Below are 144,179 nucleotides of genomic sequence, written 5' to 3' on the forward strand. Positions count from 1 at the left end.
GCAGTATATCCCATACTTGCGCTAATCCTATCTAATAAAGAGGGAATATGCTAATTGACCTTCACAACATCGCAAAGATGGCGGCACCCACAGCCAATAAGGAGGAAATATGCTAATTACTGCCCCACCCTCAAAGATGGCGGTGCCCACAGCCAATAAGGAGGGAATATGCTAATTTTTGCCCCACCCTCAAAGATGGCAGCACCCACAGCCACAAGATGGTGGTGCCAAGTCCCATTAGCCCCGTGCGCCTGCCTCCAGAATCCCCCAGTCCCCTCAGCCCCCCAGCCACCCAGGGCTGACGTGAGGTGCAGGCAAGCCTCGGATGGCAGCTGCCCAGCCGCCCAGGGCCGCCTGAGGCTCAGGTAACCAGGGCCAGCTGAGGCTTGTGCTGCCGGCAGTGGCAGCAGTAGAGGTGTGATGGGGCATCGCCTTCCCCTGATCACCGGGTCGCCTCCCACCCCTGAAGGCTTCTGGACTGTGAGAGGGGGCAGGCCAGGCTGAGGGACCCCCCTCCAGTGCATGAATTTTCATGTACCAGGCCTCTAGTTTACTATAAAAGTCTTTCAATGGAGCCATTATAGAGGCTGTGGTTTTCTTGCTGACCCAAAGTCAGGATTCAAACAGAAACATTATCATCAGATAATTTATCATCTTTAAAAGGTGGGCTCTTCCTAAGACCTTTGGATGACCAAAGCATTTATCACTTATTCTAAAATGAAGTGAAGATACTTGATAAATTGCTCAGCCTGGCTTCAGAGAGTTTGGGTGCCCTGTACTTTTCAGGTGGAAAAACCGCTTCCTTGAGATAACTGCCTGGCTTTCTTTACCTCATTGACCGAACCAATTTTAGACTTTCGTTCTCCAAGTTCTTGCTCCACCCATTTTAGGGTTTCAAAATGTAGAACTAGCTCTTCTGGCACATTTACTGTTCCTAAAACCACTTGATAAAAATGCAAATGTCAATTAAAAAATATATGATTTTAGAAGCTCTGGGTAGCGTGGTGTAATTGAATTGTAGTAGGCATGAAAGAATTAGACAGCAGCGATTCCTCCTGCTGTGTTTTTGGCCAAGACAGCCTTTTCTTGATATAAGAAAGATTTTATTTAAGGCTCCGCAATGTGATGTCATTTGTAGTGGAATGTAGGAGACATTGATAGGGTAAAATAGTTTTAAATCCTGTCATAGATTCTTCCAGACAATGCAAAATCTAGAAAGTATTCCTTTGTCAGCTAAAGCCACTAACATCACTATGCCACCTCCAATCTGAACAGCACAGAACTGAAGGACTAAATGAGTCTTCTGAGTTAGTGGCAAGGAAGATGTAGATCCTTCTACCCTTTATGTGGTCCCCCAGATTTGCCCTGGAAGAGCAGCTCTGTGACTGAGAAATGTTAAATGGCAGTGTGAATGGACCTTGAACTAGAAACACTTAGGAGAGCAGAGTGTGAAAGTCACCTACTACTTACAATTTATATAGTGAATCTTTTCTCTTTTTTTTGCCTGCTCAGTATATAGTTGGGAAGCCCCATGGTCCAGATGGGGCTGATCCCACCCCTAGATTCCAGGTATGGTCATGTGGACCAGAGCTGGCCGATGAAAGCCTTGTGCAGGACTCTGGGTGATCTCTCAGGAAAGAAGCTTTCTTCTCCAGTGGCCACCATTGCTACCATGTCAGGAAAGACCACTTATAGGAAAGCAGAGCCTAGTGATAAATACCTTCCAATATTTGTGCACCTGGAACCATCAGCATAGCAGAATGCCTGAGATGCATGGAAGAAAGACAAATGGAAAAAGAAAAAAAAGGAAAGAGAAGGAAAGGGTAGAAGAAAGCTTACTATTCACTGTGAGACCTAGGGTAAGTTCTTTGGGGAACAATAATACCACCTTACAGGGCTGTTATGAGGGTTTAGAGCAAGGGTAGGAAACCTTTTTTTCTGCCAAGGGCCATTCGGATATTCATGAGCCATACAAAATGATCAACTTAAACATTAGCCTGCTTGCCGGCCAGTTTGGCTCAGTGGATAGAGCATCGGCCTGCAAACTGAAGGGTCCCAGGTTCAATCCAGGTCAAGGGCATGTACCTTGGTTGCAGGCACATCCCCAGTAGAGGGTGTGCAGGAGGCAGCTGATCAATGTTTCTCTCTCATTGATGTTTCTAACTTTCTATCCCTCTCCCTTCCTCTCTGTAAAAAAAAAAAATCAATAAAATATTTTTTAAAATTAGCCTGCTATATTTGGTCAAACATTTAATTAACTCACTCCTAATGCCTTTGCAGGGCCAGACCAAATGGCGTTCCCCACTCCTGGTTTAGAGGAAGTGTATAAAATTGCCAAGGTAGAACTTGCCCACTTATTGTAATCTGATAGGTTTCCACCTGAAGAGCTGAAGGGATTTAAGTTATTTAAGGTTTAAAATCAGCTTGTTCTTCAAAATTTGATTTTCCTCTTCTGTAAAATGAGGGGCTCACACTTGATCATCTCTAAGGCGTCGTCCAGTTCTGATTTTTGCAGAAAGCTTCTTTCTTTGGCAAACTCCACTGTATGTATGAAAAATTCAGTTGCAATGACCACAGACTTCTGCCAGAGGTCACTGTTGGATACGGTTGATTCCTCAATTCATCCCTCTTGTTAATAATGTAAGTAAATACTACAGGAAACAAATGAAAACCACACACAGTCACCACTGCATGCCCCAGGGCAGGTCACCTGCTACACCTTCACTTTCCTGGTAATGTGGAGCTAACAATACCTTTTGCTTCCTTGCTTTCCAATCATCCACCTTGTAAAATGTATATTATTTATTTAATTATAGACTCTTCTTGCCAAGTATAGTGCAGGAAGGCATTTTATGACTCTGAAGAACAGTATTGTGCTTAAATATTGGACACTAAAAATCTTGTGCCTTTGATGAAGAGGTGAGCTTTACCACAAGCGTTTCAGCAGGAGTTTGACCTGTTTCTCTTTCCTTCTCTATTCTGCTATGTGCTACTGTTATCTCAAAGCCACTAATGCCAAGAAGATGCCTTCCTTTGCTGAAGATCTTATGGTTCTGTTTAGAGACTGTTCTAGAAGCAGTAATGGTTTCCCATAACTTGTAATTTCACTGACCATGTGAGTTCTAGCCTTAGGCACAAGGGTCTGGGGAAGGTAGTGAGCATATATCTATGCTGGTCCTCTCCCCATTGGACATCAGTTTTATTCTTATTCAACTTGTTTATTTTATTTGTAGGTATGAAAGAGACTGTAATGCTCACTACATTTCCCATACTCCCTTGAAGCTAGGCTTGAATGTGTGATTAGTTCTGGCCAATAAACTCTTATTGCAATTAACATACGTTATTCCTGGCTAAAGCAATTAAGAGTCTGTGTGAGAGATTAACCAAAGAACTTATATGCATATATTCATAACCCATGGACACAGACAATAGTGTGGTGAAGGCCTGGGGGAGTGAGCGGGAGTGGGGAGGAGGGGGTCAATGGGGGAAAAGGTGACATCTGTAATACTTTCAACAATAAAGATAAATTTAAAAAAGAGTCTGTGTGACATACCCATCTCTTTCTTTTATGCTGCTTTGACCTGGTAATCCACATGTTCCAGCTGGCAGAGCCACAAAATAGAGGATGATAAACTGAATTTGATACTATCTAATAAAGAGGGAATATGAAAATTGACCACCACAACAGAGGCAGGGATTCCATAACACAAGATGGCTGCACCCACAGCAGAGACCAAGTTCCTGTCACAAGCCTAAATGAGCGATCAGCATGGACCTGAGGCTGCGTGGTGCTGGGCCGGGGCAGGGGACCTGAGGCTGCGCCTCCCACTTGGTGGAGCTTGACAGGGGACCTCAGGCCACGTGCCACACCCCATGCCCCGGCACTGGGCCATGGGACTTGAGGCCATGCCCCCCGCCAAGCAGGGCTTGATGGAGGACCTCAGGGCACACTCCCTGCCTGGCAGGGCTTGATGGGGGACCTCAGGTCGTGCCCCCTGGCCTGGGCCAGGGGACCTCAGGTGGTGCACCCCACCCTGGCATTGGGCCAGGCGACCTGAGGCCGCGCGCCACACCTGGCGGGGCTTGATGGGTGTGGGGCTGGCCGGGTCTGGATCTAGCCTAATGGAGGTGGGACTGGCCGGGTCTGGGTCTCACGTGATTTTGAGGCACACGTGGGTGGGCAGGGGCTTGATTCTGATTCCCATGGTGCGCCCCAGACTCTGACAGGAGGAAGGTTTTCATATATATTTTACTAATTTTTTCATCTCTGACACTTCTATTATAGAGAAAGGGAAAATAGCAATATTAAATTATTTCCTCTAATTAATCCCCTTTTAATGTGCATGAATTTCATGCACTGGGTCACTAGTTAAGAAATAAACCTTTTGGCACGAAATCACTGAGGTTCCATGGTTTATTTGTTACTGCAGCAAATCCTGTCCTAACACAGTAGGAATGCGAACACCTATAGCAGAAAGAAATAAGCTTTATTCAGAAGGTAACTGCAATCTCTGACATTTTAATTCTTAATTATTACTAATTTTTGTTATTGATAAACTTGTAACCATTGGTGAAAGGAACAGTCCTGTAGGCCAAGCACTATGTCTGGGAAAGTGGCACTATCTGGAAAGCAGAGTTTGGGGTTCTAGCAGAACCTGGAACTTATCATATGGACATTCTAATGTACCCAAATAAGATACATTTGAATAACCCGGGTGGATGAATCTTGAACCAATGACCCTATGAAGAAATATCCATGAAGGTTCATAAAGGTCCCAGCTCCTAGGTGAAAGAAGTCTAGCCACTCCTAAAATTCGTGGAGGTGCCATGACTTCTTGCCATACTTGCGAGAACAAGATTTCATTGTATTTTCAAAAACACAGAGATTCCTCTTCTCTCTACCCATGCCAAAATTGCATGTTATCCCAAATTTGCCAAGATGAAAAGAACTTAAAATAATGTTTTCACAAGCAGATTTATTTTTGTTGTATTCTGTCAAGTTTTAAACAAAAAGAAAGGAAATTTTAGTTTGATGGCTATAACCCTAATGAAATCCCCCCCCCCCCACAAAGAGACTGATAAGGAAATATTAAATAAGAAACTCTTTATTATAAATCTTCCAGTGCATAACATATAGTTTGCTGGTGAATAAGGATTTCTATGGTTAGTCACTGCTAAGAAAATTTACTTTCTGCACAATACAGCTGAATTCAGCTTTATTTACTGATAGGTTTAGTTTCAACTTGCTTCCCCCTCTCTAATTTTTTTTTATTTCTCCCATTTTATTATCTCAGATTCTAGAATGTTCTGAAATAGTCCATGTCTTCTCACAGGATTTCAGGTTTGTCTTTCTGTCTTAGGGTTCAGTCTGAAGGTGAGTTCTTTCTTCAAGGTCTCTCCAATAAGTAGGAGTTTCCTCAAGGATGCACTGCTGCTATCATATCAGGCTAATAAAGGCTTCCTTAGAATGCAGACATTCAGCCCTAGGCTTCCCAAGTGACAACTCTTGATAAATTGAGAGGGGTGCAATTCTACTGAGTCCCTTGGAGACCTTCCTTTCAGGTCTTATAGATATACTATCTATACCTCGGAGAACCTGCAGGCATTGTTTCTAGATGGTAGTCCTTTCCCACATGTTATGTGGTATGAGACAACTGCAAGAGTCTGTCCTCTTGTTTGCTAGTATTGTAATTAACTTAGAATATTAGGGTTAACTACTAAAGTAAAATTTACAAATGAGTGAAAAGATATTAAACTTTTTATTTCTTAATATAAATCATTTTTTATTGTTCAATTACAGTTGACATACAATATTATACTAGTTTTAGGTGTACACTTCAATGATTAGACATTATATAACTTATTAAGTGATCATCCTGATAAATCTCACACTCATCTGACACTGTACATAGTTATTACACTTTTATTGAATATATTTCTTATGCTGTACTTTACATCCCCATGACTATTCTGTAACAACCAATTTGTTTGTTACAAGATATTAAACTTTTATAACACATTCTTTTTGAACCTATTTGGGTCCATAGTACCCTGAACTTGACCTTGATTGATGGATTACAATGAGCTGCAGAGAACAAATGAAGGGGCCAACTCTGAGTTCACAATAGGCTTAACACTTCTCCCCATTTCCCAGGCACCTCTCTCTATCTTCTGAGGTGATATTAACTGCCTTATCATATCTTTTCCCTCAGGTTGCTGGGGAGAGTTTACTAGTACAAGGCCCCCTAAACCGTAACATGCTAGTGATGTAGTGTGTGGTCTGACTTCGGCTGCATTAGTTATCTATTGTTGCATAACACATAATCCAGCCATTTAACAGCTCAAACAGGAAACATTTGTTATCTCACATAGTTTTGAAGGTGAGGAATCCAGTTGTGGCTTAGCTGGGTGTATCTGACTTAGGGTCTTCCGTGAGATTGAAGTTTGGCTGTTGGCCAGGGCTGCCATTTATCTCGGTTTTACTGGGGCTATAGAATATGCTTCTGTGCTCACTCCTATGGTTGTTGACAGGCCTCAGTTCCTTACTGACTGTTGGACACAAGTGACTCTCTACAGAGCTGCTCAAAACATAACAGCTTGCTTCTCTCAAAGTGAGTGATTTGAGAGAGGAGAGCAAGAAGGTGCCAAAAGAAGCCACAGTGTTTTACAACCTAATCTTTAAAATGCCATGCCATCACCTCTGTTGTATGGTACTGGACCAGCCCCAGTACCATGTGGCAGGGGACTACACAAGAGTGTGAATACCAAAAAACAGGGATCATAAGGGGCCATCTTGAAGGCTGGGTACCACAGGCTCTTTCTTCTCTGGCCAACCCTCGTTTCCAGGGCTCCAGGACCTCTGACCTTTCAGTTTCTAAAATGTGCCATGCTCGCCCTGGCCACAGTGCCTGTGTGTGTTGTGTTCTCTGCCTGTGAAACTCTGCTCACTCTCGGCTCAACCATCTCTTTCCCAGAAAAACCTCTGCTCTTAACATTGTTGTAAATTCACATTGGTTGCTTAATTCATCTCTTTCTCTCCTCACTCTCTGGATGGTAAACTCCAAGTTTATGTTAGTTTTTGCTCATGAATGTATCCTTGGCTCAGTGGCTGATGCAAAGTAGCTGTGTTGAATGGATAAATTAATTAATGAAGAAGGTCAAGGTCAATACATGGGGCAAGTATGTGAGAGGAGGTCCAGGTGTGTAATTACAATAGGTGTGTGAACTGGTATATGAGGTGAGGAATTAGGAATTAGGCATTTCTCCTTTCTCCAATGCTCTCTATTCCTTTCCTTTTATCTAAATCACTCCTTTTCTTCTTTCCCCTCTTCTCTTCTATGTCTCATTCTATTGCTTATTTAATTCACTTTACCCCAATTCTGCCATCTTCTCACTGGTAGTAATTCTAAAAGGGGGATTAAAGGTCACAACAGGAAAATGAGAAGTGAAGTGAGCTGTGCAAATGTTTTATAACACACTCCTGGGCAGAGTACAGGAAGTTGAGGCAAAAACCTTCCAGATCAGGAAACATGATACTAGCTTGTTTATGTTGCCAGTGAGTAACTGGGGCAAAGTGTCTGGTACATTCTTTCAGTCATATATTCATTTAACCAACATTTAGGAAGGAGATTTTAACTATCTGAGAATGGGCTGAGTGTTGCAGATACAGATGAGCTGGATGTTGGGGATACAGATGGACTGGGTGTTGGGGATATAAATACTTAAGGAGACAGGATTCCTAATATCTAGGAGCCCACTGTCAAGCATCTGGATACCCAAAGTGTGGTCCATGAACTAGCAGTATCAACATCCTCTGGGAGTTTGTTGGAAATGTAGAATCCTAGGCCACACCCAGATGTACTGAAATTGGGATTTTCATTTTAACCAGATGCCCAGTTCATCTGTAAGCCCATTAAAGTTTAAGAAGCACCTGGCTAGGAAGTGAAGACAAGTAAAAAGCCAAGGACAATAGGTGAAGTGTCAGAATCTGTGTAAACCGAGAGTGCTGTGGGGTTGCATTGGAACACCATCTGGCTCTTGTCTGCTGATGGTAAGGAATATGACCAGGGAGGTCAGGAGATGACACATGAATGGGAATTTGAAAAGGGAAGAGTTCCACAGGGTGTAGCATGCAGAGTAAGTAGAATATACAAAGGCCTATTGCTTGCAATTAGGGTCCATTCAATTAAATGTGAGTCATTCAACCTACATATAACTAGAATTTGAGCTTGGAAGTGACAAGAGATAAGGTTCAACACATGGATGGAAGTGGATCATGAAAGGTTAAAACTGTGCGCTCCTAACAAGGATCAATATTATTTTTAAGGCACTGGAAGGTCATTGATTTTTCTCTTTTGTGATGGTGGGAAGTCATTCTGAGAGACATAGGAGCAGAGATAATCTACACTAATAAAAGAGAAATATGCAAAATAACCATCACTTCATGACACCCACCAGCCAATCAGAAGTGGGTATGCAAATTAACCCAACAAAGATGGCAGTGGCCCCGCCCCCCCAACTGCTCCGGGCCTCTAGGCAGCACGGATGCAGGCACGGAGCAGCCAGGCAGGACGCCTGCTATGAGGGGGAGGGTGGGGCGAAGGGAGCTACAGGAGCGGTGCTCTGGCTGGAGCAAAGACTCCAGCCAGAGCAAAGATGGAAGGCGGTGGAAAACCGGTGCAGGCAGCCAGGGGAAGAAAGGCCTATTGCATGAATCTTTGTGCAACAGGCCTCTAGTAATACTATAATGATAATATATATTGAGTATGCATTACATGTTAGGTCCTTTATCAAGTACACTACTTAAAATGCCTTATTTCACTTAGCCTTGCCAACAAACCTATGGGGAAAGGTACTATGACAACTTCTACTGGTTCAAGGGATGGAACTTATGCATATGAATGGTGGGGTAGGGAGAAGGTTTCCTTGGCAATGCTCCAGAAAGGGACAGAATAAAGTTGCTTTGTACTTGGAGCTTCAGTGCCCACATTACGCTATTTGAGGGGTGACAGATTCTGGAGAAGGAAAGAATGAGACAAAACACTTCTCTCTTGTTTACTACTTTCTGTTAAAATTCTCTTTTACTTGAAGAATGATCTCTTCTGCTTCCTGACATGGGTTATGCATCGTTAGCCAGCTCAATACAGAGACCCCAGGCAACTGCTGGTGCTCTGTGGGTTACCTTGAAAGCAAATTCCCTGAATAAACAGTTCAGTTAAAAAACACCAGGTACCCAATCTTATATCCCATAAAGTCAAACCTGACTTCTGCATCCTGTAGAGAACCCTTTGCCAAGGGTGGCAGTAGCCAGAATTGAAAGGCAGGATGCATTGTCTCAGGGCTCCTCCCCACATTCCCTTTTTGGAAAACTGTCAGACTTGTTGGATTTCTCTTCCTCACCAAAACACCCCTGGCTGTGTCCATTTCCTTAGGGTCATATTATTTCCCAAGAAAAGGTGTCATGATGTATCAATTAACTAGATATTAATCCTTTATAATACTGAGATAGCCCATCAGTAATATTATCCTGCCCAGATAACAGATGCCTGGTATTTAGAGTGGTGCTAAAGTGAAGCATAGACAACAAGAGTAGAGAAGGTTGTCTGATTTAGGGTGCCTTCTCTTCCTTTCCCATGCCCTCCTCCAGTCTGTTACATCAATGAAGATAGAGAAGGAAAGATAAAAAATTCTCCTTTTTTGTGGTCCAATTTTTGCATTTATTTTTTAACTATATATTTATTGTTTACACTATTACAGATATCCCCATTCCCTCCCCCCCTCTTTGCTTACCTCCTCCTCCACCTTCATTCCCCCCCTTTCCCTCTGGCCCTCATCACATAGTTGTGTCTATGGGCTATGCATGCATATCCTTTGGCTAAACCCTTCACCTTCTTTCATGCAGTCCCTTCTCCTCTCTCCCCTCTGATAGCTGTCTGTTCCATGTATCCATGCCTCTGTTTCTATTTTGTTCGTTAGTTTATTTTTTTCATTAGATTTCACATATAAGTGAGATCATATGGTATTTGTCTTATTTCACTTAGCATAATAATCTCCAGGTCCAAAATCTCTCTTTGCTTAATTGATCTCAATTGCTCTTTCTCTTGGTCTTGCTGTTTCAATACTAACCGACCTTCTATTGTCGGTGAGACGTGAATCCTGGTAGTTGGACTCTCTCCATGGGACACCAACATTTTCTCTGAAGGGTTCTATAGAGGGTTACTTCATGACACATTTCCCTTATGTAGCAATCAGAGCCAAGTACATTCTCCTCTATCTCCCCCGCTTTAGCTACAGCTAGTGGTGGTATATTCCATGGCCACTTACTGCTGGCACCCTTCTTGTAGAAGGTAGCCCTCAGGGTTGAGTGCTAATAAGATATCACATTTCCTCTTGACCACTAATGTGGAGGGCATGCAGGAGGCTTGCCAGCTACCCCTTACCCTCTGCCTGGCATCTCCCTCCCATTCGCCTTTCCTCTGCTCAGGCAACCCAGAGGCAGAGAAGCATATCTTCTGCCTGAGTGTGTCTAGCTAGTGTCCTGATGCCAGTCTCTTCTTGCATTCTCCTTGGAGGCACATGCAATTAGTGATCCTCTTGGTGCCACATTTTTCATTTGGATTTAGAATTGGTGAGGACCCCCATAGAGGAAGTGAGGAAGAAGCTACCTACTCCCCTGACCTGAATAACTTGCCTTCCCCTCAAACTTCTAACATCATCTAGAAAAGTAGAGAAGGATTGTAGGGCTAAGGCAGCAACTGAGGTTCAGCTCCTTCTTAGGGAACCCTGTGGGGAGCTGTCTGTTCCCAAGTATTTGTGGCTCTCTTTAAAATAAAGGGTCCTTAGCATTTTGGCTCAAGTGCCAATTCCTGGTCACAGGAAAACTCTTGCTCACATTCAAATTATATAAGCATCACACAAAAGCCAAAAAATAAAATAAAATAAAATAAACAATGGCTTGAGTAAAAGTTTTAAAAGTTCTATCTGTCAAAACCTGATTTCAATAATGACAAACTAGAAAAATATTTGTAATGTGTGTGCCAGATAGAGATTATGATCCTTAGCATATAAAGGCTGTTGCAAACCAAATTTAAAAAGAGGTTACATCTAATTAGAAAGACATTGACAAGGGACACTAACAGGTAAGTAATAGAAAAAGGTTTTAATGTCAAGAAAATAATCAGTAAGAATCATAGAAATATGGCAAAGAGAATTAAAGGTAGGAAATGATATGGCGTGAGGATCAGTTTAATACACCACATGCATGCCACAACATCCAGCACATTAAACAGATGGGCCTTGCATTTAAAAAGCACTCTTCTCTAAAGAGAATGAGAAGACAAGCCACAGACTAGGAGAAAATATTTGCAAAAGACATCTCTGATAATGGACTGTTATCCAAAACACACACACAAAAAAAACACTTATAAATTAATAATAAATTAAAAAATGGGCAAAAGACCTGAATAGATACCCCACCAAAGAATATATACAGATGGCAAATAAGCATATGAGAAGATTCTCAACATCATATGTCATTAGGAATTGCAAATTAAACCAACAGTGATATGCCATTACACATTAGAATGGCCAAAGTCTAAAACACTGACAAGACCAAATTTCTGCGAGGATGTAAAACAACAGAAACTTTATTGCTGGTGAAGAAAAATGGCACAATCATTTTAAAAGACAGTTTAGCAATTTTTACAAAACTAAACAAACTCTTACTATATGATCTGGCAATCATGCTCCTTGATATTTACCCAAATGAATTAAATTTCATGTCCACACAAAAACCTACACATGAATGTTTATACCAGTTTTATTAATAATTGCCAAAATTTGGAAGTAACCAAGATGTCCTTCAGCAGGTGAGTGGATAAATAAACTGTGGTATATCTAGACAATGGAATAATAGTCAGTGCTAAGAAGAAATGAGTTGTCAAGCCATGAGAAGGATTAAGGAAACTTAAAAGCATTTCACTAAGAGAAAGAAGCCAATCTGAAAAGGCTACATACTGTATGGTTCCAAATATATGACATTCTGGAAATGGCAAAAATTTAGCATCAGTAAAAAGATCAGTGGTTGCCAGGGGTTGGGGGGTAGAAGGGATGAACAGGCAGAACACAGAGGATTGGTAGGGTAGTGAAAATACCCTGTATGATACTACAATGGTGGACACATGTCATTATACATTTGTCTAAACCCATAGAATGTTCAACAACAAGACTGAACCCTAACTAAACTGTGGACTCTGGATGACAATCTTGTGTTAATGTAAGTTCATCCATTATAACAAATGTCCCACTCTGGTAGGGGATGTTGATAGCAGGGAAAGGCTGTGCATATGCAGAGTCAGGGAGTATATGGGAACTACCTATGTTTTCTGTTCACTTTTGCTGTGAAATAAAAATTTCTTTAAAAATAAATTCCATTAAAGAAAGAGAGAGAGAGAGAGAGAGAGAGAGAGAGAGAGAGAGAGAGAGAGAGAGAGAGAGAAATGGGCTCAATATACCAACTAGAGCCAAAATAAATATCCTTCTCAATTTAGAGGGAGCATATGTAGCAGACCCTGCTCCTGATGTGTCATAGAATTATACACTTAAAACCTATATAATTTTATTAACCAATGTCACTCCAATAAATTTAATTTAAAAAAGAAAAAAAAAGAATTTTCTCCTCTGGCTTGTCCTAAAGAGGACATTGTACTATGGGCTAGAAAACAAAACAAAACAAAACAAACAAACAAACAAACAAAAACAACAACCATGAACACACACAAAAAAAGCAAGTTGGGCCACTTTTTATCAACTCCCTTGATACTGCCTGATGGCCTAACATCAAAGCTCAGTTCAGTAAAAGCAAGACTAGGGAGAGCCAAAGTAAAATGGATAAAGAGCACAATTCTCTGATTATCTGGTTTCTATAAGGATAACATTTAATGTACATGCAATTAAAGAGAGTGGACACCAGGCAGGCTGGGAATGATCTATAAATATTATGTCCTACAATTTAGCTTTTGCTAAATGAATGGTTGTCCTGTTTGGCAAGCAGTCAGCGTGCAGAGATTTCATGTTATCAATACGGTCAGATCCAGACACTTTGAAATCAGCAGAGAAAAGGATAAGGTTGACTGTTGTGGAACTTGAGCATCTGCCTGAAAAGAAATCCATTCAGGTACTACATGGGGTAGGCAGACCCACCCTGGGGTCACCCATGGGCTGGGCAAGGCTTTCCTCAGAAAGTACTTCTGGGTTGGCTTCCCCAATACATGGTTAGTCTGGGACAACCTGGATGTTTTATCTTTTCTCAAAGTCCAACTTTTCTCCTCTCCTTCCCCTGTTCACCTGCTCAGTCTCATCGCCCCTTCTGTCCCTTTAGCTCTATTACCCTGTCTTGCCTGCCGTGCTCTCCTTTTTTATTTCATCTCCCATAGCCAGGTGGCATGTGACACTGTGCCTTCTCACACAGAGGGAGATTTTAATTATGGAAGGACACAAAAGCAGTGCAGATTAAGGGCAGTGCAGATTAAGGAAAGAAACAGGGAAATTAATTATAAAGATGAGACTTTTTCCTTTCATTTCATTTTGACAGCCTGATAAGGACTCACTGGGAAGTGACCAGCATCTAATGTGACAAAAAACCCCACTGATTTTCTGCCGATGGGCAAAGATTTCTGAGGTTCTCAGTTTCTTTTCTTTTGCAGCTTTATTCTGAGCGAGCTTGTAGGACAGGCCTGAGACTTAAAATGGTCCTGAGTCCTGGCCTGTGTGGCTCAGTTGGTTGGGCATCATCCAGTGCACCAGAAGGTCGCCAGTTTGATTCCCGGTCAGGGCACATGCCTGGGTTGTGGGCTCCATCCCCGGTAGAGGGCATGTAGGAGGCAGGCAATCGATTTCTTTCTCATTTATGTTTCTTTTTTTTTTTCAGGCACAAATGTAGGTTTTCTTTTCTTTTTTCTCCCTTTTCTCCCCCATTGACCCCTTTCAGCCCACCCCTTTACTAACCATCTCTCATCGATGTTTCTATCACTCCTCCCTTCCTCTCTCTCTCTAAAAAAAAAAAAATCAATAAACTAGTCTTTTGAAAAACGTTGTTGAATTTGCCTGATCTTTTTCTTCTGGCATTTTCCACGGTCCAGCCACACTCACAATGCAAGGAGCATTTACATGACTCCACAGCTGGTAACACCCTTGAAGAAAGCAGTTCAATGTTCTGTCCTCATTAATTAACCACCAATTGAGTTACACCCTGAGGAGACCAAAACCTTTCTATGTGTCTGTTAGAGTTCAACGATAAATAAGTACCTGAAATATTTTAAAAATGTGTTACACAATCAAGGAGATGTTAAAATAAAGGGAAAGTGACACCATGCTGTGATTTTTAGTTGGTTATCATGTGCTCGAATTTGTAAATGAGAACAGGCAATGATGCATATTTAATGGTTTCAAAAAGATCAAATGTATCTGTGGTTGGGCAACAGGTATTTAGTGTCGAGATTATAGAGAACAAATCAGAAGCATGACTTTTCTCTCTGTATGTGAGCTGATAAGGAACTCTCCAGAACTGTTTTGTATTTCTTAGCAGAGCTTTGGCTGCCTCTGTTCAGTAGATTTAATAAAAGGACAATATAAATAAGGAACCACATGGTTAAATCTTTTGTGTGCAGAGTCATCCAGTCCATTAGTAGGCTTTGGAGTACCTTGTCTGATGATCCTGAGAGGATTATAGCATAAATAAAATTTGAGGGGGAATTTGAAAAGAAAAAAAAAAATAGACAAGAGGTGGTTTGCTCAATGTGAGAAGAATGTTTGTGGGAAGTGAATGTGCTTATGCGATTTAAAACCAGAAGTCAACTCATTTTTGTTTGTAACAGCTTTATTGAAGTATAATTTAAACAACGTAAAATTTACTAATCATAAGTGTATAATTCAATGACTTTTAGTAAATTTATAGAGTTGAGTAACTATCACCACAATCCAATTTCAGAAAATTTTCATCAGCAGCAAACTATGGTCTGATGTTGTAAATGAAATTTCATTGGAACACAGCAATGTCCATTCATTTACATATTGTCCAGGGCTGTTTTCCCTCTACAACAAAGCCAGGTTCAGTAGTTGCAACAGAGGCCCAGTGGCCTGCCAAGCCTAAAATATTTACTAACTTGCCTTTTACGGGAAGTTTGATGACTCCTGCTTTAAAGGGAAACAAAGTTTTAAACGGGACCAATGTTATTTAAGGGCCTCTTAAAGGTTATTCCTCCATTTTGCTAGCCTTATACATAGAACATTTTAAGCTTTTAAAAATGTAAGGAACTAGATATTTGAATTTGTGACTTTAATAAATTGAATGGGGATTTTTAAAACACACATCCAAACCGTCAGAATACTCTTTTCTATGCACAAAAACCACCTTTAAGGACAGATACACACACAGATTCCCCCTAAACAGGTGACTGGATAAAAGTAGAGTGTTGCTGACAGTAATTTTTCTTTTCTTCTGTGAAATGTCCTCCCCGTGTCCCCAACCCCGGATAAATTAAAGATGGCTGCAAATTCTTTGAAATTCCTTTCAGGAGGTAGAGTTTATATCTCTTCCATTGAATCTTGGTGGCTCTGTGACAGCTTGAGCAATATTTACTGAGGATGAATACGCTGTCACTCAAGCCCCAGCAATGCCATCCTTGGGTGTACATCTAGGAGAAACTCCCTTATGTGTGGGCAAGGAGACATGCTATCCACAGAAGAATGGATAAATAATTTGTGATGTACACATGCATCAGGATGTTCTTCATAGTGAAAAAGGAATAAACTAGTTACACCTATCATCATGGACACATCTTACAGACATAAAACTAAGGAGAAATAGCAGAATGTAGAAGTGTTTCTTAACATATTTCTCATTGTGCCCTACCAAAAGAGCCTTTTTAGATGTTTATTAATAATTCCCTCTCATGAAATTATAATACTTCACGCATGCTGTGTATGTTTATGTACTGTATGTATACCTGTGCTTCATATATCAGAGAGTAAGATTTTTACCCCCTCAAAGAACAAATTGTCATTCCAGTTGAGAATGCATGATATAGCAGGGGTGGGGGCCCTTTTTTTCTGCCATGGGCCATTTGGGTATTTATAACATCATTTATGGGCCATACAAAATTATCAACTTAAAAATTAGCCTGTGCCCTAACTGGTTTGGCTCAGTGGATAGAGCATTGGCCTGCGGACTGAAAGGTCCCAGGTTCGATTCCAGTCAAGGGCATGCACCTTAGTTGCGGGCACATCCCCAGTAGAGGGTGTGCAAGAGGCAGCTGATTGATGTTTCTCTCCCATCAATGTTCCTAACTCTCTATCCCTCTCCCTTCCTCTCTGTATAAAAATCAATAAAATATATTAAAAAAATTAGTCTGCTATGTTTGGTCAAACATTTAATTAACTCACCCCTAATGCCTTGGCAGGACCAGACCCAATACTTTATCGGGCCTTATATGTCCCCTGGGCCAGACGTAACCCACCCCTGATGTAGTGGAGTGCAGGAAGTATGATACTATTATCATTGAAAATTATCATTTAGTTATTATCATTTACTAGTATTGTTTAAAAGCACACGAGACAATGACATTTGCTTATGGATACATACACATGTAGTAAAGACATAAAGAGATGCATGTGAATGGGAAATACCAATTTCAGGAGAGTGGCAGTTTTGTGGGGGCAGGGGGAGAGGGGGGAAAATGAAGTTGAAGAAGGCTACACAGGGGACATCAGGTGTGTTGATGCTTCAGGTGGAGACTCCAGGCGGTGGAGCTGCATCCCCTATACTTTAAACATATTGTATTTTGCCAGCTTACTCTAACTGAAAATTTCTCCTCAGTTTATATTAAAAAACTGTCTGGAAAGAAAATAAATTTAGTGGACTGTATTCAGCACATAATGTGATAAATGAAAGCAATAGTCACTAGCATATTTTAAAAATTTTGGTTGGATATGAACATAAAGTTTAATGTCACAAATAGAAACTACCTTGATGCACAAAACATCAAGAGATGTGTGTGAACTGTTGCAATCACTGATGTACTTAGGGAGGAGCAGGAATCAGTTAGAAATTTGTATTAGATGGTAATTTACATCATAAAAAAGCAAACCCCAGGGGTTTGGAGCATGGAACACACACTATAGAGGCTGTAATTTCTTAATCAGGCTCATGAAGTGGCTTTCATGAAATATGTATTTATATGTTTAACTTTTCCTTTATAACATGAAACTAAATTACATATGCAACATTATCTTTGAAATGAACATTTTAGAGATCCATAGTTCAGTATTTTGGCATATAGCAATGGTTGAAAATGAGCTCATTTGAAATATGTTGACTACTCCTATAACTGCCATGGCTTGAGCTGCCTCATCTCATAATTATGTATTAGGATTTCATTTGAAGGTGAACTTTGTGCAATTCATAAAAACTCAAAAGCTTTAGCTCCCTTTGTTATGTTAGGTATTTTAGGCTTTAGCTCACTAAAGTATTTTTTCTACATATATATGCATACTTACACATCTTGATGTATATATATTATAAATAGAAATATATGAACCCCCATTTCTATAGCATTTATCTTCATAATAAGACCCAGCAGGAACAAGCTGTTTTGGCTCATGTACACTGAATATATCAGAATTTTACATATTTTATTCTATTGTGCAGTGAAGAAATGTATCATAACATAGCAATGTAATTTCTTTCATAAGTGATGCAGGGCTTCAATATGTAACCACAAAAAAGGCTCCCTTTTCCAAGCTACTAGTGAATGAATAGCAATTCTTAGGAAAGAGATTCAGTTGCACTATTTGTAGCTATCATAACTTATTTCCAGATGACTCCTTGGTTATAGCTCCTGTAATTCTACAAAAGATAAGAAAGGGAGCTAGAACCGTTTTTAAAGGAAACATTTAACAGGCAGTGTTCCAAGGAAAGATGTGCCTTTCTTTGTGCTAGGTACTGGGGTGAGTTTTGCACTCATTCATCTTCCTTTCCAAGCTTCTGGGTGATGGAGAACATAAACGAAGTATAAAAGCCAAATGATGTCAGCATTATTAATGGCAGGATGAAAGTCTATTAATTCTCAAATATAGAGTTCTCTGGAATTAAATATGCTTTAGGGAGGAGCCCAGTGTAGAGCTTTCGGCTTCTGCCTAGAACTCACACTCTTGTATTACCTGTTGGAAGGAGTCTGAAGGGTAGTTTTTATATCTACCTATCCACACTATTTCAGGGGGTACAGACCCTCCGCATTCCCAGAGGAGTTGGTATGAAATGTTGAAAGAGGAGGGGTGGGAGGTTTCCTTTTCATAGGAAAGCCCATGGATATATGATCAGAAGATGGAAGACTCTCTCCTGAAATGCCACCTAAGTTCACAAAGGACAAAGGCAGAAGGTGCCTGATTGAATTGTGGCCTTTAACCTTTTGCACTCAGATGTCGAGTGTGACTCGACACGGTTAGCATTAGAATAAAGGAATCGAGAAAAAAGCAAGTGAGTGCAAAGGGTTAATGTATTATAACTGTATTGGTTAAGAAATATATCACCTGAGAGGAAGATGGTGGCTGGTAGGACAGCAGTGAGGGAGAGAGTGTGAGTAAGAAAGTGAAAGGGGAGTATGTGGACAGGTGTGGTGTGTGCATGTGTGAGTGAGGGGCAGTTAGATCTAGCAGGAGTCTCAGGGGCTGACAGATCAGGCTCTCCTGGATGGGGAGCCCCTGCTACCACTGTGGGACTCCCTGGGCTGCGCAGCTCTGACACGGAAACCACACCATCTTGAAGGGGAGAGTGGCCGTGACTAGGAGTCCAGCCTCATCACCACTGAGACTGGCCTTGGACACAACCTGGGATCCTGCAGCCACCCCAGCCAAAGTCGTGCTGCCTCACCCACAGACCTGCAGACCCCAGGACACCTGCCTCCCTGGCCGCCAGCTCCTGGGCCCACTTGATCTCAAGATTCCTGCCTTCCCAGCTGCCTGCTTCTGGGCCCCTTGGTGAGTTGCTGAGTGTGTGCCTCTCCAGCCAAGGGCACTCTTCTCCAGCAGCAGATCCTGTGACTACCGCTTCTCTTGCTGCTGGATCCGGAGCCCCTTGGAGAGTTGCTGAGTGCAAACCTCTCTGGCCAAGGTTGTTCTGCTTCAGCCACAGACCCCTCGACCCCCACATTCCTGGCCGCTGGATCCTGGACACCCTCATGATTCGCAGAGTGAAGCCACCCTGGCTAGAATTATGCTGCTTCACCTGCAGACTCTGGGACACCCACCCCACCCCACAGGCTCTGGAACCCTTGCAGTGATTCACAGAATGACACCACCCCGTTAAGAGTCATGCCACACTGTCCAGAGTCGAACAAACCCAGCCACTGGCCCTGGGACCCCCGCCACCTAGGCCATGGACTCCAGGACCGTACAGTGAGTGCATGCCAGTGAGACATCAGGCAACTCTTGCCACAAGAGCTGGAACCATGAGCACATCCACAATAGCTTGCATGACAAGGCTGGGGGTGAGTCACATTGTCAGATAACCTGTGAGGAGACTTCACCCATGAATGGGAAACTAACATTTAATACCCAACTACAGCAGGAGAACCCAAATAAGTATGGGGCACCACTAGAAAACTCAGCTCAGGAGATCTGAGAGATTGCACCACTGGCTCCCACAAATCACCAACTACATTGGACCACCCCTGAAAGAACCTGGGTGGCAGAGCAGTTGGAACTAAGACATAGAAACAATTACAATGGGACAGCAAAAATGGGGAGACAAAGAAATAATCCCCAAAGGAAAGAAAAAGAGGAATTGCCAGAAAATGAATTAAATGAAATGGAGGCAAGTAATTTGTCAGAGAAAGAATTCAGAGTAATGGTTATAAGGATGCTCAAATGTCTGGATGTTAAATACACACCACTCAATGAGAAATATAGGGAGCTGAATGAGAATTTCACCAACATGAGTAAGAATCAAGAGGAAATGAAGAATGACATGGCTGCAATAAAGAACACAATGGAAGTTTTCTACAGTAGACTAGAAGACACTGAGGACCGAATCAACCAGGTAGAAGACAAAGTCGAAAAAACACCCAAGCAGAGCAGCAACTGGAAAAATAATTAAAAAACAGGAGGAGAGTCTAAGGGAGCTTTGGGACAACTTGAAATGAAAAAACACACACACCATGCACATAATAGGGGTACCAGAAGGAGAGGAAGCTGAGCAAGGAATAGAACACCCGTTTGAAAAAATAATGACAGAAATTTCCCAGACTTGGGGAAGAAAAAAGTCACACAAATCTAAGAAACACAGAGAGTCCCAAGCAAGATGAACTCAAAAAGACCCACACCAAGACACATCATAATTAAATTGGCAAACATAAAAGACAAAGAAATAATCTTAAAGGCTGCAAGAGAGAGACAAAAAGTTACCTACAAGGGATCTTCCATTAGACTTCAACTTATTTCTCAATAGAAACACGTCAGGACAGAAGGAAATGGAATGAAATATACAAAGTGATGCAAAGCAAGGGACTGAATCCAAGAATATGCTATCCATGCAAGGCTAACATTCAAAATTGAAAGTGAAATCAGGATCTTCACAGACAAAAAATGGCTAAGGGAATTTATTATCACCAAGCCAGCAATGCAAGAAATGCTAAAGGGGCTGCTATAAAGAAGATATAGAAAGGGAGGAAGGAATACAGGCATAAAGAAGAAAAATGGCAATAAACAAATAACTATCTACTAGGTGTACCAGTTAATAATGGGGATTTGTTTCAATAGATGGAGTTACACATATGTTGATATATATGTGATTTGATATGTATGCTATTTTGTTGTATTGACAACAAGCTTCAAAACTTCACGTCAAATTTTCTGAAGGTGTTACCATCATAGATATTTTTACACTTAAAAATGCCAAATTTCATGCCAAAAAAGAGCATTTGCAGGAAGTTTTAATTAATTACTTTATTTTGAAGAAAAGTGCTGCTGAATACTTCAGAAAGCTTATGGTGAACATACTCCATCTCAAGATACTTGTGAATGCTGGTTTAAATGCTTTAAAAGTGATGATTTTGATGTGAAAGACAAAGAACATCCAGGTCAACCGAAAAAGTTTGAAGACAAACAATTACAAGCATTATTGGAAGAAGATGCATGTCAAACTAAAAAACAACTTGCAGAAAGATTAAATGTTGCTCAGCAAACAATTTCCGATTGTTTACAAGCAATGGGAAAGATATAAAAGGAAGGAAATGGGTGACATATCAACTGAACGAAAGACAAATGGAAAACCAAAAAGTCATCAGTAAAATGTTGCTTCAACGCACAAAAGAAAGTCTTTTTTTGCATCGAATTGTGACTGGCAATGAAAAGTGGATTTATTTTGAGAATTCCAAATGCACAAAATCATGGGTTTATCCAGGTCAACCATCAACATCAACTGCAAGGCCAAATTGCTTTGGAAAGAAGACAATGTTCTGTGTTTGGTGGGATGTGGAAGGTGTGGTGTATCATGAGCTTCTAAAACCAGGTGAAACCATTAATACTGATTGCTACCGACAACAAATAATCAATTTGAAGCATGCTTTGATCGTAAAATGACGAGAATGGGCCAGAAGACATGTCAAAGTAATTTTGCTTCCTGATAACGCACCATCACACACTTCAAAACCAGTTAAAGATATGCTAAAAGATCTTGCCTGGGAAATATTAACCCACCTGCTGTATTCACCAGACCTTGCTCCTTCAGATTACCACTTGTTCCCATCGATGGCACATGCACTTTCTAAGCAGCACTTCAAAACATACAAAGAAGTGGAAAATTGGGTCTCTGAATGGTTTGCCTCAAAACAAGAAATTTCTATTGGGATGGTATCCACAAATTACCTGAAAGATGGGGGAAATGTGTAGCTAGCAAGGGGCATTACTTTGAATAAAGCACGTTTGTTGTTTCTCTTGAAATTATCCTGTTTTCTTTGATTACAAAATCTGCCATTATTAATTGGTAAACCTAGTATCTATACTAATAAAAGGGTAATATGCTAATTAGACCGGGAGACCTTCCAGACGTCCTTCCGGACACAGCCATGGTGGCAGGGCCAAGGCAGAGGCAGGTTAGGGGTGATCAGGCCAGCTGTCGGGGGGCATTTGGGGGCAAGCAGCCTGGTGGAGGGGGTAGTTGGGGGTGAGCAGGCTGGCAGGGGGGAAGTTGGGGAAAATCAGGTCAGAAAGGGGGGCAATTGGGGGCGATCAGGCCAGCAGTGGGGGCAGTTGGGGTGAGCTGGCCAGCGGGGGGGGGGGCAGTTGGGGGCAATCAGGCTGGCAGGGGTGGGGCAGTTAGGGGTGAGCAGGCTGGAAGTGGGGGGGAAGTTGGGGGCGATCAGGCCTGCAGGCAGAGTGGTTAGGGGTGATCAGGCAGGCAGGCAGGTGAGCAGTTAGGAGCCAGCGGTCCTGGATTGCGAGAGGGTGCAGGCCAGGCTGAGGGACACTTCCCCCCCATGCACGAATTTCATGCACTGGGCCACTAGTATATATATAAAAGGCTAATATGCATAGTGTCCCCTCGGGAGTTTGACCAGGAGACCGGGAGTTCAACCCCTCACTATGACGTGCTCTGACACCAGGGGGTGGCATGGAATGAAGGAAGGCCCAGGTCAGCAGCTGGCAGCCAGCAGCCAGGGAAGGAAGGCCCCGGCTGGCAGCCGGAAGTCCTTGATTGGCCCTGATCGCCAGCCAGGCCTAGGGATCCTACCTGTGCACAAATTTCGTGCACCGGGCCTCTAGTGAATAATAACCTTAAATGTAAATGGATTAAAAACTCCAATCACTAGACATAAGGTAGCTGAATTGATAAGAAAACATGACCCATATATATGATATCTACAAGAGACCCACCTCAGAATAAAAGACTCACACAGACTGAAAGTGAAGGGATAGGAAAAAAAATTCTTCAGGCAAATGGAAATGAAAAAAAAAAGCTGGGGTAGCAATACTTATATATGACAAAATAGACCTCAAAGTGAAGGCCATAACAAGAGATAATGAAGGCCACTTCATAATACTAAAGTGATCTATATAACAAGAGGATATAACTCTGGTAAACATTTATGCACCCAATACAGGAGCATCCAAATACATATAAAAACTTCCAGAAGATATCAAGGGAGAGATCGACAGCAATACAATCATAGTAGGAGACTTTAATACCCCATTGACATCACTGGATAAATCTTCTAGACAAAAATAACGAGGAAACAGCAATCCTAATCCTAAACCTAAAGACTCCCCCTAAAAACTACTAGGTTGAATAAATGAATTCAGCAATGTAGCAGGATACAAAATTAACACCCAGAAATCTATGGCTTTTTTATACACCAATTATGAACTCACAGAAAGAGAAATAACAACAACAAAGAAACACACCAACAACAATCCCATTTACCATTGCACCAAAAAAATTAAGATACCTAGGAATAAACTTAACTAAGGAAGTAAAAGACCTATACTCAAAAAACTACAGGACATTGAAAAAAGAGATAGAGGAAGACATAAACAAATGGATGAATATGTTTGGTAAGCACTCTTACCATTAGCAACAACCAAAGAACTTGTATGCATGAATATGAGCATAACCAATGGACACAGACAGTAGGGGGGTGAGGGCATGTGCTGGGGGGGGGGGTGAGGGTGTATGGGGAGAGGTCAATGGGGGAAAAGGAGACATATGTAATACTATATGTAATACTTTAACCAATAAATAATTTTTTTAAAAAAAAGAAGAAATAAAAGCCATCCAAATTGGAAAGGAGGAAGTAAAACTGTCACTACTTGCAGACGCCATGATACTGTACATAGAAAACCACAAAGACCCCATAAGAAAACTACTAGATTTAATAAATGAATTCAGCAATGTAGCAGAATATAAAATTAATACCCAGAAATCTATGGCATTTTTATACACCAATAATGAACTCTCAGCAATAGAAACCAACCAAACAACTCCATTTATCATTGCAACAAAAAAAATTAGATACTTAGGAATAAACTTAACCAAGGAGGTAAAAGACCTGTACTTGGAAAATTGAAAAAAGACCTGTACAGGAAATTGAAAAAAATAGAGAAAGATATACGCAAGTGGAAGAATACACCGTATTAATGAATTGGTAGAATCAACATAATTAAAATGACCATATTACCCAAAGCAATCTATAGATTTAATATAAAGCCTCTCAAAATACCAATACGGCTTATTTCACAGACCTTGAAAAAATATTCCAAAAATTTATATGGAATCAAAAAGGCCCCGAATAGCTGCAGCATTCTTGAGAAGGAAGAACAAAGTTGGAGGGATAATAATACCAGATATCAAGTTATACTATAATGCCACTGTACTCAAAACAGTCTGGTACTGGCACAAGAACAGACATATAGACCAATGGAACAGAACAGAGAACCCAGAAATCGACCCAAGCCATTATGTTCAATTAATATTCGACAAAGGAGGCATGAACATACAATGGAGTCAAGACAGTCTGTTCAATAAATGGTGTTGGGAAAATTGGACAGATACATGCAAAAAAAATGAAACTAGACCACCAACTTACACCAAACACAAAAATAAACTCAAAATGGATAAAGGACTTAGACATAAGACGTGAAACCATAAAAATCCTGGAAGAAACCATTGGCAGCAAAATTTCAGACATCTCTCGTAACAATATATTTACAGATACATCTCCTAGGACAATGTAAATTAGGGAGAAAATAAACAAATGGGAGTACACTAAAATAAAAAGCTTCTGCACAGCAAAAGAAACCATCAATAAAATAATAAGCAAGCCCACTCCATGGGAGAACATAGTTGTCAATGATATATCTGATAAGGGGTTAACCTCCAAAATCTACAGGGAACTCATACAACTTAACAAAAGGAAGATAAACAATCCAATTAAAAAATGGGCAAAGGACCTAAATAGACACTTCTCCAAAATGGACATGCAGAAGGCCAAAAGTCACATGAAAAAAATATTCAAAGTCACTAATCATCTGAGAGATGCAAATCCAAAGGACAATTAGGTACCACCTCACACCTGTTAGAATGCCTATCATGAACAAATCAACAAATGAAAAGTGCTGGCAAGAATGTGGAGAAAAAGGAACCTTCGTGCACTACTAGTGGGAATGCAGACTGGAGCAGCCACTGTGGAGAACAGTTTGGAGTTTCAAAAAAAAAAATGAAAAATCTAACTCTCATTTGACCCAATGGTCCCACTTCTAAGAATATATCCCAAGAATTCAGAAATACCCATCAGAAAGGATATATGCACCCCTATGTTCATAGCAGAGCAATTTACAATAGCTAAGATTTGGAAACAGCCTAAGTGCCCATCAGCAGATGAATAGATTTAAAAGCTGTGGTGCATCTATACAATAGAATACTATGCAGTTGTAAAAAAGCAAGAACTCTTACCATTTGCAATAGCATGATGGACCTAGAGAGCATTATGCTAAGCAAAATAAGCCAGTTGGAGGAAAATAAGTATCACATGATCTCACTCATATGTGGAATCTAATGAACAACATAAACTGATGAACAAAAATAGACCTAGAGACATAGAAACATCGAACTGACTGTTAAACCTCAGAGGGAAGGTAGGGGAGGGTGGAGGGGGGAAGAGATCAACCAATGAACTCATATGTGTATATGTATAACCTAAGGACACGGGCAATAGGGTGGTGAAGGCTTGGGTGGGCTGGGGGAGAGAGGGCAATGGGGGTAAAGGGGACATATGTAATACTTTCAACAATAAAAGATTTAAAAATAAAGAAATATATTGCCCTATGTTTAACCTAGACTCTAACCAATTGGGTTTTTCATGCCTTCTTTTGGAAAGAGCCTTTGGAGAGAGAGATTGAAGGTGTTTTCACTAACTCTTGGCCATCAGGTAGAGAGAGAGGTGTGGAAGTCCCTTCTTGTATTGAAACACAGGGTGGGGGGTGTTGGTGTGGAAGAATGGTATAAACATTCCTCTTTCTTCCCAACTTGTGTTCAATAAATGACCAGAAGGCCATCCATTGGAGTGGGGCCTCTGAAGTATGATGTTCAAGTAAATGTGGCATCATAGGACAGAAGTTAGCATTTATTTAGTGTCTACTATGTTCCAATAATTCTATATACTTATCTAATGTCACTAATCAAGTAGAGTTACATCTCACATTGGGTTAGGGTCTAATGTTAGCTAGGAAGGCTCTGTAGTAAAAAATTATTCTTAAAAACCCCACTGGCAAGAGATTTACCTTTTTTTAGTAAACCCAACCCAGTCATATTTTTCTCCAGCTTTGGAACAGATTTCTGATTTTTGCTTTTCAATTGAGCATGAGGTAAAATAGTTGTCTGTTTGAGAAATACATTTTATATAAAATATGTATCTTTGAAAATTGAAGTTATATGTAGTTAGTGAGATGCTTATACTAAGGCCTTGAAAAATAACCTATGCAATTCTGAACTCCAAAATTCATAAAGTTTAGGAACCTTAGAGCATTCACACACAGCCCAGAAAATGCCTAGACTGTAGGAAAACAAGAATGGCAGTGCAATTGAGTTACTCAGAAAAGATAAAGGGAAATAAGAAAATGGACTTCAGGTAAATGAAAGTTCCTCTATTTCTAGTAAAGACAAAGGAAAAAGTGGTTTAAAGAGCAAGATTAAGAATTTAAGGCAGACATAGTTTCTGCTTGTTAAAAATTGGACTGGGTTATAATAGGAGGGTGTAGAATCTCATTTCCCAAGAGTTGGTGTGAGGAAAAAAGGAATTTATTTTTGGGTGGAATTTCACCATCTTTGACTCTTATGGGCAAGGGTTTTCTAGGTAAAATATACTTAAAGGCTGTTTATGTTTCCTATTTATCTTGTAGTTTTTGCTTTTGCTTGCACTATTACTAGAAAACTAGATGGTGTATGTTTAGAGATTATAAAAGAGGACTTATTGTTGTACCCAGGTGGATGTATGGGGCTGAGGAGCACAAGGCTGTCATCCCATTAAGAAGGATTAGGATACAGATTTTTACCACTTGATTACACCTTGGGCTCTGCATTCTTTTACGTCCACACATATTTTTTTCACTTAATTTCAGCTTTTATAGGAGAAATATTTTGCTTATTAAGGATGGTATGAATACATGTTCCATCATCATTCCCTTATACTTCACGTAATGCTGGTTTAGTATTTTCTAACACAATAAATGTGTTAAATTTACTTGTAAGTTAAGGACATTTGTATTACAGATGGATATATCATGAAAGAAAAAAATCTATTCTTGATACGATAAAATCTTACAGGACATTTCTGGTGAACCTTCTCTTTTTAAAAAGAGTTTTCAATTTTTAGATTTAGTGTTCACAATATTTTTTTGTTAATCCTCATCCAAAGATTTTTTTTTCCATTGAATTTTAGAGAGACAGAAAGGGAGGGAGAGGGGAGAGAGACATTGACATGAGAGAGACACGTCAATGGGTTGCCTCACACATACACCCCCACTAGGGCCAGGGATCGAATCTGCAACCCAGGTATGTGCCCTTTACTGGGAAATGAACTTAAGACCCTTCAGTGTGTGGGACAATGCTCTAATCACTGAGCAGCATGGGCCAGCATAGTGTTCACAATTTTATAGCACTGAAGGGCAAAAATAGAATAGGATAAATGAGCAAACTGATGTGAACTCATTTGCTAGCTCCTGCTCAATCTTTTCTCTGAACCTCTTGAGACACACTTCCCCTCCCTACACCAATATGGGGGTAAGATGGGGGAGGGGATCAGATTGAGGGATAAGATGGCAACAGGAATTTCAGATTCCTTAATAACACCCCATAATATGAAATCTTACATATACTGATAAAATTTAGGAGAAAATTTTGGAATTCAACAATTTTCATTTTATAGGCTCTCCATTTTCATTTTACCGCTGATCTGCTTAAGCAGTATACTCCTCCAACAATTTATTGTCTTTTAAGGCCATGAATCCAGAGGGCTGACAGTAAATCTGGACAAGCTCTAATATGCCCTGTGCCAACTGTAATTTAGCTGGTCCTTTGAGAGCTCAAGTTTTTTATTATCATAAATATTCCTCTGCTTCCAGGCGTCTCCCTCCTGACAACATTGTCCAATTTTGAATCCCGACATCTTCATTTCAAGAGCCTGCAAATGAAACTGCAAAGGTCAGGTTTCATTGTAATTACAGGCTATGTTTTTTGTTTTTTTTAAAGACCACATTCCTTAGGACTGAACTGCCACCCACCGCTTGCTTTGGTGAGCACAGAGCTTGGGCAAAATGTCACTGAGCAATTCATGTGAATGATTGCACCTGGCACTTGGATCATCAGGAAATATTTGGTCATATTTCAGTGTCTGACTTTGTCACCACACAAGGAGAGAAAAATTTTAAAGCAGAATCCGATTTAGCATACATGAACACGGCATACTTCCTACTTCTGGAATGTCCTTTTCTCCTTCTTTATATAACTGATGGCTCCCAACCTTCAGATCTTATCTCAGGCAACAAAACTTTATGGAGCTGACCTCTCAGTACCTTGTGTTTAACAGCAAAACAGGGATAATGATGGCTTCTACCTCAAATCGTCATTGGGAAGATTAAATGAGTTAGTGAACACCACATACTTAAAAGGGTGCCTGGAATGAAGACAATTCTCAACCATGGTTAGCTATTAGTATGACCTCCATCACTATAATAGCTAAGTCTGTCTGAGCAAAGCACTTTATGGGATTCACTTGTATTTTCTTGTTTTACCCTCACAGCAGTCTTCTGAGGTTGGCACCATCGTCTACAGTGGAGGAAACTGAAGTTAGAATGGTAATTTGTTCAAGGTCACAGAGCAAGTCAACGATGCACCCAGAATTTGCATCCAATTACTCAGACTCCAGAGCCCATGTTCATGAGCAAAGCCATGGAGATAAAGCTATGTAGAAAACCTGTCACTGCCCTACCCATATACATCACTCTTTTTTAAAATTTATTTTTATTATGTATTTATTTTATTTACATTCTTTATTGTTTAAAGTATTTACATAAGTGTCCTTTTCCCCTCATTGACCTCTCCCCGGCCACCCCACCCCCCAGCACATGCCCTCAACCCCCCCTACTGTCTGTATCCATTGGTTATGCTCATATGCATGCATACAAGTCTTTTGGCTGATCTCTTACCTCCCCCCGCCCCCACCTTCCCTCTTAAGTTGGATGTCTGTTTGATGCTTCTGGCTCTATTTTTGTTCATCAGTTTATGTTGTTCATTATATTCCACAAATGAGTGAGATCATGTGATATTTATCTTTCTCTGACTGGCTTATTTCGCTTAGCATAATGCTCTCCAGGTCCATCCATGCTGTTGCAAATGGTAAGAGTACCTTCTTTTTTACAGCAGTGTAGTTTTACATTGTGTAGATGTACAACAGTTTTTTAATCCACTCATCTGCTGATGGGCACTTAGGCTATTTCCAAATCTTAGCTATTGTACATTGTGCTGCTATGAACATAGGGGTGCATATATCCTTTCTGATTGGTGTTTCTGATTTCTTGGGATATATTCCTAGAAGTGGGATTACTGGGTCAAATGGGCGTTAGATTTTTAATTTTTTGAGGAAACTCCATACTGTTTTCCACAGTGGCTGCACCAGTCTGCATTCCTACCAGCAGTGCACGAGGGTTCCTTTTCCCATCACTCTTACTACTTCAGGACACACAACTCAACATCCAACTCCCAGCAACTACATTTTGTTGCTTAAGGACTCTCTCTGGCCTCCGAATAGTACTTCAACACTCCTGTGGAAGACAGAAGGTGTCAGGGAATCCACAGCCCTAGAGCAGCTCTCAACTAATGATTGCTGTGGGTTGGTAGATAAATACCCGAGCTACCTTGCCTCTGGGTGGGATAATTCTGAGACATGTTCTTCCCTGGCTCCTGGCTCTAGTTGCCCACCATACAGCTGACTCTGCATTCTTTATTATATATCTTCTGCTTCCTGACTCACTTCTTCACTCCCCTATTTTCACTCGAACCTTGTTTCAGAGTCTGCTTCTGGTGGAAACCAAACTAGGATGGTCTCTTTCAACACTAGGATTCCATGATTCTAGAGATGCTGGAAGTGAAGAAGAGCAAGGGAGTGGCTGGAGTCAGACAGAAGGAAGATGGTGTATCACCAAGCAGGGTGTCCTGTATTTGCAAGGTTTCTTAACCTCAGCACTATTGACATTTGAGAATGGATTTTTGTTGTTGTTTTGAAATACTGTCCTGTGCGATGTAGGAAATTGAGCAGCATCTCTAGAGTCTACCCAGTAGAAACCAGTAGTGATCTCCCCATCACCAGTTATGAAAATGCAAAATGTCTCCAGATATTGCAAACAAGTCCCTTGGCGGGGAGCAAAGTCACTCCCAGTTGAGAAACAATGAGTTAGAGAGAAGAGACTGTTATTTATGTTTGATTGACATACTGACTCAGTAGGCATTCATTCATTCAAGAGGATTATAATTGTATTACCATTATTAAATATATATTACAAAGTTTTCTACCTGCTGCTCTATATACTGTCTCATTTGGTACTTGCAGCATTTTATTTTCTCCATATCACACATTAGGAAAATGAGGTTCGTGGAGAGTAAGTGCTTTTCACAGTGACATAAAACAAGTGAAAGATGGATCCAGGGTTCATATCCAGGTGTGTTTGGCTGCAAGTTCATGCCCCTTCAACTAGATTCATTTATTTCTTCATTAATGCATCAATGTATGCAATATTTATTGAGTGTCTGAGTGTCAGGGATGGGGTATTAACAGTGACAGCTACAACTGTACTGCTTAGCTTGGCACCTGGTAGAAAGGTGTGGCTCAAGATATATTTCTTACACCAAAATAAACACAATCAAGGTACACTCAGTTTGGAAGTTAATCTGTAAAATTAATCACTCTTTGAAGATGATTTTATTAGCAAATGTGTTCTAAATTTAAAAAATCGTACAAATAAACTCTTTGAACACAACCTATGCAAAATATGGAAACTATACATATTTGGGAAAATTCCTTTTTTTTACTTATCCCTTGAATTTGAAAAAAAAAAGACTGCTTTAGAAACAGTACATGGTCATAATTTCAGTGAATGTACTGATTTTTTATGGGGACTCATAGGAACATGAGTTCTGATGCTTTCAGAACACCATTTCATTTCTGTTTGACTTATACAATTAGCAAGAGGACCTTACCTGCTTATCAGATCATAGTTTCACAAGATTAGAAATTAGAAAGTAGTTTCCAAGGTAACAGAAAACCAAGATGTTTTGCCCTCCTGTGTATCAGAGTTTAAAATGGGATTTTACTTAACTTAGTTTTTGTTAAAATCTCAAAGGCTATTAATAAAAAACAAGAAGGGTTCAGTACTCTCAGAGTCCAATGTTCTAACATGAAGTGCAGGATTAACCCCCACAGAATTTTGGACCTTCGCTCAACATCAACTCAAGTATATACAAGGATTGATGTTTCAGAGGCCAGGAGAGAGGGAGGGAGCAGTTCTCTGTACTCTGTAGTTGTAGGACACTTCCTCTTTCTTCATCCCAAGGTGGAGGTGAAGGTAAATGCTTTACTCTCACTTCAAGTCAGTTAGGGAGGCTTTATGGGCACCTCCTAGAGAGAGCTTGCTCCATATGTACTCTAGATTCAGTGAGCATGCAGAGATGGGAAGCAGACCTGTAATGAAAGACTATAGGCAAGGAAATGGCAAAAATAGGCAGTATTAGTTTCTTAGGGCTGCTATAACAAAGTGCCCCTAACTGAGTGGTTTAAAACAATAGAAATCAAGTCTTTCACAGTTCTGAAGGCTAGAAGTCAGAAATCTAGGTGTTAGCAATGTCAGGCTTCATCTGAAAGTTTAGGAAAGAGTCCTTCCTTGCCTCTTCCAGTTTCTGGTGGCCCATACATTCCTTGGCTCATGGCAGCATAACTCCAATCTCTGCCTCTGAATTCTCTTTGTGTGTCTCTGTCATTGCATTGTTTTATAAGGACACCAAATACATTGGATTAAGGATCTATGTATTCTAGTGTGACCTTACCTTAACTAATTATATCTGCAAGGACACTAATTCTAAATAATGTAACAATCTGAAGTACAGGGGTTAAGTTAGGGTTTCAACCTTGTTTTTTTTTGGGGGGGTGGGAGCACAATTTAACCCATAACATGATTCTTGGCAGCAGAGTAACAGGGATGCATTTGATCAAATTGTATTTCCACCAAAGGAGAACCAATTAAGTGTTTTTTTGGGAGGGAACCAGACCTTGGCCATCTTGGAATGGTCTTAAAAAGACCTCTGTACAAACGTGGACTTTTAGAAGCACAAGCATTGTGGATCAACTCTATAAGCCACCAGTCAGAAGGCGTGCATTGTCCATGGCAGGATAAATGCAATGTAGATTCCTTGGGGGAACTTTGAAGGACTCCCTCAAAACACCCCACGAAAGAAAGAATGTTCTTTCCTGTCTCTTATCTCTCTTCATCCCTGTTCTCCCTTCTCCAATGCTGGGGTGATCAAAATCCACAGTTGGTGAGATAAGTAGGGAACTGACAGAGAAAAGAGAGAAGCCAACCATACTTCTCTACTCCACTATAAGCAGCCATATGGAGAGGAGGAGCAATAATGAAATATTCTGGAGTATAAAAGTATAAGGTGCTAGATTAATATTGAGAAGATTAAAGACAGGTGGCTTGAGTTGCCCATGAGGAAAGATAGAGAGCTATGCCATCAATGGGAGCAGAGTACAATTCCACTATATGGTGTGACAAGAATGGATGGCATTCTCAGAGTGCAAGTGGAGAACTGAGCAGACATTTCCTTTAAGGAATGGCCAACAGGGCAGCTTCCCAGGGTTAAGGGTCTCCAGAAATAAGAGGTGATTGAGGAGGAGCTGGGTTGTCAAGAGCCAAGGGAGGCTTCCAAAGAGGGCAGTGGGAGAAGACACAATCAGTATCCGGGAAGTGCAACAAATTACACCCTGGGGACAAATATTCACTTTGTATTCCACAGGAATGGTACCTCCTGGAGTTTGGCCTACCAAACTAGAGCCTTTCAGTGCCTGGTGGTGACAGTATGGGTTAATTCAGACTTTTTCTGACCCTCATCGCTAGCCATATTCCTCCAAACATGGAGGAGCCAGAGGCATCCTGGTGCTGAACTTGGAAAAGGGAAAAGGCAGGCAGGGAAGATAAGAGGAGCTAACTCATACTCTCCTCCAGGGGCAGGCTGGGAGCTGAGGGAGAGGAAAGCTGTAAATGAAGTTAGGAGTTTTGGTTATTAAGCAAGACTGGACATATTAATAATTGAACTCATACTGTTTGGGGAACTAATGTGGCTGGAAGATTTTAAAATCTAAGAAAGATGAAGAAAATCATCAACCCTGTTCTAGATTTCACTTACGTAGCTGGAAAGAACTCAGTCCTCAGAATGGATGGTAACAGTGTTGAATGGGGAGAGGGAAAGTAAAGTTTTCTGTTGCACCACCCAGCTTCCTAATTGTTCAATATAAGGATTAGTCCAGTTTACCGAATTTCAAGTCAAATGTGCTTTACCCTCTACCTGAGCTGGTGGCAATAGCTAGGACTTAGAGAGAAATGGAATAATTGTAGAGTAGGATTCTTTTTATCCTTAGAATCATCCTGCTTCTTTAACTTGTTTTTGAAGCAGGGGTTTAGATTATGGATGATGGGCTGAGAATAGTGGTTCTCATAGTATAATCCCCGACCAGCAACATCAGCATTCCCTGGGAACTTGTTAGAAATACAGAACCTCAGGCTCCAGCCATACTTAGTCACACTGGGGATGAAGCACTGCAATCCATGTTTTCTCAAGTTTGCTAAAGTCTGTGTACCACTTTTTTTTTTTGAAAAAATGTTTTTATTAATTTCAGAGAGAGGAAGGGAGAGGGAGAGGGAGATAGAAACAGCAATGAGAGAATCATTGATTGGCTGCCTCCTGCATATCCCCTACTGGGGATTGAGCCTGCAACCCAGGCATATGCCCTGACCAAGTATTGAACTGTGACCTCCTGGTTCATAAGTCAATGCTCAACCACTGAGCCACTTTGGCCAGGTGAATACCATGGTTTAAAGCTATCACTCTCCACACTGATTGTGTACTAGAATCAACAGTATATTTGCCCAGGTTTAGTACCACAAACAGAGCTATAACTTAAGTCAAGGCTTCTCAAAATGTAATGAGCATTCTGATCCCCTGGAATCTTTTCAAAATGCAGATACTGTCTTGGTGGGTCTGGGATTGGGAACCAAGCATTGACATTTCTTTTTTTTTCTCTTGAGCTTTATCTATATACTAGAAGCCTGGTGCACGAAATTTGTGCATGGAGGGGAGGGTCCTCTCAGCCCAGCCTGCACCCTCTCCAATCTGGAACCCCTCGGGGGATGTTCAACTGCCAGTTTAGGCCCAATCCCAGGGATCGGGCCTAAACTGGCAGTGGGACATCCCTCTCACAATCTGGGACTGCTGGCTCCTAACTGCTCACCTGCCTGATCACCCCTAACCATCTCTGCCCGCCGGCCTGGTCACCCCTTATTGCCCCACCTCCACCAGCCTGGTCGCCCCCAACTGCCCCCCCCGCTGGCCTAGTTACCCCCATCTGCCCCCTGCCAGCCTGGTCACCCCTAACTGCCTCCCTTGCTGGCCTGGTTGCCCCCAACTGACCCCCTGCTGGCCTGGTTGCCCCCCAACAGCCCCCCTGCTGGCCTGGTTGCCCCTAACTGTCCCCCCCTGCTGGCCTGGTTGCACCCAACTGCCCCCCTGCCTGCCTGGTCACCCCCAACTGCCCCCCCCCACTGGCCTGGTCACCCCCAACTTCCCCCCATGCCAGCCTGGTCACCCCCAACTGACCCCCTGCTGGCCTGGTTGCCCCCAACTGCCCCCCTGCTGGCCTAGTTGCCCCCAACTGCCCCCCTGCTGGCCTGGGTGCCCCCAACTGGCCCCCCTGCTGGCCTGGGTGCCCCCAACTGGCCCCCCTGCCGGCCTGGTCACCCCTAACTGCCCCCCCTGCTGGCTTGGTCACCCCCAACTGCCCCCCCTGCCGCCTGGTTGTCCCTCACTGCCCTCCCTCGCTAGCCTTGTTGCCCCCAACTTCCCGCCTGCCAGCCTGGTCACCCCCAACTGTCCCCTGTGCCAGCCTTGTTGCCCCTCACTGTCTCCCCCACTGGCCTGGTCACCCCAACTGCCCCCTTGCTGGCTTGGTTGCCCCATGCAACCTGGTGTCAGTCATTTGATCGTCCCTTACTAACCTCCCTGCCAGCCTTGTCGCTCCATGCAGCCTGCTGTTTGGTCATTACTGTTACTGTGATGGCATCCTGGACAATTTGCATATTCCTCTATTATTAGTATAGATATAAAAGCCTAAGCATCTGAACGACTGAACAACTGAACAACCCGGACGACGGGTCGCTGTGATGTGCACTGACCACCAGGGGGCAGACACTTAATGCAGGAGCTTCCCCCTGGTGGTCAGTGTGCTCCTATAGCCAACCTTCTGCGTTCCCTCCCCCCAGCCGGCCGGCCCTGATGGCCCCGATTGGCCCTGATTGCCAGCCAGGCTGAGGGACCCCGCCCATGCACGAATTCGTGCACCAGGCCTCTAGTTAAGGTATAATTGACATATATGTAAATTTAAGATATACAATGTGATGATTTGATGCATGTATATATTGCACAATACAGTTAGTTTAAACTTCCATTTCCTCCACACTGTTTTCCATAGTGTTGTAACAATCTACATTGCGACCAACAGTACAAAAGGGTTTTCTTTTTTGGTGTTGATAACATATAAGATATAAGAACAACTTTCAAGTATATAATACAGTACTCTTAATTATAGTCACCATGCTGTACATTAGATCCCCAGAACTTATTCATTTTATAACTGAAACTTTGTACCCTTTGACCAATATTCTCTCGCTTCCTCCTACTCCCAGCTCCTGGTAACCACCATTCCGCTCTACTTCTAAAGTTCAGCTTTTTTTTTTTTTAAAGCTTTAGTATACAAGTGAGAACATATAGTATTTGTCTTTCTCTGCTTCATTTATTTCACTTAGCATAATGACCTCAAGGTCCATTTTTGTTTGTGCAAAAGTCGGGATTTCTTCTTTTTAATGAATAACTAATATTCCATTGTATATATTTTCTTTATCCATTCAGTCATTGCTGTATACTTAGTTGCTTCCATGTCTTGGCTATTATAAATAATGCTGCAATGAACATGGGGGTACAGATATCTCTTTGAGATTGTGACCTCATTTCTTTTGGCTATATACTCAGAATGGGATTGCTGGATCATATGGTTGTTGTATTTAAAATTTTTTGAGGAACCTCAATTCTGTTTTCCATAGTTCTGTACCAATCTATTTTGCTACCAACAGTGCACAAGAGTTCTCTTTCCTTGGTATGCTCACCAACACTTGTTGTCTCTTGTTTTTCTTATAATAGCCATTCAGACAGATGTGAAATGATTTCTCATTGTTGTTTTGATTTGCATTTTCCTGATGGTTGGTGATGTTGAGCATTTTTTTCATGTACCTATTGGCCATTTGTATGTCTTTTTTGGAAATATGTTGATTCAAGTCCTCTGCCAATTTTTTAGTTAGATTATTTGTCTTTTTGCTACTGAGTTTGTTATTGATTCCTTACATATTTTAGATATTGACCTTTTATCAGATAGATGGTTTGCAAATATTTTCTCCCATTCCATAGGTTGCTTTTTCATTTTGGTGTTTGTTCCTTTTGCTGCACAGAAGCTTTTTAGTTTGGTATAGTTCCACTTTTATATTTTAGTGTTTGTTGCTGTGCTTCTGGCATCATATAAAAAAATCATTGCCAAGACCAATTACAAGGAGCTTTCCTCCTAAGTTTTCTCTTAGGAATTTTATGGCTTCAGGTCTTATGTCTAAGTCTTTATTTCCATGGCCCATATGAAGCTTAGTGTCTCAGTGTTGGTTATTGGGACCTTCAGGACTTTCTGGTTCCTCTGCTGCTCCCCCAGTAGAGAGAAGTATAAAGAGATGGAAATTACACAAATGACAAAACTTTGGGGGACTTAATGATATGAAGTGGCTTTAAATGTGTATTACCAGGCCACAATCTAGATCCCCTGGATCAGCCAGGGAGGTGGGTGAATCTAGGAACCTGCTTATTTAAAAATACCTCAAATGACTGATGTGGCCCTTCACAACCATGTTGTGAGAAACCCTGCTCTATTATTTTCCAAGCGTTATGCTGGCTTGAAGAAAACAAATTAAATCTCTAGGTGCATCACAAATCTAATTTCTCAGCTACCCGTGGTTATGAAAGCCAGACATCTCTCTTTTCTTATTACACTTCCAGCTAGGGTCATTTCCTCATAAGATTCCAGCTCCCCTCTGCCCTGAGGTTAAGTTGAAGCATTTCTTCTTACTTGCCTTCCTAATTGCTGGGAAGAGCTATTGTGCCAGGTTTTGCAACCTCTTCACTGTACCCTGGAGGGGCGCCATCTCAGTGGTGGGCCTAGTACTTTCTCTTTACAAGATGCTTTGTAGAGTCAGTAAGGTTTATAAAGTGCTTCATGAGCTATTTGGACCTGAGGCATTGCATAAAGAGATTATGCAAACAGAATGGCATCCATATTGCAGGCAGGTGGTGAGAAATCTCCTTTCCTCTCTTACCTGCCCTAGCCCTGGGAAGAATTTGAGCGCAGATCTGCTGAGAAGACTTTGAAGAGAAAGGCTGAGTTGTTAAAAGAGTAAAATTGATAACATAAGCTGGTAACACCTGCAGGCTGGAGGGAGAATTACTGGAGGAGATGGATTGAGATGTTAGATATTATGCTTTGAATAGAAAAATCTATCAGCTGAGAGTATAATAATATTACTGTTTATTGAGCATCCTGTATAGGTCAGGTACTTAACTAGGTGTCTGCTTATATATCTTGTCTTATTCAATTTTTTTAATTTTAAAAATATATTTTATTGATTTTTTTTACAGAGAGGAAGGGAGAGGGATAGAGAATTAGAAACATCGATGAGAGAGAAACATTGACCAGCCGCCTCCTGCACACCTCCTACTGGGGATGTGCCCGCAACCAAGGTACATGCCCTTGACCAGAATCGAACCTGGGACTTTTCAGTCCACAGGCCGACACTCTATCCACTGAGCCAAACCGGTTAGGGCATGGTCTTATTCCATTTTTGTCACAATGCTGTGAGGAAAGGCCTTTTTATCCCTGTACAACAAAAAGAGAAACTGAGGCTTAGAGAAATGTGGTGAATTTGCTCCCTATAATACAATTACCAAATAGAAAACACAGGATTCAGAACCATGTTTTTTAACTGCAACCATCTTCTTGCCATGATACAGCTGTGCATCCATTAATATCTGAGAGGCAAATAGAAAGGAACGAGAGAAACGACAAGAGAGAAGATGTAAGACTGTTTCTGTAACCAAGAGAAATCCCTTTCTGTCTTATCTTTTAGTCAAGTTCTGGGATAGTATTGCTCTCTCACAGATATTCTTTTATGTTAGACTTGGAAGTTTCCATTTCTGCTGAAGTAAAAATATAATTTTGAAAACAAGTAGATGGTGATATTATTTTGCAAATAATCACTCAATATAGCTTTTATTTCCTTGTATGTGTTGCTTCCCTTCCACTATCTTGTGAGTCATAAGGTTTATGGCTGAAGAAGAAATGGGAGGATCAAAGATCATACGATGAGGAAATGGGGGAGAGATGCTTCTATTCCACCAGCACAGGAAGTTGTTTAGGTTCTGGGAGAAAGAGCCAAGGAAAGAAAAAGAGGTTGAAGAGAATAGACACCAGCATCCTTACTTCTTCCCATGCTAATGGTTGGATCTCAAGAGGTAAATAAGCATTAGTAAAAAAATTCCACATTGTTTGATGGGTGATGCCAACCTCCTATTAAGGACTCTGGAGAGAAAGCACACAAGGTACCCTCACAGACACACAATACTCATGGAATGTTCCAGAAGATAATCTAGGTTTTATTGCATTCATATTTTTGAAATTGGCCAAAGTTCTTATCTAACTGCTTTAGGCAGCTTTTAATTTAGTTTTGTTAGTTCAAAGAGTTATCTTCACCAATTGTATTTTGGAAACACGTACATGGTTTCTTTTTTACTTTTTGCTCTAGTAGCATAACACAGTGTATCAAATTTCATGAAAGGCCAGACAATTCTGACATCTCCTATAGATGCTGAAACTTGTGATTTCTCATATGCCAAGGGGGTAGAATAGGCTTCCCACTGTCTGCTCCCATTCCTGACAATACAGAATGGATAGGAGCCATGCCATTAACACTTTGTGTTCACAGTAATAACACTCAAATAAAGGGCAGACAGAGATGGCAATGTCTCCTGTGGGTTAAGAACTTTTTATTTGAATTTATTTCATGCACATGGGTTGACTTTACTTTTAGGAAATGGTGTAGGTTATTGCAATTGTTTGATGCATTAAAATATACAATGGCTCAATGTCTGAAGCTGCCGGGTTTTGATGACTGTAATTCCTTGATCATAACACTATGAACTACCTATCAGCTTTGGGTGCTTGAATTGATTGTAAGGATGGTTCAATTTGTTCATGTCTCCAGTATCTATGCCCTTTAGTAGAACCCTCCCACATTGACTCTGGGCTTATTTAGCCTTGTGACTTGCTTTAGCCAATGGAACAATAGCATATGTGACATAGGCACAGATTTGAAAAGTCCTTGTGCATTGGGGCTTGTTCTCTTGGTACTCTTAAATCTTGCCATCAAGCCCAGGCTAGCGGACTGGAAGATGACACACCTCATGGAGGAGTGCCGGCCCCGTCAGCCTGGCAGCTGATTACAGCTACATGTGTGAGTCCCAACCAAGGTTGACCAGGGTAGCTCAAATCAGCAGAACCAGCCAGTTTTACCCAATCTGAACTGGTGACTCATGGAATCGTGAGCTCAATAGATACTTGTGGTTTGAAACCACTACCTGTTTGGGTTGTTTGTTATGCAATCAAATAAATACAGATATCAAGAACATGATTTCAGTATACTCAGAATTCTTTGGTATTGGGGGATGACCTCATGAAGGACAGATGAATAAAACAATGGAAATGCATTAATATATTAGGAAGTAAGACTGATAGGTTGACAGGTTTATTATCAGTACATTTTCTCCTTTAGGAAAATTTTCATGAGAATCCAAATTACACTCAAAAGGCATAAAATTGGCCTGAGGGAAGACAACTGCTTGATCTCAGTGCTTGCTTGCTGCATCCATTTTCAAAAGAGAAAGAGAGGGAGGGAAGGGACGAGAGATAAAGATAAAGATAGAGTTAGAGCTAGAGATAACTAGCTATCTAGAGGGGACGAGAGATAAAGATAAAGATAGAGTTAGAGCTAGAGATAACTAGCTAGAATCTACCATATCCCAGAGTGGTCTGAGCCTCCTGTATCCTCGAGAGGATGGAGTTATATTTGCTTATTCTTTCTATTTGGGCTCCTTCCCTAGAATCCATGAAAACGGCATTAAAAATATGCTTCTCTGGGGTCACACCCATATTACTTTATTTATACCTGGAAATTATTACATATTACAAATCAGCTTTTATTATAGGTTGCCTCTATGGCATTTTATGTTTTAAGTATTTAATCATATATATTTTAATGTTACAAGAGGAATGGATTGAATTGAGATGAATGGTTCATGGAGACCAGTCAAGAGGCTACTGCAGTGGTCCAGGCAGGGAGAATGATGATCAAGATTAAGTGGTTAGCCTAGCTAGTGTGGCTCAGTGGTTGAGCATCAACCTATGAACCAGGAGGCATGGTTTGATTTCATGTCAGGGCACATGCCCGAGTTGCAGGCTCAATCTCCACTGTGGGGTGTGCAGGAGGCAGCCCATCAATTATTCTCTCTCAACATTGATGCTTCTATCCCTCTCTCCCTCTCCTTTCCTCCCTGAAATCAATAATAATATATTTTTAAAAAGATTAAGTCGTTAGCCAAGTAACTTATATGCATAACCCATGGACACAGACAATAGTGCGATAGGCCTGGGGGGTGAGGGCTGGGTGGAGGGCCCAATGGGGGAGTAAGGGGGACTTCTCCAATACTTTCAACAATAAAGATAAATTTTAAAAAAGATTAAGTTGTTAGCTGTACAAGCATAGGGAATAGAGTCAATAATACTGTGATAACTATGTATGGTGACAGGTGGGTACTTGAAGTATTGGGGGGGATCACTTTGTAAAGTATATGCTTGTTTAACCACTATGGTATACACCTGAAACTAAAAAAAATAATATTGAATGTAAACTATAATTGAAAAATGAAATTTTAAAAAGTTGTTGGCTATACAGATGGAGAGAAGTATATGAACTTGAGAGAGTTTGGAGGTAGGGCAGTCAGGATGGGGTGAAAGTGGGGAGAAAGGAAAGAATCAAGGGTGCTGCTGGGTTTTAGGATGGAGCAGTTTGGTGGTGCCATTTGCCATACAAGGTAAGTATCTTTATCTTTGTTTTTGTCCTATGGAAAAAACACACACAGGCGCTCAGAGGTGCTATTGAATTCAGATGACCTGGGCATAATGCTGGCATGACCAAACCCTTAGTAACTGTTAAGTTTTATTTTCATTGCCAAATCACACTGACTTCAAAAGTTTATACTCTTAACTAACGCTTCTTAAATAATGTGCTTACGAATCACCTGGATATCTTGTTAAAGTGCAGATTATGATTCAGCAGGTCTGGAATGGGGCTTTAAATTCTCTATTTCTCATAAGGCCCCAGGTAATGCTGATACTGCTGGTCCAAAAACCATTCTTTGAGTAACAGGGAACTGGAGCACTTACGTGAACATGGAGCAATCATAAGCACTTTAGTAATAGTAATGATGTCATTTTGGCAGCAATCAGAGCTGGACTGTATTTTTCACACTTATAGAATGTGTGTAAAGTGTGACCAACAACTATCTAAGTTTGTCTTTGGGGCTTTAATTATAAATTGTTAGTGTAAATAGTTGGGATGGTTCCTGGGACAGAAGAAGGGTATGAAGCTCTGACATGCTAAGAGATTGGGACACCCCAAAAAGGTACTGAGTAATTTGTTTTATTATTATTTTTTTTGTATTCAAAGCCATGGCTTTAAAACTTTTTGGTAAAATGCAAATATTTAGTGAATAATTAATCTTAATCTTCTTGGAAGAAACATCAGAATAGTTTTCTTTGGAACAAGATACACCAGAACTTTTCTGGACATTCCAACAAAGATCTAGGGCAGCCTTGCATAGAATGCCCTTGAAATGTAAGTGATTGAACCACATTTGACAATCTTTAATGCAGAAAGACTCACCCCTCTTTTAGAAGCTATCTCCAGAACATAAAGAGCTAAAGAAGCCATCTCAGGCTGTCAGAAAATATTCAACTACATTAGTACAGGATGGGTTTGCTTGCTCAACAATTTAACCCAGGATGCTGTTGACAGATTTCTTAAGCATCTCCATCAAACTGCACACAACCTGACAGCATTTCTAAGTACTAAGCCCACATTTTTGTCAAAGAAAAACATTTTAAGCTGATTTCTCTAGGGGGGTGTCAACTAGTTTTCATGGGCTGTCAGAGGAATTATGGTGAGTTAGCATCAGAAGTGATTTTGATCACCAAACTTTAGGGCTGGAAAAAATTTAGAATCCAAAGAAGTCACGGAATCTTAGAGCTGGTTGGAAATGAGCAAAACCTCCCATGATGCAACTGAGAAATGTGAGACTCAAAGAAGTGAAATGACTTGTAGTAAGTCATACAACTAGTGAATGACCATCCTTAATATAGTTTCTTAACATTACTGATCATGCAAAATAATCATATTGTTAAATGATAAAAATTAGACTTTTATAGGGCCGACTTCTCCCATGGAGAGATTTATTAAAGCTCTTTGGGAACAAAGAAAAATTAGCCCCCACATCCAGATGGAAGGCTTTGACCATCTTCTGCCTTGAAACATAAATGAGATTTAGAAGCATTCCATGTTCCACAAATAGGAGACCCCTGACATTATCTCTTTCTTCACAGGAAAACTGAAATCAGATGAAATTTTTCTTTTTTCCTCTGGAGGTTAACATGAGCTAAGAGACACCATGGGTAAGATGGTCTTTATTTGATAAGGGCTCCTACCTGAGTGTTTTTTAGGGGTGACAAATATGTGTTCCATGCATTAATTATATAGCAAATGTCATTTAGTTCCTATTGCTTTTCTTTAGTTTTAGTCATATTTTTCCTCTCTCAGTTCTATAGTAAAATTCCTACAGAAAAATATAAAATCCTCTTTCACATGACTTAAAGAAGAAGAGTGTTGGTTTATAACTAAGCTACAACAGCTAGGACCCTCACTTGCAAGATTAAAATGTAGCACCCAGCATGGCACCCAAGGCCATTAATGACCTGGCACCTGCCCTGCCAACAGCTACCTACTGTTTAGTCATGGGGAACCATATTTGTTTTCAAAATGCATTTTCCTTTTCTCGAACTCTTGTGTCTTTGCACTTCTCTTCAATCTGCCTGGAATATCCAAGCCCTCCCCCTATCCCTTCTACCATGTGAGCATTTGCTTATCCAATTAGACCAGGTCAGTGTCTGCTCCTCTGTGAAGGCCTCTGCAGGGTCTCTGGTCAGAAGCAGTGGCTCTGTCTTCCTGCTATTTATAGCACTCTGCTCTTACCCTAACAATATGGTCTTATAATTAGCCATTTACATGTGTGTCTCTCTGCAGTGATAAGCAAGGCCGGTCTGGTCTGCTTATTATTTGAGTCACCAGGGGCAACTCCAGAAAAACTACCACTGTCCTGGCTTCTCCCCCAGAGATTCTGATTCAAAAGGTCTTGGGGGGAAGCAAGGACACTGGTATTTATGCTAAAGCTCACCCCCCCACCCCCTGGCAATTTGAATGTGCAGCCTTCGTTGAGAAATACTGTGATTAGAATGTCAGCTCTTTGCAGAGACTATGCTTATTTGTCTTTTTCATCATTCCTTCCTACTAAGTGCCCAGTACACTGCCTGGCAATGGAACTTGTGTTAGCCCAAAAAGTGAAGCCCGTTAAAGTAGGCTCCTCTCAATACATGATTGCTCACTTTGTTGAATGATCCACGTTTTCAGAAGGGATTTAAATCCATTGGGGGAAGACAAGTATATAAGCATCACAAAGAGGAATACATGGCCAACTTTCATGTTTATAATTGACTTCCAAATATGCTATTTAACAATAAATCTACAAGGACACTGCCTAGAGAATCATTTGTTTGGCACCAAGGAGGACAGAAATGGGAGGAGGTGGGTAGAGGTTTGCAGTTGTGGGTGATGTTTTGGGAAGTAAAAAGTATTTTGGTGAGGCATAAATATGAATAAATGCCAGAGTCACCCTGGCTGGGTCCAGCTCTATCACTTACTAGTTCTGTGATCTTTCTCAAGTAACTTAACCTCTCTGTTCTCACTTTTCCTATCTGGCAAATGGGATGTTGATGTTAATACTGGTAATTGGCTTCTTAGGATTATCGTGATGATCCAATAAATTAGTATACATAAGGCACCTAGAACAATGTCTGGTGCATAGTAAGCTCCCAGTGAACCTTAGCTTCCATTATTATTATTATTATTATTATTATTATTATTATTATTTTCTTATTATTAGCCTGGAGGCTTTGCTGGAGTAGGGAGTTGATGTAGTGAAGCCAGTCACCTTGCATAGAAATAGATAATGCAATCTTATTGTCGTTCCCTGTTATCTATGTTTGTCCAGCATCCTTGATTTAACATATTAGAAGGAACTACTGCCTTTTATCTTGAAAGTATAAATGGAAAAGTGCTTGGAAGATGCCTTGAGGCACCTTATCCATTCAACTAGAGATTGACCAATGATGGCACTCAGCTTTTCAAAGGGAAGCCTCAAATACCTTGTTTAAGCACTATTGGCTTGGGGCCTTTGGCCCAGAATACCATTGCTTCCTTACAGTCCTGCTGGGGGGCACTTTCAGGCTTAAATATATATATATATATATTTTTTTTCTCTATCAATGGTTTTTCTTAGGCAATGCTGTGAGCATAGCCCATATTTCTGTTAAAGTACTTTCTTTTAAAAATGATATTCATTCATAGAAAATATATATAAAGACATCTTTCATGGGCTTCTTACATGACTTTATAGGAGAATTAACTCTTTGGTTACCCACCATCTATTCTACTTAATGTAGAATATAGCCATTATCTACATGCCATATAGAACTCAAGATCCCTCTCGGTTCAATCTCAACATACAAGCCAAATTTTCAAATGACAAAATTAATTTAATTCATCAAAAACAAAAATATTTTATAATATATTGGCCTAGGTGTACTTCAGAATGTGACTGTATTTAGAGATGGGGCCTTCAAATTGGTGATTAAGTCAAAAGGAGGCTGTTAGAGTGTGCCCCAATCCAATCTGACTGGTGTCTTTATGAGAAGAGAGTAGGACACACAGAGAGATATTAGGATGCCATCCCCAGGGGGAAGACCAATGAAGAGGCAACAAGAGTTGTCAGCCATCTGTAAGAGGCCTCAGAAGAAACCAACTCTGCCAGCACCTTTATCTGGGATTTTCAGCCTCCAGAACTGTGAGGGAGATAAATTTCTGTTGTTTAAGTCACCTAGTCTGTGGACTTTTGTTATGATAGCCCTAGTGCACTTATATATTCCCCTTCTTCCAATTGTGATCACCAAGTGCAATGGGCATGATGGTGATAACACTTTTGTCAGCATCTGGGTGACCCAGCCTCATGTTTATGAAGCATCATTTACACAAACAGGTCACATCCCACAGATCACACCAAAAGTAGTCCCAGGCTCCAACAGGGGCTGACTTCTCATGTCACATTGCCCCTCTTCTAACCCAGCCCTCTGGTCCAGTCCTCCAGAGCAGGGCAGGGTCTTTGCTATAACTATAAAATCAGAATTGAGAGCCTACTTCTCATTGGTTCACTTTTAAAATTTTATTTGAGAAATCTAGGGCTGTAATTACTGGTGCTTAACTGCTTTATCTTGCTTAAGAAGACAAATTTTAGCAATGCTGGGAAGTAAATCATTTTTGTGGCCACATTATGCTGACTAATATGGCATAATCTCAAATTAATTTATTTAAAAGAATACATTCCCAGCCCAAGCATAGTCAGCATGTTTACAGTTTTCCTGTATCCAATGAAAGATCATCAAAACATCCATTAGGACTTTTCCATAATCCCTAAAGCTAAATATGCAACATATTCTTGAGAAGATTCCCCATATGTTAGCTGACACTTGCTTTCCTTTCCTCAGCTTCCATGGAGAAATAATTTAAATGTATAATAACTGTTATAACAACACTTAGGATGATAGATAACAAGTATTGAGCTTTTCCATGAGTGGGACATTTTGTTATGCACTTAATCTTGTAGTACTTCATACATTAATTAAAAATACATTTATGAATTAGTTGCTATTACTATATCCATTTTGCAGATAAGAGAATGGAAATACAGAGTGTTTATAAAAAACTGTCTTACTATATAACTTCATAGAATAAAAGACCAACCTTACATAACATTTTTTGTCTTGTTCATGTTACTGTCAGTTTTGAATATATTTTATTTTCAATAACAAAATTTGCTTTACAAATAGGTACGTATCTGTGAAATGAGTGCAAAAACACAGTCTTTGGAACCAGACAGAATTGGCATAAAATGTTAGCTCTGCTCTTGACTAACTCTATGACCTTGGAAAAATTACTGAACTTAGCCAAGCATTAATTGATTCAACTATCAATGGGGCTCATATTACAACCCTTATAGTAAGTAAGTCTTTGTGTGGATGTAGAAGGTGGGGCAAAAGTTGGTTTATAATTATTCATATGGAAAATAATACAATAATTAATAAATGATAATACAAGAATGTACTCTGTGTTTTGCGTAGTCACAACTGTAAATTTACTTTTGTCCCATCCTGTATATTTTAACTTCTCGTGGGTAGATAATTAGGAGTGGTAGATTTATGTTTAACTTTTAAGATGCTACCAAACTAGTTTCTGAAGTGGCAATATCATTTTACATTCCTATCAGCATGTATGAGAGTTCCTGTTTCTTCACACTTGTTATTGCCTGTTGTCTTGATTACAGCATTCTGAGCCTTGTAGTGGGTAAGTGGTATTTCATTGTGGTTTGAATTTGTACTTCCCTAATGACTGATGACGTTCAGCGTCTTTTTATGTGTTTAGTAAGCATTTATATATCTTTTTGGTAAAATGTCTATTCAAATATTTTGCCCATGTTTTGAGTTGTTTGTCTTATTAAGTTGTAAGAGTTCTTTGTATATTCTGGATAAAAGTCTGCTGGAATTCTTTTACATTAAATTCTGAATTTTCCAGTATCAAGTGTACTTCACTATAGAGGATACTTAATAAATATTTGACAAAAATATTTTTATGATGCTATTTAATTCAATTTAGTTCCACAGACTTTTATTGAGTAACAACTATGTGCTAGGCATATTCTAGGCATTGGAATTTCAGTGGAGTACATAACAGAAAATCTTTGTTCTCAGAGAAGTGAGGAGTAACTGTTAATTGTTGCATGGCTATTGGGTGGAAAAAGCTAGAATTTGAGCCAGGCAATCTCCTCCGAAGCTCAGGCTCTCAGCCCTACTCTATACAGCCTAGGCACAAGTGTTGTCAAATGTGCTGAACTTCTGTTTAAGAATCTGATTCCCAATGTGACTGAAATATTTTGATCACCATTTGGTAATATGGAAACCCCAAATTCCAGAAGTAATATTTAAAAATAAAAACTGGCATGGAGTAAATTTTATTATTATTTTTTGTTTATTATTTTATAAAATGTATTATTTCTATACATGTCATATATATTGAAAGGTGGCAGTTTGTGTGCCACCCCAAATTATGCCACTTTGGCACATGGAGCTGAAGCCAATCAAGACCCAGTAGAATCAGGAAGAGCTCTTTACCGCTCCCTTAACTACCTAAAGTAATTTAGAAAGGGGGCCTGCACCACGAAAAGAGCTATTACCAGAAATAACTTTCTGTATCTGAGACTTTTTGCATGTCAGAACAAACTTTGTTCACCATACATTCCCTCTTCTCACCTTTCTATGATATTCCTTCCTCCCTTTAAAATCCCATACCCCTATCCATTTCCTTGGCTTGGCATGATATATCAGCCTCAATCTCTTGGCTGCCTCTTGAGTCCCATATATTTGTGAGGCTCTAGTATTTACATATGTGAACACAAAATTTTTTTTCTCCTTTTAAGGGATTACAGGGGGTGTCTTAGCCAATAACCTAGGAGGATTAGAGAAAATTATTCCCCCGCCCACACTATGTAACTCTATATTCTCCTTCAAATGTTTAACCTTCACCAGAAACTTACCAGCTATATCATATTTCAGCTCTGTTTCTCTGACACAAGCACTCTCTTTTTCCATATTGTTGGCCTAAGAAACTGCAACTCAGAAGTTTTGGGGACTAATCTCAGCAGATTCAAAGGTAGGGAATTTTATCCCATATCTTTAGGAATCAGGTTACTGAAAGCTCAATGGAGTCCGTTCTTTGCCTTGTGGTCAAGAGAGTTTTATCTCAAAATGACAAAGGGTTCAGGAAACCTTTGATTACTTCTCCCCAGCCTGCCTGTCTCTTAGCAGCAGCCTCAGTAGCCATTTCTGGTGATGGTGGTTTCCTGCATCTCTGGTCACAGCAGCTTCCAGGAATATCTCCTGGTGGGGGCAGCTTTTCAGTTCGGTGGCAGCTACCAATGGCCACTGTGTGGAGTTTTACCCTCCAGGACCATTTCTGGAAACTCTAAATATTTCCACAGAAAGTTTCCTGTCGAGCTTTTTCAAAACAGGGTTTACATACAACTGTTTTTAGGATGAGAGCTGGCTGTCACATCCTGGGTGGCTACAATTGGAGCTGATCCCTCTGGCTGTGCTGTTAAAAGCCTCCTGTGAGAGTATAGACCAGGCAGGGAGGCAGCATCCTCACGGAGTTGAGAGCACAGGATTTGATATTAGGCAGACTGATAATCCAAAGCAGGCTCTGCCTTTTTCTAATTGCATGATCTTGAGTAAGTAATTTAATCTCTGTAGTCCTCAGTTTCCTCATATATACTAGTAAAATGGGGGGTAACTTTTGCTCTCTCATTGGGCTATTTTGAGGATTAAATGAAAATTACTTTGTGTCCGATCCATTATAAGAACCCAGTCAAGTCTAGCTACTATGGTATTACTAGATGCTAAATAAATATTGCTTGAATAACTAAACGGCGGAAAAGACTGGCAAAGAGCGCTAAATTCTTCTTCACATTGCGTTCAAGGACATCCTGAAAAGCTGACAAAAGAAACAACTGCTTGCTCTTTCCAGAACACTGCCTGTTTTTACTCTCACCTGCCCCATTTGGATAGCTGGAGTGCTCCTCCTCCCTCCTTCACTGGGGGAACCACTCAGCTTTCAGATATAGCTGAAATGTCAAATCACTTATGAAATACGCTCACAGCTTTTATCCCATGTGTACATCTCTCATATTGTTCTTCCTATATTGCTTTGCAGCACTTGTTTGTCTTCTTTATCAGACTTAGAATGCTTGAAATACAGGACTTGGCCTTATTTTTCTAAACATTTCATTTCAAAAGGTACTCAATATAGAAAGTTATTTATGAAACATTTCACTCTCCTTTTCTTGGTGTGTATCACATCTTCAAAATCCTGTATATATTTTACAATTACAACACAACTAAATTTGAATTAGTCATATTTCAAGTACTTAATAGCTACATAGAGCTAATATAGGGTGTCCCAAAATTGTATACACTCTTTGAATGATTATAAAGTCAGTGTTTATTAACTTACAGTGCATTTTTAAAATTTAAAAGAATCTACAGAAATGAATATATTTTTTTTGTCAATGCCTGTTTTCAAACTGATGACAGTTCTGGTCCAGGCACTGCTGATAACTCAAAGCAGTGGAATTGCAAACATCAAGAATCATTTCATTCAGTATTTATGCACCCTCAATTCATCAACTGTTGCCAGTTTTGTACCATAAATTTTATCTGTTATGTAGCCCCATAAAAAGTCTAGTGGATAAATATTCTTTGTTCAGAGCTTAGTCTGGCTTCACCCATTATTTTAAATCAGTTAAACCTGAAAAGGAGTGAAAATCTGTGGGGAAGCACGGGACTTGGTTGGAATGTCTGTAAAGGAGAATTCTCCAAAAGGTTGGGGGCCTCTGGGGGGAACTTGCCAAAGGCGGCAGCCCCTACCTTGACTTTTCCAAAGAAGTCTGACCGCCCCCCCACCCGGGTGTTTTACTAGAATCTTATGTTTCAACTTCAAAACGTCCTTGTTTGAAAGACACTACAGATGCAGGTGCTTTCTCAAGGATACTTACCCTACTGATAGTATCTAATAGTTAATTTGAGTTCAAGCTGTTGTGACAATAAAAGCCTAAGGAGGCAGGTGAACGGGGCTCCTTGGTGGCAATAGCCAAGTAGTCCCTTAGCCCTCTCTTTCAGAGAAACATGTGTCAGAGTAATCATTCATCCGTAGTTCAGGGTCTGCTGGTCAGTCCCGGCAAAAATCAAGTGAGTTATCAGCTGTTAAAGTGTGTATACATGTTTTGGGGACACCCTGTAGATACTGGATTAGATAGCACAGTTCTAAATGCTCCATCTTCTATATTCTCATAGATAGCAGTCTGTGTATATCTCAACTATAGTAGTTAAAATAGATTATATTACAAATTATATCTTCATGTGTGCTTCCTATGAGCATTTCTAGGATGAGGGTTTTGTCTTATTTGTATTTGCATCTCCATTTTGTGAAGTAGTGCTTACAATATAGTAAGTTCTAAATAAATAATTATCAAATGAAATATTATAGCTGTCATTTATTGAGCAACTACTAAGTGCCTGGGACTTTATGCATAACATTTCATTTAATCATTACAAAACATTGATTGGTCAGTAGTCATCCCCAGTTTACAAATAATACAATGGAGGCTCAGGGAGTTTTAATAACTTCCTCAAAGTTAATAAAGTTATAAGTAGTAGAGTTGGCATTGAACCCTTCTGACTCCAAAATTGAAACATGACTCTCATCAATGCATGTGGGTTCTACTGCAGCTTCATTTCTATTGGATGACCTTTGGCATAATACCAAAACCCTTGAGCCTCATATTCCTATTTGTAAAAGGAAGGAATTGCAATAGCTAATGTGTATGCTCCCTTTAAGTTTAGGATCCTGCAATTTTAACTTATAAATGTAATTGAGTCAATTTTTCTCCACATATAAGTTGTTGTCCAGAATATAAAATATATCCTAAATCAGGCATACTATATCACTAGGTTACAGCAATAGAGTATCTATATATTTATCAGATTTTAGTATGAAAAATATGGGCAAAAAATACATTGTGATAAGTGGAATTCTTTTCTACTGTGCATGAAAAAGTAAAGGTTGTTTTATTGGCATTCTTACTTGATCCTAATGCTTTAACACTGGTTTCCCTATTTAATTAATTTGAAGACCTTTACTGAACTGTTTGATGCTATATCTAATTTTAACATGGAAAAACATTCATTTCCCCCTGAATATTCTCTTCCCAATTCTCACAATATTCCCTTCAGTAGATTACATTTATAAACAAAGCTCAGAGGCACTAAAATATGCCTATACATTGAAATAAAATCAAGTGGGAATATCTTCCTCATTGGACTAGGACATCTTTTTTTTTTAAGATGACTGCATTTTTTCTTTATTGATTAAGGTATTACATATGTGTCCTTATCCCCCCATTACCCCCCATGCCCCCACTCATGCCCTCACCCCCTGGTGTCTGTGTCCATTGGTTATGCTTATATGCATGCATACAAGTCCTTTGGTTGATCTCTCCCCCTTCCCCCCACCCTCCCCTACCTTCCCTTTGAGGTTTGACAGACTAGGGCATCTTAAAGTCCCTTAGTGCTTTAACTTCATATGACTTTTCCCCCCTACAAATTGTGTGATAATGGCTTTACATACTCAAGGATTTTTGCAAGTGGAAATCAGGGTCAGTTAATGATGGGGAATGTAATTGCAGTAGAGCAGGTATTGGCAAACAGCCCGTGGACAAAATCCAACCTGCTACTGGCATTGGTAAATAAAGTTTTATTCATACGCATCCATGTCCAGTTGTTTATGTAATGTCTATGGCTGTTTTGGGGCTACATATAGATGGTAAAGCTGAAAATATTTATTACCTGCTCCTTTACAGTGTTTGTTGACCTCTATGTAGAGCATACTGCTTTAGTCTGCTATCTAATGGAACAGTCTCCACCATGAGGACCATCAAGATTCTGAAATGACCTGCTTCTTTTATATATATAATATTTTTATTGATTTCAGAGAGAGGAAGGGAGAGGGAAAGAGAAACAGAAACATCAATGATGAGAGAATCATTGATAGGCTACCTCCTGCACACCTCACCCTGAAGATCGAGCTCGCAACTCGGGCATGTGCCCTGACCAGGAATCAAACTGTGACCTCCTGGTTCATAGGTTGATGCTCAACCACTGAGCAACATCAGCCGGGTTGAAATGACCTATTTCTTGAGGGGAGTTCCCCAAAAAACCCAGCTGGAACCCAAGTCTGGTAAAATTTGAGAAGAAGAAAGAAAAAGTCATCTCTGCACTTACATTGCTGGATGATCAAGTTATTTCATGCTAATTGAGATGCAGGTGGGAAACAATGTACTATAGTTGTTAGAAGGTGTTCAATCCTAGAATGTTCTACTTAAGATTTCTGTGGCCTTAGGTAAGGAAAATAATTTTTATCTACTTCCTTTAATTATAATATATAACATATGACTTCACTTATATTATCGATGATAGTACATACCTCTGGGGCTGTATGAAACTTTTTTTCTCTACTAACATTTATTATTATTTTTAATTTTTATTGTTGGGGTGATATTGGTTAATAAAATTATATAGGTTTCAGGTGTACAATTCTAAAATACAACATGTGTATATTGTATTCTGTGTTTCCCACCCAAAGTCAACTCTCATTCCGTCACCATTTATTCCTCCTTTACCCTCTTCTACCTCCCCTGACTCCCCTTTCCCTCTTGTAGTCACTGTACTATTGTCTATGTCTATGAGTCGGGCTATATAAAACTTAAATGAATTAATACACATAAAGGACTTAGAACAGAGCCTGGCAGTCAAAGGACATTAGCTATTTCAAAGGAAGCAAAGCTTACCAAGAAACTACTTTTCCCTTGAAGCTACTCTAGATTTCAATCTAGAGCATGAACTACAGAAGTCTCCACTAAGACTACATTTATTTTCCTTATTATGCAGATCCCTATGGTGACATCACACAAGAAAAAACTTATATGAAAGAAAACTAATTATGTTTGGCAGGGACTCTATTTGTTTATTATTAAAACATATTCTGATGATGCTCTAACTGCCATAGCCAGAGGGCAGTAATGTACAAACCAAAGCAAATCGGCAAACTTGAATGTTATTTTCTGAACACGACATACTAGAGAGCGTATGTTGTTAGACAGATACCAAGTCTTTGGGACTCCAAGAGAAGCATCCGTCATTCTGCAGAACAAAATGAAACTATACAATTGGGGGGAAACTTTGCTATTTAAGTTTCACTAGAGCTAGTTATCATTTTGGCTTGTAGGAAAGAGCAGCTGATATTAGTGCCCACCCACATCCCCTCAGCACTAATGTACGTGTGTGACAGCTTGACTCTCAACTATCAACACTTGATCTTTCAGGGATCTCTCTGGCCACCTAATCCCTTCTGTCTACCCACATATAGTAGTCCATATATACCAGAGCATGAACATCCTCTGGGTACAGCTCTAAACCAATATCTAATGGGAACTGGTGTCCTTTAGATGTGACATTGCTCAGGTGTGTGTTTTACACTGGCTCCCAGAACTCCCCAGTGGGAATAAGCTCCAGTTTTCCAAAGTAGTAAATTGCTTCATCACAATCCCTTTCTTGACTGTCCTATCTTACATCCCTGTCCCTTCGAAATGTTCCAAGATTTCCTGTGAAATACATGTTTTGTATTTATCTCAGGGTCAGCTTCTGGAGAAACCCAGGTGAAGACAAGGTGAGATTCTGTTGTAGTTTTTAATTGTATCTTATGGGTGCATTTTTCTTTATTATTCACAAGACAAATCATAAGCACATAAGTGAATAGGTTAACTATATAACAACCAACCATTTTGACCACAAAACAATTGATTTTCATACAACAATCATTGGATAAATTTTTGCACACAACATAAATGGAAGTGAAGGCCCAGTATGGTGGATATAAATTTTAGGTTCACTTAGGAAAAATTTTGAAAGATCTGAAACAAGAAACAAGAGATCTAAGGAAAATCTAAGGAAATAAGAGATCAGATTTCTGATTTGCTAACTTGGCTGGTATTTATTGGACAGAGGGGCCTGAGCCCAACAAGAATTTCAGAAATCTGCATAAGTGATCCCTTGAGTCTTTGGTCAAGTATAAACTTTACAGGCATAGAGCAAGACTTCATCTCCCACAGTCCCAGAGAACAGCTGCTGCGACTGTGGGAGATGAAAGAGACATGGAGTTCCAATTAGCCAAAATAAAGAGATGTCATTTACTACCTTGGTAATTCAGTTGAGACCCTAGCAAGACCATGGGGATAGAGTACTCTAATTCTAGAGGAAGGGCAACTATAGACCCACCCTAATCAAGTCTAAAATCAAATTTTAACAGGTTTGTGCTGATACAGCAGAAATTATCTGCCAGCCAAAATAAATCCAACACTCTTTATGGGAAGACAACCAAATCAACCAAGTTCTGACTTTCAAAAAACACAGCATATATGATGCCAAGTATACATTAAAAACAGTTACAGCCCTAGCCGGTTTGGCTCAGTGGATAGAGAGTCTGCTTGCACACTGAAGGGTCCTGGGTTTGATTCCCGGCAAGGGACCATGCCCAGGTTGCAGGCTCAATCCCCAGTAGGGGGCATGCAGGAGGCAGCTAATCAATGATTCTCTCTCATCATTGATGTTCCAATCTCTCTCTCTCTCCCTTCCTCTCTGAAATCAATAAAAATATTAAAAAAAGTGTTACAGTATGTGTGAATACTGAACAGTGAAATAGGAAACACAACCTAGAGCAAAATACAGAGATCACACAGATATTGAAATTAGTGGGCAAAGGTTATAAGTTAGCTATTACAAAAATAAATATTAAGGATAAATGGACATGGTGAGAACATGTGAGAAATCTCAGCGGAAAAAGATCAAACAAAAAGAAAAATCTAAATAGGAACTGCAGAATTAAAGTGTAAAACATTTGAAAAAAATGTACTGGATGGGCTTAACTGTAGAAGTGGAAAATCAATGCTCTTGAAAACAGGTCAATAGAAATTATTCAAATTAAAGAACCAAGAAAAACATAAGACCAACAAATAAAATACCTGTTGCACAGGTACGGGCCTGTGTAACAATACCAGGAAATATAACAATATGTAGTTTTAATTTTTAAAAAGAGAAGAGAGAGTGACTGGGGCAGAGCAAATATCTGAAGAAATAATTGTCCCCCAAATTTTAAACTTGTGGAAAAATGCCAACTCACAGATCCAAGGAGGTAAAAAAACTACTCAAGCAGGATAAACAATGAAACCCACATCCAGGCAAATTTTAATCAAATTTCTGAGACCCAAAGATAAGAAACAAATTTAAAAATCAGCAAGAGATAAAAGACACATTACACACATGGGAACAATAATAAAAGTAATGACTGATACCTTATCAGAAACCATTGAAGCCAGAAATAATGGAATGCCATTATAAAGTGTTGAAACAACAAAACTTTCTACTGAGAATTCAATATCCAGAGATGCTTTACTTCAGAATAGAGAAAAAACAAAGGCATTTTCAGATAAACAAAAGCTATGAGAATTCATGATAGCAGACCTGCTTTATAAAAATTCTTAAAGCTGTAGGGAACTTAAGTACAGATGAAAATGCAATCTACCTAAAGTAATGAAGAGTTCCAGAAGTGATAAGTATGTCAGTAAATATGAAAGACTTTAGAAAACAATTTCTTGCCCTGAACGGTTTGGCTAGGTGGATAGAGCATCGGCCTGCGGACTCAAGGGTCCCAGGTTCGATTCCGGTCAAGGGCATGTGCCTTGGTTGTGGGCACATCCCCAGTGAGGAGTGTGCAGGAGGCAGCTGATGGATGTTTCTATCTCATCGATGTTTCTAACTCTATCCCTCTTCCTTCCTCTCTATAAAAAATCAATAAAATATATTTAAAAAAACCCACAAAATCACCACAATTTCTTAATGTATTTAAAACCCTTTTTCCTTTTTAAATTAAATTTATTGGGGTGACATTGAATGACATGATCATATAGGTTTCAGGTGTGGGTTTCTAAGTTACAAGATCTGTATTTTGCACTGTGTGCCCACCACCCAATGTCAAATCTTCTCCCGTTACCATATATTTAGGACCCCCTTCACCCTAAGCCCCTCCCCTCTGGCAACCACCACACTGCTGTTTGTGTTCACGAGTTTCAGTTTTATTTCCCATATATGAGTGAAATCATATAGTTCTTAGCTTTTTCTGACTGACTTATTTCACTTATAATATTCTCAAGATCTATCCATGTTGTTTTCTTAATGTATTTAAGAGGTAATTGATTATTCAAGGCAAAATAATAATATTTTATAGATTGTGAGAATCAATGTTGCTAAGATTTTAATTCTGCCAAAATTTATCTATATATTCAATAAAATCCCAATAAAAATCCTAGCAGTTTTCTAAGTGCCATGGCAAAAATTGCCAAGCTGACTCTAAAATATGTATGAAATATAAAATGATTGTTAGATAATTTAGATTAGTCAAAAAGATCCTTTAAAAAGATCAAATTTGGAGTATTCACACTCCTTGATTTTAATAATTACTATAAATCAACAGCAATCAAGAAAGTATGGTATTGGCATAAAAATAGCCAAATCAATGGATCAGAATAGAGAGTGCACTAACAGACCCACACATTATGGTCAACTGACTGTTGACCAAGGTACTAGGTATTTGGAAGAGGGAAAGAATAGTGTTTTAAATAAATGGTACTGGAACAGCTGGTTATCCATAAGGGAAGAAATTAAATTTGACTACTATATTATATCTCACTCACAAAATTAATTCAAGATAGATCATAGACTCAAACTTAAAAATTAAAGCAGTAGAACTTCTAAAAGGAAACAACAGAAAAAATATCTACATAATGTTTAGATTTCTCAGACAGGACACAGAAAATACTAAGCATAAAAATTGATGAACTGGACTTCACCAAACTTAAAAACGTTTGCTTATTAAAAGAAACAAATTATTTAGTAAAAATAGGCAAGACTGAGAAAACATATTTTCAAAATATACTGGGTAAAAAACTAACATACAAGATCTAGAAAGAGCTTTTATAACTCAAAATTTTAAAAAAAATCAATGAGATGAAAATTGGGTAAAGATTTAAAAAGACAATACACAAAAAAGATAGATATACAATTGGCCACTAAGCACATGAAATCTTGATCAATGTGTTTAGTTATCAGGAAAATACAAATTACATCCCTGTTGAGATACTACTACACATTCATTAACATTTGAAGATGATGTTGAGCAACTAGAATTTTAAAAAACTTCATTGCAGTGTCTTATACAGTGAAATGTACACATACCCTATGACCCAGCAACTCCACTCCTGGCTAGCTACTCAAAAGAAATGAAAATGCGTTCACAAAATGACTTGTTCAAAGAATGTCCATAGCAGTTTTATTCATTAAAGCCTTAAACTGGAAACAACCAAATGTTCATCAACAAGCTGATGGATAAAAAATTGCATTATAGTTGTACAATAGACTACTCCTTTTTGTACAATAAAGAGGAATAATCACTGATACACACTACATGGATGGATATTAAAAGCATCATGCTGTGTGTCACAGAGTCCTATGCAAAAGAAACCATAGTGTATCATTCCATTCATATCATAGAATTCCACAATAAGCCCAAATAATCTATGACAGTATTACAGCAGAGGTTGCTTTTGAGAGCCTGTGCTTGATTGACTGGAAGGGGCAAAAGGGAATATTCTGGGGTCGTGCTAATGTTCTATATCTTGATAGGTGTTTGGGTTACACGGTTGTATGCATTTATCAAAACTCATTAAAGTATAGTCCTAAAATCTGTGCATTTCACTGTATGTAAATTATACCTCAATTAAAGTTTAAAAAATTAAAACGAAGTGCATTTCTAGTTGAATTGCACACTTCCCCTTTAGATAGCTTCCCACCCCCCCCCCCCCCCCTGTAACAAAGGTATAAAACAGGTAATATCTTGCCTCTCTGCTTTGGGAGTTCAATGTGTTAAGCCTATGAAGATAAACGAGACACAGTCTTTGTCCTCAAGTTGCTTATATCCTTGTAATCTGGGAAGGGGAGAGCTGAGCAGGCATTATAGAAGGAAAGGAAAATAATGCAACAATACTTCCCCAACAATTGTGAGTTCAGCACCACTACAGTGGAGAAACTCTGGCCACAGAAAGTATTAATTAGGTTTAGATTTTCACCAGCTCAGCGCTGAAAGGGCCATTGTGATTAACGGGACTAATTAGGCCAGCCCTGAGGGCAATATCTGCATATAAATAAATAGGATTATTCTTTATGCCTCTCTAACATGTCACCTTATATTTCTATTGTGAACTGTTTGGGGGCACTTAACCTAATCACTTGTCTAGACTTGTCTTCAAGATAGACAGGCTTTTCAGATTTTATTGTTATTCTCACCAAAGGCAGAAAAATCAGACTGATTCTAGGTAGAGGCAGAAGCAAAAGGAAAAATGTTCCCACAATCGGATCTCAAAAGAACCCAGGGAACATGCTAGATATATCACTATTATGAATCGAAAGCCTGCCAGGAAAATCCACAAAGTAATGCCTTTCAATTCCCACTGTTCTGAAAGTTTGTGCTATTGTTTTCAAAATATCTATTAAACGAAGCCCCTATATTTTTGTAGTGGAAATAGTTTACAAAAAACAACTTTTAGATCCCATCAATAATTAAACATTACCAAAATTTCATGTATAATAAACTATAAATCCTATCCTGAGGTTTCTATTGCTCTACTATCTGGAAGTTGAGCAAGACCTCCTGTTATTGGTGGGCCTCCATAGTCATGTATGGAGGTAGGTGAGAAGAAATACAATGAAAACATGCCAAAATTGATAGTAATATGAGTATAAGCATTGCTTTTTAAATAATATTAATGTGAAATGAAATACATATATAGAGAACCACACAAAACAAATGTGTGTCTTAGTGCATTATTATAAGTAAGGTAAATAAGATTCTAGCTACTAACCAGGTCAAGAAATAGAACTTAGCCAGTCACACTCTGAAATTCATCCTTAACACTCTTTCCCTTCAAAAGTAATTACCATCCTTACTTTTTATAGTAATAATTTCCTTGCATTTCTTCATGGTTTTATTATCCAAGTGGTCATGTCTAGAAACTATAGTTTAATCTTTCTCATTAAAAAACTGATACGGTTTTTAAGTTTCTTTTTTTTATACAAGTTCTTCAATCCCCTTCTTTTTTTTTTTAAATAATTTACCTCTTTTGATATATAGAATTTCACACATGCTGAGTTTTGCTGTTGGCTTACTTTTGGTACAGATCAATATGTTTCTGTTTACTAAATTTTCTACAGACTGGCTTCTGAAATTTGATTACACTCAGATTGAATCCTTTGACAAAACCAAAGGGGATAGATAGTGTGTTCTTTCTTAAAATGACACATAGTTGTCTGTTTTCATTATGTTAACAGCTGTTGATTCACAATGGATAGATTTATTAATTTGAATGGGGTTGCAAAAATGATGCTATTCTAATTTGTTATTTGTTTATTTGAATATTTTTACAAGAGGTACTTATCATCTACTATTTGGTGACCCAAAAAAAGGTAGGCTAAATGCTTGATTCTTTCACTTCATTTACATGATTTCAAGGCAATGAATTGGCTCACTATCATATCATCATTCAAAGGTGACAAATTAGATATCTCTCTCTTCCTCTTCCTTCCTCTCTGAAATCAATAAAAATATATTTAAAACAAAAACAAAAACAAAACACTTTTCCTTGAAGAGTAAAAATGCTTTATATATATATTTTTTTTAAAATACTACCAGCAAATATTTTTCTGGTTTCAGATAATAAGGTAATTTTACTTTAAACCAACATTTATGTCTAGAGTTTAATTACTAGTATATAGTTGAATTTTGTCATATTATTCAACACACCATATGTAGAACAGTGCAAACTGTGTAAGAGGGGCCTATGTTATATGATGGCTAGATACCAATTACAGACCCATTGGGTATATGATTTTACAGTAAGACCTAAGTGATGCCTTCAAGTGGAGTATTTAGGGGTTATGGTGAGTGGGTAGGTTTTAGTGATTTTGAAGGTATTGGTGGGGGGCATGTAGCTTAAGAGGGTCCCCCTATACTGTGAATGCTTGAATATTGAGTATTCTCATTGAAATTGATTTTATATAAAAAATTTGGATGAAAATTTGCTGAGGCCTTGGGAAGATTTCAATAGTTTCTGAGCATCCAGCTGAGTGGATCTCAGGGTTATAAAAATTGTCTCGTAGGCAATATTCCCTCTCTCAGCAGGGAGAAATAGCCCTTAATTTACAGAAAAAGTGCATCCTCAGGCTCCCCTAGGTGAGCTATGCAGTTTGTTACTCTGTTTTTACCCTTGGGTCTGTGTGAGTACACCAATATATTGTATTCATCTCTGCTGCTTTTAAAATTGAAATAAGACATGATTTTATTCATTTATTGAGGAAAATGTGCAGAGAGGTATTAAGAGGTAACTCATTTCCCTTTATTTCTTATTTATCCTGAAGGTGCATGGAAAGGACCTTAGTGACTTGAAGGTTGCCAAGTGGCTAAGCGAATCTACAAAATTCCATACAGAGTGATTTTTTAACACATGAAAATCTAAGCATGCAGCCTTTTAGATTTTGCTCTTGCATTTATAATTCCTACCTGAAGACAAAACTTGTCTGTGACATTAGGTAAGCCATTTGATGTCTTTGGGCTCATTTGTCTTTGTCAATTAGTATAAGATAGGTTGAGATATTTTCAAAGTTCCTTGACTTCCATTTGTACTCACTAATAACCTTCTTTATTTCTATTAAAAAGAAGCAATCAGCCCTGGCCGATGTGGTTCAGGAGTTGGAGCATTGTCCTGTGTACTGAAAGCTTGTGGGTTCGATCCTCAGTTGGGGCGCATACAGAGACAACCAATCGACGTTTCTCTCTCACATTCACGTTTCTTTCTCTCTCCCACTTTCTCTCTGTAATCAGTGAAAAACATGTCCTCTGATGAGGATTTAAAAAATCATAATGTCATTGAGTTTTACATTAAGGCTTTAGACCATATACCATTTTGAAGTATTTGACTCATGTTCAAGTTTTGGAGGTATAAATGGGGTTTGGATAGTTGCAGAGAGATCCATTCTGGTTTTACATATTTAAAATACCACATTTTCTTTATCCAGTGGTATATATACACAATGGAGTACTACATGGCCATAAGAAAGGATGAAATAGCATCATTTACAACAACATGCATGGACCTTGAAAACATTATGCGAAGTGAAATAAGTCAGACAGGAAAAGCTAAGAACTATATGATTTCACTCATATGTGGAGTATAAAACTGTAACTTATGAACACAAACAGCAGTGTGGTGGTTGCCAGAGGGAGGGGGTAGGGGAAGAAAGGGGTCCTAATATGAGGTGACAGGAGAAGATTTGACTTTGGGTAGCGGGCACATGGTCCTATATACAGATTTTGTAAATTAGTAATCCACACATGTAACCTACATGTCCATGATGACTAATGTCACCCCAATAAAATTTAATTTAAAAAAGATATTTAAAATATAAAATTTAATCCTACTCATATTTTCCTTAGAGCAGTGGTCGGCAAACTGCGGCTCGCAAGCCACATGTGGCTCTTTGGCCCCTTGAGTGTGGCTCTTCCACAAAATACCATGTACCCTAATTAAGTTAATAACAATGTACCTACCTATATAGTTTAAGTTTTAAGAATTTGGCTCTCAAAAGAAATTTCAATCGTTGTACTGTTGATATTTGGCTCTTTTGACTAATGAGTTTGCCAACTACTGCCTTAGAGGATCCTTGAAAAACTTGTACTCATCTTTCATCTCCTCAAATGTCTTTATAGTGTTCTTTGTTAAACAGAATTAAAAATTTTTGCAATAGTCAAGTTAATGAATTTTTTGCATTATAGTTTGTGCTGTTGTTTTGTTTAAGAAGCTCTTCCCCTAACTACAACACAAAGATATTCTCCTACATTGTGTTCTCTTATATGATAGCTTTAAGTTTTCACACTTAGATATTTTATTAAGTGTGAGCTCCCATTTGTATATGACACATAGTAGGAATACAGCATTATATTTCTTTGTATAATGAATCAATTTTACCTGAGACCACACACAAAAAAAGTATTCCTTCTTTCCCCTATTAATTTGTGGTACACTTTCAGATATTAAGGTTTTATACATTTATAAGTCTGTCTCTTGAGTTTCAATTTGGTTCCATCGATCTATCTGCTAGATTTTTGGCCAACCACTCACTGTATTTATTACTGTGGAATTTATGGGTGTCTTAAATCTTAGGCCAAGTCCCCCTCTTTGCTCTTCTTTTTCAAAGTTCAATAGATATATGTGAATGTTTATTCTGACATATAAATTTCAAAATAATTTCATCAAGTTCCTTAAAAAATCCAGCTGTAATTTAGAATGAAATTACATTTATTATATAGATTATATTTGGGAAGAACTGACTTCTTCACAATATTAAGTTGACTGAGCCCAGAAATATCTTTCTATAAATTTAGATCTTTCATGTCATATAATATAGTTTAATAATTTCTCCACCAAGATCTTGTGTATTCATTTTATAGCCATTATGCATGACATTATTTTTCTTAGGTTTTCTATTTAGTTGTTGTTGAAGGAAAATATTGATTTTTCTAAGTTGGTGTAAAATTAGTGGTCTTGCTAAGTCCTCATTTTTCAGATATGATTGACAAATAAAAACTGTATATATTTAAGGTGTTCAATGTGGTATCTTGATATAAGTATACCTTGTGCAATGATTCCACAATTAAGCTTATTTTCATATCCATCACCTTAATAGTTACCTATTTTTGTCATGAGAACACTTCAGATCTACTATCAGCAACAGATCAAGTTTCAAGCATAAAATAGATTTTTAACTATAGTTACCATCCTATACATTATCTCTAGAACTTGTTCATCTTATAATTGAAAGTTTGTACCCATTACCAATATCGCCCCATTTTCCCCACCCTAAGCAATTCTATAAGTGATATCATGCAATATTTGTATTCTGTGATTGGCTTATTTCACTTAGCATAATGTCTTCCAAGTTCATCCATGTTGTTTCAAATGTCAGGATTTCCTTTTTTAAAATGGTTGAATAATATTCATATTTATCAAATATTCATATATATATATATATATATATATATGTATATATATATATATATATCATTATCAAACATACAATTTTTTAAATCATTCATCCTTTGATGGACACTTAGGTTGTCTCCATATCTTGGCTACTGTGAATAATGCTGCAGTGAATATGGGAGTGCAGATGTCTCTTTCAGATAGTTATTCCATTTCCTTTGGATAAACACCCAAAAGCAAGATTGTCAAATCATATGGTAGTACTCTGTTTTTAATTTTTTTGAAAATAATCCATGCTGCTTTCCATAATAGCTGTAACAATTTCTCTATATTTCCACCAACAGTGAACAAGAGTTTCTTCTTCTCTACATCCTCACCAACACTTGTCATTTTTTGTGTTTTTTATAATAACCATCCTAACATCTGTGAAGTCATCTCTCCTCATTGTGATTTTGATTTGCATTTCTCTGATGATTATTGATGTTGAACACCTTCTCATATACCTATTGGCCAATTTTATGTCTTCTTTGCAGAAATTTCCCTGTGGTTCTAACTTTAGGAGAATTGATTTATTTCTGCGTTTTCTTTACTTGTAGAGTGTGGCTCTTTGTTGTCACAACTACAAAACTTGTAGTGTTCATCAGAATCTCTGCCTTTTGTGGCAGGCCTTGAACTCCAATTTTTGTCTACCTAATACATACGGGTCTTTTTAAAATCTCTGCTCAGTTTCACAGCCTTTCAACCACTAAGCTTTGAATTGAAAATGGGCCTGAGTAGAAATGAGCCCTAAATGCTAGGTTCATTTCTCTTGAGTTTTTCTTTTCTTGTCTCTTGAACTTGTCATTCTTCCTTTCCTTTGTAGTTCTCAATGACTTGAAGAAGACATTTAAATACTTGTCCAATATTTTAGTTGTCCTTGGTGGGAGGGTAGGCACCAGACAACCTAGTCTATTATTGGTAAAACAATAACTTGAAAAACCACTTTTCATGAACCTCACATGCTATTTTACCACACAACCCTTTTTGCTGAGAATTCAATAGTACACTCTTGAAAGAAACAGCACAAGAATGAGGCAAACTCCTCTGTCCCTGGGAGTTTATAGGGCTCAGGGGTGGAGGAGTGACTATTCAGGATAGCAGAGTAACCTGTACCAGTTTTACTTCCATTTTTTATTTGAAACAATTTCAGATTTATAGAAAAGCTACAAAGACAGTAAAAAGGGTTCCCATATATCCTTTATACAGCTTCCTCTAATGTTATCATCTAACATAACCATGATACATTTGTCAAACTTAAATCAACATTGGTCCAATACTATTAACTGAATTACTATAGCCTTTATTCACATTTCACCCGTTTATCCTCTAATACTATTTTTTTGCTATTCTACTATCAAATTTAGGATGCCACATTGCAGTTATTTGTCACATCCTCTGATCTGTGAGAGTTTCTCAGACTCCTCCTTGTTTTCAATGACTGGCAGTTTTAAAGAATATGTCAGATATTTAGTAGAATGTCCCTCAATTTGTGTGTGTCTGATGTATTATCAAATTAGAATGGGGTTATGGATTTTGGGGGAAAATACCAGAGATAAATTTACCTCCTCACTCTGTCATATCAGGGATATATGATATACTTGTGACTTATTATTGATGATGTTGACCTTGGTCACTTAGTTAAGGATGTGCCTGACAGGTCTTTCCATTATATAGTTACTATTTTCTTCTTTCCTACCTATACCTGTTTTTATTAGCTGTTCACCATGGAAGGACTTCTTTGCTATCTAAATATCACCCTCACAGACCTCTGGCAGCCTGAATTTCTCAAGTGGTGGGACAGGCAATGATAGCCTCAATGTAATGTGGAGAAATAAAAACAATAGAACTTCAAATCTGTCTTTCCTCTGCTGAAGCTGCGGCCTTCCAGCTCAGAAAGCTGACTTTTCATTACCCCACTCATTTATGACAGACTTGCCCTCAGCCCCTCGGAGCATCTTAAGGTTTTCATAATTTTACTTTTCCAGTTCATGGTTTCCTTTTACATTTATAGGAGGTGGAATCTCAACCTGTCAAAAATCCAGAAGCCACACTTAAGTCACTTTCACAACCCTATGGGATTCCATAGTAGTGATGACCCAATTTTACAGTCAAAGAAACTGAGGCTAAGAGAGGCTAAGGAATCTGCTTACTGTTACAGAACTACTTATTGCAAAGTGTGTCTTCATACCCAAAGCCTTGGATTCTAACCATTGTGATAGACAACAAGTTGAGTAGCACATATTCAAAACTACTCTCTCCTTTCATATAAAACCAACGTCCTCTGGTGAAACTTGTGCTTCAACTGTTTCCTTGGGATGAGTTTTTAATAGGAGACATTGTTCTCTTATGTGAGTAGCCCTGGCAAGCCAATCCACAGTCCTCCAGACACCTGCAGCCTTGTCTGAATCTACTGGATCTGTATGGCGAAGGCTCTCAAACTCAAGCCTGAGATACTTGTTTAAACTGATGGCTCATCTCTGTTACTCTGAGTATCTCTCTTGAGCAGAATGCCAAGGCCTTTTTCAGACAAGTAGTTCTCTGACAGCAGTTCAAGATAGTCCAAGATGAACTTTATCCTGCAAATATTTATTGAATGCCTATGGGTGAAAAGCTGTGTTTGGTGCTGGCCGAGAAGAGTAATTTGGAAGAAATAAAGATGCCTAAGACACAACCCCCACCTTCATGGAGTTTTAACTAATTGGCATTATAGTGAAAAAAAAAAGTTTTATCTCTATCTCCACACCTACTTCTGTCTCTCTCTCTCTCTCTACACACACACACACACACACACACACACACACACACACACAACACACACACATAACTGGGTGCTAGTTTTCCCCCATTACCTTAGAAGTCAAGAGAAATATTTTCTGTACCTTGGATATTAAAAAAAGACCAACAAATCTAATTTTGTGGCCAAACTACCTGCCTTGTCAGCCTTTGAGAAGTTTATTATGTTAGGAAGTTACAGAGTTTTATTTTTTAAAAAACTTTATTCTTTTTTCTACACTTGGTGGCAGACCTTGTTTCACTTTCCTTATTTCATTCATGACAATTTTCTCTAAGAAACATGTTTAATTTTTCCTGTCCTATATGCCACCCCTGTGTAAAGTCATCTTGTTGAGTCATTCAAATATTATGTGCAAGGGGAATCTGGTGACTTCTTTTTGGTCTCCAAAACATAATTAAAAGGAAAATCTCCTGAACCTCTTCCATAAGAGAACATAAATTTTGCTTAAAAAAAATGGACTTAAAAGGATACAAATCATCTTTTTTTTTTTTTATAATTGTCAGTACAGTGAGTATTCCAGATGCATACATTTTAATTTAGATTTTCTTATCATCTACTGAAAAATAGCTATTTTCTTCCTCAGTCTGGTAGAACGAATGCTAGGGGCAATTTAGAAATAGACTGTTTCTTGTGACATTTACTCGCAAGTTTTGGCCATAATGACTGCTCCACTGTATCAGATTCTAACAAAGGATGAAATGTTGCTAGAGAACTGTTTTCTCCTCCATTTATATATTCTTACCAATTCATTGGACTTCTGCTCCACAAATATATTGTTATTTTTTAGAAATTGGAGTTCACAATCTTATGGTTTAGCAAGTCCTTAAATCTTGGTGAACTGAAGCTCTATTTGAATAGCTCCTTTGTTTTTCTTCCCAAGAAACTGGTAGGTTTAAAGATGTGTTATGTAGCACTTCCTGAGTAATTTACAAATAGTCATGTTTTTAAAAACTATTTCTCAGGTTAATTAGAAATTTCTCTAGAGGTAGTTAGGAAGCAGATCAGTGGGCCTGGAAGTGGTTTGTTGAATGGTGATAAAATGCTGGGGGTAGAATGGTGTTAGAGTTTATTTATATGTTATGTATGTATATATATTCTATATAATAAAACCCTAATATGCGAAGTGTCTGGTCATCCTGTCGGCCATTCAACCAATCAAAGCATAATATGCTAATGATATGCTAAGGCTGCTCAATCGCTCGCTATGATGTGTACTGACAACCAGGGGGCAGACGCTCTGACTGGTAGGTTAGCTTGCTACTGGGGTCCGGCCGATCAAGACTGAGTGAAAAGGGCTGGACATGCCCTTGAGCCCTCCCGCTGCCCCTCCCTGGCTGGCCAATCTCCTGTGTCCCTCTCTTGCCCTGATTGTGCACTGGTGGGGTCCCTCGGCCTGGCCTGTGCCCTCTCGCAATCTGGGATGAGGGACCCACCCCCCAAGTGCACAAATTTTGTGCACTGGGCCTCTAGTATGTATATATATATGTATGTATATTATGTACATGTATAATATATAGGTGTTTGTATATAAGTATAAGCTAATATAAAAAATAAGGAAATTCAAATAAGTGGATTAAAAAAACACATGTTCACCCTACTTTTATGTCAAACTATCCATATGAGTAAAGTCTTAACAGCAGATTTTATGTGGAGAATTATGTGCTGGAGTCAGAAAGGTATGCTTCAACTCCTGAGATCTACATCAACTATGTATCCTCATAATTGAGGTAAGCTTTAATGTTAATTTTATTTTAATGTAACTGAAGACAAATCACTGTTTTAAAGCTATGGGACCACTTCAAAATATGTGTATAAACTTAATGGAATGACCATTTTTCCAGATCACCCAGATCAATCCAACAACCTATCAATTAAATGGAATAGCTACATTGAGGCAGCCATTGTTTGGATGACTTCATCTCCTTGTTGGTATATATCATAAATATGCAAAACAGTGATGGTGTGGTAAAATGAAAAGTACACCAGATCAAGTTAGGAGACCTTGATTTTAATCCTGAATCTGTCACCAACAGTAATAATGAAATATATACTCAGGTATATTTTTACTATTATTAAAGTACTCCTACATACATTGTACCATTTGAAAGCAATACCTAGGGAAGCATATATTCTTATTATCATTTCTTTCTTTTTATTTTTTTATTTTTATTTTTATTTATTTTTTTAAAATATATTTTATTGATTTTTTTACAGAGAGGGAGGGAGAGGGATAGAGAGTTAGGAACATCGATCAGCTGCATCCTGCACACTCCCCACTGGAATGTGCCCACAACCAAGGTACATGCCCTTGACTGGAATCGAACCCAGGACCCTTGAGTCCCCAGGCCAATGCTCTATCCACTGAGCCAAACCGTCTAGGGCCATTTCTTTCTTTTTAAAGCATTTGGCCATGCTTCTATGGATACTGAAACTCATGAGACAAAGGTCCTCAGCTGAGGTAACCTTAGTTCCTGGGAATACTTGTCACTGGAATCTAAGTCTCTGGGTTTTAGAATTCTCACCTGTAAAATGAAAACCAGATGCTCTCTAAGACTTCTTCAGTTAAAAAACACACAAGGCCCTACAGAAATTGTTTTCTAGATGGAAACAGTGTACTAACAAACTGGACATAACCAGAAAGTATGTTGATTTTTGTCTCCTAAGTTGCTTTTTATTCAGTGTGTGTGTGTGTGGTGAGAACATTTAAGATCTACTTTCTTAGCAATGTTGAAGTATATAATACAATATTGTGTTGTACATTAGCTTTCCAGAACTTCTTCACCTTACAACTGGAAGTTTGTACCTTTGGCCAACATCTCCCCATTTTCATCAACCTACCTCCCTAGCCCCTGGTACCTGCTACTCTGCTGTTTGTTTCTATACTTTTATTTTTTTTTTAGATTCCACATATATGTGGAATAACTTTCAGTTATAAGATGAATAAATACTGGGGATCTAATATACAACATCCTATCTAATAAAGAGGGGATATGCTAATTGACCATCACACCCTCACAAAGATGGCAGTGCCCACAGCCAATAAAGAGGGAATATGCTAATTGACTGCCATGCCCTCAAAGATGGCGGCATGCACAGCCACAAGATGGTGGCACCCAGTCCCCTCAGCCCCACCGGGGCAGCAGGCATGCGGCATGGCTGGATCCACCCCCAGGTGGGTATGGCTGCTCCGCGTGCCTGCCTCCAGAGTCCCCCAGTCCCCTCAGCCCCCCAGAGACCCAGGGCCAGCCCGAGGTGCAGGCAAGTCTCAGATGATGGCTGCTCAGCCACCGAGGGCTGGCCTGAAGTACAGGCAAGCCTTGGATGGCAGCTGCCCAGCCGACACCCAAGGCACAGGCAAGCCTCAGATAACGGCTGCCCAGGGCTGCTCGAGGCTCAGGTAACCAGGGCTGGCTGAGGCTTGAGCTGCTGGCAGTGGTAGCAGCAGAGGTACGATGGGGGCTTTGCCTTCCCCTGATCACTGGGTTGCCTCCTGCCTCTGAGGGCTCCTGGACTGTGAGAGGGGGCAGGCCGGGCTGAGGGACTCCCCCTCCAGTGCATGAATTTTCATGCACTAGGCCTCTAGTGGTGACTATAGTTAACAGTAATGTATTATATACTTGAAAGTTGCTAAGAAAGTAGATCTTAAATGTTCTTACCACATATAAAATAGTAATTATGTGAGATGACAGAGATATTAACTAACCTTATTGTGGTACTATGCAATATATACTTATATTGTACATATTAAATTTACATATGTTATATGTGAATTATATCTTAATAAAGCTGAAAAAAAGTACATAAAGCCCTAATCGGTTTGGCTCAGTGGACAGAGTGTCGGCCTGTGGACTGAAAGGTCCCAGATTTGATTCCGGTCAAGGGCATGTACCTTGGTTGCAGGCACATCCCCAGTAGGAGGTGTGCAGGAGGCAGCTGATGGATGTTTCTCTCTCATCGATGTTTCTAACTCTCTATCCCTTTCTCTTCCTCTGTAAAAAATCAATAAAATATATTTTTAAAAGTACGTAAACTTTACTTCCCCAACTTTGTATTCCTAACCCATTGAGCACTCAGAGCAGGTAGCATTAAGTGGTCTAAGACTTTGAAGATGGATCTGTCTGCTATAGGAGCTTCAATTCTAAGCTTGTGAATAGTTTCTGCCATGTAGGGATTTTTAGTATCCCATGTGGCATATTAACAATTATGCAAATTACATTTCATTTAGGAAGGAAATGAGCCACACTGAATGGACATGGGTACAACTCTGGAATTAAAAGAAGGGGTAGATTCCTTCTGTCAGCATGGCCAAAACAATACTTCATATCCAAATAAATCTTTTTAGAAGTCTTAGCAGTTAAAAGAAACATGAGGGTTTGAATGGGAACAAAAACAGGATGAATTCTCTGTTCCAATTCATTGACTTGTCACTCAGCAGGTATAAGGCTGAACTCACTGTGTTGGTTTTCTCTGGTGATTCCTGATTCTGCATTACTACTGGGCTCAAATAAGCTTACTTTTTACCTAATTCCAATAATTCTAATAATGAGCGATAAATTGTTGCACCATTGTTGTAGAGCCTTTATATTGCTTAGCAGATAATGAACAATTTAGGAGCAACATTTCCTAGATAGAAAAGAGAGATCAGACATATTTTGTGCCTATGGTACCATCAGCACATGTACAAATGTTATATCTTTCTTCTCTGTGGGAGAAATTTCTCACTGGCATAGCAGAAAAATCTTGCTAGTTTATGAAAAATAACAACTGCAAGCTGGCTTTGTTTAACAAGCATAACTTAGTTTCCTTAACATTGGAGGACACAAAAGAAATACAGAGTTCTGGCAGGATAGCTGATAAGATTACCCTCAAACTAAAAACTCAGAAACGAAGACTACAGCCCAGCCGGTGTGGCTCAGTGGTTGAGCATTTACCTAGGAACCAGGAGGTCATGGTTCGATTCCCAGTCAGGGCACATGCCCAGGTTGTGGGCTCGATCCCGAGTGGGGAGTGTGTAGGAGGCAGCAGATCGGTGGTTCTCTCATTATTGATGTTTCAATCTCTCCCTCTCCCTCTCTGAAATCAATAGAAATATATAAAAAAATAAAAAAAAATTAAAAAGAAATGAGGACATTAAAATGAAAAAAATAAGTATTCAATTGAGTTTAAAAAGAAAAACAATATTAATCTTCAGTTGTCAAAACAAAAGAAAGAATGTAAATTCTTAGTGGAATCATATGAGTGGAAGATCAGAGGGGTTTGAAGGAAATGGACCAGATATAGCCCTATTGGGACAGAGTCAGAGATGGATTAAAGGCAGCCACAAATTATTTGCTACCCTTTCCATCAAGTAGAACTTCCATTTGTACCTAGGATGTCTTATTACTTGCTTGACCAATAAAATGAGACAGAAATAATGCCATGCAATATTCAAGATCATGACTTAAGAGATCTACAGCTTTCACCTTCTCCTCTTGGAATGTTCCCTCTTGGAATCCAGCTGCCTTGCTGTATGAAACTCAAGCAAGCCTCATTGAGTGGTTGTATCTATATGCATCCTGTCCAAAGCCCCAGCTGAGCCCCAGCCAACAGCTAGTATCAACTTCTAGCCATGTTGAATATTTCATCTCCAGTAAATGTTCCAGATGACTGCAGTACAGCTGATATGCACATGGAGTAGAAAAATTGTCCAGCTGAACTCAGTCAACCTATAGACATATGAGATATAATAATTGGTTGTTTTGGTTTTAATCCAATAAGTTTCAGAGTAGTTTGTAACACAGCAATAGATAACTAAAACAGGGCCTGAGATTATAATGATCACATAATAACAGAATGTATGGCCGTAGGCTCATACAATGCAGAGGGGCAATATTGAAACTAAGACCTCCACATAAATCCAGGACATGGAAGTGTGGCTAAAAGAACTAGAAATACTCTGCCCACCATCTCAGATATGCACAAGAAAACTTGCATTTCTTGTCATCATTAGAGGGCTGGATGAAAGAATATTCTGGCATGAAAATTAAAGCCTTAATCCAGCATTATGCCTGGGTATAGAGTCTAAATTTACACTACTCATTTTGAGCAGGATTTCTCCAAGCTGCAAATGAACATAAAAATTGATCAAGAATGGAGGAAACTTCTTGAGTACTTTAATAGAAACAGTTTTAAACTGTTCTGTTGGAACACTTCCACAATTTAAGGTGGCTGTGACACATCAGAGTGGGGGAATCCTGCTAAAGATTATCTCACAGTAAAAATTTGCAAACTGATTCACTTTGAGGAAGAGTCAAAAGACACAAAACACAGAAGGAATTATAACCAGATAACTTGAGATAACAAATCCAACTGAAAATCTATTTTAAAAAAGTGTATTTAAAAATTATTCAGAGGTAAAAGGAGTAATAATAACTAAATACAAAAGAATAACCAAGATGTTTTTTAAAAGCTCATGCCCTTGAAAAAGAACCAAATGGAATGTCAAGAAATGTTATCACTGAATTAAAAATTACTGAAAGTTTTAAACAGCAGATTTGGCTCAACTGAAGAAGGAATTACTAAACTGGAAGACAGATTGGAAGAAATTAGCACTAAATATAAAGTGATAAAAAGTTAAAATTTTGAAAGCAATTAAGACACATAAACAATAATAGGAAAAGTTCTCACATACAGAACAAAAGACCAGAAGTAATAGTAAAGAAGAAATAATTAAGAGGAAAATATATGAAGTATCCTACTAAGATTCTGCTAATCACATTTATATTTATCTTATTAATTATCAACAGATAGGTGAGATTAACTGTTATCCTTAATTTCAGTTTAGAAAAATGAGACTTTGAGAAACTATATGACTCAGAACTATCTTTCTCTTCCATTTGCAGCAGTGTCTGTGCAAGACCCTGTCCTCCATGATTGGTTCTACTAATGTCTGCTCTTTAGTAAAAGTCACCAATGACTTCTGTGTGGTCAAATCCAATGGGCTGTAGATTGCCAACCCCTGATCTATATAAATATAGCAGGCCCTCAACCTTATCCACTGCCACAAATGATGTTTGTAAATATAGAAATGGAAGATTTGAGTGGAAAAACTTGCTGGGGGGAAGGAGGCACTTGAGTGTCATTAATGAATATTGAGATCCCTTTTGTAGAAGCCCCTCTCTTCTTAAAGCTAACTCTTTTGCTTTTGTACAGGTAAACAAATTCTTGACTCACCTCTTTTCCAGAGTAAATAAAAGATTTTTAACCAGTCTGCTTAAATTAAGATTTTATATTTTAAGAAAAGTGATATTTCCTATGTGTGATTGGAAGTATAACATTATAAATGTAACTAGCACTTAGGCTATAAGGAAGATCTTATAGCATCATTTTGAGTTTATCAAAACTGTCAGAGAAGACTCAATCTTATAATGGTAAGCAAGAAAAGTGGTGGATTGGGTCCAAATTTAATATTTTTCATCTTACAAGATAAGGATGAAAGTATGAGAAACTAAGTTTCAGAGAATCATGGAGCATGAAGATGAGAATTTTCCAATCTTCAATAGAAATAGGTTTATACTTGGTACCAACCTTAGCTATCATGGCAAAATTCCCAGGGGAACTGGGGTCCACTAAAAAGTTATTACATTTTGTAGTAACCAAAAGCTTGAGCAGGACAACCGTGGTTTGAAGATGATAAAGGTAAAGCCAATCTCCTCCCACTTCTATGGCTGCCCTACTACGCCACCACCCCCAGCCAAAATATGGTAGTCATTGAAGCTTAAATACCTATATCCTACTTCTTATCTCTGATTTTTACCATTTTTCTGTTATTCCTGAGAGAGTAAGTTCTGTTGTGATCCTTGTTCCAAAGTAGGAAGGACCCTCTCTGATTTTCATTCTGAGAACTGCTTACTCTGCAGATTTTATCTCTTCTCCCCTTGTCCTCAACTCTGTTCCCCCCCCCCATTACCTTCTCCTTCTTTACCTACCCCTTCCACTTCTCTTCAGATTTCCTGTACTCAAATATAGTTTTGTATTTTCCCACATGGAAGTTCACTCTCTAGTTACTTGACTGTTTTCTATTTCCATTTTGTATTTCAACTTTAATATTTTTCCAAGGGTCCTTCCTTCTTGAGTAATTCTGGCCCCTAACTTTGAATCCAAGCAGTTTGCTCTTTTCTTTACACTAAAGAGTTGATCAAGCATTGGGAAAAGGCATAAGTGTAATGACCCGGATATGGGAGTTCAGAAGGAAGAGGCTCCTAGGCTAGAAGCAGTGGGCCAGAATAAGGAAGAGAGGAGAGTGCCAGGAGAATAAAAATAATACCAATGAACATTAGTTGAGTGTTGTTTGTATGCTGGGCATTATGCTAAGAACTTTATATAAATTTTATCATTTAATACTTTCAACCACCTTTCAGGGCACATTCTGTTATTACTATTGCTATTTTATAGGTGTGAAATCTGGGATTCAAATACTAGTAGATTGAAAAGTCTTGCTTAAGGTCCAGAGGAGTGATTGGGCTGGGATTCAAATCTGATTATCTTTGTCTTCACTAAAACATATTACTTTTGATTTTGAGTTATCTCTGGAGTCTCCTCTCCCACCAGAACCTGACTCATTGAAAACATCTGGGAACCCAGCCCACCTACCTTCCTGCAGGGTCTCTGTTTTGAGTTTATTTTAAAGTCCATAACATCCTTATCAGTATTCAATTGGAATTTGTGCCCTAGACAATAAAATGTGAAGCTAAAATCTTCTATGTTACAGGTTATATATCTGGCAAATGTTGAAGAGCACAATTTCCAAAGGAAGATGCTTTAGTTAAAAGATTTATTAAGCTGGATCATTCATGGTCCAATGGAAGCTTTATCTGTTGCTTGGCAACTGGCATTTGAGATGGTGTAACTTGATCCAGCTGACAACCAAAAAAAAAAAAAAAAGCCAAAGCAACTTATCATATAAACTCATTCTTCTCTAATAGCTGAATCTAGATGCTGGATCATTTGCCCTCCAGTAACTTTGGTATCTATATACCAAAATTCCTATTCCCTAGGTAATAACTATACCTATGGTTGATAACAAAATGCAAGCATAAAATCTCTGATATTCTTTTTGAAAATAAATGTTTTGAGCTTTGTAAAAGCCTTTGGTAAGTGTGGTCTCTGTTTGGGGAATATAAATCTTAAATTCTCTACCCTGAGAAATACAGAAAGAAGTTCATAGACGATGGGGGAGGCAACCTAATTCTTAGTGATCTTTCATCCATGTCCTCCTTGACTCAGATACAGTTTCAGTTGGTTTTTCTAGGACGAAACTCTCCCCTCCTCATCATGTACCATCATATATGATCTCTGAACATACCCAGGGTAAATCTAGGTATTCCACTGAGGCTGGGCAGCATGCAAAGATTTTAGTTACAAAGAGCTCCAGTTTTAGTAGATTTGAGGCCTGGCAAGTCAGGTCTGAGGGTCACACCCTTCTGAGAATATCTTTGCCTTTCACATCTTCTGAGATTTAAGAGCTTCTAAGTGGTAGAGCCAAGATTTGAACCCAGGTTCATGAACTCAGGACCATAACGTTCCCACTTTACTATGATAGACTCTCCTTTTCCTTAACTGCCAAAAGCACTATTGTCATATTTTTGGCTTAAAAGAACAGACATTTATTTTTTTACAGTTCTGAAGGTTAGAAGTCTGAATAAAAATGTCAATAGGGCCATTTTTCCTCTGGAACCTATAGGTGGTTTTCTGGCAATCTAAGGACATAAGTCTCATTTTGATGAACAGTTTTATACCCTGGGATCGCCTCTGCTGTCATGTGGAAAATCACAGTATGATATCCAAGTGCTGGCTTTACAATACAGTCCAAAGAGTGTTGATATGAAGCTCATATTTGGACTCAACCTTTTAAGGTAGTTCATAGCATCAAACCAACCTTTGGCTTCATGAATGCTAAAGGAAGAGGAACATTCAGTGACTGCTTACATTCACTATCATTACAATGCTATGGGTGCATTCACTACCATGGGTGTATGTTTGTGCATGTTTGAGTAATTGAGAAATTAGCAAACACAATTATGATTTTTTATTATGAATCACAAACATAATTATTATCATGGAATTAACTCTTTCCATCATGTTTTGTGGGGGTCATCATATCAAACAAGTAATATATACAATATAGTAGATGTGCTTGGAGTTGGTTAATTCATCCATTTAAATGGTCTCAAAAATTCAAAATGATATATGCACATGGATAATATTTGCAGTATTATTTTTATAGCGAAAGACTAGAAACAACCCAAATTCCCATCAATAGAAAACCAATTGAATAAACCATGGCAGGGCCACACACTGGAGCACTATACATCTGTATAAGAAATGAGGACAAGCTTTATATACCAAAATGTAATGATCTTCAGTCTATATTATTAAGTGAAAAGAGCAAAGTACAGAAGAGGATTTTAGTATCCTAACTTTTATGTAATAAAGGTGGGAATATGTATATTCATATTTGCTTATATTAAAAACCCCTAAATTTTTTTTAAAAAATGGTTACCTATATTGGAAAGGAAGAAACAGGATGGAAAAGGCAAAGGTAAAGGAAAGATTTTGTGAATGCACTTTGTTATTCAATTTGGCTTTGAATCATGTAATGTTCTACAAAATTTAAAAACAAAATTAAGTAAAAAGAAATTAATTGGAAACAATTGGAAACAAATAAACCTAATATATATCAAGATGGTGCCACAACTACTGAGAGAAAAGAATGCCATCAAATGACTTTAAAACACAGTGTACTGACTGTACATCTCCGGTGGGATATTTTTCTGGGAACAGAAATAAATCTCAAAGAAATCTTAAACTATATTAATGACCGTATTGTTAGTAGTAAATTAATATTGGTGTTTTAAAATTATTATAGATATATTTTATTATTATTATTTTTAATCCTCACCCAAGGAGTAAGGATATTTTTTCTATTGATTTCTAGAGAGAATGGAAGGTAAGGGGAAGGGGAGAGAGAGAGAAAAGAGAAACATTCATGTGAGAGAGACACATCGACTCGTTGCCTCCCATACACACCCTGTAACCTAGGTACATGACCTTAATGGGGAATTGAACCTGCGACCCTCTAGTGCACAGGCCAATACTCTAACAATTGAGCAATGCTGGTCAGGGTTAGGTATATTTTAGATAAAGCAAGTAAGTAATCATGTTACTATCATTAGAAATCAAGTTTTTCTATGTTGGTAAGGATGTGAAGAAAAGGGAACCCTTATACATTGCTGGTGGGAATGTAAATTAGTATAGCCATTATGGTCAAAAGTAGAGGGGTTGCTAAAAAAATGTAAAACAATAGCTAAGATCTGGAAACAGACATAGTGCTCATCAGTAGATGAATGGATAAAAATGCTGTGGTACATTTGCACAATGAAAAACTATGCAGCTGTAAAAATGAAGGATCTATTACCCTTTGAGACAATATAGAGGAATCTGGAGGGTATCATGCTATGTGAAATAAACAAGTCAGAGAAAGATAAATATCACATGATCTCCCTCATATGTGGAATCTAATGAACAAAATAAACTGAAAAATAAAATCGATCCAGAGGCATGGAAGCATGGAACAGACTGACCAATCTCAGAGGGAAGGGGAGAGGGTAAGGTGGCAAGAGATTTACCAAAGAACTTTTATGCATACTAGAGGTCCGGTGCACAAAATTCGTACACTTGCGGGGGGGGGGTCCCTTAGCCTGGCCTATGCTCTTTCACAGTCTGGGAGCCCTTGGGGGATGTCTGACTGATGGCTTAGGCCCGCTCCCTGTGGGAATGGGCCTAAGCTGTTAGTCGGACATTCTTAGCACTGCTGCGGAGGTGGGAGAGGCTCCCACCATCGCCGCTATGATCGACAACCATAAGCCTGGCTTCTGACTGAGTGGCACTCCCCCTGTAGGAGTACACTGACCACCAGGGGGCAGCTCCTGCATTGAGCATCTGCCCACTGGTGGTCAGTGTGCATCATAGCAACTGGTTGTTCCACTGTTCGGTCGATTTGCATATTACCTTTTTATTATATAGGATATGCATAATCCAACCCATGGACACAGACAATAGGGTGATGAACGCCTGGGGAGGGGGCAACAGTGGGGTAGAGGGGGTCAATGGGGGAAAAAGAGGGACATCTGTAACACTTTCAACAATAAAGATAAATTTAAAAATATACTGGATGTAGTCAATGACCATTAATAAACACCAAACCATCAGGTGAAAGGTTGATAACTGCATAATGAACAGATTGGGCTGATAGCCCACGAAGCCAATGATTATTCTCATGTCACTGAAAAAGAACCAATCAGATACTGGTGCCTCATTAAGAGATACAACAGGATGTTCACAGAACCACCTTTAAATTACTTTCACGGAAAACATTTAAAACTGAATTTATTAAGCTTCAAGGTCTATCTACCAGTTTATGGAAAATACTGGGGAAGACAGAAACAAGTTCAATGATACCACAAGGAAGTAATATAAAAAACCCCCAACATACTGTACTCTTCAAAACAAGTAACCAAGTTTATCCAACAAATCTGTATCATGGGAAATAAAAAATAAAAATTAATAGAGACTTAAGAGCCATAATCAAATGCAATGAGTAGACCTTGTGAATCCTGGTTTAAACAAATTAAATGAAAAATGACATTATGAGACAAATGGAGAAAACCCTATAGACTAATTGTGAAATGACATTAAAGAATAGTTCATTTTCTTAGGTGGGTTAATGGCATGGTGATTAGGTTACAAATAATACCCTTATAAGAGAGATGCAAACCAAAATATTTACAGTGAAATGACATATGTCTTTCATTTGATTTAAGATGCTCCAGTGAAAAGAAAAAAGTGTGTGAGTGAATAAATAAAATATGGAAAATGTTGATTCTTTGTTGAATCTAATGAGCACATTAGAGTTCACACACACACACACACACACACACACACACACACACAAAATTTATTTTTGTGGATGCTTAAAGTTTTCCATTGTCAAAAGTTTAAAAAAATTACCGCATACTCAAATAAATTATTTTGCATTATTTTTTAAATGATGTGAACATTTTTTATATTTGCAAAGGCATTGTGATATCAGAATGACCAAAAAGTTCATGTCTACATTTATGGGTAACACAGGGAAAGTATATATGATGCTTCAGCTAATTTGAAGTTGCCATGGTTTTATGTACTGTGATGAAAAATCCTAGGCTAATTTTCTCTTTGATTTTGCAACAGAAAAATGCTGGATTGACAGCTTTTGATTTTATTTTCCTCAAACAGAAGAGGCAAGATATAAACAAGGATGTTCTGCAATTCTTGAGCTCCTTTTATTTCAATAAATAAAATCTGGTTTGCTTGTTAATTCAATGTTTTATTAAAGGTCATACTGCAGTTTGTAATAAATAAATCATAGAAAGGTATGGATAACAGTAGTTGCATTTGAGGGCAAATACAGCTGTTAAAAATAATTAACAGAGAAAGCAAATTATTTTTTGGTGTAAGCATTATTCCATTATTTATGTATTTTGCTTTTAAGTAAACATTTTGCTTTATTTTCATACTAGAGGCCCGTGCATGAAAATTCATGCACTCTGGGGGTCCCTCAGCCCAGCCTGCGCCCTCTCGCAGTCTGGGACCCCTTAGGGGATGTCCACCTGCCAGGGGATCGGGCCTAAGCTGGCAGTTAGACATCCATCTGGCAGCCTGGGAGCCCTCAAGGGATGTCCAACTGCGGTTTAGGCCCACTCCTCTGTGGCTGCCTCTGTGGAAGGTGCGGCACCGAGACTAGGACTGGACACATGCTGATGCCTCTCCTGTTGCCTCTGCAGAAGGGGGGAGGAGGCACTGGGACCAGGCCCGCGTCACCACCTCTGTGGAAGGTGGCGCGCCAGGACCACAATGGCTGGCTGGGCGGCGCAGGCTTGCTGGCCCCACCCCCTGCCTACTGGTCATTTCAGCAGGTCATTCCAGAAGGTAGTTCCACCGTCCAATCTAATTAGCATATTAGCTCTTTATTATATAGGATATCCTATTTACCATGGCCTATCTTCTCCATCTTTTCCTTCTCACACCTTCCTTTCCTGATGAACTCTTTGCTTATATCTTAAGGCTCCATTAAAATGTTACTTCTACGACCTTCCTGATCCTATATAATAAAGAGCTAATAGGCAAATGGTCATCACGCCCTCGCACCCTCGCGCCGGGGCCGGGGGACCTGAGGCCAGGCTGGGGGACCTGAAGCCACGCCCCCTGTCCTGGCGCCAGGGCCAGGGGACCCGAGGCTGCACCCCCCACCCTGGCGCTGGGACGGGGGACCTGAGGCTGTGCCAGGGGACCTGAGGCCACACCTCCCACCTGGCGCTGGGCTGGGGGACCTGAGGCTGTGCCCCCCACCCAGCAGGGCTTGACAGGGGATCTGAGGCTGCAACTCCTGCCCAGTGGAGCTTGATGGAGGACCTGAGGCTGCGCTCCCCCATCTTGTGGGGCTTGATGGGGGACGTGAGGCCATGTACCCCACCCTGGTGCCAGGGCCGGGGGACCTGAGGCCAGGCTGGAGGACCTGAGGTCGTGCCCCCTGCCCCAGCGTCGGGGCTGGGGGACCTGAGGCTGTACCCCCTGCCTTTCAGGGCTTGACAGGGGTGGGGCCAGCTGGGTCTGGGTCTCGTGCCATTTTGAGGCGTGGGTGGGCGGGGACTTGACTCTGGGTCCCACAGCATGCCCCAGACTCTGACAGGAGGGAGATTTTCATATACATTTTACTAATTTTCTTTCATCTCCAACACTTGTATTATAGAGAAAGGGCAAATAGCAATATTAAAATATTTCCTCTAATTAATTCCCTTTTAATGTGCACAAGTTTTGTGCACCGGGCCACTAGTTAATAATGATGCTGTTCATTTAGTGTTCACTAATAGAGTCATGTGTGTTATAATAGCTTTATACACAAAAATTCATGCAGTCCTCATTACAACCTTATGAGATAGGTACTATTTTGTACCCACTTTCAAGCTGAGTCACAGAGTTTGACTCACTTGCCCAAATGACAAGATGTAGAAGACGTGAAGTCAGGTTATACTGATAGATGGCCAGTAGAGTGACCAATGTTCCACCTTGCCTGGGACTGAGGACTTCCCAGGAAGCGGAACACTTAGTTCAAAAACTGTGACAGTTTTGGGCAAACCAGAATAGTTGTTCCCTGTAGTGTGGATGCTTCCCTGAAGGGAAGCTAGCATATATGTTCCCTTCATAGGGTGTTTCCACATGGAACTAGGAGGAAGAGGGAAGAGTTGAAGTCAGAGGTCAACTTTTGTTGGGTTCCTAGAAACTTAGGGAGACTAATAACTTGTGATGCTTGTTTTATACACCAGAAGTGTGTTTGACAAATGGTGAATACATTGCCTGCTTGTAGGTTAAGTTTTACTTTAAATGTAGTGAGGTCTTCAAATAAGAGATGGCTCTGATTTGAACTTACACTTACATGAATGTAAAGTTTACTTCAAGTATCCTATATTGACCTATCTACATTTCCCTCTCTTATAAAAAGGCACCAATAGAGTAGAGAGGGAAGTGTAGAGAAGGGAAATCATTATAAATTCAGTGTGAAATGAACTCATTCTTGCCTACAAGTGATGATGGTCACTTATGAGCAAAACAACTTCCTTATTTATGAGCCTTCCCCCAAAATGTACTTCTAGTTCAAGAAAACAGGCTATTTTATTTTGTATTCTATACTTTTACAATTCTACAACCTATTTCATAATTTAATGATATGATAATTCAGTTTTTCAATAGATTGTACAATGTGGTCAAAACACTCCAGTGGCCAAGGACCTACCCTTTTATTTCTTAAAATCATTTTGCCAATGTAATTAAACTATAAGATAAATTGTATATCTGACACCATTTAACACCTCCTTCTAAAAGCATACCCTTAATTGCTATGTCCTTTAATCTGTCTGAGTTCTACTTATTATAGGTATGCCCTCAGGGTGAACTTTGAGGACTATTTTCCATAACATTAGGATTTAAAATCTTCAGTGGTCAATACATTATGTCCATTTTATGACTTGTCATTTTAGGATGACACATGTCAGCTTCTTAACCCCAGGAGATTGTCAGAATGAGCATTCGGATAGTTTATTCAATGGCATCAGCCTTTGAGGTACTGTTTTTGAGAATGAAGCCAACTTCATGAATGAATGTCATTTTAAAGATAGAGGTAGAATGTGTCTACCCTGCACATCCACAAGTCTGCTCATTGACCAGAATTTTATCCTAGGGTCTGTTGACATTTGTAATTCACTCTACATAATGTTAAAATCATATTTTATTACATATTTACAAAATACTCTCACTTATAAAATATGCATAAGCGAAAGAAAGAAAGGTTTAAATCAGCCATAACCCTATCCTCTTGTTGACATTTTATTAGTAATCATTTCTGGTTTTTCTCCTTGAAGAGAGACAAATTTATTTTTACTAAAATAAAATATACTTCAACAAATAATTCAAAAATTAAGAATAAATGAAACAGGATCCAAATCAACATAGTACATCATAACTTGCTTCAAAAATGTTTATATAGTGAGAACGGCTTCCCATGCTATTAAATAGCATTTAACCAATAGTGTTAATTTATTTTATTTTACTTTTTTATTTTTAATAATTATTGTTGAAAGTATTACATATGTCCCCTTCCCCCCCCCCACTGACCCCTTCCAGTCCCACCCCTGCCCCCCACCCTGGCCCCAGGCCTTCAGCACCTTATTGTCTATGTCCAAGGGTTATCCATACAAGGTCTTTGGTTGATTACCTCTCACCCACCCACCCTTCCCTGCCTTCCCTCTGAGATTCCACACTGTTCCATGCTTCACTGGATTTACTCTGTTCATCAGTTTATTTTGTTACTTAGATTCCACATATGAGTGCGATCACGTGATAATTTGCTTTCTCTGACTGACTTATTTCACTTAGCATGATACTCTCCAGGTCCCTCCATGCTGTCTCAAAGGGTAAGAGATTCTTCTTCTTTTAAGCTGCATAGTATTCCATGGTATAAATATACCACAGTTTTTTTATCCACTCACCTACAGATGGGTACTTGGGCTGTTTACAGATCTTAGCTATTATAAATTGTGCTGCTATGAACATAGGGGTATACATTCTTTCTGATTGGTGCTTTGGTTTCTTAGGATAGATTCCTAGAAGTGGGATCACTGGGTCAAATGGCAGATCCATATTTAATTTTTTGAGGGAATGCCATACTGTTTTCCATAATGGTTGCACCAGTCTGCATTCCAACCAGGAGTATACTATGGTTCCCTTTTCTCCACATCTTTGCCAGCACTTGTCATTTGTTGATTTGTTGATGATAGCCATTCTGACAGGTGTGCCATATGGTATCTCATTGTCATTTTGATTTGCATCTCTCTGATGATTAGTGGCTCTGAGCATTTTTTTCATATGTCTCTTGGCTATCTGTATGTCCTCTCTGGAGAAGTGTCTATTTAGGTCCTTTGCCCATTTTTAAATTGGATTGTTTATCTTCCTTTTGTTAAGTTGTATGAGTTCCTTATATATTTTGGATATTAACCCCTTATGAGATGTAACATTGCCAAATAAGTTCTCCCATACAGTAGGCTCTCTTTTTGTTTTGTTTATGGTTTCTTTTGGTATGCAGAAGCCTTTTGTTTTTATATAGTTCCATTTGTTTATTTTCCTTTGCCTTAGGAAATGTATCTATAAACATATTGCTATTAGAGATGTTTGAGATTTTGCTGCCTATTGTTTCTTCTAGGATTTTTATGGTTTCACGACTTACCCGTACTTTCCGGCATATAAAACGACTAGGCTTATAAGATTTTCCTGGGTTAAAAAGTCGTTTTATACGCCGGAAAATATGGTATATTGGACTATATTGATGGGATTAGATATAATGGATTAGATATATTGGACTACCGTATTTTCCGGCGTATAAGATGACTTTTTAACCCAGGAAAATCTTATACACCCAGTCGTCTTATATGCCGGAAAATACGGTACATTTAAGTCTTTTATCCATTTTGAGTTTATTCTTGTGTATGGTGTAAGTTGGTGGTCTACTTTCATTTTTTTTGCATGTATCTGTCCAATTTTCCCAACACCATTTATTGAAGAGACTGTCTTGACTCCATTGTATGCTCTTGCCTCCTTTGTCAAATATTAATTGAGCATAATGGCTTGGGTCGATTTCTGGAGTGTCTGTTCTGTTCCATTGATCTATATGTCTGTTCTTGTGCCAGTACCAGGCTGTTTTGATTATGGTGACTTTGTAGTATAACTTGAAATCTGGTACAGTGATTCCTCCAACTTTGTTTTTATTTCTCAAAATTGCTGCAGCTATTCAGGGTCTTTTTTTTTTTTTTAATTCCATCTAAATTTTTGGAGTATTTGTTCTAGCTCTGTGAAATATTCCATTGGTATTTTAATAGGGGTTGCATTGAATCTGTAGATTGTTTTGGGTGGTATGGACATTTTAATGATGTTGATTCTACCAATCCATGAACACAGTATATTTTTCCACTTGTTTATATATTTTTTCTATCTCTTTTTTCAATGTTCTGTAGTTTTCCGAGTACAAATCTTTTGCCTCCTTGGTTAAGTTTATTCCTAAGTATCTATTTTTTGTTGTTGGAATAGTAAATGGGATTGTTTGTTTAGTTTCTCTTTCTAAGAATTCATTATTGTATAAAAAAGCCATCGATTTTGGGGTGTTGATTTTGTATCCTGCTTTATTGCCAAATTCATTTATTAAATCGAATAGCTTTTTGGTGGAGTTTTTAGGATTTTCTATGTATACTATCATGTCATCTGTGAATAATGAGAGTTTTACTTCCTCCTTTCCAATTTGGATGCCTTTTATTTCTTCTTCTTGTCTGATCACTGTGGCTAGGACTTCCAGTACTATGTTGAATAAGAGTGGTGAAAGCAGACATCCTTGATGTTCCTGTTCTTAGGGGAAATTATTTTAGTATTTGCCCATTGAGTATGATGTTGGCTGTAGGTTTGTTGTATATGGCCTTTATCATGTTGAGATATGCTCCCTCTATTTCCCCTTTGCTGAGAGTTTTTATAAAAAATGGGTGTTAGATTTTGTCAAACGCTTTTTGTGCATCTATTGATATGATCATGTGATTTTTGTCTTTCAATTTGTTTAAGTGATGTATCATGTTTATTGATTTGTGACTATTGTACCAGCTTTGCATTCCTGGAATAAATCCCACTCGGTCATGGTGTATGATATTTTTAATGTATTGCTGGATGCGTTTTGCTAATATTTTGTTGAGGATTTTAGCATCTATATTCATCAGGGATAGTGGCCTATAATTATCTTTCTTTGCAGTGTCTTTATCTAGTTTTGCAATTAGGATAATGCTGGCCTCATAAAAAGAGTTTGGAAGTATTCCTTCCTCTTGGATTTTCTGAAAGAATTTGAGGAGTATAGGTGTTAGCTCTTCTTTGAATGTTTGGTAAAACTCCCCCGTGAAGCCATCTGGTCCTGAGCTTTTGTTTGCTGGGAGTTTATTTTTTTTTATTTTTTATTACTGCTTCTATTTCATCAGTTGTTATTGGTCTATGCAGGTTTTCTGATTCCTCCTGATTCAGTTTTGGGAGATTGTATTTATCTAGGAATTTTTCCATTTCATCCACATTGTCCAGCTTGTTGGTATATAGTTGTTCATAGTATTTTCTTACAATCCTATTTCTGTGGTGTCAGTGGTACTTCTCCACTTTCGTTTCTGATTATATTTATTTGAGTCCTCTCTTTGTTTCTTGATGAGGCTTGCTAATGGTTTATCAATTTTGTTTATCCTTTCAAATAACCAGCTTTTGGTTTCATTGATTTTTTTGTATTTTTTTTTTTTTTTTTTAGTCTCTATGTTTTTTATTTCTGCTCTGATCTTTATTTCCTTCCTTCTGCTCACCCTGGGCTTTTCTTGTTGTTCTCATTCTAGTTCTTTTAGATGAGGGTTAAATAGTTTATTGCTGATTTTTCTTTCTTTTTTTCCCCTCTTTTTTTGAGGTATGCCTGTAGTGCTATTAACTTCCCTCTTGGGACTGCTTTTGCTGTGTTCCAGAGATTTTAGATTGCTGTGTGTTCATTTTCATTTGTTTCCAGGAAGTTTTTGATTTCTTTTCTTGATTTTGTTGGTAACCCATTTATTGTTTAATAACATGCTATTTAGCTTCCATATGTTTGAATATTTTGGGGTGTTTTTATTGTAGTTGATTTCTATTTCATTCCACTGTGATCTGAGAAGATGCTTGATATGATTTCAATCTTCTTGAACTTGTATAGACTTGTTGCGCATCCTAACACGTGGTTTATCTTTGTGAATGATCCATGTGCACTTGAGAAGAATGTATATTCTGCTGTGTTGGTGTGAAATGTTCTATAAATGTCAATTAAATCCATCTGATCCAGTGTGTTCCTTAGAGTCAATGTTTCCTTGTTAAGTTTTTGTCTGGGAGGTCTATCCAGTGAAGTCAGAGGGGTGTTTAAGTACCCTACTATGACTGCATTCTTGTCGCTCTCTCCATTAAAATCCTCTAGAAGTTTTTTTAAAATATATGTAGGTGTTCCTATATTGGGTGCATATATGTTTACCAGGGTTATATCCTCTTGTTGAATTGATCCCTTTAGTATTTAGTGACCTTTGTTGTCTCCTGTGATGGCCTTCATTTTAAACTCGATTTAAAATGAAGTCAGATATGAGTATTGCTTCTCCAGCTTTTGTTCTTTTCCATTTGCATGGAAAATTTGTTTCCATCCCTCAACTTTCATCCTGTCTGTGTCTTTTGTTTTGAGGTGAGTCTCTTGTAGACAGCATATAGTTGGGTCATGTTTTTGTACCCATTCATCTACCCTATGCCTTTTGGCTGGAGCATTTAATCCATTTACATTTAGGTTTATTATTGATAGATACTTATTTATTGCCATTTTAATTCTGTATGCCTAGGTTTCTCTCTCTGATTTTTTTTTATTATTACAGCAGTCCTTTTAGCATTTCTTGTAATGCTGGCTTAGTGTTGATGTAAACCTTTAGTCTTTTTTTTTTTCTGGGAAGCTCTTTTTTTGACCATCTATTTTGAATGATAGCCTTGCTGGATATAGTAATCTTGGTTTCAGATCCTTGCTTTCCATTATCTTGTGTACTTCATGCCATTCCCTTCTGGCCCATAGAGTTTCTGATGAGAAATCAGGTGTTAGCCTTATGGGAGCTCCTTTGTAGGTAACAGTTTGCTTTTCTCTTGCTGCCTTTAAGATTCTTTGTCTTTAATTTTTGGCATTTTAATTATGTTGTGTCTGGGTGTGGCCTTGTTTGGGTTCTTCTTGCCTGGGGTTCTCTGTGCCCCCTGAACTTGTGTGACTTTTTCCTTTACTGGGTTAGGGAATTTTTCTGCCATTATTTCTTCAAACACATTCTCTATCCCTTTTTCCCTTTCTGCCTCTTCTGGCACACCTGCTATTGTAATATTGTTACATTTCACATTGTCCCACAGCTCCCTTAAGCTGTCCTCCTGTTTTTTAATTGTTTTTTTTTCTTTTGGTTCTCTGATTGAGTGATTTCTTTCAACCCTGCCTTCCAATTCACTGATTCAATCCTCAGCTTCCTTTAATCCACTGGTTCTCAACCTTTCTAATGCTGCAACCCTTTAATACAGTTCCTCATGTTGTGGTGACCCCCAACCATAAAATTATTTTCGTTGCTACTTCATAACTGTAATTTTGCTACTGTTATGAATTGTAATGAATGTAAATATCTGTGTTTTCCGATGGTCTTAGGCGACCCACAGGTTGAGAACCGCTGCTATAGAGCCTAAGACCATTGGAAAACACAGATATTTACATTACAATTCATAACAGTAGCAAAATTACAGTTATGAAGTAGCAACGAAAATAATTTTATGGTTGGGGGTCACCACAACATGAGGAACTGTATTAACATTTTGCACTCGGATGTCGAGTGTGACGGTTATTGAATGTATCAATAATTTGAAATATAAAAAAATCCAAATAAATAAGTTTGTATGATAAGAAACTCCAGTTTTTTATTCTACTGCCACGCTTTGTAAAATCTGGGGTATTTAAAAAATTAAATCCCGAGTAGAATAAAGGAATCGAGAAAAAAGCAAGCGAGTGCAAAGGGTTCAAGGGTTGCAGCATTAGAAAGGTTAAGAACCACTGCCTAATCTGCTGTGTATTCCTTCCAATGTGTTCTTTATTTGTGTTATGTCATTCTTTATTTCCAACTGTTCTTTTTTTCATAGTTACTATATCTTTTTTCATGCTATTGAGAATCTTTACCATCATTACTCTGAACACTATTTCAAATAAATTTCTTATCTCTGCTTCATTAATCTCTTCTTCTGGAGAATTCTCTTGTTCTTTCATTTGGGGCTTGTTTTATAGTGTTATTTTAAATGAATAGAATTTTGTTGTATGGCTATGATAATTTATATAATCCAATTTACTATTCATGAATATTAGTATTCCCCCCTCCCTTTCTTTAAGCACTGCTGAGTGAACTTTTTTTAGTCAAATATTTGCACATATCCATAATTATTTCATTGGGCAAATTTCTTAGAAGTGGAATTCATGGATTGAAAGGATCTACATATTTTTAACTCCCCAACGTCTGCCAGTTCGGTCTAATTTTGTCTCCAAGTTGTCTAAAAATATCTGAGCATTAGGTCTCATTGTTTTGTTAAAATACCCCTGCTATTTCAACTCCTGCCCAGGAATTCTGTTGTTGGCTTAATGAGTTGCAACAGGGATGACTTAAATTTTTATTGCTCCCAGCAACTTTTTCAGTCTTTTCTTTCTGTTTTACATATATGTCTTATATCTAGCATGACCATGTATCCTGTTTGGCCTTAGTCAGTTTATGTGTATTGTTTCATCATAATTATTCATAGGACCTAATTTTACCCTCAAAATTGTACTAGTTTTGATGGTCATGATGTGAATGTTAGAGAATTTATGCGCTTGGAGCTTTAGAAATGAGCATGAAAAGTACTTAGAGTTCACTAGTTGGAAGATGAATAAGTTGCAACAAAGTCATCATTATCCACCCAAAATACCACTTGAGAATTCTAATTTCCAAAGGAAAAGCAAGAAATGCTTGAAGTGGGTGAACCATAGCAGTGGGGGGTTACAACCATTGATACTAGAAACTGGATTTATCAAAGGGCTGAGAATTCTTTTATTTGGAGGGTCCCTTGGGTCCCTGATTGATGGAAATTCATAGGGTATTCCTAATTGTTGGTAGTTAGGTCATGGCTTACAAAAAATGGTAGTCCTAAATAAACTGAATTCTTTCAGCAGGGTGAGATAGCTGGAGAAACTGGGAACAGAGGGAGGTGGTTCTGGGCTCTACTGCCCGTCTACATGCAGATTTTCCTAAAGTCCAATACTGTTATTTATTTCATGTACAGCAGTCTTCCCAAATGATACATAGACTCTGGCTTTGAGTTTCCCAGGATATAATTCTGGGCACATAGTAATTGCTTATTAAGTAGATGTATAATGAATAATAGGATAATTAATATTGTAGTAAAATGCATAAGCCATGAAATTTGGCATTCAATTTTTAAATTTCAGGGTTCTTCTCACTAACTCCCCTCTACCCCAAAGCAAATTATTTACTGCCCCCTACATCTGTTTCTTCTACAGAATGACTTGAACAGAATTTGAAAAAAAATGCATTGCTGAAGCCCTGGCATTTCTGGGAAGGTCCAATTACTTTGCAGTTACAATATATCTCTTTTATTTGGAGGACTATGTTTTTATGAAGAAGCAGGTGGCAAGGGAAATTCTCCATCTTTACTGATGAGAAAGACATTTCTAAGCAGTTATGGTAGATAACTCAGCAGTGAAATGTCCCTAGTTAACCACTCAACCATCTGCCATTAACATGTCACATCTCATGAGCAGAGATTTGGTGTTTTTGTAAATGCAATTCTTATTCTGGCTATGGTCAAACGATCAATGACCGACCTGGTTATTTTGGTTATCATGACACTTAAATAATATTTTTAGTACAACCCAATTGGGTATAAAACCAACAGTTAAAAATGGATGAAAAAAATCTCCCTGAAAGTTTGTATTTTAAATTTTACAGTTTGAATTACACTTCCTCACACTTGCCTGTTTTGAAAATATGTTTATTTCCCTTTTTATCTAAACATTTTAGTCTAGAATAAAATATCCTGGTAGTGAAGATTTCAACAGAAACTTGCTGGGTAAAAATCTCAGACATATTTAAATGCGCAAATATCTGTGATTCATATCTGGAAAGACTGTGAGTATTTCATTATATAATTGAGTTGGCATTCTAACCATGTCTCTTGGAACTCATCTTTAATTAGCTGTAACCCTAAGTTTAGATGGTTTATTCAAATCATTAAAGTAAATTTTAGAAAAAAACAGGCAGTATTCCTGTTATCAAATGCTTAAACAACAGATTATAACATTAAATGGAATATTTTATATTCCAATTGTTTTGTGCACAATCAGATATGTGCACAAAACAACTTTATTCTTTTCTCCAGTTGCTCAGTGGACTAAATTTTTATCTGAAAGGAAATCTCAGAGCTGGTCCCTTGATGTTTCCAGTCATTCTCATGTAATAAAAGCCCTTCAGTCATAAGAATAGTCTTATTTTAGTAACTGATATTTCTATTCCAAAATACTATTTTTTTCTGGTCTACTTCAGATCTAAAAGCTGGGGGCTGGACTGGAAGTGAATAGAGACATGGCTTGAGAGAATTCAGATTTTCTTTTTTTTTTATTGTCTAAAGTATTACAAATAGTAGTACATATGTCTCCCTTTTCTTGCCAATTGACTTTCCCCCAGCCTCTCCTACCCCCCGGCACATGTCCTCACCCCCCCTCCCAGTATCTTGTGTCCATTGGTTGTGCTTATATGCATGCATACAAGTCCTTCGATTGATCTCTTACCTCCCCTGCCAACCCTCCCCAGCCTTTCTGCTGTAGTTTGACAGTCTGTTTGATGCGTCTCTGCCTCTGTATCTATTTTTGTTCATCAGTTTATAATGTTCTTTATTATCCATAAGTGAGTGAGATCATGTGTTATTTTTCTTTCACTGACTGGCTTATTTCACTTAGCATAATGCTCTGCAGTTCCATCCATGTTGTTGCAAATGTTAAGAATTCCTTTTTTATAGCAGCGTAGTATTCCATTATGTAGATGTACCATAGTTTTCTGATCCAGTCATCGGCTGACGGGCACCTAGGCTGTTTCCAAATCTTAGCTATTGTAAATTGTGCTGCTATGAACATAGGCGTGCATATATCCTTTCTGATTGGTGTGCAGACTGGTCAGCCACTGTGGAAAACAGTATGGCATTTCCTAAAAAAAATTAAAAATGGAACTGCCATTTGACCCAGTAATACCACTTCTAGGAATATATCCCAAGAAAACAAAATCAGATTCTTTCTTGATTAGCTTCATCTCCTCTTCCCCACTCAGATGTCTGGCCTTAGTTTTGGAACCCTAAAACATATGGAATGGAGCTAGGGGTCAGGAAAGGTCTTAATGACTGGTACTGTTGTGATCTCCTGTTTGTATATGCCAGTCTTGGCAAGCAGTTAAAGCTGAGTTTTGGTGCGCTTCAGACTTTTTCCTAGATTTCCCAGTGGGAACATCTGATAGTAGTGAGTATAGCACCTCCTCTGGCTGGCTGCTTAGGAACATTCTCCCCCAATTCTTCATCTAAAAATACAAATCCAACTTCTTTCTGCTCAGGTCACTTTGCTTTGCAGTGAAAATTTCTAAGACAAATTTTCTTTTAAAATAAAACCAATCTGTCTCCCATTTTCAGAGCCCACATCTTGCCCAAAGGATGGAACGAGGACCTTTGTCTTACAAGGGGTGGAGGTGCATAGTTCTTAAAACTGCTCTCTACTCTGGTTCCATGGGCCGCTTCCATCAGCCTCTCCTTGGTATGAATCAGTGTGAGCCAGACCCTAGTCTACTGTGTTTTGATTGCCAAATGACACAGCTCTAGAGGCACCATTTACATAGACTATAGCATGAATAGTGACTCCTGTAGTCATGCAATACATATCAAGCCTTTGAGCAGTCCACTTTAAAGATTCTCTAGCTAGGCTTGAAGTTCTCTGGGAAACATCCCTCTTCACTCAGTGTAGGAGAAGGGTGGGAAAACACCACAGGATTCCAGTAATACTCTCCAAAGATAATTTCCCTCTGGCTTCATTAATTCCAACTCTTTTACATCTTGATATACTGAAATGCTCTCACCTCCCAGACTGGTTTTCCTTTTTGTACTTTTGATAGGGGAATGGGAATAAACAAATTGTGGTATATTCATACAATGACTGATTACTTTTCAGTAATGAAAGAAAACAAAAAAACCCACACATACAAAACAAAGCAAAACACACACACACACACACACACACACACACACACACACACCACACACACAATGAATACACACAAAACTATGGACAAATCTTAAAAAACATGATCTTTAAATTTTTTTTCTAAAAAAAGCATGATCTTGAATAACAGAAACCAGGCAAACATTTTCAAATTAGAGTAAACTATATTTATATGAAGTTCTAGGGCAAAATTTAACTTTCATGATAGAAATTGGAACAGTGGTCATCTCTTGTTGGGAGAGAGGATTGACTGGGAGTGGGCATAATTGAGGTAATGGATATATTCTAGGCCTGGATTTGGGTGATAGTTACCTGGATACATACATTTACCAAAGTATGTGTTTACATTGTATATAAGTTATACTTCATAAGTTTAAAAATTTAGATTTTACTAGATATATTTTGCAGAATATTGGCATAAGGAACACTGAAGCCAATTATACCAAGGACATCCTAAACTCTCTCTCACTTTCAAAAAATTTTTGTGTATTTGGCTCACCATTTTAGCACATCAAGATGGTTTAGAAATTGTGTTCTCTCCTTTTTCGTTGTCTGGTAACATTATTATTTTGTCTTCCCTGTATTCATCCATATTGATAATATCAATGCTGAGTATTTGCCTCCCCACTCCTTCTAGGTTGAGATTAGGTTATTCTATCAAATGCTTTTAGTTATGCTCCTTAATAAGCTATGCCTAACCTAAGTCTATTAGCCCATAATGAATACAGTAAATCTTCACTTAAGGTCATCAATAGGTTCTTGGAAACTTTGACTTAAAGCAAAATGATGTATAAAAAAAAACAATTTTACCATAGGTTAATTGATATAAACAAGAGTTAAGCTCTTATAACATATTTCTGGTCACAGAATCATCACCAAACTCCTAAATAAAGACTCAATACTTTTCTAATATTAAATGCTGAAATAAATGTGACCTATACATTTAAGAAAGGTAAATAAAAACAAGTACTATACTTCTCCAACCTGCTTATTCCAGCTCAGGGTCACAGGTGGACAGAGCCTATCCTGGCAGCTCAGGGTACAAGGTGGGAACTCACCCTGGACAGGATGCCCATATACCCACACCCACACTCACTCAGACTGGGACAATGTAGACATGTGAATTCACCTAAGATGCACATCTTTGGGATGTTGGAGGAAACCAGAGTACCTGGAGAAAACCTATGCAGACATGGGGAAATGTGCAAACTGTACACAGACAGTGACTCTGGCCAGGAATTGATTTTTTTCTCACCAACATAAATGACATTGAATAAAATAGTGTTATTCAAGGACCTGCTTAATGTCTTAAGTTGTCTACATAAATGCCACAAAAAACTTTATCAAATACATTTTTGGCTTCAAGATACACTATATTTCTGCCCTGGCCAGTGTGGCTCAGTTGGTTGAGCATCATTCTGTGCACTGAAAGGTCTGAATGGTTGCTGGTTTGATTCCCAGTCAGGGCACATACCCAGATTGTGCGTTTGATCTCTAGTCACAGTGCAGGGATGCATACAGGAGGCAACTGATTGATGTTTCGATGTTTCTTTCTCTCTCTCAAAAAAAAAAAAAAAAAAGCCCGGCCAGCCTGGCTCAGTGTTTGAGCATCGACCTATGAACCAGGAAGTCATAGTTTGATTACTGGTCAGGGCACATGCCCGGGTTGAGGGCTCAATCCCCAGTCAGGAGCATGCAGGAGGCAGCCATCAATGATTTTCTCTCCTCATTGATGTTTCTATATCTCTCCCTCTCCCTTTCTCTCTGAAATCAATAAAAATATATATTTTTAAAAATAAAATAAATATATTTTTTAAAAGATACACTATATTCCCATGATCCCTCTGATTTGCCAAATTATCGACATTTTCAAGATATATATTCTTTATTAAATTAAAATATGTGAAATTAAGCCTACATTTCTTTCAAAGCTGTTTCTGATATTTTCAATGTTACGGATTCCTTTTATGTTCCTTATCTTTTTCATCATATTTTATTTTTACATTCACAAGTACATAGTATAGAGAACACTTGAAAGACTGTAGCTGCTTGCTCTTTACAGATATTAGATAAAATGAAAAGTTCCTCAAAGCTTTCAGCAAAACGGCAGACTGATAAGGAAAAGCAAATAGGCAGAGATTCTGGACAAAATGTAGCAATCTTTCAACACACCTGAACTTGAAAGAAAATTTAAAAAATCCCCCGATATCAGAAATGAAGGGGAAACTGAAAACCAGAGTACTAGGCAGAAGTAGATGCAATGAAAGCTCATGGGAGTATCAGGTCCAGGTGTCTGGAGATTGGGTTTTGATATCCACACAGGGACAGATGTGTGGTTGAGCCTGCACATATAAAGAAGCTAGAATTGGCTCCATAAACAAAGCTACAGAGCCCTCAAATGCTGCCCTAATAATGCAAAGTGGATAACTTTTCATCTTTTTGAGGAAGATACAAAGAATATTTCTATTGGTGCAGGGATGTTGTAAAAATAAAGTTGTCTGTGAGAATAAAAACATCATGAGGATACTAACCATAACCATATATAGATTAAATATAATCCCCATGAAAATTCCAATGGCATTTTTTCACAGAAATAGAAAAAGCAATCCTAAAATTTGTATGGAACCACAAAAGACTCCGAATAGCCTAAGCAATACTGAAAAGGAAGAACAAAACTGGAGTCATCACACTTTCTGATTTCAAACTTTATTAAAAAGCTAAAGTAAACAAAACAGTATGGTACTGACGAAAAAGACTTAGGCCAATGGAAGAGAACTGAAAGCGCAGAAATAAACCCATGCAAATATGGTCAACTAATATTTGACAAGAAATCCAAGAATACACAACGGGGAAAAGATATTCTCTTCAATAAATGATGCTAGGAGAACTAAATATTCACATGCAACTGAATAAGATTGGAGCCCTATCTTATATGACTCACAAAATTTAACTTTAAGTGAATTAAAGACTTAAATATAAAATATGATACCATAAAGCTCCTAGAAAAAAACATAGTGGAGAAGCTCTTAACATTGTTCTTGGCAATAATTCTTTTGGATAAGACATCAAAAGCACAAGTGGCAAAAGCAAAAATAAACAAGTGGAACTACATCAAGCTAAAAAAACTTCTGTACAGCAAAAGAAACAATCAACAAAAGAAAAGGCAACCTATGAAATAGAAAATATTTGCAAACTACATATAAAACTAGGGGCCCAGTGCACGAATTTGTGCACCTTGAAAGGAACTGTGGGCTGAGAGGCTGCAGTGAGCACAGGGGCAGGTCTTGGCACATCCTCTGCACCCCACCCAACCCCTCCTGTCATAGCCCCTGGTCTCCTGTTTGCCTGCAGCCCTGCTCTCATAGTCGCTGCTCCATGCACTGACAGCACCAGCCCTGCTTGCACCCACTGATAGTACGGAGAGATTGGGGCTGGTGCCAGCAGCAGGTTCGAGCACCAGCTGCTGCCCTGATTGCCCCTCAGGAGCAGGAGGAAGTGAAGTAGCCCTCAGGGGCAATTGGGGCTGGCAGCCACCACTTGTACCCGCTGATGGTGCTGAGTGATTGGGACTGACGCTGGGTGCTGGCAGCAGGTGCAAGAGGCGGCTCTGGCGCCAGCTGTGGGTGCGAGCAGGGCTGGCGCTGGCAGTGGGTGTGAGCAGTGGCTCCAGCACTGGCAGTGGGTGCGAGTGGGGTCATCACCAGCAGTGGGTGCGAGAGGTGGCTGCTGGCCCTGATCACCCCTCAGGAGCAGGGGGAGGTGGAGAAGCCCTGAGGAATGATTGGGGCCTGCAGCCGATGCTCACACCCACTGATGGTGCTGAGTGATCAGGGCCGGTGCTGGGTGCCTGCAGCGGGTGCAAGCAGTGGCTCTGTTGCCGGCAGTAGGTGTGAGCACCCTGCAGGACTGCAGTGCCCCAATGACGGTGACAGGTACCCCGCCTTGGTCTGGCACTCCCTCCTAACCTGCTCCACCATCCCATCACAGCCAATGCCCGCCATGTTCCGTGCTCTGCCACCTGCTGACAACACCCACCATGTTCCATGTGCACCCCCTGGTGGTCAGTGCATGTCATAGTGACCGGTTGTTCGGTTGTTCTGCCGTTTGGTCTATTTGCATATTAGGGATTTATATATATAGATAAGGGGTCAATGTCCAAAACTTATAAAGAAGTCATGCAACTCAATGACAAAAACAATCTGATTTTAAAATGGGAAGAGGAACTGAATTCAGTCATTTTTTCAAGGAAGACATCCAAATGGTCAACAGGTACATAAAAAAGATGCCCAACATCACTAATCATCAGAGAAATGAAAAATCAAAGCCATAATGATTTTGGTCCCAATTAAAAAAAAAAACACCTTTAAGGAGAAACCAAGCTGGCGGCATAAGTAAACACCTAAACTGCTGCCTTGCACAACAATATCAAAACTACAACTAAAAGACAAAACAGACACCATCCAGAACCACAGGAAAGCTGGCTGAGTGGAAATTCTACAATTAGAAGGAAAGAGGAAAGTACATTGAGACTCAGAGGAGCTGCAAAGGCTGAGGTATGGAGATGCGCACGCGGAGAGGACGGGCGGCTGACTGCATGGGAGGCTGAGTGCATGGCTGGCTTTCTAAAGCAGGAGGGAGACGGAAGCTCCTGACTGCGCTGAACTCCAGTCCTGGGCGAGACTCTGGGAAACCAGACTCATTCGGGGGGAATCTGGACTGTCAGGAAAAGAGAAAGCACACTGAGACTCAGGGGAGCTGAGGAAAGCAGAGGTCTGGAGGCACGCGTGCGCAGAGAGAACTGACTGCTGAGTGTACGGGCGGCTGAGTGTGTGGCTGGCTTTCTAAAGTGGGAGGGAAACAGAAGCTCCTGACTGCGCTGAACTCCAGTTCCGGGTGAGTTTCTGGGAACCCAGACTCATTCGGGGAGAAACTGGACTGTCCGCCAGTGGGCAAAATTCAAGGGCAGCTTTCTCTCAGAGGTGCTTGCAGCGATTACTGAGGGACACTGAGACCCAGGGACCTCATAGGGCAGGGCTGATGGAAAGCCAAGGCTGTCTGCTCTGCCCTGAGACTCTGCCCCATCCAAGCTGAGCACAGAGGCTTTTGCAATTTTGCAAGTCTTGTCTCATAAGGCTGTCTCCAGCACAGAAGTTCTCCCAGCGTAGACACAACAGATCCTCACAGCCAATTGGCCTGGAGGTCAATTCCTCCCAGTGATACCAATAACAATCAAGACTTAACTACAACAAGGCTGTGCACATAATCCACAAAGGGGTGCACCAAGAGTGTCTACCTCAGGTAATTGGGAGGCCGACTCACTGGGCCCTATAGGACACCTACCACACAAAGCTACTCTACCAACTCAGGGAAGCAGCAAAAATGCGGAGACAAAGAAACAGATCACAAATGAAAGAAATGGAGGAAAGCAAATGACTGGATACAGAATTCAAAACCACGGTTACAAGGTTTTTCAAGAATTTTCTAAAAAAGGCCGATAAATTTAGCGAGACCCTCGAGGATATGAAAAAGGACGAACTAGAAATTAAACATACACTGATTGAAATAAAGAATATTATACAGAGACCCAACAGCAGACTAGAGGACCGCAAGAATCAAGTCAAAGATTTGAAATACAAAGAATCAAAAAAAAAAAAAAAAAAAAAACTCAACCGGAAAAGCAAAACGAAAAAAGAATCCAAAAATTTGAAGATAGTGTAAGGAGCCTCTGGGACAACCTCAAGCATACCAACATCAGAATTATGGGGGTGCCAGAAGAAGAGAGAGAGCAAGATACTGAAAACCTATTTGAAGAAATAATGACCAAAATCTTCCCTTACCTGGTGAAAGAAATAGACTTACAAGTCCAGGAAGCACAGAGAACCCCAAACAAAAGGAATCCAAAGAGGACCACACCAAGACACATCATAATTAAAATGCCAAGGGCAAAAGACAAAGAGAGAATATTAAAAGCAGCAAGAGAAAAACAGTTAGTTACCTACAAGGGAGTACCCATACGACTGTCAGCTGATTTCTCAACAGAAACTATGCAGGCCAGAAGGGAGTGGCAAGAAATATTCAAAGTGATGAACAGCAAGAACCTACAACCAAGATTACTCTACCCAGCAAAGCTATCATTCAGAATTGAAGGTCAGATAAAGAGCTTCACAGATAAGAAAAAGCTAAAGGAGTTCATCACCGCCAAACCAGTATTATATGAAATGCTGAAAGGTACTCTTTAAGAAGAGGAAGAAGAAGAAAAGGGTAAAGATAAAAATTATGAACAACAAATACATCTCTATCAACAAGTGAATCTAAAAATCAAGTGAATAAAAAATCTGATGAACAGAATAAACTGGTGAATATAATAGAATCTGGGGCATAGAAAGGGAGTGGACTGACAATTCTTGGGGGGAAAGGGGTGTGGGGGGTGCGGGAAGAGACTGGACAAAAATCGTACACCTATGGATGAGGACAGTGGTGGGGAGGTAAGGGCAGAGGGTGGGGTGCGAACTAGGTGGAGGGGAGCTATAGGGGGGAAAAAGAGGAACAATTATAATAATCTGAACAATAAAGATTTATTAAATTAAAAAAACACACCTTTTTTGGAGGGGAAGTATTGTTTTTTTAATTTTAGACCTCTGAATTCTGAATTACCAAGTGGTTTGACCATGTCATTGGGCCTCTTCTTGGCTGTTTCCCATAAAATCTTGAGTCTGACTCAGGCCTATGAAAGTCATACTCCTTTTATCTTTTTATATTTTTAAAATCTTTTAAATTTTGAAATAAAAATTCCCAGGAAGTTGAAAATAATACAGAATGCAGTGTACCCCTCACCCAGCTTTTCATGGTGATAAAATCATATATAACTTACAGTGTAATATCAAAACCAGGAGATTGACATTGGTAAAATCTACAGACATCATTTAGAATTTACCAGTCTTCGCATGCACATGTGTGTATGAGTTTGTACATGTCTAGTTCTATGCAATTTTATCACATGTATAGGTTCATGTAACCACCACAATCTGGATACAGAACTGTTCCATTAACCCAAAGGAGCTTCCTTGTGCTACCGACCCTCACCCCTCCACCCTGGCAACCAGTAATCTGCTTTCCGTCTATATATTCTTTTATGTGTAACCTTCAGACTTGTGTAAGAAGGAAAGTTTTAAATCTCTTACAGAGACAAAGCAGATTAACAGGCAGTTTTTCAATGTCAATGGGACTTACAGACTTGATTCTAAATAAATTCACTGACACTTTTGATACAGCGAAGTATTTCTAACAGTGTTCTTTATAGAGGTACAAACAATCCTACTTCAAGGGAAATAAATGTTCATTTCAAAATTGTGCTTTAAATATTTTTGAGACTGATATATCCTGCTTCACCAGGTTGAGATACAAAATAAGGGTATTTTCTCATGACTTTTTATTTGCACTAATGGACTTCGAGCCCTGATACCTCCTATTTGCAAGAATTTCTTTCATCCACACGGTTCACCTTGATGACGGTTATGATGGTTCTAAGAACCTTAGTGTTGGTTGTTTGGTCCAAGGGCCTCAGTTCTAACTATTAACTTGAACAAAGAACATTGGAAATCTTTTGTTATTATTGCTTTGGTCCAAGAGTCCCAGACTTTCTCATTGCCGCTGTTTTTCTCTCATGGTATTGCTCATAGTCAAGTAGTCTGATGCAGCCCTTCTCTGCTGTGAAGATAAGACCAAACACACACACAACCACTGCTGTACTGGAAGCTTTTCTAGGTGCAGTTGGGAAGGAGGCAGTTTCCACATGTACACAGACATGTATTAGATCTGAAGGCATTACAGCTTCATCCATGCAGTAGGAATGGGATTAGTCTTCTTTATTGTGTTGAAGAAGTTCCATTCTTGGCTTTCATGGTGGAACTGATTTCTATAATTGTGTTACCCCACCAGCAAGGTAGGAAAGGAGAAAGAGAAAGGAGGTACCAAGGTGATGTTTGCTGTGCCTTCCTTCCAAAGGCCAGGAGAAGCTTATCTATAATCCCCAAAAACCAACCATCTTCAGTAATTTTGAGCCCCTATGACTCTGTCCCAAACCTTAACCCTAACCTACCCCTGCAAAGCTTGCCTATTCCTGCTTGAGATGACTGGGCATTTTAATGCCACATGTCTTTTCAACAGATGATCACAGCTTTAAAATATATTTCCTAAAATCTGGATTTTTCCATTTTATCCAGAATCACTTTATGTTAAAAAGTAAACCAGTTTTAGGACAACCATCTCTAAAATTGACTTTAGACTTTTAAAAGCTATATAATTCTATTATTGTTAGGTATAATTTCAATGGGCAAGATGCATTTCCTGTGAAAAAGCATCTAAGCAGAGATTGATTTCTGATGCACTGATTACAGAGACTAGTGAACCATGCTATACACCTCCTCTCTCTCTCTCTCCAAATGCCTGTACAGTTCTTGGCACCAGTAAAAAATAAGACAAATAATGGAGAACACATTCTAATATGATGAGATGGGCAATAAACAAATACTTTAACACATGGTACGAATGAAGAAAACAAAAGATAGTTATGGCACAGGGTGACGAAAGGTAAAAATTTCTTTAGCTAGAAAAACCAGAGAAGACTTAGAAAGCAGTCATTAAAAAATCCCAAGGAAGAGAGTGTATGCTTCAGTGCAGCAGGGATTTTTGTATGTTTAGTTCAAACAAACTAGAACAGTGTGTGACACATATAAGAGTACTTGTGAACTGAATTAATAAGGGTTTCACGCAGGGGGAACAGCAAGTGCAGAGACCCTGAGACAGAAAGGTCAATGTGTCTGGAAAAGAATGAATGAAGAGAGTTAAAGATGACTTTGGAGAGCCATGTAGCGGGGTCAACTTTTACATTTTGGCTTTTATTCTATATGTAATGTAAAAATGTTGGCTTTTATTCTATTTGTAATTAGAAGTCACTGGAGATTGTTGAGCAGTGGAGTGATTTCATCAGATTTTTAGTTTATCTACCCAATTACCAGGGGATGCAATGGGATGACTTGGAATGGGAAAGATGGATGGCAAGCTATGGCTTGGAGGGATCACCTGGGATCAGCCCTATCATACAAGATTCTTCGTGATGTAGGCATCCCAATTTAACTCCATCCTCCTTAAGATCAGTGGTATTGAAGGATGCGTAAGTCATGAGCAGATCAGGAGTGAGGCTGGGGTGTCACCCAGCAGTGAATGTAGTGAAAAGAAATGAAAATGCAAGAACAGGGAGGGGCTGAGAAAAATGCATTGTCAGATGATCAGTTGCAAGGACAACTAAAATAATCTATTGCATTGGAAAGCTAATTAATCAGAAGCACTGTGCTGGTCTGGCCTTCCTCGTGATAGTTAAATAATCAAAATTTGCTTTCATCTAGACTCACATGATGTCTGATTTGGGTCTTGCTTTGACCTTCTTAGGGAAAAAAACACACACATTATGGCTCATTATTCGAAATGAGTGTATTTCAGGAAAAACGTAATACAATGTTAAAGAGTTTGTTATATAACTTTAACATATAAACTTCTTTCCATAAATGAATAAATGCTCATAAAAAGCAGCTATGCTATGAAATAAAGAGAAAAATTGATCAAAACGATTTAAAATATATAGTTTTGTAGTGTTTAGATTTTTGCTGTTTTCCAAACACATTTCTATTTATCTGTTAGTATTTTATTTTCTCTTCTAAGTCAAGGATTTGCCCAGGCAGATTCTATTATTTTTGTATTTGTGGATGTATAGGAAATGCTATATTTATAAATGGAGAAAACCCAGTTGGAAGCCACAAAAGTGTGATGACAGTTAAGCAGAAAATATGATCACTTTAATGAAAGTAGCCAAATAAACAAAATTGATTCGGTTATATTATTCTCATTTACCTCACACTTTCTTCAGCTTTGATAGGCTAACATAATAACCATCCAGTTCACTGTAGAATTCAAATCAATTCTATTTAACTAACTTTTATTGTATCTCTATCCCTCACAATCCAACTTCAATTTAGTACTATGTAAGCATGGAGTTGTGTAAGTTGGCTTACAGGCCCTTATCTTTGGCTCACAAGCAGGGAGTGCTATGGGGTGGGAGTGGGAGATGGGGTAGGTTGCAGAAATGGCTCCATTTCTCCTCCCTGGATGTCAACCCATTGCCTTGCAACTCTGTGGTGCCTCCTACTCTGACTCTGGGTCAGGAAAATGGAACGAGGTGGAAGTGGCAGTATACTTATTCTGAGCCTAGGCCTAGAGTGTTTATGCTTGCCCCTTTTTTTAATCTTGCATGGTTGGCAACAGTTTTTCTCCCTGCATCCCATTTGCAATTACAAACTCAGTGATTATGGCAGAGAAAATACACATTATGCCAGGTGGAATAATGGCCACCCAAAGATGTAGTCCCTGAAAGCTGTGAATATGATGCCTTATACAGTAAAGGAGACTTTGCAGATATGATTATGTTAAGGATCGTGAGATGGTAAAGTAATTCTGGATTTTGGGGATGGGCCCGATTTAATTACATGAATTCTTAAAAGTGAAGAACTTTCTGAATCAGTCAGTGGGAGATATGACCATGGAAGAATGGTCAGAGAGATTCTGATTTTGAAGATGGAGGGAAGGATCCATAAAAAAAGGAATATGGATGATCTCTAGAATCTAGAAAAAGGCAAGGAAATGGATTCTCTCTTAGAGGCTCTAGAAAGGAATAAAGCCCTACCGATACCTTGATCTTAGCCCAGTGAAACCTGTGTCAGATTTCTGATCTCCAGAACCATAAGATAAATCTGCACAGTTTAAGCCACTATGTTAGTGATAATTTATTACAGCAGTAATAGAAAATTATATGTATCCATGGATAACTGATACAAGAAAAAAAGTTAACAGGTTTTTATCTCTCTTCAGGTTTAAATAATCTCTTCTGTATGGTTCAATCCATATTATGGAATATTCCGTCAATTCAAATTTTAACTCCTCATTAAGGCTGTTTTCATACTGACTTTTCTTCCCTAACTGTGGTTGAATGGGGAAGCTTGCAGTTCTTCTAGTATTGGGAGTAGTGTGGTAGGAGGTCCAGACTGTTACCTTGGTAGGGGTGGTCTAGTTCTTGATTTGAGTATGCTGCATCCTCTGAGATATGCTTCCTGTAATCCTGGCACTGACTGCCCTTTGGCATCCACTGCTAAAGTACATGGCTTGTAGATCAATAGTCTGTCTTTTCTTTACAGTAAGCCATCTCTCCTTGCTTCCTGGGCCCTGCCCTGATTCTCTTTGGCTTCTTGCACCCTTCAAGATTTGACTCACTCTTCTGTTTATCTACTCCTGGGGTGGCCTTCCCTGTATCCCTTAGATATTAGGCTCCTTTGTCCTCCACAGGGACCCTCCATGGAAGTTCCCCAGCAGATTCTCAAGTTTCTGGTCCTTCCCTGGGGCATGTGGAAACTTCCAGATCCATTCCACATATGGGAAGTTAGGATAACCCAAGACTGTCATATCAGGACCACTCTATAAAGTACCCTTCTTTCTAACATGCCTTGCCATCTCAGGAGTTTCCAAATAGTGGTGTACCCCATAACCACCCAGTTTGCAACTTCTCTCTCAGACCATGTAACACATCTCTCAGCTGTAGGATTTGACCCAGAGCAGGGAAGCCAAGGATCGTGTTTGCTTTCCTTCTTCTTTCCCCCATATCCTCACAGCAGAAGTGTGGGAGGGATTCCCAATGTATCGCAGCCTTGTCCTAAATAAGGTAGTATTTTCTCTGCCCTAATCACTGAGTTTGTAATTGCAAATGGGATGCAGGGAGAAAAACTGTTGTTAATCATGCAAGATTAAAAAAAAAGTTTCCTGGTACATGCCAGGCACTTCAATGTAAAGCATGTATTAATCACAAAGATTCCACTGTTTAGAGAAGAATGTAGTATGTACTAGTATGTGCATGCATTCGCATATGGTTGTGAAAGGAAATATAGACAAGTGTGTCTAGAGTAACAAAAAAAATTATTTACTCAATGTTTTTGAGTAGATTAAAGAAAAGGAGATTTTTTTTTTTACAATGGCAAACAAAACTGGGTGATGGATCACTTGAATCTATAAAAAATGTTCTACCAATAGAAAACTGAGGTCAAGATTCTGAGCTTTTATAGCACTGTATTTGCTTCTGAAGAATAAGACAAAGAATTTATACTAGAGCCAGGAATGAGATGAAAGAACAAGTCTTTGTTAAGTTGGGATTCTTATAAAAGTAGTCCTTTCTGCATCCAGTAACATCAGATTTAGTTAGGGCTTGAATTTGACATGCTCATTCATAACTTCAGATTTGGTAAAAATGGAGTGTTATGACTTATTAGACAAACTCCCAAATCAGATTCTCAGCTTCATCCTGCTACTTGTTTTTAAAAATTATCCATTTAAAATGTGATGTGGAAGAGAAGACAATAAAAGCCCACAATGAGTAATAGTCAACTTGGCACATACGGGTAAGAGCACTTTACAAATGGTAGTGTGCTGTCCTGGGTTGGATTCTTTGGAAAAGACCCCGAGGCAAGGATTTCTGTACACATGATATTTTAAGGAAATGCCCTTAGGGAGGACTGGTAAGAGAGTGGGAGAAGCAGGGCAGGGAAGAGAGGATACCACAAAAGCCTGCAATCTCAGGCAAAATCCCCTGAAAGTCCGATTCAGCCTGATTCTGGAGGGGAGATCTGAGATGTAAGTTATGCTTGAGATTTTGTCTCAGTTTGGAGGAAAGGAGCTAGGCTTCCATACCCTGGCATCTATCAGTCATTGGTTTAAGGCTGCCAGGACAAAAAGGGAACAGAGTGCATGGGGAACATGAATCCCAGATACTTCTTGCTTTCCACTATGCAGAATGCAGCTCTAGTTACCTATGGGGCATCCTCCAAAGAGATCCACAGGTAAAGGTAATAGAAACCAAGGTGCATAAAAACCAAAAGGGGCATGTACTGAAATGGCAAATGAGATCAGAGATCTAGGTGGAGCACTGTATTCACTACAGATGTCAACTAAACTAACATGACATCTTATGATGAGGAAAATACTAAACTTCTCCAACATATTTTTACTGTTCCCTGGGGATTTTGTGAGAATCATTAATATCTGTGTAGTAACAGTTGATATACAATTGTGACACTGCTTAAACTCCAAGTTACTTTTCCATAGTTATCCATTCCAAGAGACTCACTATGTCCAGAGCTAAGCTTTCATAATCGAACTCAAACAATTTTCAATTCAGGAATATTAGTTGCTCAAAAATGCCACCATCTGCCTGGCAGAAGACCAAGGACATCCCTTTCACTGATATTTTCTATTGCAAATCATTTGTGAGAACCCTGATTGATACTAATGAACAGCCAGAGTTGAGAATTTGCTTTGAGATACAATTAAATAGAATCACCATTGCTAAGTACTCCCATCTAGAATGCAGATTGGCATATTGTGACCATGGGAAATACCCAGCACTAGGAAAGAGCTTTTCATTAGCATATGATATCACTTATGGTCACAGGACTCCCTACTCAGGATGACTAAATTGTGCTCAGGTTTCATAAGATGCCAAGATCAGCTAAGCTTTTACAGAGAACAGCAGTCAGTCTGAGCCATTTTATGACCATCCTACACAAGCCCTACATCATCCTTAGCTAAATAAAACAAGAGAAAATAAGGAGGGAACATCCATCTATCTCCATAACTTCAGATCCCTGTGTTTGGTCTTTTAAGTCTCATTTTTTTGCCCAGAACAACTCATGATGGCACTACAGATATGATTTCCTTCATATTCCCTTGGAAAAAAACCACACTAAGAATCTGAAACAGAAAGAAATACTATACAAGGAATTAGTTACTTACAGAACTACTGGAAAGGTTACAGGGACAAAAATCAGGAGGCCACTCTAGGCTGACTTCAAGGTCATATGCCAACATGACTGTAATGCAGAGACCATTAAACTATTGCAGTAACAATGAAATCCAGTCAGCATCATACCTGCTGGGTTATATTTTTATGCCCAAAGAACACAGAAAAGAATGGCCTCTAACTCCCTGCTGCTTTTCATATCTCCAATGAGTATATATAGTTTGTGTCTAGGTCCCAAAGATGAAAGAGATCCAGATCTTGAGATATTAAGTTCCTTTAGAGGTGTTCTTACATCTTAAGCTCCATTTGTGTCTGTGTCCAATGCTGGCCTGTGAACTTTGTGAGGGAGGGAGAGCAATCTTAGCTATTATGGCATTCCCAGTGTTTGCAATCTGTTAGGAACCAAATGATGATTTATGAATGAACGAACAAATGGCAGTCTAGATCACAACAAAAGCACAATCCAAATGGTTGAAATACATCAGCACCATTGAGTGTGCTTTCTTTCCTTGTGAAAATAATATGAAGGACTGTGAGAAGTCTTTACATGAAGGTACTTCATTTGCAAATGAGACAGAAAAGGCATTGGCTTCATACCTTGAATCTGCTTTAGAAGGAGAGTTATTTCTGAATAAAATATATTACAAATGTAACCTAAGCCCCTTCCGCTACCCCACTACTGTTATAAATTGCATAGATAGTAGAGTCTGCATACCAGAAAATCATGAATGTGTAGCTTGAGTTTGTGAAATGGCATTGTATCTATTCTGTTGCTTGACTATTTTGAAGTTACTAGATTAATTAATGGTTAACAATTATGTGACAATGACACACAAGCCTCTTTATTCAATATTAAAGTTAATATTTAATAAGTATTTTACAGATTATGTATATGAGTAAAAGACGGTCTTATGGAACCTCCTTTCTCAAGAAAATATAAAACACTTCCATTTTAATTTAGCACTGAGATTGCTGTTTCTTTGTCATAGTAATTATGGGATTTCCTGCCTAGGGCCCCATTTTTACTTCTGCATTACAACCCAGTCATGGTTGAATAGCTTTAATCAGGCACCAATTAGTCCCAAATCTGTAACTAATTTAGGTCTGGGTCCATGGTGGTTGTGCTTTCTCCTTTCAAAATGGGAGGGAAATGTTAGAAAAATTTGAACACATGATTTCAATCTCTGATGAATAGTTTGTAGAGAGATATTTCTGTAAGCTGAACAATAAACTGGTTATCATATTAAACTCATTTTTAGCAGCTTATATTCACTTAAGCATTGCTCCAGATGGTGGCTGTCAAAATGTTTCTTATAATTATCATCAGTAAACTTCTTCTGGGCCTTTAAAATTCATTGCAAATCACATGTTGTCTATAATCATAATAAGATGGGAAATGTTATTAATATCCTGCTACACTAGTTTCTGTAGAACTACATGGATCAACAGATCCAATTCTTTTCTCCTGCGCTGTCTCAAAGGTTGTTAAATGGTAAATGTGACTATATCTAGATATTGTTAAAATTAAATACAAAATAGAAACCAGACTTAGAATTCCCTGAGCAGACAAAACCATTTAAGCCACGTAAGCAAAATAAATCTAGCTTATTTCATGAATATAAGTGAAAATTATCTTAGGTTATTTCTTGTAAATGCCTCTGACAATCATAAAAGAAACTTAGGTCATCTTCCTAAAACTGGTACAAGATAATCCCTTTTAACCTACTGATCCCCTGTCATCTCAAAACCCCCATTGTAATAACCAATCATTGTGAAGTTAAACAACTTCCTCTCTTTCACTTAATAAGCCATCCTCTATGTTCATGCACATGAGCTTTATATTAGTTTTTGTTTTGCAAACTGTTCGTTGTTGTTGTTAATCCTCACCCGAGGATATTTTTCCATTGATTTTTAGGGAGAGTAGAAGAGAGAGAGAAAGACAGAGAGAGACACTGATGTGAAACACATTAATTGGTTGCCTCCTGCATGAGCCCAGACCAGGGCCCGGGCAGGGAGGAGCCTGCAACCAAGGTATATGCCCTTGACCGGAATCGAACCCAGGACCCTTTAGTCTGCAGGCTGACGCTCTATCCACTGAGCCAAACCAGCTAGGGCCAAACTGTTTTTATATGCACATTAAACTCTTACTAAATACTATTTATTGATTTAGTTGTTTTAATTGTGCTATTTCTGGGTTTTTGATAAGATACAGACTGAATCAATAATTTTCATGGCATTGACTAATCAACTTTGAAATATAAAGGACCAAAAAAACCATGTTTAGTCAAGCACATAAACTGTTCTGCTCATATTGACGTATTCTATAAAATAATTATTTGGATCACACCATATTCCACTGAGCCGATTGTTTCACTTATTGAATTAATCAGGTTTCTTTCAGTTGCAAATGATGGAACCACGATTTGAACCGGTTTATGAAGAGGAAACAGGATTGAAAAGGCATGGACATCTTAGTAAACAAACTTTGGAGGTATACTGAACAGTCCCAAGAATAATTGGGACAGTGACTTACCTGAATGCTGTCTTAGTTTCTGTTTTTCATGCTCTTTAAAGAAACCAGGAAGGGCGTGTGAGAAGCAGGAGAGGGAAGGGGAAGAAGCCAAATAAGGATGCTATTTCAAGCCAAGTCCCAGCGTCAGTGTGATCTTGCAGAGGATCTCTGAAGTATAAATTATAACTCAGAATTTGCTCCAAACTGGAAGCAAGGGAGCTTGGTTTTCAAACGCCTATACCAGTCACTGATTGACTAAGCCCCCAAGCACCACCCTGGGGAAATGTAACCCCAGGCACTTCTGACTCCACACATCAAGGCAAAGGATCTCCAGTAGCCATTAAGGATGGTGTAGTAAAAGATTCACAGGTGTGGACCATTAGAAGCCAAAGCACAGTGGAGCTGCAGTTGTCTTAATAGAGTCACAGGTGTAGACCATTAGAAGCAAAAACACACAGAATCTGGGGAAGGGGTACACAGAAATGGTTAAATGAGTTCCCAGAGGGATCTGCATGGAATGCTGACAATGTCCACTACAAACACTATTGAAATTATTTTTTCTTTGGTCTCTGCCTGTTGGCTTTACCTTTTCTCCAATACACCAGTTTCTTCTACAAGCCAGGGAAACTAGCCATCAATTGCTCATAAGTATGCCGTCCTGTAGCTTTCACTACCAATTGGGAACTTTGTACTCAGTGTCAACTAGAAAAGTTATGAGGAAGAACTTGCATTGTCCTGGTTTGGGCACCGTGCCCATTTCTGGATCAATCAACTCTAGCCTTGGCAACAGGGTAATATAAAAACATGGTGGCCCTGCAAGACCTACATTTGAAGGGAAAAAGCAGTTCCTAAGAGAAGAAGGGCTGTGATGCTACTGGAAAAAAAGAAATATGTTGGGGAGACAAAAGAACATTTGGTTGGAGGATGGGGTTGTCATGGCCAGAGTATTTAAGTATTTAAGTATTTAAATACATAGCCATGTATTTAAGATTACATCATTATTATGGCAGGGGGCTGCAGGTGCCAGTTTCTGGCCACAAAAATAAGGATAAAAGAAGAGATTGTAGATTGTCTTGAAAAAAAATCTTAAAAGAACACCCCATTGGGATAGATATGAACATGAATTCATAATAATATAGAACAGATATTACATTAACATTAATGCAGTTCATTAATTTTTCTGTTGGATTCTTATGTATGGACTTCCCTGTTAAATACAGAAGGGATTTCAAATGTAGGAAATAAAGAGCTGGAGGGGAATTGGACCACAGACCATATAAATTTATCTCTTAGCTAGATTTTTCTTTGTGAGGCTACAGCTGCTTAATAACTATTTAATCTGATGAGAGCCCCACCACGAGTATCTCAGAGGCGAGACACCTGCTTTTATTTCTCCAGTTTAAAAAGATGCCATCTTCGCTCATTTAACATCCCTTTCAACCTATATCCTCACTTCTGTTTATCAAGCCTTTTTAGGGTAACATGCTCCGATATTAGCACAGCCTTGCATGAATATTTCAGTGTGCTAAGGGACAGAGTTGTTATCAAGCATCAGCAGCTGCTGTTTATTGGTGATAAATGAGTTTTGTTCCATTGAGAGCAATTTCCCTGTTTTTTACTCTATTATCTAGGTAGAGATGAAGGATATAATATAGCCTTAAAGCAGTTTTCACACAGTTATCCAGTTAATGAGGCATTGAGGGGTGGGGTTGTGAAAAGAGAGTCACACAAAGAGGGAGAGGGAGAGGAAGAGAGAAAGAGTGAGAGGATGGGGAGGGCAAAGAGAGACACCTGAACGGAGACTGGGAGACAGAGAGAAACAGAGGCAAAGAGAGACAAACAAACACATGCACAGAGAGTGGGGGAGAGAGGAGGGAGGGAGGGAAGGAGGGGGAGAGAGAGAGAGAGAGAAAGAGAGAGAGAGAGAGAGAGAGAGAGAGAGAGAGAGCGCAAAACAGAGGCAAAATATGAAAATACCATGGATCCTCCAACGTGTATCTAGCTCCAGGGTTTTGCTGTGCTATAATTTGTAAGGAAATATTATCTGACAGGGCAAGGTGGTGAATCATTTGTATTTATGATGAACAAGTTTCCAGGATTGTATTTTATAATAAGATTGGTTTTTCTGTTGCTGTTTGGAGTTAGTCTCCTCAGTATTGACAGCAGAGGCTTCATTCAATGAGTAAATTCATACCTACATGTTGGCAGAGGCACCGCTGTGTTTACCTCTGTGGAACATTGAATTGAGGGAATTAAGCAGAAACAGTTCATCAGTCTGGGGATTCAGATCCCACTGTGTGCAGGGCAGAGAAGCTTAGCCTGAAAGAATAAGTTTAGGGAAGATAGAGTACTTTGAAAGCTGGCTGCTAGGAGTTCCTATAGGATCTTAGGGCTCATTTAAGGAAGAGCACTAATTCAGATTGATTCAACAAATATTTCTTGAGCATATACCATATGCCAGACCTCATGCTACATGCTAGGGATTCCAAGGAAAATTATAGTTCCTGCTCTTAGCAATGTATATAGATTATGTCAAGTCATTGTAGTGCATACTGTGGTTGAACTGAACTCATGATTATATTATGGAAATATAAAAGAGAGCTACCTCATGTGTCCTGGGTGGTGAGCATGGGCCAGGAACATTTGTAGTTCAAAATATAACAAAGATGGGGAGGTTGACTTTTTGGGATGGGCAACACAGAGATCACAAATCCAGTATATGAGTTGCCTAGCCTGAAGGACAGATCCTGTATGGTTATTTTTAGTTGTTATCCTTAATGTTAGTCAACAATGGCTATCCTAATGCAGTTTAGGTAATGTTTATTCTTATGGTTATCCTAATGCCGATTAACACAATGCTTACCTGAATACACTGATCAACAGTAGTTACCCTTAATGCCAGTCAGCCTAATGCTTATCCATATTGTTATCATAAATGCTGGTCAAAAATAGTTATCCCTAATGGTTATCCCTTAGTGGTGGTGAATAATGATTATCATTAATAGTGGTCAACAATGATTATCCTTAATGCCTATCCTAATGATTATCTATACTAATAAAAGGGTAATATGCAAATTGGTCAAGATGCCCTCACAGTAACGACCAAACAGCAGGCTGTGTGGGGCAATCAGGCCAGCAGGGGGGGCAATGAGGGCGACCAAATGACTGAACAGCAGGCTCCGTGGAGCAATCAGGCTGGCAGGGGGGGCATGAGGGGCGACCAGGCTGGTGAGGGGTCAGTTGGGGGCAACCAGGCCAGCAGAGGGGGGCAACCAGGCTGGCAAGGGGGGCAGTTGGGGGTTACCAGGCCAGCAGAGTGGGGCAACCAGGCTGGCAAGGGGGGAAGTTGGGGCAACCAGGCCAGCAGGGGGGGGCAGTTAGGAGTAATCAGGCCAGCAGGCAGAGGCGGTCAGGGGTGATCAGGCTGGTATGGGGGGCAGTTAGGGGTGATCAGGCAGGTAGGCAGCTGACCAGTTAGGAGCCAGTGGTCCTGGATTGTGAAAGGGATGTCTGACTGCCAGTTTGGGCCTGATCCCTGGGCTGGGGCCTAAACCGGCAGTCAGACATCCCCTGAGGGGTCCTGGATTGGAGAGGGTGCAGGCTGGGCCGAAGGCAACCCCCCCCCCATGCATGAATTTCAGGCACTGGGCCTCTAGTATTTAATACTGGTCAATAACTATTTATGGTTCCTCTATTATCTGGTCATGATAGATATGCACTTCCTGGTCCCCTTATAGATGAGTGGTTTTTTTATAACTAGTTTTGGCCAAGGCATTATGATTAGCAGTCGTATGTGTCACTTTCAGACCATTGGAGTATTTATCCCTGGAGTGAGAGCCTCCAGAGCTCTCTTTCCCTCTTGAATAGTGAGCAGCAACATCTGAGGTGGCAGTTGCTTTATTGGCATGAACATAATGAGCAGAATAGTCTTGGAGCCCTGCAATACATATGTAATACAAAGGAGAAAGAAATATGTTTAATTTTAAACCACTAAGATTTGAGTGTTATTTGTTACTGTAGCAGAACACAACCTATCTTTATTGATCTGGGGACAATGACTCTCAGCCCCAGTTGCACATTGGACTTACCAAGGAAACTTTGAAAAGAAGTGAATATCCATTGGACTTAACAAGGGAACTTTGAAAAGATGCAACTCAATTGGAATAGAATCTATAAGTATGAGACCTGGATATCATTATTTTTAAATTAAGTTTTAATGGAATTTTTAAAAAACTCAAGTAATGAGTGACTAGAATATAAACCTCACAAAGGCAAGGATGTTGTCTTGGTTACTGCCCTATAACCAGTACTTAGAATAGTGTCTGGCACGTAGGAGACACTAAATAAATATTTGCTAAATGAACAAATAAGTGAATAAATACAATCGTGTCTAGTTTATTTAATTAAGGGTACACCTGCTCCCTATGCCATCTACTCAAACCAAACCCATTACCTGGGGTCCTCTTCTAATAAGTTGCTTTGCCTACCTTCTAACGCCTAAATTTCAGCATATGTGTCATCCTATCATTGTTCTGAGCCTGCATTTGCTACAGCTCCTGGAACACTGATAATTAAGATGTCCAGATGTCTCCACAAAGGCCATGGACTATTACTTTATTCCTATTACCTGTATCCTGCTGCCTTCTGGCTTCTTCCCCTTCCCATAGACTAGGATGTGCATAATCCTTCTGAATGATGGACACTTGCATGGTTATATCCTTGTCTTTAATAATTATGATTGTTATAACACTTTATACTCCTTTAGTAATTAATTATTTTACATAGTTCTTTGAATATCATTTAAAACATTCAGAAAACCATTATCGTATTATATAAATGTGCAGTATAAATTGAAGATTCACAATAGATTTGACATTCCTTTGCCACTGAATTTCAGAATCATGTCCTTGGACTCTAAAAGAAAGTCATATTAAAACTTGTTTATATTGGGGGCCAAATTTCAAAAAATCTCTCTTTTATCCCATTTTAACTTTTCCCATCATCTTAGTCATTTTGCCTGCTATTTTATTTCTGATTGTAGATGTAAGAAAGGAAAATGATACTTATAACAATCTTTAAGACATAGCTGAGTACTTCCTCTTCTACCAAACCTTTCCCAAGGCTTCAGCTAATTTTTAATTCTCTAAGCTTCTAAAGAATCATCTTGGCACTTGGGCTGTGTTTGATTGTGTGTCTAACTGTGTGGATATTAAGTTCATTGAAAAATTAAGAATTCCTTAGTAATTATTATATATCCTCCATAGTGCTTAGCAGTAAAAAGAGTTGATATTCAATACATTTACCCAGTAAATACTTGAATGAGTACATTTATTCAAGTATTATAGAAGTATATGATACTTGACTGACAGATTAAATGTATAAAAGAATAAATTATGTATGTATATATATACCTTTATTAAATTCATTAATTGGATATTTATGGTTTATATCAAGACTGTAATTAGAGTTGATTCTAAATTTTAAAACTCATGTTAGAGTATTTAATCACATAAAAATTAAGAGATAGTAAAAACAAATGGGACTAAACTACATCAAATTTTTTCACAGTGAAGGAAACCATCAACATATGAAAAGACAAGCTACTAAATGGAAGGAGATATTCACCAATGGTACATTCAATAAGGGGCTAATATCCAAAATACATAAGGCAATCATATAATTTAGCACCAAAATTTTTTATTAAAAAATAGGCAGAAGACCTAAAGAGACATTTCTACACAAAGGATATACAGATGGCCAACAGACATGAAAAGATGCTCAACATCATAGGAAATGCAAATTAAACCACAATGAGATATTATCTCAGAGCTCTCAGAATGTCCATCATCCATAAATCAACCAACAAACATGGAAAAAAGGGAACCCTTGTGCACACTGTTGGTGGGATTGTGGATTAGTATAGCTACTATGGAAAACAGAACTACCATATGACCCAGAAATCCCACTTCTGGTTATTTATTAAACAAATCCAAAACACTAGTTCAAAAATATATATGTACTCCTGTGTTCATTGCAGCATTATTTACAGTAGCCAAGATAGGAAGCAACCTAAGTGCCCATTTATAGACAACTAGAAGTCCATTGCACGAAGTTTCGTGCAATAGACTTTCCTTCACCTGGCTGCCAGCACCAGTTTTCCGCCAGCACCAGTTTTCGTCTGGCCACCCCTGATCGAAGCGCCTCCTGAAGGCTGAGGGCGGGACTCGGGAGGCGCACCGATGGGGGGCGGTGGCCAGAGGAAAACTGGTGCTGGCAGCCACGCAATCGGCCACCAGCGTCTTCCTCCGCCACCTGCTTCTTCCGCAGGCCCCAAGGGTCCTCCCGCAGTGCCAGCCGTTTAGGCCTGCAGGAGGAGCGGGGAACGGGGACTCGCAAGTCCCCGCCCCCCGCTCCTACTGCCAGCCAATCAGCCACCCTGAGTCCTGCCCCCCCCCCCCCCGCGCCTCCAGCCGGCCCAATCGTGGGCATAGCGGAGTGATGCAATTTGCATATTGCCTTTTTATTATGTAGGATTGGATAAAGAAGATGTGGTACATATATACAATGGAATGTTATTCAGCCATAAGAACAAATAAAATCTTAACATTTGTGATAACATGGATGGCCCTTGGGGATATTATGCTAAGTGAAATAAATCAAACAGAGAAAGACAAATACCATGTGATTTCACATATGTGTAGAATCTATAAAACAAAATAAACAAAACAAAACAGAAACAAACTCATAGATATAGAGAACAAATTGATAGTTGCCAGATGGGAGGTGGAATTGGGGGATGGGTGGAAAAGGTGAAAGGGGCCCTGGCCAGTGTTGCACAATGGTTCAAGTGTCAGCCCACATACCTAAGGACTGTGGATTTGATTTCCAGTCAGGAGCACGTTCCAGGTTCGATCCGGGAGGCAACCAGTTGATGTCTTTATCACCTCTCTCTCTCTCTTTCTCTCCCTCCCACTCTCTCTAAAAATCAATGGAAAAAATATCCTTGGGGGAGAATTAACAACAACAACAAAAAGGTGGGAGGGATTAAGAAGTACAAATTTTGAGTTATAGTCACGGGGATGTAAAGCACAGCATAGGGAATATACTCAATAACATTGTATTAACCATATATGGTGTCAGATGGGTATTAGAAGTGTTGGGGTGACCACTTCAAGGTGAGGGCATGTATAGGAGTGGGGTGGGGGGCAATGAGGGGATATGGACACATGTAATACCTTAATCAATAAAAAAATTGAAAAAAAGAGGTATATAAATGTTTAATCACTATATTGTACACCTGAAACAATATAATATTGTATTCAACTGTAATTGAAAAATAAACTTTAAAAGTTTATAAATGGATGAAGAAAGTTAAAAAATTAAGAGTTTCTAAATACACACATTCATCATATTTTTGTAGCATCTCACCATCACTGGCTATGAATTTTAAGCAATGCTCCTAGCGAGACTAATGCCTGAAGTATGAAACGTAATCAAATATTGCCTAGTTGCACCCTGCTAAACACAGAAAAAAAGCTGCAGGTGTAGTTCTATTAGGGAATGGTTAGTATTCATGAATTTTCCACCAGAAATACAAATGCATAAATCTGGCCCCTAGCCAATCATTTCTTTCATTCTAGCAGGAATATTGTGCTTTAAACCATGTTAGAGAATCTAAATAAAATAATTGGTTTTAAGATCTTTATTAAATCCTATTTTTAGCCAATTAATATCACAATTATATTAATACATTTTTAATTTTTTAAATTTATTTTTTCTGAATCAATTGTAAACTTACTGGGAGAATGAATAGTAAACTTCTTGTGAGCTAGAATAAAATTGTCTTTGTCACCTTAAACAATGCTTGAATAACAGTTATGTTCATTAACTCTTTGTTGATCTGATTAGTATAAATTGGATTAAATAATTGAAAACATTAAATGTTCATGAAATATTGATTATACATTACCTATTATAAAATAGAATCTCATTAAATCAGATTGTTTTTTCTTGTATCATGAGCTTCTTTAGCAGTGTGTTGAAATCTATGTCTGCTTTCTCAGAATCAATGTATTTAAATGCATAAAATAAAATGCATAGAATTTGGTGGTATCAAGTTTATGGATGCACTGAATTGTGTCCACAGGTCACCTAGTCCATGAACTCCAGATTATAAATCCCTGCACCAGGGGCACGGAAATGTAATAAGATGTATAAATAATCCTATCTAATAATAGAGTAACATGTAACTTACCATCACTCCGCTACGCCCACGATTGGGAAGTGGGAGGCTGGGGGGCGGGACTCGGGGTGGCCTATCCGGCCATTGAGAGGCACGGATCTGCTGCCACTGAAGGGGGCTACCCTGCTGTTGAGAGGCGCAGGGGGCAGGACTTCTGCCCCCTGTGCCTCTCAATGGCCAGATCCGTGGCCGCTGAGGGGGCCTGCCGCGGACACCCAGCTGCACCTCTCAATGGCAGGGTAGCCAGGTGTCCGTGGTAGCCCCCCTCAGCGGCCGTTGAGAGGCGCAGGGGGCGGGAGTCCCGCCCCCTGCGCCTCTCAACAGCAGGGTAGCCCCCCTCAGCGGCTACGGACCATCAAAAGTGGGGGAGCTGGGCCGGAGGCTTCTGAAAGGCCTGGTGCACCAGCGGACAGGCACCCAGCTCCACCGAGAAAAGCGAAAGCGTGTAGGGGACCCTACATGTGTATGATTCAATCATACACTGGGCCTCTAGTAATTGATAAATAACTGTTCTAATCACGTGCACACATTCCATGGAAAATCCTATCTAATAAAAGAGTAATATGCAAATAGACCATCACTACAACACACAAGATGGCTGCCCCCATGTGGAGACAAGATGGCCGCCACAAGATGGCCAGCAGGGGAGGGCATTTTGGAGGGACCAGGTCTGCAAGGGATGGCAGTTGTGGGCAATCAGGGCAGCAGGGGATGGCAGTTGGGAGGGACCAGGCCTGCAAGGGAGGGCAGTTGGGGGCGGTTAAGCCTGCAGGGGAGGGCAGTTAGGGGTGACCAGGCTGGCAGAGGAGGGAAGTTGGGAGCGACCGGGCCTGCAGGGAAGAGCAGTTGGGGGGGACCCAGGCCTGCAGGGGAGAGCAGTTGGGGGGGGACCAGGTCTGCAGGGGAGGGAAGTTAGGGGTGACCAGGCCTGAAGGGGAGGGCAGTTAGGGGCAATCAGGCTGGCAGGGGAGCAGTTAGGCATCCATCAGGCTGGCAGGGGAGTGGTTAGGGGTTGATCAGCCTGGCAGGCAGAAGCAGTTAGGGGCAATCAGGAAGGCAGGCAGGCGAGCAGGTGGGAGCCAACAGTCCTGGATTGTGAGAGGGATGTCCGACTGCCCATTTAATGGGGTCCCAGATTGGAGAGGGTGCAGGCTGGGCTGAGGGACACTCTCCCCCCCCTGCACAAATTTCATGCACCGGGCCTATAGTTCTATATAATTTACTTGTGATAAAATTTTAGAGTAGAATTGACTTTTATAAAATTGCCAACAATATTATTAAGTGACTTTATGTTGTGAAATATACATGTTTTTTTCAATTTTTTATTGATTTTTTTAGACAGAGAGAGGAAGGGAGAGGGAGGAAGAAAGAGAGAGAATGAGAGAGAGAAAAACATCGATGAAAGAGAAATATCAATCAGCTGCCACCTACACGCCCTCTACTGAGGATAGAGCTCAGAACCTGGCATGTGTCCTGACCAGGAATCAAGTTAGTGACCTCTCAGTGCATGGTACAACAGTCCATCAACTGAACCACACCAGCCAGGGCAAAATATACATAATTTGACATAAATAAATAAGAGTATGACTAATGAATAAATGATTTGCATAGATTTTTATGGGAAAAGTAAAATTCACCATAGATATTTGTCCTGGAAGACATATTTAGTCTTTCTATGTGTCACATGTAAAATAAACAAAAACATAAACACATATTTATAACTACTGATCCATAGTTGATATTTTATTATATTGGGTTTTTATTGGTCTATGTGCTTGAAAGATTTCTTGATAACTCAATGGATATACGGTTATGACCCAAATTAAAAACGAATAATAACCTGTTATAACCCATGATTTCTAGCTTAAGTCAGTTATTAATTATAGTAATCATATATTAAGAGTATAGGACAAAATATACATATGGTTGGTTATACATGCATGAACACACATACAGAGACAGACACACAATTGAGGCATTGTTATATAATGAAATGAAGTTGGGTTTGAAATGAGATGGATGTGGCTTTGAATTCTGTCTCTTCCACTTAGTACTTTTGTGGAAGGGGCTTCCCTTTCTCCCCTCTTTTCTTTTTTGCTTTATTCAGAAATATTCCTACTATGTTTATCTGGGTATACTGTGACTAAACAAACTGATGTGAAATCTTTCTCTTTAAGCCTCAATCTCCTCAAATTTGAAAGAGGGAGCATCTCCCATAAGGCTGTCAGCTGATTTCTCAATAGAAACATTTTAGGCCAGAAGGGATTTGCATGAAGTATTCAAAGTGATGAAAAGTAAAAACCTGCAAGCAAGACTACTCTAATCAGCAAGGAAGTAAAAGACCTGTACTTGAACAATTATAAGATAGTGAAGAAAGACATTAAGGAAGATACAAATAAGTTGAAGCACGTACTGTATTCATTAATAGGAAGAATTAACATCATTAAAATATCAAAACTACCCAAAGCAATCTATAGATTCAACACAATTCCTATTAAAATATCAATAGCATATCTCACAGATCTAGAACAAATATTTCAGAAATTTATACATAATCACAAAAGACCCCAAATAGCCTCAACAATCTTGAGAAAAAATAACAAAGTTAAGGGTACAACACTACCTGATATAAAACTATATCAGAAGGTGATAGTAATCAAAACAGTAGGGTACTGGCATAAGAACAGGCACACATTATCAATGAAACAGAATAAAGAGCCCAGAATAAGCCTATACCTTTATGGTCAATTAATATTTGACAAAGGAGGCAAGAACATATAATGGGGTAAAGACAGTCTCTTCAATAAATGATGCTGGGAAAATTAGACAGATACATGCAAAAATATGAAACTAGACCACCAATTTACACCATACACAAGAATAAACTAAAAATAGATTAAAGACTTAAATATAAGTTGTAAAACAATACAAATCCTAGAAAAAAATTCATAGGCAGTAAAAAGTCAGACATTTCTCATAGAAATATTTTTTCCAATATATCTCCTAGAGCAAGGAAAACAAAGGAAAAATAAACAAATGGGACTACATCAAACTAAAAAGCTTTTGCACAGCAAAAGAAACAATCAACAAAATGAAAAGGCAACTCACTGCGTGGGAGAACATATTCTCCAATGATACATCTGGTAAGAGGCTAATATCTAAAACATATAAAGAACTCATATAACTCAACACCAAAAAAATAAACAATTCAATTAAAAAAATTGACAAAGGATCTTAATAGACATGTCCCCAAAGAGAAGATGGCCAATAGGCATATTGAAAGATGCTCAAAGTCACTAATCATCAGAGAGATGCAAATTAAATGCGCAATGAGATATCACCTCATGCCTGTCAGAATGGCTATCATCAATAAATCAACAAACATGCCCTAGCCGGTTTGTCTCAGTGGTCCCGGGTTCACTGCTGGTCAAGGGTCCATACCTTGGTTGCAGGCTGGATCCCTGTCCTTGGGCACATGCGGGAGGCAACTAATCAATGTGTCTTCTCATATCAATGTTTCCCTCTGTGTGTCTCTCCCCCTCCCTTCCAGTCTCTCTAAAAATCAATGGGGAAAATATCCTCAGGTATTTTTTCTTTTTTTTTTTATTATTGATGAAGGTATTACATATGTGTCTTATCCCGCTATTGCCCCCCACCCCCCAATCATGCCATCACCCTCATCCCCTGTTGTCTGTGTCCATTGGTTAGGCTTATATCCTGCATACAAGTCCTTTGGTTGATCTCTCCTTGAGTATTTTTTAAAGAGACTTTACTTTGGACGATGGGCATATGATGCAGTGTGCAGATGATGTTTTATTGAGAATCAACAACAACAACAACAACAAAATCAACAAACACGTGTTCATGAGAATGTGGAGAAAAGGGAACCCTCATGCAATGTTGGTGGGAATGCAGATTGGTGCAGCCACTGTGGAAAACAGTATGGAATTTCCTTTAAAAATTAGCAATGGAACTGCCTTATGACCCAGTGATTCCACTTCTGGGAATATATCTAAAGAAACCAAAAAGACTGATTTAAAAGAATAAATGCTCCCCTATGCTCATTGCAGTGGATAAAAAAGCTGTGGTATGCCTGACTGGTGTGGCTCAGTGGTTGAGCATCCACCCATGGACTAAGAGGTCACAGTTGGATTCCTGGTTTAGGCTCAATCCCAAGTAAGGGGTGTGCAGGAGGTGCCTATCAATGATTCTTCCTCACTATTGATGTTTCTATCACTCTCTCCCTCTTCCTTCATCTCTCTGAAATCAATTAAAAAAAAGCTGTGGTACATTTGCACAGTGGAATAGTACTCAACTGTAAAAAAGAAGGAAATTTTACCTTTTGTGACAGCATGGATGGACCAGAAGAATATTAAGCTAAGTGAAATAAGCCAATCAGAGAAAGACAAATAACGTATGATCTCTCTTATATGTGGAATCTAATGAACAAAATAATTTAAGAAACAAAATAGAAACAGAAGCATATATACATAGAATAGACTGACAGTTGTCAGAGGGGAGAGGAGTTGGAAGGCTAAGTAAAAAATGGTGAAGGGAATAAGCAAAAGAAATATATATATTGGTATGGTGATAGCCAGAGTGATAGGGGCTGAAGGGAGATAGAAGAGGACAGGACAAAGGAGGGATAAATGGGGATAGAAAGAGACTTTACTTTGGGCGATGGGCACATGATGCAGTGCGCAGATGATATTTTGTTGAGTTGTACACTTGAAACCATGGTTTTGTTAACCAATGTCACCCCAATAAACTCAATAAAAAATAAACACAATATTCTTCAAAAAATAAAATAAAAGAGGGAGCATCTTATCTATTTTATAAGATTTAGATGAGGGATACAATGAGATACTAAATGAGAAACATTTTATGGAATTCCTGGGATGTAATAGGCACTCTCATCATGTATTTAACAGTCCCTATGAATGCTTGAAGCTCTTCAAATAAATCCTATATGAAAAAAAGAGTCATTAAAAGATTGAATACACATGAAATGACTTTCCTATAAGATATTGGCATCTTTGATGGCACTGATATAGCAAAACAGCTGATGGCCAACTCAACATACTCAATATTTACATTCTTGCTGCAGCTGGTAAAGTTCACTAGAACTAAGAGGTGACTAACACTGATTTAAAATAATGAAGGCTAACATAAATAATACACACTAAAAATGTAGGTCTAGACCAGTGCTTCCCAATTTAAGCATGAATCACCTAGGGGGCCACCGATTACTGCGCCCACATCCCCAGAGTTTCTGACTTTGCCCAATAATTCGTATTTATAACAAGACCTAGATGGTGCTGATCTGCTTTCCTACACTTTCCGGTCTAGACTTTGCCACACTGAAAATATGGGTATGGCAGAAGGTCTATTAGAGTTCAGAGAATCTTATAGTTTGCCAAGTGAGCCACAGAACATCATTTGAGAACTTCCATTTTAAAAGGAATGGAGAAGGAAGCAAGTATGATTGGGAGGATAATGACCACCAAAGATGTCCAAATCCTACTATCTGGAGCCTAATCTCTGGTCTTTGCAGATGTGATTACGTTAAGGACCTTGAGATGGGAAGATTATCATAGATTATTTGGATGGGCCCATAATCATAAGGGTTCTTATAAGGGAAAGAGGGTGGCCAGAGAATCAGAGATAGGGAAGATGTGCTGAGAGAAGCAGATAAGGAGAAAGAGCTGTGACAATGGAAGAAGAGCTTGAAGTTATGTGAGGAAGGGGCCTAGATCCAAGAAATACAAGTAACCTCTGGAAGAGGAAAGGAAAACAGATTTTCCCCTAGAGCCTCCAGAAGAAACGCAGCCCTATCAATACCTTATTTTAGTTCAATGGGACCCATTGCATACTTCCAATCCCTAAAACTTTGAAATAATAAATTTGTATTGGTTTAAGTCACTAAGTTTGTGCTAATTTGTTACAGTTTCAATAGGAAACAAATACAACAAGTAAAAGACAATCTAGCACCTTACCCAATTTACCCAAGCAAGAGATTATTATTAATGCTTCAGAGTTCAATTATTTATTCTTTCCTTTAAGGAAGTTGGTAAAAAATAAACTTTCTAAGCTATTTAATGGGTCTGGAGATATGGTATCAGCCACCACTCTACTCAACAGTACCCTTTAGTATCTTCTCATCTTTATTATATCCACTTCTGTACCAAGTCAGCTGATCCTAGGCTGTTGATTAAAATCTCTATATATAAAACCCTAATATGCAAATAGACTGAATGGTGGAACAACCGAACCACCGTGCGCCGACCACTAGGGGTGTGTGCGGAACATGGTGGGCATCGGCCACAGCAGGATGGTGGAACAGGTGAGCAGGGGCATGAGACCAAGGCGGGGTGCCAGTCACTGTCTTTGGGGTGAGCCTCTGATGGTTACTGAAAATTATTTGCTCCTATGCACCATGGTGCTGCCCAGCATTCACACCTGCTGCTGGCTCCAGCTCCACTCACACCTGCTACTGGTGCCTGACACCGGCCCCAATCACTTGGAGCCATCAGCGGGTGCAAGCAGCAGCTACTGGCCCTGATCACCCCTCAGGGCTTCTCCACCTCACCCTGCTCCTGAGGGGCAATCAGAGCAGCAGCAGCCACTCGAATCCGCTACAGGCACCGGCCCCAATCACTCCATGCTGTCAGCAGGTGTGAGCGGGGCCAGTGCAGTCAGCACATGGGAGTGGTGGTGACGGGAGCGGGGCTGCAGGCAGACAGGGGACCAGGGACCGCAGCGGGAGGGGCTGGGTGGGGGCACAGAGGATGGGCCGAAACCTTCCCCAGTGCCTACTGCAGCCTAGTGGCCCACAGTTCCTTTCAAGGTGCTTGAATTCATGCACTGGGCCACTAGTATAGTCATATGAGTCACACTGTAAAATCAGGTCTGGTCTGATTCATGAACAATAACTTTAGGTGGGTTGGTCTTATTATTCTCAAGTCATTAAGATAAATTAAACCCAAATGTATTGTGTGTAGTCAGTCAAAGAAATTACATACACTATTCCTGCTTAAGTTAGTGTAACTGTAGTATAATGTTTTCTACCTCTCATTTGACATTAGCTGCCATTATGTCTATTCTAAGAATGAAGGTAAATATAAATCAGGCCCAAGCCAGGTAGCTCAATTGGTTAGAGCATCCTCCTGATACACAAAGGTTTAGGGTTTGATCCCCGGTCAGGGTATATACCAGAATCAACTAATGAATGCATAAATAAATGGAACAACAAATTGTTGTCTCTCTCTTTCTCCCTCTCCCTTCTTCCTCTCTAAAAATCAATTAAAAAAAGAATAAAGGTAAATCAATGTAATTGATTCATTTTATCATTACTAGTTCAAGTGTGGGAGATATTCTATGCAAATTGATTTAATATTCTCTATTTTGTGTCCCTTTCTAATGCAGCATAGAGAAGAGTTCTCATTTGGTATTGTAAGGAAAGAGAAAAGGAAAATTCACAGGCAAGTTGGTGATAACCTTAATTTAGAGATAATGTTGATTTCACCATTACTTTAATTTGCCATTTATTTCTCTTGGAATAGTACTTTAGGCAATAAATAATTTACATTAAATGAATGTTTGTTGATATAATGGGTACCATAAAACATATTTGATAGAACTATTTATCCATAACCATATGTTCATTATGGATATGCATTTGGCCTGAGGGGCTCATGAAAGCTAGACTGTATTTTTGAATTTCGATTTTGAAAAATATATTTTGCTTCCCACATTTTCCTTTGAATGACTTTAGAATTATTTTCTCCTATTACATGAATGACATTTTTTAAAAGTTTCATTCCTTGCCCTTCTATGTTGATGTGCATGTCTCCTTTGCATAAGACCTATACAGGTATACACACTTTGAAAAATTATTAATTCCAATGGGTTAAATTTGAAAAGAAAGAAACATTGAGCTATCAGCTGTTAAAGTGTGTATACATTTTTGAAGGAATACCCTGTATTTTCCTTCTATTTCTAAATTTTCTTTCTTTATTAGTAAACCTATTACAGATCCTCTGACACAAAGATCTTTACATTTTCCACTGTAATGCCAGCATAAACACCTAACTTAATGTTCCTTGGTTGTTGGATTTTTTTGAGAACCATAATTAACTAGATGGCTGCATTGTTCATATTTACATGCAACAGATGGCTTAGCTGGAAGAGGTAGATAAATTTAGCTTCTGTTTAGCATGTAATATATTGGAAGAAAAAATGTGTAGAAAAATAGTACTTGAATTCTCCAATATTTGAAGAGTTTTATAAATTCAGCTTTGGGGAACTACATCTTTTAATAAAATAGAAGTTCCTTGAAGGTAGAGGCCTGGTATATGTTTGCCTTGGTGAAGAAAAGGCATAAACAAATAGAAGTTCATGGGTTTAGATTCTAGAGCAGGACTCTCAGCTAATCATGGGTTCTCTGGGAATAGGTGACTAGCTGATCCTAAAAGGACAAATTCTATTTATTATTCATCATAGTTAGAATTAGTATTAGAGATTCTCAATAAATAATGGCTGGCAGATAAATGAATGAATGAATGACTGCTAAGGCTAATTAACAAGGGCAGTAAAGTGAGCTTACAAAATCCTTTCACATAAATTGTATTTGAATTTCATGACAAATCCACGTGGTAGAAATTATTGTCTCCATTTTATAGCCAAGAAAGCCAAGTCCATAAGGGTACAATGACTTGTCTGAAGTTCTTAGCTGGTAAATGATGAAGATAGAATTTAACCAGAACTTCTGGCTCTAAAGTTCCCACTCCTTTGGTTACACCCCTCCCTGTCTAATTATCTATGTTCAATCTGAACTTGGGTGTATAGGAGGATAATGGAAAGATTTCTAATAGGCTGGATATTTGTGGGGCTGCAAATTTCTTTGAGGGCCTAATCTAGGTCTTGCTTTATTTATGGCTTATGATAGAGGAAGTTCAGTGGTCCTTGACCTTGGAGAACTACACGTGATCCCTCTAGTGGCAGCAGCTTCCAACATAGAAACCAGAAGCTATTTATTTATTTAGCTTTATGGAGGTATATTTGACAAATAAAATTGCAAGATACTTAAAGTGTATAATGTGATGATTTAATAAACATATACACTGTGAAAAGATTCCACCCAACAATTTAATTAATACATCCATCACTTCACATATTTAACTTTTTTGGTAATGAACACTTAAATTTTACTCGTTTAACAAATTTCAATGATATGAAACAGTGTTGTCAACTATAGTCACCATGTTATACATTAAATACTCAGACCTTATACATATTATAACTGAATGTACATCCTAATTCGTCCATCCCCCTTTTTAAAGGCTGAATAATATTCACACACACACACACACACACACACACACACACACACACACACACAGACATGGCACATTTTCTTTATCCATTTATCTGTTAACATGCACTTAGGTTGTCCCCATATCTTGTCTATTGAGAATAATGCTGCAATGAACACAGCAGTGCAGATATATCTTTAAGATACTGGTTTAATTTCCTTTGGATAAATACCCAGAAGTGGGATTGCTGGATCATATATTAGTTCAATTTTTGATTTACTGAGGAACCTCCATAGTTTTTTTTTTCATAGCTGCTGCATCAATATATATATTTCTATCAGTAGTACACAAGGGTTCTCTTTACTCCATATCCACACCAACACTTGTTATCTCTTGCTTTTTGATGATGGCCATTCTAAAAGGTGTGAGTTGATATCTCATTGTAGTGCATTTCCCTAATGTTAGTGATATTGAGCATCTTTTCATGTACCTGTTGGCCATTTGGATGTCTTCTTTAGAAAAAAATGTCTATTTGGTCAGTTCTTCTATTGTATTTTGGTATAAAAGTTTCCCATCACTTTTTCACATGATACTAATTTTTTATCCTGGAAATTTCAATCTGCTTTAGATTTAACCTACCGTAATTTCCAGGTTCTCATTGCCGACTGTGAACTGGAATTGCATCGACTATTTTTTTATTTAAATTCTTCATTGTTTAAAGTATTACATAAGTCACAGTGACCATTTCTTTCTTTGTGCTTCCAATATCTAAATGAGAAAGAAAAATATTTTATCATTACTTTTCATCACCCTGTAGTACAGTATTTTTAAAACCAGTACACCTCAAGGGGTGGGCAATAAAGTTTAGTCCTCAGACCTCCCTATTTATGGTCTTGGGGATGATGTCACTATCAAATACCTTTGGATACCATGTGCTCTTTCCCCAAGTACCTAAGTTAAAAAAGAGTTTACCCACAGGAAAAACAAGTTTATCACTATCAAAATCTTTTAGGAATTTAGCATTTAGCACTATGAAGTGATGCTGAGTGTTGTTCAAAGTGACTCTGAGATTGTGTAAAGAACATCTGTACAGGAAAAGATCCTTGGTATTGGAAAAATAACTGAACCAGGATATCTATATTTTACACCCAGTTATGGATTAAGTTGCTCTGTGACTTCTGGCAATCCACTCTCCTTTTCCAAACCTCAGTTTCTTCAACCATAAAATAAACAGGTTATAAATGAAGTTTCCAAAGTTCCTTCTAGGACTGGAAAGAGATGTAAAATTATTTTCCTCATATTTTCTGCTCCAAAAATGACTTCTTCCTTTCCCTACATATTAATATTCTTTTATAATAATTCTACCTTCTCTCTTCTAGGAAGATTCTCTTCTTTCCAACACATATATATTATTGGACTATAAAATTGGTTAATACTATAGATCAAGGGTCAGCACACTACAGCTTATAGGTCAAATACAGCAGCCATCTGATTTTGTAAATAAAGTTTTACTAGAACATAACTACACCCATTAATTAATGCATTGAATATGGCTGCTTTCATGCTTACAATGGCAGAGTTGAATAGTTGTGACAGAAACTGCACTGTTCACAAAGCCTAAAATATTTGCTATCTGAACCTTTATAGAAAACTAGAGGCCTGGTACATGAAATTTGTGCACAGGTAGGGTCCCTAGGCCTGGCCAGCAATCAGGTTCCCTGCCTCCCAGCCTCCCTGCCTCCTCCTTCCCTCACTCTCTCAGTGCCCCTCCCCCGCTGCTAGTCACCCACCATGTTCTGCACCACCCCTTGATGGTCAGTGCATATCATAGCAAGCAATTGAACTCCTGGCCAAACTCCTGAGGGGACAATTTGCATATTAGCCTTTTATATAGAATAATTGGAGATCATTGGTATAGTATAGACCAGTTTGAGCATGGGAAAAAGAATACTCTAATCCAATACCATCCTTAGGGATGATGTCAGGCCATTCGTCAGTTATTGGATGGGTGTAACTGTATTATTCTTTCACTGGAACTATCATTAAAACATTCTTTTCTCTTCTTTTAAAATATATTTTATTGATTTTTTACAGAGAGGAAGGGAGAGGGATAGAAAGTTAGAAACATCGACGAGAGAGAAACATTGATCAGCTGCCTCCTGCACACCCCCCACTGGGGATGTGCCCACAACCAAGGTACATGCCCTTGACCGGAATCGAACCTGGGACCCTTTAGTCCGCAGGCTGATACTCTATCCACTGAGCCAAACTGGTTAAGTCTAAAACATTATTTTCCATCTCTTCCACAAGTATATGAATGATTGCCAATGAGTTTTTTTTAATGTCAACAGTCTCTCCCCGACCTTGTCCAATATCTCTCTTCTGCAAAACATAAGGCAATTTTGGCATTTTCAATGAATTGCAGTTCATACATATTGATTCACTAGTAGCCCTGCACATGAATCTGTGTGCCAATAGGTCGCTGCTGCCCTCCTGTAGCTCTCCGCCTCCTGCTTGCTTGCTGGCCTGCCCCCCTCCTGTAGCTCTCTGCTGCCTGCTTGTAGTTTGCTACCCCACCCTCCTGCAGATCCGTGATCCGGTCGTTATGCAGTTGGTCGTTATGCCTCACAGCATAATGGATAATTAGCATATTCCTCTCTTATTATATAGAATTCATAGTAACCACAACTTCCTTTTCTTAAACCTGGAGATTAGCAAAAAGGTAAATAGAAGCATATTAAGTGGCTTTGCCAGTCAAATATATTTACAAGTCTGTGAAAGAACTATGATTTAGAAGCTGCTCATATTTCCCCAGGAAGGTAGTTTGGATGACACATTATTGCTTTGTGAGAGTAATAATGGGTGAAAGGCCAAGTGTGAGGTATGCATTTCCTTCCATCCTTGCCTGGGGGCTGACAGAGTCCCAGCTATACATCAGAGCAGTGTAGGTAATGGGGGGCAGATTTCTTTAGTGCTTCAGCTAACTGAGACAGGTATTGGCCTTCACTTCTATGTCTTTCCCACATCAATGACCATGTGAGTCTTTCCTCTTATTGCTGTACCCTCTGACTGTGAGTCTGGGATGCCAAAACATAAAGTGGACAGCTTTGCAGTTCCCTTTATGCCACCATATCATGACTGTAAAAGCCTGATGGCTCTAGGCTTTAAACTTCAAACAGGAGCTTCAAAGCAATAGTTCTTTTTTGGAGGGTCAAGGCACTGGGTCCCTAAAAGGTGCTGAATGTTATAATTATTATGACTATAAAACATTAAGCAAGATTTTCTTAGGGGGTAATTATGTCTTAGGAAATCTTAGAAGCTTAATTAATTCAGGTTTCTAAGATAAATACCTATTTCAGAAGACCATGGAGGCAGACCCTAATGGCTTTAAAGAGTTCAGACTCTTAGGGTAATACTTTACTCTGAATCTGTCTTTATGAATCCTATAGTTTAATGCTCAAATACTTTCAGTGAATGCCGGCCTTGACTAACTCTAGACCGATAGATCTATATCTCCAGAAAATAAAAAACGATTTAAATCATCTTCCCAGCTTGGCTGTAAGCACCAAGAGGGCAGTGAACATACCAGTCTTTTCCATGAACTTTTCCTCAGTGCTTAGCCCCATTTCTGAAACATAGTAATTCCTTAATGCATATGCTTATCCATTACTTATTGACTTTAAATTGAACCTAAAAACCTTTAAAAGTCTTTAAATGAAAAATATTTGTATTAAGATTAATAGAAAAAGTTATGCTGCACTCCATCCCAACCTGAGATACCTAAATAACTTCTTACAGTTAGGAAACTATTTCAACTGAACAATGAAAATAGGCTTTTGTAAAGTAATACAACAACTTGAATGTAAATGAAATATAATAAGAGCTTATTACACTTGAAAAAAGGTAGAAGAAAAGTCTGTGGAATGTTGATTGCCAAGTTTGAGTAAATCACAATAAGGCAACAATATTAATAATTTATGTGTCTGCTATATTGTCAGGTGTATCAGGAAATATTTTTTCATAAGGTAGATTTTTCTTTCTGTCCAGTTTTACTCACTAATTTTTCAACCTTTTGGGAGGTTATGGTTATTTTGCATTCAAACTGTCTATAAAAATATTATAGCACTGAAAACCACTTACAGGTCAAAATAAAGGCTAATTTAGGAGAGGAGTTTGAAACACATGGAAATATTACATGCACTGAACAGCTTGAATATCTATAAACAATTTCTGTTACTGGGTATATGAACTTAAAGCAAAACATTTGTATTCATTCCAATAAATTACACAATTCAAATATGTTCCATATGATTTTCTCTGACTAGGAAACTATTTTTTGAGTAAATTGTGGAATGCATCTTTTTCTGAAAGGGTAGTGTTGATATGTTATTGCTTTAGTGTATTTACTTAGTGCTTTTGGGGGTGAAAACAGAAAAAATAATAATCTCAAAAGTGGAGTAATTTTCTAAGAACTCTTAGGGAGACAACTATTAACTGACAGTCACTATGTGAAATAAGTCTGTATTTGATGACTGATTGATCATTTTAATCCTGATTCTGAGCAAACTAGAAGCTCTAAATTGCTGACCTCTGCTGATGAACACACATAGCTCTGTAAAAAACTTACTAACTTTGCTTTTGTTGGAACAAAGCCTGAAACCAGTTGATCTGCTGCTTGAAGAGGGAAATGAGGGCACGGTAGGGAGAAGAGTTGGCTCCAAAGACCCCGACGGCCTAGCTTCCCCCCCTCAGGTCCCATCTGTCTACCCAGATGCCATTTTCCTTACTTCATTGTACTCCTGTGATCCATAGCATTTTTAATTTTGAAAGTCTCAAAAATGGTTTGAAAAGGCAACTCGAATTTCAAACCTTAGTTTAGCAATATTTTAAAGAATCTTTCTAATGTTAGTAAAAAAATGCACTCAACTCTTCAATTAGAATTTAAAGGTAGATAGATACTCTTGTAGGACTTTTAGTCTATCTCTATTTTGACTTTACATAATAATTACTAGTTTAAGTATCTTTTCTCCCAGAATAAACGTAACTTCTCATGGGAAAGACCTTATTCTTTTTCATTGCATTATTTCCTACTAGAGGCCCGGTGCACAAAATTTGTGCACGGAGGGGGGTTGTCCCTCAGCCCAGCCTGTACCCTCTCCAATCTGGGACCCCTCGAGGGATGTCCGACTGCCCGTTTAGGCCCGATCCCGGTGGGCAGTCGGACATCCTTCTCACAATCAGGACTGCTGGCTCCCAACTGCTTGCCTGCCTGCCTTCCTGATTGCCCCTAACTGCTTCTGCCTGCCAGCCTGATCACCCCCTAACCACTCCGCTGCCAGCCTGTTTGCCCCCAACTTCCCTCCTCTGCTGGCCTGGTCACCCCTAACTGCCCTCTCCTGCAGGGTTGATCACCTCCAACTGCCCTCCCTTGCAAGCCTGGTCCCTCTCAACTGCCCTCACCTTGCAGGCTGGGTGCCTCCCAACTGTCCTCTCCTGCTGGCCATCTTGTGGTGGCCATATTGTGTCCACATGGGGGCAGGATTTTTGACCACATGGGGGCAGCTATATTGTCTGTTGCAGTGATGATCAATCTGCATTTTACTCTTTTATTAGATAGGATAGAGGCCTGGTACAGGGGTGGGGGCCAGCTGGTTTGCCCTGAAGGGTATCCCTGATCAGGGTGGGGTTCCCTTGGGGCATGGGGCGGCCTGAGCAAGGGGCCTGTGGTTGTTTGCAGGCCAGCCATGCCCCCTGGCAACCCAAGCAGAAGCTCTGTTATCTGGAATTTATTCTCCTTCTACAATTGAAACTTTGTAGCCTGGAACGGAGCCAAGCCTGGGGCTCCCTCCGCGGCCAGCAGCCATTTCTGTTGGGGTTATAATTGAAACTTCGTAGCCTTAAGCGGGTGAGCCCTGACAGGGTGTGCGGAAAGCTTTGCTTCCCCTGTTGCTGGGGACAACCCTGGCCTGCTCTCTCAAGCTCCATTCTGCTGCCATTTCTGTTTGAATTTGTTTACCTTCTATAATTGAAACTTTGTAGCTTGAGTGGAGGCTTAGGCCTGGCAAGGGCAGGCGGAAAGCTTGGCTTCCTCTGTTACCTAGGAAACCTTGCTCTCTATGGCTGTAGCCATCTTGGTTGGGTTAATTTGCATACTCGCTCTGATTGGATGGTGGGCGTGGCTTGTGGGTGTATCAAAGGTATGGTCAATTTGCATATTTGTCTATTATTAGGTAGGATGCTTCACTTATACAAATTTCATGTGTGTATCATGAAAATATGAATGCAACAGAAGACACTTGGAGAGACTGAAAGAAAGGCTATTTTAAAGATCTCCCACATATTCATTCATAAAGTCATTCACTTATATGTATGCTGATCTCTCAAAGAAGAATCTCAAGTATGTGGCCAGTATACTAGATTATGTGGTTGAGGTACGTGCTAAAATTAATGTATTTCCAGTTTTAATCATAGCCCATTGTCTGAAGTATCATGACTCTAAGATTCATTTCATAGTTGTGGTTTTCTATATTCTATCTTATACAATGATTTTGCAATCTCTGCACTAATTTCTGTGTATATATACTTTGGAACTCTCCCTGAATGTTCATGTAGATATATTTGATTTTAGGATCCCTTATCTTAGCTTTGAGTAGTTACAGCTCATCCTGAGATTCTGGGACATCTGTCATTTAGGATTATCCTTTAACATAGTAGGTAATAAATTGACCTTTAGTTTTCAATTTCTTGTGGCATTGAGATTGACTCAATTATATCACTTGCTTCAACTCTTATCAACTTAGCTTTAATCCTGTAATGTAGGGATTAGAGATTCAATATAGTAACAAAAACAGTTTTAGGAATCTGAAATTAGCAATATGATAACTCTAAGATATACATTCTTTTTTTAAAAAATATATTTTATTGATTTTTTTTTTTACAGAGAGGAAGGGAGAGGGATAGAGAGTTAGAAACATCGATGAGAGAGAAACATCGATCAGCTGCCTCCTGCACACCCCCTACTAGGGATGTGCCCACAACCAAGGTATGTGCCCTTGACTGGAATCGAACCCGGGACCTTTCAGTCTGCAGGCCGACGCTCTATCCACTGAGCCAAACTGGTCAGGGCTAAGATATACATTCTTAAATGTTACTTGAATATTTAGAAGTTGTAAGACACATCCAATGTTCATGTCTTTTATTTTTAATAAGAAAAATGTTATTTTTTACACAAATATTAATGGATTATATGAACAGAAAAACCAGGGAGAATTTGAATTTATAATAGTAATCTTCAAAAAACAGAAAGATATGCTGGTATCTAAATAAAAATAAAACAACCTTTGGTGTTTGGAAAGAAGGTAGAATTCCAGAGATTTTTTTTTCCTTATTAAAGGAGAACTAATAAGAACTGATGACTGAGACAGGTGGTATAATTCACTAGGCCAACCATCCAGTCATACAAGCTGACACAAATAACTTCAATGTACTTTTCAGGCTGAAAACATGGGCTCTGAAACCCATCAAAATAAATTTTATAGATGGTTTGACAAAATGTCATCATGTAGGATGTAAATAATTTTTTATACTTTTTAAAAAGATGTTTTATTTAAATTAGATCCTAGAGGTTTCTTTTAGCTCATAACTCTACTAATCAGAGTTATAAAAATAAACTTATTTTATGTATTTTATAATAGCACCTGAAAAACACACACACAACCAACCTGTTTCCCTCATTAGAAAGTATGTATATTCATGAAATTGCATTTTAAAGTAGTTTGATTTTGTAATGTTTTAATGACAGGTTTTAGGGATGCTCTCTTCTGGAGTGAGGAGATAGATGACTGTAATGATTATAGCTTAACATTGCTGATCTGATCTAGGCCATCATTCTTCCCTGCAATTAGGGTATGATAATGTTCCTGACTGGTCTCATATGCTACCAGGGAGAAGGTTAAGTGTTGACCCTGGAAGGATCAAATATCCCATCAAATTGCATAGTAGTTACAACCCAAATGTACCTGGGCTGAAGTAGGCACAGCCTGGTCAACTGTCCCATCCAAACATAGTTGGGCAGGTTAATCCCTAGACAAGAGATGGAGACATATTTTCATGGCACTTTGTGAGTTTTCAACATACAGCAACCTTGGAAAAGGGTATTGATATACCCTTTCACAGGGACTCAAGAGACATTAGTGAATTGCTCAAGGTTGCACTATTAGCAAGGAATGGGGTTGGGATTCCAACCTAATGCCTTGATCCATGATATTTTGCTTTTCCATGGCATTACACATGCCTAATAGCACGAGTGCACTGGTAGATGTTTAACAACTAGGTCTCCAAAGGAAAATAAAAAAGCTCTGATTTGTAATAAATTTTCCCATTATGGCCTATTACAAGCTCCCAATATGATGCCATTGTATGCAGAATTGGGAAGTGATGCATAGTAGCACACCATTGTACAGTATTTCTACCATACAGAAATAATAGACGCAAAGAACTTTGAACACATAGATAATAGTAAAATAATTAGGAAGTGATTAGTTCGAGTATTAACTTTGTTTTTGATAATTTATTTCATTGAAAGTTTGCATAATTTAATTTTTAGTAATAGCTATATTTAACCACTGGCTTTCAGAATTTCTGAAAATTTAACAATTGGCTCTCATGAGCCAGTACACGCTGGCTCCAGCACACTATTCCCTGATATTTGCATGAAGACCAGGGATAATGAAAATCAGCATTGTAAAATTTCCATGTTAAGTCTACAACCATTTGTTACTTCTTATCTATTTCTGTACCTGCAATAGGAATACTTAGATGACAAAAAAAAGGAGAATGTGAGCTTCTTTTTGAAACTCTATGAAGGGGAAAATTTGGAAAACTGAGCCAGACTTTGAAGCCAGGGCTAGAGAGAGGAACTAGGCAGGAACTTGGAGCTACCCCAAAATTAGGAAGAAGTTTTAGAGCCTGAAGCAACAAGCAAGAAGGCCTTGTGCTCCTGGACAGATTCCCAGAAGAATTTTTCTCATTGCCAATCACCAACTTGTTTTTCCTAGACAACTCACAGATATATATGCTGTTTTAATTTTAGTGCTATAAATTGCTACGGGTCTATTAAAACTTCACTTCCTCTTTTCCCACTTCCTGAGATGACTCAGAATTTTTAATTCCCATGATGTAAGATCATTTGAGCTTCATTTCTGGATGGCAGCCAACTAACTTTTCTCTCTAACACACAACCCTTACCTGATACACATTCTGTATCCTCAACTGCCTGTAAGAACATCTCCATCAGGGTGACACTAAACCTCAATTTGGCCACAACAGCTTCATCATACTCTCCCCAAACAAGCTGAAACATCTGTCTTTCTGGCTTCCGCCGTTAGTGGCCCCAGTGTTAACCTAGTCATCACACTTACAACTTTTGACTTTTCTTCTTCACTTCAGTGGCCAAATCTAGTCAATTTTATGATTAAAAGGCCTTCTTAATATATCTTCTCCTTTCTAAGGAACTTTTCCTTTCTTTCATTTATTTAATACCAGAGGCTCAGTGCATGAATCTGTGCATGAGTGGGGGCCCTCAGGGTGGCCTGTGGAGATTGGGCCCCAGCTTGCGCCCCCCCAGCCTTCTAGTCCCAGTTCCACCCCTAGCCTTGCAGGCCTGTAGCCCCGCCTGGCACCCCGCCTTGGCCTGGCACTGCCCCCTCACTTGCTCCACCATCCTGCCTGTGGGGTGATTGGTTGGGGGCCAGGCCCCCCGCCCAGCTCCCTCAGTGCTTAGGAGCCGGGTGGTGGCCACACCCCCCACTGCAGCCACTGGTCACAGTCTGCTTTTCGATAGGTGGGGCAATCAGGCCCCCACTCACTCCCACCTTGACCTGGTGCTGCCTGCTCACCTGCTTCACCATCCTGCTGCGGTCCTGCTCTCGTCAGGGCCCATTGGGGTCAGCAGCACCACCACTGCTGCCCCCTGCCAGCACCGGGTCACCAACGCCTGCCATGTTCTGCACCGCCCATGGCGGTCAGTGCACATCATAGCAAGTGGTTGAAATCCAGGGGACAATTTGCATATTCGGCTTTTATTATATAGGATTTTCCAGCTTTAGTGATATATACACTTAGTGACCAGATTATTATGATCTCTGAACGCATAATAATCTGGCCACTCAGTGTATGTGTGTGTAAATATACATATCTATATATCTATATATTTATATCTACATCTATATCTCTATATATCTCTATATATCTCTAGATAGATAGATGATAGATAGATAGATAGATAGATAGATAGATAGATAGATAGATAGATTAGAGGCCCGGTGCATGAATTTGTGCATGGGTGGGGTCCGGCCAGCCTTGCCAGGGAGATGGGATATGGGCAGTTGGCCAGCCTGCCTGCTAGTCAAACTCCTGGTCAAGGGGACAATTTGCATATTAGCCTTTTATTATGTGTTCAGAGGTCATAATAATCTGGCCACTCAGTGTAATTGACATGTAACATTGTGTAAGTTTAAGGTGTACAACATGTTGATTTCATACACATATATTGCAAAATGATTACCACCACAGCATTAGCTAACACCTCCATCACTTCACATATTTTATTTTGTGGTGAGAATATTTAATATTCACTCTTTTAGCATCTTTCAAGTATACAATGCAGTTTTGTTCATCATAATCACTATGCTGTCCGTGCATTTGATCCCCAAAACTTATTCATATTATAACTGGTAGTTTGTACTCTTTGACTAACATCTCATTTTCCCCACAACTCAGACCCTGGCAACCACTACTCACCTTTCTATTTCTATGAATTTGGCTTTTTTTTTTTTTTAGATTCCACATATAAGTAAGATCATATAGTATTTGTCTTTCCCTGTTTGACTTCTTTAACTTAGCATAATACCCTCTTTCTATGAAACTCTTCTTTTCTATGCAACTGCACCACATTAACTCTACTAACAAGGCCTTTTGTGCCTTGTTATTGGACACTGCACAAATCTCCCCTCTAGCCTTTTTGTTCTGATTCATTTAATCTGCTTATTTTGTCCAGTTTATCTTCAGTTTATCTTTATCAAGTGTTAGCCTAAAATATGTCATTGCCTCCTGAATCTAGCCCAGATGTCTTCTTCTGGCTTCACAGTCTTACATTCCAGCTGTCCTTCCCATGCTCCAATATCTACCCTATACTACTCAAAGTCATTGTTTCCTGAGTATGACTTCTTTCCCCTTTCTAACTCCCAATTTTTACCTGTTCTACGATTTCTGCTTGGAATTACCTTTTCACTAATTAAATCACTTTCTTCCTGACCTCAGCTTTCCATCCAGATTCCATCCTTCCTCTCTGCAAACCTCCATGGACTCATTTGAGCTTCTTTCGTGGCACCAAGTATCCTTTATCTTTTATGAGCCACTTGGGTAATTGCTTTATTCTTCCTACTAAAAATGAAAGACCCTGTATTACATTTATTTTGTATTTTTGCAGTGCTCACAATAGAGATATTTGCTGACTTATTGAGATGGACAGCCACCTGCATTTTTACAGAATTTCTTCCAAATTAAATTTGTTATGGCTGTGAAAGAAAAAAATGCTGTGGAATGTTGATTGCCAAGTTTGAGTACATCACAATAAGGCAACAATATTAATAATTTATGTGTCTGCTCTATTGTCAGATACTTGCTAGATTATATCTATATCTATATCTATATCTATATCTATATCTATATCTATATCTATATCTATATATCTATAATCTATCTACCTACCCTGATTCTAATTACTCAGCAAAGAATGCATTATATATGAGTAAACTTCACCTCAAAGAATCTAAGTGACCTTTGTTAGAATTTTAACTTGGGACTACCCTTAACCAAAGCTCATATTTTTGTGGTATGTATTTGGGAAGGAAGACACTACTACAGAGAAATACCTGAGAATGGGAGGACAACCCCACCACTCTGTGCCCTCTACCAATTCTTCTGTACAAACATTTAAAATTTGCCTAAAATTTATACCCTGAAAGCATTTCATTTCAAGACTGGTTTGCTCTTGACCTCCTACTGTGCAATGCCTGAAATCCATTAGGTGTGTCTAAGATTGGTTCTTCCATCTTGAAACTTTTCACACCTTCTTTCATGTGTACACGGTACTGGCATCACCTCAGAGAAAATTTTTACACTCAGAAATGTGATAAAATATTAATGTTAAAGGGCAGGAGATATGTAAATATCAAGTATAAAAAATCAAGTCAACCTACATGTGAAAAATTCTACTGAAGTGAAGAATAGAGATAAATGTCTATAAATAAAGTTCCAAAGTTTGACACCAAAAGGTGTCCTTCAGGGGATTATTTACTAGATATTAGAGCATTGGATAACCAGCTGCTGGGCTAGAAAGGGAGTTTTGGTTCAAATCACAGCATTTCCCAATGTTGGCTACTGAACAGCACGATTGAACTTTTGCTCAAGGCGTTTTGTGTTCATGTAGAAGTTGAGAACTCAAATTTTCTATTTATTTATTTATGTGCCTTTTAATTTATAAATAGTATAATATAGAAGAGAGGGGTTTTGAGATTAGGCAGGATTTTATTCCTGGCTCCACCCATTGCTAGCCAGGTGTTCTGGGGCAAGTCACATAGCCTCTCTAAACCTGATTTTCTTCTTGAATAAAATGATGTTAACACTACCTACCTCAAGACACTGTTGACAAAATAATGAAATATACAACCATTGTCTATAGATATGTAACTTAGTGACTTATGAAAACAATAAGTATTATCATTCACAAGTCTACACTTAGTTGAGTGGTTCTATTGAACTGGACCAGGCTTGGCTGATATTGACTGGCTTACTCATGCATTTGTCATCAGCTGGAAGGTCAGCTGAGTCAGGTTAGTCTAGGATGGCCTCACACACATGCCAGATGGCTAGCCAGCTACTGGTTGGGATAAGAATTGACCCAGCCACATATTTCTCATCATCAAGCATCCTAGCTCGATCTTATTTGCATGGGAGCTGAGTAGGGTTCCTAGAGAGCTAACCAGAACAAGTCACAATGCCCCAGCCCAGATTCAAGGGCCCCAAAACCAGACTTCTCCTTTTGAGGGGAGGAGCTGCAGTCACATCATAAAGGGATATGGATACAGGATGGAGTGAAAATTGTGGTCATTTTTACATTCTATTACATGACCACTTTGAGAAATTGTCAGTATTTTCAAAAATTGAGCATGTCATTTCTTGTGACCTAATAATAGCATTCATTCCTAGATATAGATCTAAGAGACACATTCAAATATACTCAAAATATATGTACTGTAATGTTCACAGCAATCGTTCATAATAACCTCAAACTGCCCAAATGCCCATTAGCTTTACTATTTAGAATAGATAAATATACTAGTATTTGGTATTTTCACACTATGGAATAATATATGCAATGAAAATTAACAAATTGCAACTATCTGCAACAATATGAGTGGATCTCAGAAGCATAACACAAAAAAGAAAAAAGCCAGACACAGTAAACTTCAAAAACAGTGAAAATCCATCAGTCTATTAGAAATCAGGATACTGGTTACCTCTAGAATAAAAGGGATTGGGAATGGTCACAAGGTGGAAGGGAATTCTCGAGGGTGCTGGACATGTTCTGTTTCTTGATCTGGGTGCTGTCTACACAGGTGTGTTCAGTTTGTGAAAATTAATTGAGTTGTACTCTTATGAGTTAAACACTGTTTTAACTCATAATTATGCATGTTTTACATAATTTAAAACATTTCTAAAAGAGTGTATTTGAAAGAAGCTATTCACAGCAGGCTTTATAATATTTATCTTTTCCCTTCACATTCCTAAAAGAGAGTTTGTGTGTGGTAACAATTTCCATTATTGTATGTTTATAATGAAACAGCCATTTATGTGAATGTAAACAGAACACCTAAAGATAATTAAAACAATAAGCAAATTAAAATCTTGAGATACAATGTTGGTATTCAAAGGGCTGAATCTGGCATAATGGCTAGGTTGTATACTGTCTGGACAGAGTGTCTCAGCTATCTTCAATCTTTTTTTTCCACCTGTTTAGATCAGCAAACTGAGGGTTATATCCAATTTTCAGGTCAATAGACTTATTTCCATTCCTTTTTCCCCACTCACAAAGCATATTGGAATGTAAGAAATCAAGCATAACTCTACTGCAGAGATAACTGCATTCTGTCTAATTTACAGCAGAGGCGAAAATCATTCCAAACTTATATTCCTATTCTAAAGGAACTTTACATCATTCATAGTGATAAAATACTCGCAACATATCCACAGTTAATCAGGATAACCAGTGTATTTTGACAGTAAATTAACAACTGCTAAATCAGAGCATGGCATTAATATAGAGTGTTAATCTGGATAGTGCTTTGCTGTGGCAAAAATTATCCCCCAAATTCAGAGCTATAAAACAATGAAGGTTTGTTTCTTGTTTTTGCTGCAGGTTCATTGAAAGTTGAATTGGAATTTTACTCCACTTTATCTTCAAACTTGGACCAATGTCGACCAGGAACATTGACTATCATCATGGTATAGAGATAGAAAACATGGCAAAGCACACACTTGCTCTTAAAGCTTCCACCTGAAAGTGATATATGTCATTGCTGCTCACGTTTCACTGGCCAAAGCTTGTCATGTGGCCACACCTAACTTTAGGTGGATAGTAAAGTTCAAAACTATGATGTATTCAGAAGGAGAAAAAAAGCAGACTATTGGGGAACAACCTTAATGAATACTATATATGTATTGTTAATCTGCAGATCTTAAAATAGCTTTCTTTCATTCTTGGTCACACAGTATAACTTAATCCATACTCATCCTACTAAAAATATATCTTTATAATCACAAGAAGGAATGACTGAGTAGTTGAACATTAATTAGCATAAATCTACCTTTGTATTATTCATAAGATGTTAGAGCTGAAAGAGACCTCTCATAGCATCTAGTTCAACCACCATATATTAAAGTTAAGGAAACTAACTCAGAGGTGACCTGCTTAAAGTCAAAGAGCTATTTATGGTAAAATCAGAACTCAAATTAAATGCTTTTAATTCAAAGGGTCAGCTTTGTATATAAAGGAAAGAAATTGCATATTGTAATAGTATTTCAAGCATTTATAATTTTGGCCAATATTCAGTCTTAGTTCACTCAATAAATATTTATTCAACACTTAAATAGGCAATGAACTAGATACTTCAGAAAATAAGAGGTAAAACAGCCACAGAATCTATACCCGAAGAGACAGAGTCTAGTAAAATCGACCAGGTGATGGGATTAAGTATAGTGAGAGTTACAATGGAAAGAGCAAAGGTCATTTTTGCCCTCTATAAAATTAATGATAGCTGGTCAAGAATTTATATGCAACAGTCAACTAATCTGGGGCAAGGATGCCAAGAATACATAATGAGAAAAGGACAACTTCTTCAACATATGGTGCTATGAGAACTGGATATACACATGCAAAAGAATGAAATTGCACATTTATCTTACACCATACAGAACAATCAACTCAAAATGTCTTAAAAACTGAAATATAAGTCCTGAAATGCAAAACTCCTAGAAGAAACCAGAGGGGGAAAGCTTCATGACATTAGTCTTGGTAATGATTTCATGCATATGACACCAAAAGCATAGACAACAAAAACAAAAATAAACCAATAGCACTACATCAAAGTAAAAAGCCTCTGCACAGCAAAGGAAACAGTGAAAAGGCAGTTACATCTAGAAATACTAGCTAATATGAATTGATTCCTTTCTGTGCACCACACACTCTTTTGAAGACTTCCTAGTTTTATTTTTCACACTGATTTAAAAATAATTGGCATTTTTATTTATTGACCTGTCTGTTTACTGAGGTCTTCTTTTATGCCATTCTATGACATTTTGTAAATTTATTCAAAAAAGACTTGCACATGATTGCTGAATTTATTCCTAGGCACCTTCCAGTATTTTGTTGTTATTGAACAAAACATTTCTATACATTCTCTAACTGGGTATTGCTGATGTATAGGAGATATGTTGATTTTGGTATGGTGATCTTGTACCAGCAATCTTGCTGAATTCTCTTACTAGTTCTAATAATGGCTTGCTGATTATTCTGGATTTTTAGAGATGATCATATTATCTACAAATTAGGATCAGTTATCCCTTCCTTTATAATCCTCATACCTCTTTTATTCCCCTTTCATAGTACTATTTTATTGGCTAAGACCACCATTAAATGTTCCATAATAGTGAGGAGAAGAGGGTACATAGCCTTTTTTCTTGATCTCAGTGGGTAATTCTTAAGGTTTCACCATTACATATGGTGTAATATATAGGCTTTTAAAATGACATTATTTTTCATGTTAATGAAGGTCCTCTTTCAAATTTTCTAAGACTTTTATCTTGAATGGATATTGAATTTTATCAGGTGTTTTCTTTTTGTTTCTATTGAGATAGTCAAATGACTTTTCTCCTGTAAGTTATTTATGTGATAGTTTATAGCAATGCATTTTTTGATGTTTTATCAATTTTGCACTCCTGAGTGTAAGAAAACTACTGAATTTGATGTATGAATTTAAAAAGTCATTGTTGGATTTCATTTACTAATATTTTCTTTAGAATTCTTTGAAAAAAATCTATGTGCATCTGTAGTTCATTTTTCTTGTACTGTTTTTTACTGGTTTTGATATTGTCTATACTATACTGTAAAATGAGTTTGACAGTTTTGTTACTCGTATCTGAAACAGTATATATATGTATACACTAATGTTTGGAAAACTTTTATGAGCCAATCCACTGTCCAGTACTCAACCACTCTCCACATATAAGTGCAAAGGAGTGTGGGAAACAGTCCGTGAACTTGGTTAGAAAAGAAGAACACAGATATTGATTACCACTAGTAGTCTGCTATAGTAATTTATATTCTAGAAAATTTCATTGCATCTACATTTTTATATTTATTGGCATAAGTTTATTCATTGAATAAGCTTTGGTTATCTATATATATAAAAGCCTAAGTGACCATCACAACCGAAACAATTGAACGGACAACTGAACAGGCTGGTGGGGCAACCAGGCTGGCAGGGGGTTAGTGAGGGACGACCAAAG

Source organism: Cnephaeus nilssonii, assembly GCF_951640355.1.
Source record: "Cnephaeus nilssonii genome assembly, chromosome: X".
In the NCBI taxonomy this organism is placed as follows: Eukaryota; Metazoa; Chordata; class Mammalia; order Chiroptera; family Vespertilionidae; genus Cnephaeus; species Cnephaeus nilssonii.